Here is a 101,932-nt window from a genome sequence, read left to right as displayed (position 1 = left end):
GAAATACATCTTTAGTTTTTGACTCTATTTCGATAAGCTCCTGTCTAACATATTCGTCCTCGAATACTGGAGAGTTTCGATCTTTTAAGGCCCAAATCCTATTCATGACAACGTTTTGTTTAGCCACAATTTCTTTTTTGACACCTTCACTACCGCCATCGTTTGTTACGTTATGGGCAGTGGATGCGCTTGCCATGTTATCTTGGTTTTTGAAATTCTCTAAAACGCGCACACAAAATAGAAAATAAACAAATGTGGTCTACTGGGCGTCTTGCTGTTAAAAATGATATGAAGTTCTAATACTTTTCTGTTCGTGCATGTTTCGATCAAGATCGCTATGTTTAGATCGCGATCTCACAAAACCAATCAAATTTTATATAATTGCATTTTACATAATTTGTATTTCACAGGCGTGTAACATTCATTTCTTGCTTGAGATTTATTGCATGCAGAAGACAAAAAATTAGGACAGTTTCTGACGTCGAACTTTTCATGTGCCGAATCACATGCAAATGAACGTAAGACAGAGACTTTAGCCCAATACTCCGCGTGAGCGACGGAGTTGAAAATTCGCCTTGATTTTGTTTTTGTTTTTTTTGTTTTTTTATTTTTTGTCGTCGCAAGTGTGTTTCGCGCGAAATACACAAGTATTGGAATAGTGTGTGTGACCGTATTTATCTACGTCACAGTTTTGTCTCCCAAGAGTTGTGATGCACAGCTTTGGCTAATTTTCCGATGCGCGATTCGATTTCGCTCGCATGATACGGCAACCTGCTCAAAATTGAGCATAAAAAAAATTGTTCATAAAATAGAACGGCAAATAGATAACCGGATATTGTTTGATATATAGTGATGACGACTATAGTATTGTTTGGCCGATCACATTATTAATGAGCCCATTTTTTACTCATTGCTTCGAAGATATCGTCTCAAAATGACTACGACGGAATTCCCGTACTTGAAAAACGAAGGGATGTAATGAGAATTTGTAATTAAATCGAACTATAATATTTGTACAAAATCTTTTCTGTGTTTCTATACAGTTATAGAAACACTTGTGGGAGTTTGGGAGAACTCGAAATAACGTTTGAAAACTCGCGCAACGGGCTCGTTTTCCCACTGATTATTTCTCGTTCTCCCAAACTCCCAAGCGGTCCTCTAGCAGGCTGTCTGCTGTTGAAAAATATTAATCGACAAGGCCTACTCATATACCAAACAAATTAACACAGTTTTCTCTTGGTCGTGATTGATATACTATAAATCAAGGGCCGGTTGTATCAAGCCCGTTTAGCTTAAACGGTGGTTAAGTCCAAAATAAAAAGCAAGTCTATCGTTTTACTCAACAAGCAAACTAAATGTTTTTAACCTTAATAAAAAGATACTGTTTACAACTATCTATTCAGTGCATAATATTCAAGTTGACTCGTTCAAGAGAGACAAGCTCACCGTTTAAGTTAAACGAACACAGAATTGAAAATTAAAGCAATAACTTATTCATAATTACACAATAGTTATTTTGATTTTACAATTTCGAGACTTTATAAGAGTGAAAACGTTTGCATTAACTGGTCAGGGTTATGTATAACAACTAGGTTTTAAAAAATAATTTAACTATATCCCTAAATCAGTATATATATACAGGGTGTATAAAAAAAAAGTAGACAATTTTGAAATGTTTAGAAAACTATAAATTTATCAAAATATCTCATAGATTTGTGCTAGTATGGGTACTTTGGCATCTTCAGGTCATTCTAACACTAAAAACAAACAGAAAAATTAACCTCGAAAAATGGAAGAGCGGTTTGTGGAAGCATCATTTTGAATGGCTTGTGCAAACATGAATGAGAGGTTTAAAATCCAATTTGAATTCAAGGGCTGAACGTTTGGGTATTTGTTTACAAAGAATCGAAATTTCAGAAATTTTGATGAAAATTAAGTCAGCCGCGCAACTGCGTAAAAGTGGGCTTTTTTCCGTTTAACTCGCAGCTTGAGTAACTTTTTTCATGCACGAAAAAAAAATTCAAATTCAAATTGAATTTTAAACCTCTCATTCATGTTTGCACAAGCAATTCAAAATGATGCTTCCACAAACCGCTCTTCCATTTTTCGAGGTTAATTTTTCTGTTTGTTTTTAGTGTTAGAATGACCTGAAGATGGTAAAGTACCCATACTAGCATAAATCTATGAGATATTTTGATAAATTTATAGTTTTCTTAACATTTCAAAATTGTCTACTTTTTTTTGATACACCCTGTAGTGTGATCTTAAGATCAATGCAATTATTGTATATGTCTTCGGGTTGAATACTTGAGTGATGTTTCACTTTGGACGACCCATCCTCCTTAATTTTCTTTAGCTTTGCGTTTAAAGATTTATTTGCTGTTTTAAAAACAGGATCAGTTATGATTGAAAACGTCTTTCCTACTGTCTCTGAGGATAAATATCGGTTGATTCCTGCTCTCACAGTGACATGAGCTGAACAACTATAGTCTTTCCCGTCGCTTTGTTTCAGTTCTTGATAAAACTTGGTTAGTCGTTCTGCCAGTGTCTCTTTGCTTAAACATTCCAAGTACTCAGTAGGATATCTTACTTGCAGCCATTCTTCAAATAAAAAACACTATAAATAAGTTTTTCATGAACGTAAATGTGAATTGTCAAAATGTTCAGAGCAAACAAAAAGCAATTATTGTGTTTTACAATTACCTTTAAAGTTGGATACACTCCATTTTGTTTGCTTTTTGGTACTACCCGGTATCGAATCATCGATAATTTGCTGAATTTCTTCGTCGTTCACTTCCGAAAATCTTGACGTTGAACCAGCTTCGTTCATGCTGGCTGCCATTTTTGAATAAAGTCAATAAACCACGATTTTCGTGGGTTATCGCGAATAAATTAGGATTTTCATGATCTGTCGCCAGGAAACAAGAAACCACGTGATCGATTTTGACCAATCGCGTGCTTAGATTTAGGCCAGTGCACGAAGATTGTATATTAATTCCTGTTAAGCTAATATATTTAGGTCCAAAAAACAAGACTTTGGTTTTCTTTTATATATTAATTTGTTAAAACCTATAGGTAGGAGTAGGTTCTTTCAGTTTTTTATCCATTTTAATGTACATATATAATTTTATACAGAATTTTAGCAGAACTTAGTGAGCATTTGGACTACATATAGACTATTTTAGTATTACCTTATAACTATATATTACGATTTTTGGCACTTCACTAGATGTAGGTAAATTCTAGAGGTTGAAAGAGTGTTATAATTTCGAGTGGAATTATACACACTTCAAATTCAAGCCATGAACAGTTGATGGAAAAATAAGTCAATTATCGGTCCTCCGGCAGGAATCAAACCTACGCTTTTGCGATGCTGATTCAATGCTTTTGCCCCTCAGTGGCGGAGGACCGATAGTTTACTCATTTTTTCATCAACTGTTCCTGGCTTGAATTTGAAGTGTGTATAATTCCACTCGAAATTAAGACCCTTTCAACCTCTAGAATTTATCTTATATATAGTATACAAATATACGGATATTATAGCGTGCAGTCTATGAAATCTATTATTAAACAACTGACTTTTCCCAGTTTCGTTTTTACCCGTACAGGTTAGAACAGGTTTTGATAACTCGTTTTGCTGACGTATTTTCGCATTTTCTGTTAATTTTATTCATATAAAATTCATTAATATTTCAATGGGACACGACTACATTTTGACCTGATAAAACTAGAGAGTAATACGTATATTTATATGGGAAAGAATATACGCTGAATTTTGTACGCTCATCAAAGTATTTAAAAAAATTTGCTCCGTCACTTGTCTTTTCTATGCGTAAACTCGAACTTTTGGGGTTTGTTTGAAGAACAAGGCTCGTGAAATGAGGTTATCTGGTCTATTTTCTACAGATTTCTTATATTGGCGGAAGGAGAATATCGCCGCCGCAGAGAATTCAAGTTTACCTTAGCTTAATGCGATCGCCTTTCTGAAATTCCCAACTTGAACATAATAATTGAACGAAATAAACCAAAATGTTATACGCGAGAGAATGGAGACGTCATTAGAAGTGTTTACAAATGCATAGCAACAGATAATTTGAATTGAATTACCGCACGGTTTTAGGTTTATGCGCGACATTTAAACATTCAGAATGTTGTGCACTTGTGTAATACAACTTTCTCTGCAATGGGTGATCTTTTTTGTCTTATATAAAATGTTGTTGATCACGGTTATGAATTTTGCTCGCCCTGCGCACTTTGAGATAAACGCCACATCGCCAATTGTTTTATTAAAAACCCGAATCCCGCTCTAGCTTATGCTTACTGTTGACCGCACACAACTTTACGTCTAAATTACGTATATTAGTAATACTTACAGATATTAAAACTGTCGTGTCGACCAAACTCGTTCACCAACAGGATTTAGTTTCTTTCAGTGAAAATTATTTGAAACCTGCGTCATATATATACCGAAAAACTAATCAAGAAACAGGTTATTTCGCACCAACTTAAAGCTGGTAATACCTGTTATGCTAAACCTGTTATAGCTAAAACTGGAGTTAGAGGATGTTTTGATAGTTGAGTTTAAAATTCTAAACTGAAGCATTTCAGTGAGAGTTTTAATAACTTTGAATACGGTTCGGTGGCCTTCCTTTGACCCTTTAAGCGAAGTCTCAATTTCGATTCCAGCAAATATTATTTACTATAAATACAGATATGATTGCATAAGCCATGTTTTCCTTCTGTCTTATTAATAGTCTCGTCGCGTAATTAAAAAACCCGCCATGGGAAAAACCCCCCATGAAACCGACATCTTATGAGCTTGATTTAATGAGACAGTTGTGAGTAAGCTTTTAGAAAACAGGTATTAGAGTATTCCTGCGCCAGTAGTTAAGCATGTAAATTTTAAGAAAAGTTAAATTTTACATGGCGTAATTCTTGGGACACCCTGAGTCCCTTCCAGAGGGTCTTGAAGGGGTAAAATGGGAATTGGGCCTTTTACAAATTATACATAAATTTAAATAATATTCTTTAAAGGCTGCGGTTTTTACAATTCATGCAGATGGGCATTTCTTATATAAAGTCCTACTGGCTGGGACGTGGATTTTGCGAATACTCGAAGTGGGAAAAAGGATTGGGACCTTCAAGACCCTCTTAACAGTGCAAGACCGATTGCTTCAAGTAAAAGTCAAAACGACCGTATGTAAACAAACGCTTTGTTTACAATTTGAACTTCAATACTTTTTAAAATTACGTTGTGTTTTCTGAATATCTAACAACATTTATAGGTTCGCTATGTCTTTAAATGAATACCAACTAGTGTTTTGATTTTAAACATACGAAATTTGGGGAAAACTTTTATTTGTGGACCGCACATTGCTATGAACCGAACCGATGGACTTTAGCAGAACTTGCCTTCCATTTTAATAATGTTGTCAGAAGAAACGTTGATTGGTCTCTTTAGAAACGTCAACGATTTCCGGTCAAACCCGAATTTTTGAAACGTAAACAAACATGAAAAATTAAGCACGTCTCATGGCAGCTTGCAAACAGCAGTAATTCACAGTGAATCTTAAGTCTTTTGATTAAATTTCAAAACCTGCATAGAAACCATGAACAGCCGACAGTATAAAAAGGTAAAGTAAAAAAAAAGAGAAGACATATATATATATACGATTCAAGGTCGAGACTGTAAATTTTCGACTTTATTTCAAAGTCACCTTCAGACAGAATTTCGTCTTCATATTGCTAGCTATAGAGTCCTCTTATTAAGAAAGAAGGTGGAAATCAAGTTGCTAATGGTTTAATTGCTGCCGGCCCCGAAACCTTGGGTCGAAAGCAGACACGAGCATAGTGAAAACATATGGAAACTAGCTGCAATATTTGTTGTATTGCTCTTTTTCAGCCTTTGTCATCTCGGCACGGCGAAAGTGTCCTCTCGTTTCTGATTGGTCGAAAACCCTTTCGATACTCACCTGAATTTTAGATTTTTTGGATTTTGACGTCATGACAAGGGATAAAGCAAAAAATTGCGGAAAATCCTTTTATCAATTCATGGATTATACTTGTTTGAAACGAGTAGATGCCAATGGCACGCCACATGCGTTTCGCCGTGTTGAGTTTTTCAGAATTAACTTTTAAAGATTATAAATAATGAGTGAGGGAAATGATTTTTTATCGTTTATGTATAACCTCAGGAAGTGGAAAGAATGGGCAATTCGCTCCAGCCTTAAAAGGGGTGGCGGACTGGCCCCAAATCAATGATGTATATATATATATATATATATATATATATATATATATATATATATATATATATATATATATATATATATATATATTGTCTATTCGTGATGGTGAACGTTTGGGAACAATTCGCTCGCGCGACCGTACAAAATTGAATTAATTAAATTATTTTTCGGTGTAATTGCGGTGCATAGATTATTTTTTCGAAATTAATATATCTAGGTACAGGGTGTATACTAAAACAATTTTCGCCTTCATTGACTATTCGCTCATAGACAACTCGGACTCGTTGTCTAATTGTTAAATAGTACAATAGAAAAAACACGGGTAAACAAAAGAAGGTGAAGGCTGGGAACCCCTTAAATTTTTTCTAAAGGACCCTGCATATAGCCTTTTTCAGTATACAGCGTATCCCATGGGATATTATCAGTAATACGTCTCATAAATAAATTTTCTTAGTTTAATTAGAAATTATTTTAAATTGTAATTAAGAAACACTTACGGTGCTTTAAGCTAAGCTGTAGGTACATACTACAGTACAGAAACCATTTAGACTACATTATAATTTACATTTCTTTAAAGGCATGAAGCCTTTTTAATTACAATTCTTTACCGACGCAAAGTCAAGGAAGGTGTGATAGGATATTACAATGTTATATTATTGTTGCATATTTTTATGTGCGAATTTATAGCAGATTAACGTCTATTCGAAGTTCCTCTAGAAATATACTAAATTTAAACTAAATGTTTTTAAACGTTCACACCGCTGTGAATAAAACCAAATGCTTGTAAAAAATCGTGCTTTGAAAAACACCGTCATCATGCTACGCTCTCGTACACGCTTGTCACATCTCGTTTTCCTTCCAACTCAAAATCTTAAGAATTTCTGAGCTTGCTTCCCATAATTCATTATTTTCTATGAAATCAGCGACGTGCAATTTTGCAACGACTAGAGGTAGAGGGTCGATATATCTTCTGTGATCATCTCGACCCAGTCTTGTCATCTCTTTCATGGCATTGTCGTGACTTTCTTCCCACCGTATATCTGCGGTCGACTTTTTCCACTGATTTCCTTCAAGCTCGCGACCTTTCCGCCATTTAGCACATCTCGAAAACCTCAACAATTCAAATAAGGTTTGGCACCTTCGATTTTCCACAAAAATCAGGGGGACCTCTCTTAGCACCTCCGCTGTCTTAATCTCAACCATCTTACGAAATCTGACAATATTTACGCCTAAAACGAAAGGAATAGTATTTCTCCATGTTCGGCGGACTAAGTCGGGAAGGTAATACGCAGCGTGTTCTTCTGCTTCAGTTAATTTGATGTCTTGCAAATTCAGGACCTTTTTTCGTGCCCACAGCTCTGCACATTTCACGAGTAGTTCCTTCGAACTTTTCTGGCATTGACGCGATCTCACCTCACTTTTCAGGAAATCCGACGCTACTATACCTAACTTCATTAAGTAGTTGACTCGCTTAAACATTTCTACAATGTCTTCACACTGCGACCGATGTTTAGACTTGGCTTTTACCATCATCTGCAACAGTTGTTCAAAGTCAAACTTTTTATGATGGGCAGCTGCGTTTCTGTAAATAATCAATGTTTTCACGACATTTTTGTGCTGTTTCGTCCATAATTCATTCCCTTGTTTTGCTCCGTCTATAATGCAGGCTTCTGTTAACTGCTGCCATTTTTCATAAGAAACGGGGTCGTGTTGTATGTGAGTTAATATTTGACGGATTGCATCGATTTCAATTTCCTCGGTTTCTGGCAAAACGAATTTCCCCACGTGATATTCCATAATTTTCATTGCTTCACCAGCATCTATGGTATCTGCACACTGGGCTTTCATCTTAACCGCTATAATTTCCGTTTCCAGCTCTGTCACTTTCTCTTCGAGCCCAAATACCCGCCTTTTTAACACTTCTATTTCCCCATTTTTCTTTTGAAGTTCGTCATTGTTCAGCTTTAGCAATTCTTTAATCTCTTTCTCTAAATTTTTTGCCTCTTCATTCACGACACTTGGGTATTCTCCAAATTTTAATCGACGCGTTCTTCTTAAAATACTGGTGATTGTTCTCGACATATCATCCCTAGTACCAGAAAAATTTGTTTCGTGGCCGTTTCCATGCCTGCTTGCCATGATTTGCTCACGTCTCTGATTATTTGCTATAACCTGCATGATGAAATAAAAAATGTAGATGTACTTCCAACTGTCAAAATTCCGTCCAGACCGAGCGGGCAAGCCTGAACCGAGCGAGCGTAGCAGCATCCTAATTTTGTGCAGTAGGCAGTAAAGCCGGTTTTCCACTAGATGATATTTTTCAATCGAACAAAATTTTTCGCTCGATTTTCTTTTCAATTGTGGCCGTCAAGAGAATCCGCTACGGTCGAATTCTCACAATTGAAGGCGGAAAATCGAGCGAAAAATTTCTTTCGATCGAAAAATTTCGATTTACGCTTTAGATTCAAGTGCGCATAAACATATACATGTATATATATATATCAATAACTATCTTATCAGCAGAGAGAAAAATAAACAATAAACAAAGAGAAAATACCAAAAATACAACATACGAAATAACCATGCAACTTTCATGAGTGCCGACTGCCGCGTGGGACGAAACGTTACACACTAGCTAGTTTAATTAAAATTCCTCGAGAATAGCTATCATGCCTGTCCGGAACGCTGCTTCACAGCTCTCCATCACTACGCCTAACGCCCTTTCTATTTTCGAACTATACTCGTACTGATAAATGTCGTAATAAAATTCCAAGATCGAATCCTCCATCCTGAATGTGGAGCATGTATGAAAGGCCTCTTATTATGCAGTAACGTCTTTCATATAGTTTCAGTTTTTTAACACTGTCATACTGTGTGCTACGTAGTACGAAAGACTTAATTCGTAAGCTATCAAATTAAAATATCAATGTTTCACGAAAAGCATATATTTCATTACTTCAGGGATCACACAAACACATATAAGAACAAGTTTTGAACAACATACTTTTGTTTATATACGGCTGCTAAAGATAAAAAAAACTTTGTTGAGATTACCACCTCCAGTTGACCAGTTCATGAACATGCAGCCATATTGTTTGATGTTTTTCACCACATGGAAGTTGTGGAGTATGCATGAAGTTGTTTCACCAATATGAAACATTTTGCGTGGGCTATAGTAATACTTGCATGATGCTTCTATCCCACTGTGATGATGCATATCCAAATCGTAACTTGTTCAATGTAAATTGAACTTTTATACCGAAGTATATCAACTTTTATATGAAGAAACTGAAATAATTAAATCCAACATTAACAGCTGGGAAATTTGTTGTCGCTGTGCAAAAAATCGCTGGCACATAGCCGAATGTTTGTCCGAGTTGGAATTTTGAACGAAATTCACAAAGCGAAAGTTTTATTGAGATCTGAATTTTTCTCCGCAATGATCGAAAAGTTTAAAGTATATATGGAGAGCTCCTTATTAGCTCACGAACAGCTGTTAGTGGCAGCCGGATAGCTCGGGATCTCAACGAAATCTCCAAACTTTTTGCACTAAACAAACTGTTAACAAACGAATCAATATATATATGTTTGTGTTATGATCTTGATTGATATTGTTCACGTCAAGAAAAAGCAAAAACTGGTCCAACGTAATGCCTCTTTTACAATGTCAATGAAATAGTTTGTATTAGTCATGAAAAGATAATTGTATTAGTCATGTATTATGATATAGCGGCGAGTCAGATATTTATATATTCATGTTGTTAAAGATTAATTTTATTTTCCAATCCATTGTCTTTATACAGGTCTGTTCACATTGCGCGAGTAACTTGAAAGCAGCAATTTAATTGCCACTATAAATCGGTGAGTCTTTTCATGTATTTCACCCGTATAACATTTTCATATCAGGAATATCATATTTTCAAACAAACATATAACTGTCATTGGATGTGTTAATTATTGTTTTTTAACACTACGGTTATTTGTATTTGTCTTTCACACGTATAGACAATAGCTAATATATTAATTTCTAGCTCGGCGATGTTGACATATTCCAAACATCTTGAACTTTCTCATTATTTTGGTGTGAAAGGTCTGCATAAATGCTAAAAATATTTCTTTAAATACAGTTTAATGGCATCATAAACAATTATTGGATGAGGCTGAAGCGAAACTGAGGCGGATAACATTGACCGAGGTCTGAATAATTCTTGATATCATGCAAAAGCCGAATCCAATAATTGTCTATTATACATTTAAAGGCATCAGAAACGATTAAACGAAGCTCATTAATGCTTATTTTATTTTCGCGCTCTTTTGGGTTCATGTTGCTGGCGCGCCAAGGTCTGGGCATGAGAGACTCCAATAATTGTTTTTTTTTTGGATGCTCGATCCAAAAAATAATCATTGAGCGCTGAGCACGTCAGCATGCAGCTGAAATGACGCATTAAATACAGAATATTGAGAATCAACCGTTACTTTCTGACCAATCAGGAACGACAATACACACAAAATGTATAATAATGTAAAGTAACGGAATGTGTGATAACTTCATTTTTTATTGTTTAACACATGCAATGATAATCTCATGTCGATAAATCACATCTATATCCCATACAGAATAACGCATAAAGGAAATTTATTTAATAAAAGCTATATGATTATAATAATATATTCTTGTATGTTTGTATGGTGACATTAATAAGTAAATTAGCTTGCAAGTACACCACGTAAGTATTCAATACTGCAAAGCTGTTCGGTCTGTTATAACCCGAGCCTTCATCATGCAGTGATAAGGATGAAGGCTCGGGTTAACGGACCGAAAGCTTTGCAGTATTAAATACTTACGTTGTGTATCCACAAACTTATTTACTTATATAAATATACGTGAAACGTTCCGCAAAATAGTCTAACATATGGAGGTAGTACTTACAGATATTTAGAAGAAGCTCCGTCGATCGGTCTTATCACATCATACTCTTAAGCATCTTTGAACAGCGAATGACGCAGGGCTTGTTTTGTTATATATCCAGGTGCGCGTATGTCAATTGACCTTTCTCACGATGACGAACATCCGCCATTTTCGGGGTGCTTTCAATTCTATTAAATGCGTTCAAACAATAATAGCAATATATATTAATGTAAAAAGCATTTTTTTAAGAGTCCACAGACCATTTGAACAGTAAATTATGCCTAAGATAGCCGCCCTGACAAGGTCTTGCGCTTACAATTAAAAAAACAATTACCCTAAAAATGGCCACACATTCGTCATCGTGAGGAAGGTTAATTGACCACACTGCTTGATGCTTTCATAACTATTTTTTATTATATACCACTTGTCAAGAAAATAAGATATCTATTCATAAAAGATAATTTCAAATGGATAAACAGTCGCACGTCCAGGTGCGCCACACGTGATTAAAGTTGTTATTTCCCATGGGAATGAAGTTTTCTTCATTTTTCCCTGTGTAAATGAAGCAATTTGATTGGCTGAGGCCGGTTTTTCTCATCTGGCCCGCTGTGAAATGCGACCGGCCCGCTGTGAAATGCAATCTGATTGGCTGAGGCCGGCTTTTCTCATTTGGCCCGCTGTGAAATGCGATCTGATTGGGTGAGGCTGGCTTTTCTCATCCGGCCCGCTGTGAAATGCGACGGGCCGGATTAAATCTGTAATAGATTTATTACCTCATCCCCGCTCGGAAATCGAGGACTAGTATGTGACACCAAAAAACTTTTAACGCAAATCCTTTGGCTTTGATCTTTAAAGCAAAGTCTTCAACCAATATTATTGTACTAAATTTATTTATGGAATGATAGAATTAGCTAGAATTCATATCACAAATAACATGTATAATGTAATTGGATCACCATCCAAACACAGAAATTTTATTCGCTTTTTGAAATCAAACTTAGAAGACAACCTTGTCCTTGATGTTGCTATTTTATAAGACAACTACTTATTCTGTAAAACAAAATCACTCGCCTTCGGTTCGTGTTTCGCGCGCTTTTCTTATGTTTTTCCTTTTCAAAACACTTATTTATCATAGCAGCTATTTTATTGTAGTTCTTGTCGTCGCGTCCCTGGCTCTGCTCTTATTTCGTCGTAAAACTTCCAACTTTGACTGATTCGTCAGACACCGAGTTACGTACACAATTATTTCATTTATATCAACTGAGTTAAACTCTTTGCACAATGATCGGGCATTCAAATTCGAGCAAAAGCTTGATATTAAACGGCGTACCCAGCCTTGGGAGTTCCTGCATGTACATTTTCCGAGAATCCGCGACACATCCAGCCGATCTGATGAGAGGCGCCTTAACAAAACCGAGTTAGCATGCGCCAGGAGTTATATTTGTCTCCGGATAAAATGAGTTAAAGAATAGCTTTGGGTTCATGAATGACATTTAAACGTTCAGGATGTTGCTCAGTTGTGCTCATAAAACTAAGAAGCATAAGCTAGGGTGACGTCGCTTCCTCAGCAACATATAGGGTCATGGCACAAATTGTGGCGAGTGACATGCAACAACCCAGAGGGCAATATAGTTGCACATGTTTCGCAACTGTTCCTGGCCAGGTCTTAAAGTGCGTATTCAGCCGATACTTCTACAACTATGACATAGATAAAAGATAGACAGATGTTCATTTCAGTAATAAAAATGTCCCAAGTCCCATGATGTTGCGTCATTTGTCGTGACGTCATTACTTTATGTTCTCTGCCTGTTTCACTAATGTTCCGGCATTTGCGAAAAAATTTGTGAAAATAAATTTATTCATTTATATCAATTAAAAGCCAACAATGTCGTGACGGTGCCGAATTACAGTCCTAGCAATACGAGTCCTCAGTCTTGTTCAAAATCTATAGCAGCGGTCAATACTATGGAAATACTTCATGCTATTTCTCTGTTTAACAGCCCCACGCAAGCTCTACGCAAGTTAACCACGTGATTAGTTAATCATCCGATAAACTTACAGTGATTAGCGCTGATCATTGTTAAACTGTTAACGACGTTTTTATTACTCGTTAGTACGCTTTTAGTTTAATTCCTGCCTATAAAAACCCCTCTTTAGCTGTTTATGATACCCGGCTTTATATATATAATATTTCAATAAAATATCTAAAATATTTGAGAAACGTACGCTGCGAAAACAATGCTTGCGAAACAATTTCATTATATCGAGGAACTTGAAAAACTTTCAAGACCTAATTTCATCTATATATATTTTATATTATATACATATATATATAAAATATTTTTTTAGAACAAACCTTTTTCCTTTACAAATCATAGATTGCGTAGCAACTTTGTTGTGTCAGCTGTTGTGTCGACTTTGTTGTGTCGGCTGCAATGTTCCGATATTTAAAGATGAGAACATTGCACTGCAGGATTCTTAAAACGACCTTGTGATAATGTCACAATCCAAACAGGCCATGTATCTGCCCAAACAGGCTCGCAGTTAAATAAACTAAGCAGAAGTTTCATTAATTGGTATCACGAAGCCGCCTCATTTGATACCCTGTTTATACATTTTTGCACCTTTTATCGTGGCAATTAGGTTTCAGAGCTTTTCAATATTTTCCTAATTCCAGCAGCCTTAAATCCTTTTAACTGATTTTGAATGTTTCAGGATTTTCAGTTTGAAAAGAAATGGATTGACCTTAATTTTTCTGTCATTGTTAAAAATATCTTGTCGTATGTTTACGAATTAAATGTTAAATTAAATATTTATGAATAATGGTAATTATAATTTCGAGAAAAGGCTTAAAGGCTTAAAGGATCTCATTTGATCTCATTGTTTTATATTCGCTCTCAATTTTACTATTTAAGTTCTCAATTTGAAACATCAATTTCAATCTAAAACTAATGCGCGAAAACAAAACGAAATTTGAATTCGGGAACATTAGAAAACAATGAAGTGTCTATATCCTGGAATATTTGCTTGGACGTGTCTTTTTGTATCATGTCGCGAACTAGATGTCGGTTGCTCAATAGACTTAAATTGCAAAACCCGAAAACTATTAAAACCACTCATTGTTAAAATTTGAATGCCGTGTTCACGTGCCCGTGGGGATTTAATGCAATTTATAAAATGCTAAATACGAAAAATTTGAAATTGTGAATATGGTTAAATTTAAATTAGCCTTGTTATTGCTTCCGAAAAAAATGGTATAGCTGACCGCGAAACAGCGAGTGTTTATTGTGATATTATCCCAACAGAGTGCTCAGGCATTCAAACTCAAATAATTACATCGTTATGGGCGATTTCAATAGTTTTCGTTTTTTTACGGAGACACCCTGTATATATATTTAAAACAGTGTGGTAGATTACATAATTATCACAATAGGTGGATACAATTAGTTTCACAACAGGTGGTTACATATATGATCTGTTTGCATCCTAAATATAGTCACATCATGCATGCAACAACTTGCAAGCTGATTTCCATCACAGTTATTAGAATATACATGGGGTTCGGAAGCTAGATGGAAGTACAATACAACTCATTAAGGAACTTTAGCAGTGACTACGAGTACGACTACGAGATTCGTCATTCTTTTGCGTTGTTTGCTTACGCCATCAGTCAAAACTCGTAGTCTTTGAGTACGAGTTTTTTGATAAATTTCGTACTCGAAAGCCCAACGACTACGAGTTTTGGTTGATGGCGTAAGCAAACAACGCGCGAGTATGACGAATCTCGTACTCGTAGTCACTGCTAAAGCTCTCTATTATCTACAGTAGTCCCCCGCTAACTCGAACTCGCTTAACTCGAACTCCTCGCTAATTCGAACAAATTTTGTTTTCCCTTGGTCAAATATATCCGGTTAACTCGAACTTTGGTTTCGAATAATAGATCAGCAAACTTTAATCAAAACCGAATGACCAGTTATTCATCGTTAATGCAGAGAGACCCAATAATATATGTAGATTTTTAGGATGAATTTGTAGTCCGTTTCTTGCCATCCAATTTCGGATATTTTTAAGCGTTTAAAGTTAACGTTGAAAATGCCTAAAAGCTCATCACAATCGCTAGAGGATGCGCAAATTATAGTCTCGTCGGCATAAAGAGATGGATCGTAGCTTTGTAGACAATTTGCCGTATTGGCCATTATTAAACATTAAACCATAACTCAAAATATCACGAGAATTTAAACATTTGAACAAAAACTATTATTTAATCCGATCGTGAATTCATTTACAGTCGAGAAAGATGAATTTACTCCCCTTTTGTCCAGCATGCGGAAAACTTACCGGACATGAGCCTTGTTTATAATTGTCGAATAAGATAAAGCTCAATTAAAAAGCGGACGTTAAATGTCTTAAAGGGCAATACAAGCCGTTCAGAATTAATTCACAAACTATATATTAGCTTCGTGTTTCCCTCAGTTTTCGTGTGATTTATCTTTCTTCTACAAACAAACCACGCAGATTAATGCCTCAACTCTCAAAATTAATAAGCCGCTGTTTACAAATGTTTCCTTTCATAATACCCTAAAACAAACTTTAAATCAAATTTGAACAGAACACAGAAGTTTTGAAATGATCGCAACAAGCTGTTTAAATATCAAGTATTTCATCGAGAAAAGATGGCGCCGCCGACGTTAAATTTATGAATGAAGGGAACCAACAAATAACTCATAAACGCGTGCCTAGCGAATGGTCGGTTGACGTATTTTTATATTTTGAAAAAGGAATTGATGGCGGTTCGTTGTACATGATCAAATTGTTAAAACGCTGAAGTTTGAAAGGGGAAAATATCATTTTTAAACAAAACTACAAGCGGATAGGCATCAATTATTGAAACCTGAAAAGTAATTGTTGATACAGGCGAGGATGAAGCCTTAAAAGTTTGTGTAAATCTTGTTCCAATTTATCTAATCAGTTTCAGCGAAAAGTATCAATGTTAGTAGGACACTGATATCAGTAAGCGTCATTATTACTTAAGAAAAGAACCGACTAACGTTTTAAAACGTGTGGTCGAAGTCGAGCGAATTCGAAATCAGAACAGTTTCCTTTGGTTTTGAAAGTGCTGAAGCCATTTCGCCGCTTGCTTTCAAAACGCTGTGTAAGTATATTCCTAATTTAAGAAGTATTGTTAGAAACAGTAGCACTGTAGTATCAAAACAAAACAAATTAAGAGAAAGGGTGGTAATAATTTCGGTAAAAATAAATTACGTTATTCTACTTTACGAGGTAGATATTATAATAAGATGTAGACTATAAGTCTATAGTTCTATACAAATTAGTCGTAAAAACTTCGGTGGGAATATTCGCATATATAGCCCAGGGCAAAAACATTTATCAAGGATTATCCGGTAATACGTTAAGGCCTTAATCGACCCTAGAGCCATTTATTTAAATTCACTTTTAAAGAGGAACGTATCTCGCTGTTTAAAATAGACCCAGACGGAGAACAGATTCATGCACAAAGAATATCGCAGATGGAATAAAACTTTCTATAGAGAAAATTGTTGCTTTCAAGAGGAGATGAAAAGCACAAATTTAACCTCAAGCATAAATACGAGCGACGAAAGTTGTAACAGAAACTACTTCGAAATGTTTACATTTTTGCTGGCAATCTCGACAAGCTTGTTGTCAAATGCAACGTTTTCAATGGCGCTTCGAAAACTACACGCGCCTAAGGAGAACAAATTTCATCTGGTTGTGAAAATGTTCGCTGTTAGCAACACGCTGGTTGTTGCGCCATTGCTGCCCGTCTCCATCGCCTCGTACGTGCAATGCACGTGGATCGGAGGCTATGTGACCTGCGCTTTAACTGGCGTGATCTCAGCCACGTTTCTAGGTTGGTCGGTAACGCTGATGCTCATATTGTGTTTTTATCGATTCCTGGCAATATGTCGACCATTTTACTACAGAACCAAGCTGACAGCGAAGCGCACAAAAGTTATAATGTCGCTATCTTTCCTGTGGAGCGCAGCGCACTTGAGTTTACCTTTGTTCGGGCTCGGCCGATTTCGCGTTCACCAAAAAGGATGGTACTGTTCCATCGATTTGGCGTCGACGAATTCTGCTGATATTCTAGTCGTTTACCTCATCATAGCCGAAGGGATATTGTTCACGTTGGTCTTGGGGCACCTGTACCTGACCGTCCGCAAAGTAGTGAAAACCGAGCGGAGAGCCTCGATGCAGCTCTCGCCTGAACAATCCCGGGGGGCGAATGTCCTAGTTATTGGAAGAAAACGTGACGAGTTTGCTAGGATGACATTGCTCATCGCCGTCGTCTATTGGACATGTTCGTTTCCGTATTTGGTGAGTATCAGTTTTGCTGTAGTAACTCCCCCCCCTAGACTAAAGACATACTCCTTAAATTATAGAAGGTCGAATATACATGGATATGGTGTACTCGACCTTGGTAAGGTAATAAAGAAATCAGTGAAGGTCGAATATACTGGAATATGATATACTCGACCATGGAAAGATAGTAGTTGAGTATAACGGAATATATACTTTCCGTTTTTCCTCTAGAGTTATCGTGCAGCATTTGTGTTCTCAAATGGCAGATACCACGATTCTGATGCGTATTTCTACACTCAGATGATCGCTTACTTCAATTCCTTTCTAAATATCGTCGTGTTCCTTGTTATGAACAAACAATATCGAAAAGCGATGAAAAGATGGCTGGGAATTAGAAGTACAGATGTAGGTAAGATGGGACATTTATGGATAGGACTAGATAGGCGATAGCACTGCTCGTTAATGTACCAGGAAAACCCTGGGCTTCCTGGGGAGAGTCTCAGAACCAAAGTATGAATAGTCAACGCGAGAAAATTCAAATTTTCAAATTTTGAAACTTTTGTTTGTTGCCTTGTGTACAAAGTGAATAAAGATAATGTTGTTCAACATTGATTTGTAGCCAACAATCAGATTTCAAGTGAGCGTCAACCACAACACATCGTCAGTCAGGAAAGCATAGATGCACTACCTGCCCCAATCGAAATGTACTTTGAAAACAGGTCAACGTCTTTGTGATGCCGTAAAGAACAGTTTTCTATCATCAAGGTAACCTCGTGAAATGTTTGAGCAAAATGTAGTCGAACAATACACGAAAATAAAGATGCAATAGACCAGCAGTTATGCTTAGAGTTAAACAACCAAAACCGCTTGGATTTCCAGCTTAACCGCAACACTTGCGTCTTTGATATTCTCTTTACTTGAGAATATCAGGCACATTGCTGCAGTTAAATAAATTAAAGCAAGTTTCACTTCAGTAAATCAGTAAATGAACTTGTATTCATAATTTGTGGCTTGAGCGAAAGTATACAACAGAAACAAACTATAAATTTTCGAACAACTGAATTCAAATAACAATCAATTGTGTAGAAGTAAACACAAAGTATATAAACCTCCATCAGTGGGTTATTTCAGCCTTCCACCAGGCTGTCTCCACTTTCTCAAATTTCTTCACGGTAGAAACAGGTAAAAAAGAACTTGAAGATTTACTTCTTTTGCAGTGATGTGAGGTAGATAGATTCGAAACTTTGGAGTTTATCAAGTCTTTACTGTGGTGCAGGGAAATCATTGTTTACTGATCAAGGATGTATATTGGCACTATTTTACATCCGCCACATGTCGAAGTAACGACCAATTGCATAGGATTTTTGCTGAAGAAAGATCATAATGATGTAAAAATTCATCGTAACAGTGTTGTTAGGATCTCCCAATGTGTTGTTTCACGAGAGCGATGCGATAACAAACACAACGGACCAAAAATGCTTGTAATTTTTTATAATCTCTCTTCCAACCTTCGATCTTTTTGTCGATCAAGCCTCGTTGTTCGACAAAAATGCGAGTCGGGATGAGTCCTCGGGGCTAGTCATAGGACTTTCCGATATTGGATAAGTCGATAAACTGACCCTCGCGTTTATATGAACGCTGACCTTCGGCTTCGTCACGCTTACACTGGGAACGCTCGGAGCTCGAGATTTCCTCCGGTTGCCCGAAGCCCCGGCCAGAAATTTGTTGCTGACGTGGATCGAAGCTTTCCGACCCCTCCCCGAGCATTTACACTTACACTCCTCGCAACAACAGCACGGCGTTTGGCCATCGTCGCTGCTTTTTACGGAGTATACCGTTTCAAGTTTCTCGTTTGTTGTCGAGTTGATTATGCGCTGAAGACCGATAATCTGAGAATTGAGAAGATTGATATATACAATCGATTAAAAAATAAAAATTGATTACCAAATAATTGATCATATAATGTATGGATGTTATTATCAGCACGTTAATTGGCGCTTAATCGATAGTTTAGGTAATACTTTGCATTCATTAATTGTGAGTAAATCAATTAGTTGTGGGTCAATCAATTGATTAGAAATGAATGACTTAAAGTCGATTAATCAGTTAAAAAAACCTTGTTAATTGACATTTGAATTGATTGAACAATCGATCAATCAATTAATCTAATCAATTAAATATTTGGAAACCACAGTAACGTTTTCCAGCCATTCACAAAATCTACCCAGGTAGAGTTAGGTACCTTACCTACCCGTGCACTATCTTACTTACCTTAGGAACGAACACAATCCCCAGGGTGGCAGCTGTACATAATACGACCACAAGCGACATTAGGGCCAGGTACACGTTATAGCGATCAGACCCCGCCATTGTCGTCGCCAAAATCACACCAATAACGGACAAGATGACGACATTATAAACGGAAATACCAATGTATTTGGAGTCATTCAGGGCTTTGATTTCGATGTTTCGTGTTTCCCACGCGAGGAAAATCCCGAACACCAGCAAGAGACCCTTATATCCTAGGGTGGTTATGAGAAAGTATTTTTCATGTTTTGAAGTGCAGTTGAAGATGTATGGATGGATAATTTCGTCCGCTTCATTGTCGTCCTAAAAAGAGGTAGAATATTTTCTCAGGGAAGGATATTTTTAGTTCTGGTCTTTTAAATTTGCGTTGCCACTGGGCCTTCAACAAAAAGTATTGTGCTTTATGCTAGTTAAAAGATCTGAGAATTTCAACATCACATTTTCATTCAGTTTGCTGAATTTCGTCTAGCAAAATTACAAAAAAAACGACTTCGGGAAGCCTTTTTGGAAAGAAATATTATTGTCTAGGTACTCGGTGCTAGGTACTAGTCAGCCAACCAATAATGCTGCAGAAATTATGCCAAAGGTGAAGTTGAATTGGGATATTTTTTATGCATGTATAATCGTGTTGATATTTAACAATTATTGGATGAAGTTGAGTGTGATATCGAGAATTATCAAGCCGAAGTTTGCATTATTCGCCGAAGCGAATATGAGGCGGATAACGCAAACTGAGGCTTGATAATTCTCGATATCATGCGAAAACCGAATTCAATAATTGTTTTATTATGTATTTCCTTTTTAGATAGGAAGCCTGCGCCATTATTGACAACAAACTAGCGGCAAAAAATTACGTCACCTACGGATTATTTTCAATGTCGTGTAGGTGGCAAGACATTGAGAATTATCTGTAGCTTTTTAGCCAATCACAATCGAGATTGTATTAGCAGTGCATAATAATTGGTATCATTGGGCAACAATGTTGGAATTCAAACTTAAAGAAAGGCGATGATTTTTTACATATCAAACTCTAGGCATACCTCCGAGGGGAGTGAAAGTGTCCCGGAACGAAAAGGACTAATGACCATCCATACAGTTAATAACAAACAGTCCACCGCTAACAAGCCGAAGAGCAGACCATATAGATGGAAGTTTTTGATGACCTAAAAAAAAAACGATGAAAAATTTATATTGCAGGGCAAATCTCGAAGAAAGGCATAAAGTATGAATCGGAAATCGATCGTGCAGCGGCTCGTACCGCTCTTCTGAAATTCTTGGAAGCGGTGAATATTCTATGAACTCTCCACGTTTTACTGAACATTGCCCCAAATGCTGTTGTGAAACCAAGCGACATCATCCATACTCGAGCCTATAATACGAAGAATATATATTATTTACGAGTTTTATTGTCCTTATAGATTGACATTCCAGCAACCGTTGAGTCAAGGTCTTCAAAATGGAACAAGAAAACTTCTCTATGTCCTACAAATCAAAACTATGTACTTTCTCAAAAAAAAATACTAGAGTATTATGCGGTCAAATTGTTACTTTCCCCCCTGAAACACTATATGTTGGCAACTCTTTCAGGGGGGAGAACACTAATACGATTTCGTTTTATCCCAGAAGCATTCTAGATTTGGTAATTTACAACTAACGTACATTGCAAAAGTGACCGTAGGTTTCCAAGGAAACAAATCTCGAGTCGAGCGTGTCGAACACGACTTTGGTGTAACAGAGAAATCCTCCAAATATGATGATATTGTTGACGTGGGGCGATGACATTTTTATATATCTGAAGAAAAAGGATTTGGAAAGATGGTTGTTAAACGCATATAGTTAATAATAAACACATAAAACCAGGAATGCATGCGCGTACAATAGGCTAAGCACCCGAGGACGCAGATTCAAAAACATACCTAATTTCACGATTTTTGATGTTGAAGTAAAACAAGGCCAGAGCAATTGTGATAGCGAACGCACACACGACCCAAATCGCGATCAACAGTGTCAAAGAATAATGCCGTAGTTCATTAATATGACGGGGACCATCTTGGATATATTTGGTACCTAGAAATAATATGGGACGACAATGGTTAAAACTAGAATCTTCATCTACAACTATTGGCAATAGCAAATCTACCTGGGGTCAAAAAGATTATGCCTATTAGTAAAACAGGGGGAAACCTAACTACCAATTTTTATGCGAACTCTAGACATAACGTCCACCTCAAAAACCTGTCCGTTCACATTCCCGTTGTTTGTCGTCAACAAAGACTGACCTTTAAATAATACTTCAGGTTTCGACTGGTTTGGGAAAAATGTTAAAAGGTTTAAAGACGAATGATGTTGTGCGATGTCGACCAAACGGCCTTCTCTTTTCTGCTGTATGACAACCGTTCCTAGTCTTTCTGTTGAATTGAACACTACTTTTCCCTGGAGAATACCAAAAAATGTGAAATTTTGAGAAAGAAGAATTATGTCAACATTTATATTGCCCAGTGCGTCCCCCAACCCTTTCAAAAGAATTAGAATGAGCTACTCAGAATTAGCGACATATTCGTTAATGAGTATTTTTAGAAATTATGATATAAATGAATCATTATATATATGTAGAAATGATCATTATATTGTATACATATAAATTAACTGATTTTCATTTCTGCCGGAAAAATTCCCCTTTGCGATTGTACACTTTCGGTGTGTTATTATATGAAAATAATTTGAATAATGCGTGATAGCAGCTGCCTGGATGTAAACTTGTTTATAAGTAACTTGTTTTCCCTTACAGATTTTTTTAAAACAGAATCCAGTCAATCCACAACCCCCAACAGACTTACAACCCTAAGAAAATACATTTTACGATATATTTTAACAATTTTGAATGGGGGACTGCAGTTTTTTATATCGTACCGAGATTCCTTCAAACTCTCTAGACATCATTCGCAGCTTCAGCTTATGTCCCAACAGGAAATACTGGGTATCCGAAATGGAGGACTGCATTTTTATGGCATCGTCGAAAGAATCATTCAGGCTCAATGCCAGGAGCCACGTTGTGTCGAAGGCTATTGAAGTTCGAGGAATTAAAAAGGGAAAAATTCCTTTTTGCAGCATCTTCATTTTGTAGTCAGTGCCTGTCTGGAAATCAACACCGAATTAAAAAGTACATCAAATGATAAAAAAAGAGATCAAGAAAAAAAGGGGAACACAAATCAAAGAACAGGCAAACAAGCAAAGAAAAAACAAACAAACACAAGGAGCAAGAAAACAACAAAGCAAGAATTAAACAAACAAATAAACAAGAAAACAGACAAACAATGTAGCAATTTAACACTCAAACACGAAAACAGAAAAGCAAATAAGTTACCTAACAAACAAACAAAGAAACAAACAAAGACACAAACAATCAAACAAGCAAATTGAAGAATTAAACTGACAAAACAAACAAACAAGAAAACAGACAAACAAACAAACAAACAAGAAAACAGACAAACACTTTAACAACCTAACAAACAAGACAACAGATAAACAATCAAACAAACAAACATGAAAACAAACAAACAAGAACGAAAACAAGACTGGGATAGATAAGCATGCGAGGAAACAAGCAAGCGGGCATAGAAACAACAAAACAGACAAATAATTGAAATAAAAAAGCACACAAACAAAAAACAAACATGCAAACCCAAAACGACCCAATAGACAAACCTCCAGTTCAAAAATTTAAAAAAAACAATTACTTACCAGGCCAGATATGGTTTTATTTTTATCTGTTCGAAGATATTGAACATTCAGAGCAAACGTTCCTTCGAGGACAGTCAAAAGGTCTGTTTCGTTACAGGCAATGTTTCTTCCCTGGTTTAACGACAACTGTGTATAATACGCCACCCAAACGATTTTATCCCCATAGAAACCTTGTTTGAAGGCCTATAGAAGTTGTAAGATGACTCTATTTTCCAGGAAATGAAAAGATAGACGGCGGGATTTTGAGCAAGGGTTAGGTGTTTAGGATTCTTTCCTCCACCAAGTCTAGATATTAACAGCTCCAAGTCATGATATTAAAAACAGAGTATACCATTGTCACCTACCTCACACATGACTGTTAAAAGTGTGTCACTCCTCATCAAGGCAACCACAACTCTTGCATCTTTCTCCTTTAATCACACAATAACAAGAAAAATATTCAGCCTGATGTAGCATTAAATGATATATTTGTACTTTGAATTTGAATTTCTTCTACTCTATATTCTCGTTCACTAAGGTAAATGAGGCTATGTAGACAAGTACGTATCCGGTATCTCCCCCAAAATGTGCTGAATTACCTTTAAAGTTTGTACAAAGAATTTCCTATCCCTTTCGTTCGAACTTATTCCCTCTTCTGTGAGGATTTCCACTTTGTCGGCCTTAAGTCTATCCCTAAGAGCATTCATAGCCTGAAAAAAATGTAAATTAGCTTGTAAGAACACCACGTAAGTATCTAATACTGCCAAGCTTTTGGTCCGTTAACCCGGGCCTTAACTTCATCAGTGCAATATTATTATTGCAAGAGATGAAAGAGCACGTCTAGAAAGAGCAATTTAGAACTGAAAGAGCCATCCAGTATATAAATCAAGTTTGTTTAGCTCAGGTTTCCTATCCTGTAGTAACACTGGATCAATAAGAGATAATCCTCACTGGACCTCAAGAAAAAGAAATTTCAGAACTGATAGGGCTATCCAAAATAAATAGAGATAAATTTAAGCTTAGATTTTCTCCTTTAGTAACGTCGAAACTCCTAGGGAGATGGTTTAAAAATAGCTACATGCAGGATTATCTAAATACTTACAGGAAGAAAAAGGGACTTCTCTTCCATGTCGTAGGCCAACGCAACTCGTCTCCAGCTAAAGAATTTTGTCAATTCAATCATAGCCTTGTTCAACGAGTTTGAAGTCGGTAAAACGCTGAGAAATTTTGGAAATACACCTGACGTAAGTTCTGGACTAGAAGCTCCATACGATACCTAACATAATTGGAAAAAAAAGCTGCACTGACATGTTCATTATTGTATGATAGTAACCGTTAAGCGCGTCCAAAAATTCCTAAAATTACTCGTGCTATTAATCCCGAATTGAACTCTCCATCATATGATCACCTACAATTGCATGACACCGGCGAAGAGCAATTACTATTAACCAAATTATTTACCCTACCTGCAATGTTCCCCAAATTGACGCCAATTGAGCAGTATAGCGAGCGATTTTTGACGTTGACGGTCCAAGAATGCAAATTTTTACTGCACTTGAAGAATTTTCGCTTTTGAACTCAATCAGGGATTGTATTGCCTTTGCAGGCATACGCTGAAATTAGATATCCACATACTGAGGTTATGTAAAAAACAGAAGACATATTTTCTAGGTCTGAATTTTGAAGACCGGTTTCCCAAAAGTAATTACGATTTTCCGGACACACATATAGCACACTTTTATTATGCATTTGATGATTTGAACATGGTATAAACTTACCAAGGTCTCTTTGTGGTTAAACACCAGTTCGTAACCCGGCAGCAAGCCCTGATCATAAATCGTTTCTGCTGCGAATTCGATGGCCCTTTTGAAGCCAAAAAAATCTTCATTTCCTAAACCAGGAATAAGTGTGCCGATGTGTAGTTTTTTCCGTTCTTGATGTGATAGAGGAAGAGCTCCAAGGATGAGGAGAAGTCCAAAGGCTAGCTTTTGCACCATTTTACCTGCATATATGTGAAAGAAGATTACGGGCTGCTTACATAAGAACGGTTACCCGGCTCCAACGAAGCCTGAGATGATTTTGAGGCATTGAAATAAGTCGATCTTTATGAAACACAACAAGCACATGCTATTGTAAGGACGATCACACCACAGGGTCATAGTATATACTCATTTCAATACCTCAAAATCATTTCACGCCTCGTTTGCTCTCAGCTGAGCCGGCAAACTTGGTTTAACCTTCGAATACGAAAGGAATGATGGGTTTGCGTATTAAGAAGGGACGGTACAAAATTTAATTACAGATCATCTGCAGCGCACATGAGCTGTATTTGCAATCAGATTAGGTGAGTTACTCATTGACATTGTACATACATTGAGAATTTGTAATGAGAAAGTGAATAAAACTCTGTGAAAAATAAAAGTGAATATAGGACTCCAAAACATGGTATAATTGTTGCTAAATATTTTGCTATAAATATTTTGCCTTAAACAACGTACAAGGGACCCTTAACAGAAAACATGCTTGCTACATCAAGCGCGTATATAAGATATCACAAACCAAACCCCTCGAACGCTCGGGGGTAAAGGTATAATGGTTAAAAAAGACAGTCTTTTTGAAATAAAGCTTATAGGGAAAGCTTCTTTGAATCAGCTGCATGAGATATTAACATAATTTGAAACAGTTAATCATGTAAATTATTTGTTTACTCGTGGCTAAACATAAGGTATTATGCAACTGATAGCAAAAGATATAGATATTATGCTAAGAACGAAACTATCTTTGCTCTTGAGATGTTTTGAAAGATATTATTAAAACGTCGTCAAAAAAAGCGGCGTCGGCCAAATTCAAAGACAACTTCCATGAGTACGTGCCGGTGAAATGGACATTACGGATTGTTATTAAACATTGACAATAGGCTTATGAAGTTTATGCGACTGCATGGACCCTTCGCTTGCGATGCATCTTTACGAGACAGAATTATATCCTAACCGCGAGTGTAATATAGATCACAATCAGACCGGATGTCCCGTTTCCCTAAAATTGCAACATTACGTTGAAACTTGCAAAATTCATTGGCTAATCGCCTAAAGAAAGTTAACAATCGATAACATAATATTGATCGCAATATGTTTCGACCTTCGCGGGAAGAGCAGGCAGGCGTACGCTGGGGCAGTAAGTTTTAAGTGAAAGATGGTTGTACGAAATCTAGATAGCGCTAAAGCCGAAGAATAGTCGTTTTAATTCGCTTTTAAATATAGACTTTCGTTGTTTTGTATAACCGGAATTAAACCTGGGTATTGTTAGGTAACAGCCTTTCTTTACAAAATTGTTGGTTCGAGTCTATAGCTTTTAAAATAGTTGATAAAATCACCGCTATCGTATCGGCATTCACAGAACTCCCAACCCAATGCTATATCATACCACATAGTCCAATTCTGCCGAAAAATTTAGTTTGAGATGCATTTAGTATACGTGGTGGTCGATCAGTGAGGTTTTACAAATTGCATATATCAGTAATCATTGCACGTTACGACCAAAATTTACTATTTACGAGCCCTTTACCTTTATACCAATTCAGTTAAAAATGGAGAAAAACATTTGCATTATAAAGACTCTGTGAAATTCCATACGAATAGATCGATTTACTCTTCAAGCACCTTCGCAGCAAACACAACTAGAAGCCATTTAATAACTTACATCAATATCAAAGCTTAAAATGTTCGACCCATGCAGTTCAAAATGCTAGAACACCTTTGCCAATGAAAATTTATGAAAAGATACATACTTCAACTCCCAGGACATCCCAAATTCTCATTCTCGTTAAACTTGTTGCAAATTTAACCGCATCTGATGTAGAACTTCAACATTATAAACTTCATTCAACTAAACTGGCCGACTTTGTTTGTTAAACGCCGTGAATAATAGATATCATAGATTTCATTAAAGAGACATGTCACAATTAATCTACGCGCAGGCCAGTGAGCTTATGAATATTAAATCCGCTGTTATCTTTGCTGATTACTGTAATATTCTCTAGAAATATTGCTTTAATATAAATATCTAACAAAACATTACCTCGAGTCCACAAAGATAAATATTACCATCTCAGCTTAATAGTATTGATACAGTAATAAAATAAATGCAAAGTTTGCTCTAGAGTAAGTCTGCAATGATAAATGATTGCTATCGATTGAATTTCGTTTTCTAAGTCAATAAATACGTTTCATTATGTTTCACGGTTCCCATTCTTATTATTATTACCTTACAATCATATCCGGATTTGAAAATATTCAAGGTGACATATATTAAGATAGTTTTTTGGATCGAATAAAATTTTTCAACGATTTTTTCTTAAATGAAACGGCCTTCCAGCCAGACGGGATTTTTCTATCGCATCATTTAAATGTTCCACCCACCGGAATCAATTTAATATCTTAACGCAAAATGAAAAATGAGTAATTGGGCCAGATGAAAATACTAGAACGTAATTCACAACATTTACGAAAATAGAGACACCAGGATATTTTGCTCCATATTATATAGCGCGTATATATTATATTTCACAATCATTTTCTCTTTCGAAAAAAAAGTAAACAATGTCATGCACGAGACTCGCAAGTTGAAAAGGCGTGAAAAAGGTTTAATTCAATTTACATTCATGTTAACATTTAACTATAGTAAGCGAATGATCAGTTCGCTAAACGTCAGTTTTTGCATTCATTTTGTTTCTAAAATTACTAAACAATTGAATTGTTCTCCTTTCGTGCGAGCCTGGGTGTTTGCGTGGGCTCGTAAAAATGTGCTTTTTATATTTTTTTCATAATCACAACTAAATGACGAACGCCCTCAGGTCGAAAAGTCAAGACGTTTCTTTGCATATGTTAAGCAATTTATTTTCCGATTCGTCTGATTGATATGTGAGAGCTGTTTTGGCAGGTATATCACTGTACCTATATGCTAGGTACAATGTCCTAGGTACAATGTCCAAAGCCATAAAATGTAATATAAATTTGGTATGCTTATAGTAATACAGCATTAGAATATGCAAGTTATTCATGTTTGCATAGAACGACAAGCTCTGTGCCTCTGTCAATTTGCTTCCCATCTAGAAATCCAATTGTATTTTCCATTTGGTGTTGAGTGAATGACAACTTATTTATATCAAACTTCACATGTAAATACGATTAATTCAGCGCTTGCGAAATCTCATTCTGACGTGCATATTAAATGAAGCCAAGGTTCCTACCAATATTAAACAAACCCATACGGGAAAGTCTAAACCCAGTTAGAAAAAGAATTAACGCGTGAATTGACCTCGTTACTGTTATTTTGTGCGTTTTTTGTGCCGAATTATGTTCAAAACAATAAATAGATAAATACAAATCAATAAATAGAAATCTCTCATTATCTAATGTGTTCAATTACGATTGATTAATACAAGCCTTATTAATATAAGCCTTTCTCTGCATGAGACTGACGAGAGATATTATTCAAGATTTTTTCCGACTGAGATATATCCCTTGACATTTTGGCGGATTCTTAAAAGATTTTCATCGCGATTCTACAGGCAAATTTTGGTTATTTTTAGGAATTTCTCAATAATGCTGTGGGCTTAATTTCATTCATCCTGCAATGCTATTTGGCCTTACATGGCTTGAATTAATATATAAATATGTTAGTGTATAAAGGTTGTTTGTCAATATTCGGTGTACCATAATGTATCTTATTGCCTCTTCTTATTGCCTCTGTATATTTTTATCATGCTGCCTATACTCCGCCAGCTTTCTGTACAATTAATTCTCTAAAAGAAAATGATCGCTTTTGACTCTTGAAAATGCGAACCAGTTCTGTGACTTTGTATAACCTTGCAAATGTCGTATATATAGACAAAGGTGATTCTCAACTATTCATGAAACGTGATGTAGAAGAAAATTACATATTTTACGAAAACGGCGGAGCATGGTAATGTTTCCTCGATTTTGTACACCTTATAACTACAACTCCCTATAAACCTATATGTTTGAATTAGCAAAGTATATTGCTTCAGCATCCATTGAGCCTAAAATCTCATTTCATGAATGGCTTATTGGCATGCATCCTTTTTTCAATCATATCACAAAATCTTAGCACGCTATATTCACGTGAGTTCAAGGTAAAATTATATACTATAAAACCTCACTCTTACGAAATGAAATCGTAAAATCCAATAAATAATAGCGAATAACCTTCAGAAATCCCACAATCTTACTTGGCAAAGGTCTCTCCAGTTTCTTGCCAATTCCAAAGCCAAACGGTTTTGATAACCTCTGTTATATAAGGCGGAGAAATCTCGACATGAACGTAAGCAGCCGAAGTCGTTTTTTATATAACAAGCTCCACTCTCGCCGATGAGTCCAAATATGTGTCAACAAGAGTCTCGAAATTTTAAATGCGTGCTTTCAATACTTGTTATTTCTCTTGACGTAAGCAATGCTTAGTGAAGAAGCACGATACAGTTCAAAGGCCAAGGCCTTATACACGAGTTATATCTGTCTTCCTTTAAACACATTTACATTAGTTGCATGCAAAATGGAGCCTTTTTATCTTACATAGCATATACGTCTAGTGGCGTATGAAAATTACCGTTGAAGCAGAGTTAATTCGTTTTCTTGCAGAAATTTAAAATCACAGTTATTTTAAGATCTATAAATCGTATTTTAATCTAATTTACAGCGAATCTGAGGAACATTTGTTGCAAATGAATAATACGAGTTTTGATAAAATATATATAGAATGTCAAAAAATAGCGAACTAATATCTGTATGGCACAGTATAGATATATTGCTTGGTTTGTTTGAAGTGCAATAATTCACAATCTTTAACTATGTTGCTGCATGTGAACATTTATGCATAAACATGTTTGTGTCTATCGAGTAAATACTATCCCAAACTCAACAAAAAAGGCAAAGCATTTCTAACAACCCTGTTGAAGTGTTCAGTTATAAGCCTGAGTTGCTAGCAATATCCACTTTGTCTATTTCGACGCACACAAGAGCGAGGCGTGCTAACGACCTCGAGAGGCAATTGACCTCAGCCCAAAAACTGTCGAGATAAACTTAATAAGAGAAACTCGAAACAAGAGAGACTTGCGTCACTGGGGGAATTCCACACAACAACTATGATAACCGCAGCGTCGGGGCTTTAGCTGAATAGACAGGTCAGACACTCTCAAACTATATATCCCTTTGTTCACACACAAAAATATTCCCATAATATATACCTTAATGCACCCTCATGCATGCAAATCGTGATGTTGTGAACCGCTATATATACTCTTCTCATGACCTACGTATATACGCCCAATTATAAAACAATATATTTAAATATATTTAAAGATTGCATTTAGCATAGACGTCAAGTGCTGTTTGATATTTTTTAAAGAGGAATGCCGCCAAAATAACGATTTATCAACGCAAAACTCCCACACAACTGCATGGAAATGAAACAAGATTATATCAGGACTAAATTCGGTCTTAAAATCATTCAAACAATAAATTATTTTTCAAGTTGTTCACGAACGGTTCCTTTGATCGAATGAAACCTGCAAACAGGTTGTGATAACGAATTGTATTCGTAATGCATGTTTGTAATGAAAACAACGTTTCGTTCACGTTTCAAATGTCATCAACTGTCGGAATATTTAACACATTATTTGGGTTTGCTATACTTCTATGAAATTAGGGCTATGTTTAAAAAGCTTCGGAGTAATTCTTAAATGAAGTATCTCCAATAGTTATGCGCAGAACCGACACTCGTGCAAGCCCCATAATTTAATAGTGCTGCCGGGAAAGGCCTATCATTATATTAATATTCAGGCAAATAATTTGTTGAAAACCCTAAGTCGCCTTAAAAGAAATTACTTTAATTCCAGTCAATTAAATATTCTGCTCCGAACGATGCATTTTCAGCTTTGTAAATTGTAACCAGTCCGTAACAAGCTATACTTACTCTTTACACGAAGTATCAACAACGTCAAGCAAAGCACATGCAAGTTACAACTTACAAGAGTTACAAGTATAGTATACAACACAGCTTTACATTCATTCTTCCTCGTCTATTTGCTTATCATAGTTATACCCCCTAATAAATTATTGTACCTATGAGACAAAGACGCCTTTGTGTAATTTAGTTGTTATTGCAAGATAGCATGATATTATTATGACTGCAGTCTTTCCGAAGTAGCATGAACCCCCCCGGCGTTGCTATCATGATTTCAATAATATTAGATGAAAGCTGCTGATAGCTCGCGAATACAGGCATTGCTATCAGCAAAATTATGAGAAATCAAGACTCCATGACCTCTCGTCCAGTTCGATAACACAGTATACGTCTTTCATATATATAAAGACGTTGACACGTTGTAACCTCTTCCGACACAAATTTGCAACACGTATATTGAGACCCTCGCATACGTGAGCTTGTTTCCGAATTTTATATTTACAGATGGTGGTATATTGATTGATATAACAAGGCCTTGTCGCAATTGTAACAAGGACCATTACTATAGCTAAGCCCTGACCGCAACCATTTAAAAAATGCGACAACAGTGGGGAGAAGTGCGTATATATTTACTCAACACTTATATTGACCGATGGACCGTCAGGGATATATGATATAACTATATAAAAAGCGCTTATAGATTTAACTAGCCCTCCCCTCGAACAAACTAATATGCAAAGTAACTAGAGCAGGTATCATATTAATATCCTTATAACTATCGTAACTGTGATCTGATCTGGAGTTATTGGAGCGTTTATATTGTCGGATTGCCTTCGTTTGAAATGATATAGCGTGTAAGCTATTTATAGTATCGTCTATTAACTGAACGAATGTTCTTTGGCAGTTTTAAAAAACCCTTCGACCTAAACAGGAACTTTACAAAGCGACATGTATGAAATGTAGCTACACTTACCAACGTTCCACTCTCGAAGTTGTAAGAACTAATTCCCTCGCGTGTGCGGTCAGAATATTATATTGATGTCCCAGAAAGCAGTCTGACAATAATTCACATCAAACGTGCCACTTAGCCACATGTGTTATCCATCTAGTCAAAACACTTTTCAACATACGAGCGAAGATAATGACTGAGTTCAATAAAGTTTGCTGCGAGTTCCGTCTACCGGGAACCGAGTATTGTATTTCCCCCCCCAGCTGACGTCCTCCGCGGTAGACAAGGTTCTTTGTTTTCTAAAACAAGAAAAGAGAACGAAGTTTGATATTATAAGATCTTATTTACACTTTCTTCGATCCGTATAGGAGCGGTATCAGTAGCCAAGATGTTTTCCACGCTATACGCATTTTAACCTCCTACACACTACAGTACACATCAGGGGCCGGTTGTATCAAGCCCGTTTAGCTTAAACGGTGGATAAGTTAAAAATAGAAAGCAAGTCTGCCGTTTTATTCAACAAGCGAACTAAATTTTTTTTACCTTAATACAAAGATACTGTTTACAACTATACATATTCAGTGCATAATATTTAAGTTGACTCATTCCAAAGAGGTGTAAGAGTGGTATTTAATTTTAACTTACCACCGTTTTAAGCTAAACGGGCTGGATACAACCGGCCCCAGAGCAATATACCTTTAAAATAAACCGAGATTTCAGTCTGCACAAATTTCATTTTCGCTAACGAGACCTTGTGGAAATCGTCACACGAAAACTTACGGAATACATTAAGCGACCGGTCGCTCTAATCATCTTAGAAAATTACTATAATCTCAAGAAAATATTTTCGATCGCATTCAAATTACTTCAAAATAATGAAATAAATGCAAGTATAACTGATAAAATTAAAGATAAGTTCCAATATAACCAGGGAGCAGCGTGGCAGCGTCTTCAAACAACTTAGGCTTAGCATCAAATGTGGTATGAACAACTGCCCAAAATAGACAAAACACTTCTCGACGTTTCGACCTGAGGGCCTTCGTCAGGAGAGTTAGCATGAGGAAGGTCCTCAGGTCGAAACGTCGAGAAGTGTTTTGTCTATTTTAGGCAGTTGCTATACCACATTTGATGCTAAGTTGATAAAATTAAATATCCTGCATTCAAGATTTATGAACTAACCCGGAATCAATGAAATCCCTTTTAGTATTCGCAACATGCTGTGCTATATCTATGCCATCGCAGGAGGCTAAAAGGCCATAGTAATTTTGATCTTTATTAGGGCGGGAGTTTTAATAAGTTCTCGTCTTCAATTTAGAATGTTGTCCAGTCGAGTGTCGAGAGAAAAAACCCGCGACTCGTGGACAGAACATCTTTTACACAAACCCAAAAAAAAACACAAGGTCTTTCTCTTGACCTTATTCCTGTCGGCTTTCGACAGACGATGTGAAGACTGGCTTTCAAACGTTGCAACGACAACAGTCTTAAACTATAACTAAAGCAAACAACAACAATTGGTTTTGTTTTTGTTTGCGTTCGATAAAACAAAACTCGCTGTAACTTTCAGATTGGCTAAAAGATGGCGGAAGTCGATCTTTTAACTTGTTTGCCAGTTGAGTTAAATAATCAAAATCGAGGAAATAATGTTCAAATGTTTGTTATATTTCACATTATTCCCTACAGAACAGGCTTATCATAAGTTTGAGAAAATGAGTCTTTCGCTTTGCAGAGAGAAAATACCATTTATACTTTCCACAAGAAAACTTTCTTAAGATGAAAAGTTCTTAAAAATGTAGCCAGCTAATTTTCACTTACGTGAAGTACTACATATTTTAACACGGTAATCGTGACTGTTAAATTCGCTGAGATGCATGTTTAATAGACCTTACACCGCTATTGTTTTAAAATATAGTGAATTAATTTGCTACAACAAAATGGCGCATTTTACTATTATATTTGGCTTCAAAATATTTTGAAGCTTTCAAACTTCCAAAAAAAAATTTACACCACTATTTTTATCGGGTACACTTTAGCACCCAGCTGAGATAAATGCGTTGTATATATCCGATGCATTGCCAGCTAATTGTTTCAAAATGGCAATATTTTAGCTCATGCAGGGAGCTTACCGGCCACGAAACATGACAAAAACACGACTCTTTCTTTACAGCGCTCTAACTGTTAAACGTCAACACCTAATCACATCTGTTCGTCTTCAATTTTACTAAAGACATTTCTTGAAGGAGAAACAACTAACAAGGATATTTAATCCATGTTGCATGTCATTATAAGATTGTAAGGTCTAGGTCAAACTTTACACTTCACATAGCGGAATTTATTTTTCAAATGAGTAACTAAAAAAATATCCTTAACTCCTGCATCGCGTAAGAACCTAGGTGATTTAATCCTTGCAGTTTAAACAAAATATATGAACGTTCTTAAATAAATCCTCATGCATTTTAAGTGTGACCTCTTGAGCCCGGTCACTTTTCCGGCGAGAAACAACAATTCCTATTATTGGTATTCAAATTCCGAGAATTGGAAACTCCTTGCAAGCAAAATTAATTGAATTGCATTACGGCAGGCCTGCGTAGCAGCGCCTTTTGTTGCATGTTTGCTTTATATTAATAGTTTTAATCAAAATGCCAGACAAGTGGCGTCAAGGACACAGTGTGCGTTTAAAGACTTGAAAAGATGATTAAAGATCTTCAAACCAACACCTTTTAACAGACTAATGATCAGAAGAACCACGGCGAGGTGAATTGCCAAAGCAACTTTTTGTTAAAGATATAATTTGGCATGGTGTTGTAAAAAAGCAATCTTATGCCCCTGAAGTGTGAACTCTATATTTAGACTAGAATAAGTGACGTTTTTTTGTTGAATCCCGTTTTTATAGAATTCACTGCTGAGGTTCTGGTTCGCTCAGTTCACAGTAAGTCAGTTCCAGTTCAAAACATATCGAATCACACTCCTCACAAATCACAGGCGCGGCCTGCCCGACTCCTGCCCGCCTGCCCGCCACTCATTTTAATATACTAGTTATTTATTACACAAAAGTCTCTGCGAAGGAAAGTGATATAACTGCCTTTGTAGCTTGGAGTAACAAAATAGGGACGGCTGTATGCTTCAGACGTGTTTACATACATTCAGTTAATCAGTTTTTATATCAAAATGTCGCGTGAAAGAAACACAAGAACACAGTATGCTTTTATACAAGTGAACAGACTGGCATCGCAACCTACTGTCACACTAAATGGACCACAGGATTTGGCCAATTCCCATAGAAATTGCGAGAATTTCAAGCATATTGGTGTGAATTGCTCGATCATAAAGATAGCGAAAAGTACACGATTGGAGCTTAGCATGACATTTACAGATAAACAAAGCGAATATTTAGTTTTCTTGAAAGCAAGTCTCCTGGAGGAAGCTACGAGTAAAGGATTTGTACTGTTGTCAAATCAGAAGATCACAGATGATACCCTGGCATTATCGCGAGAGGTGATGGCGTAAAGGACATGCACTTCAGCTGGTTTGGCGTGTAAATCGAACATATAGAGTAGACATGTTGTTGTTCTTAATTCCCGGAAGCGAACTTCCGTAATTCAGAATGTATCAAAATTGATTTCATGATTATAGTTTACTGTTGACAAGCATACTCTGAGTTTTAAATTTCTTATTGATATTAATATAAATAGAATTCAGTGTTGTCTCATCTCTGCATCTTCATGCATGCAGTTATATAAACTCGTAGCATTCATCAGTTCACGTGATCTTGCCTTATAAAATCAATACCCGAGATCAAACGAGACGGGACTCGTCATGTATTTTTGAACCAAAGAAGGATTCATTTCTTTTTATAATAAGTCACGTGTAGGAGAGGATCTTGCGCAATTGGTTGTTTCTAGATGCATTGGTAAATGTCTTTCTCCCAACTTTTAGTGTAGTTAGCAATGCTTGTTGGAAGTTTACATGGAAATTTATTGATAAATTCGAAGAAAAATGAAGCAACAGGTCAAAAGTCCAACTGCTAAGCTTCATGTGATATCCGTGAGTGTATCACATGGTCGGCACTAGATCATAGACAACATACGCACATATCTGAAACTGCTATATATAACGGTCAGCGATGTTGCATTTGCGCAAAACTTAATATAAATGAGGTCTTATTATACTTATAATACTTTGTAATTGTAAACGCTTTCAATTTATACAACTCAGGACGATACAAATTGACTGTATTGACTGACTCACAATTTAATGAGTATTACAAAATGAATTGCTCAAGTCATTCACAGAGATAGATTTCTCAAACAGCCTTTCCTCGTATAATATCATAGTTTCTTTTAATATTATGCATGAAGAGCCTAAACCTTATACCATATGCCTTATGCCATAATATTGTATATAAAATCTTTATTATTATTATTAATAAAGTTTTCATTATTATTATCATTATAACGTTAAAATTCATTATTATGGAAGTAAAGTTTCTGCAATATTTACAATCTTATTTCTTTTCATGTAATTGTAGTATATTATTTTTACTTTATAACTGACTGGTGTCACAGGAATTTTGCCCTCCCAGAAGATTCCCTCCCCCCCCTAATAAATTTTGAATTTTTGATCTAATAACAAAATGACTGCAAGTTGAAGAGTACTGCAAAATGTGAGCCTTGAATGGGTATAACATGTATTGTTGTACATACACACTAAGACATACTATTGATTTCATAATTCAAATTTGACCAATTCCATTATGTTTGTCAATACAATGATAATGTGTTAACAGAGAACAAAAATTGCAAAGGAAAGGTGAAGTTTCTGAAAGGGGGCCAATCGTCTGGCGTTTACAGATAGAGTAAATTCTAAAGTAGGCTGCATTTCCCACCAACGGGTTTAGCTCTGGCCTTGTAATTAGAGAAATATGCAACTTTATGGTATTAACAATGCACTCAAATGTACTGTTATAAAGGTTATACTGTTTATATTTAACTATTTCAATTGAGGTTCCAGTGGGACATTAGATGAATTGTTGAAAATTATCACCAACTAAGTCACAGAATGATCCACTAACTATGTCACAGAATGATTCATCAATATCCTTTGCAGGGATATAATATTTCTTTCCTTCGAGCCAATTTCCCAATTTTCGCGCGCTATTTTATTATGAAATCATCAAATCAATTCAGGGCACCCGCTGACCAATATATATAGCAGTTTCAGATATGTGCGTATCTTGTCTATGATCTAGTGCCGACCGTAGCACATATAACGTCTCTGATCTATGCACAACTGGAGTTATATAAAACGCGATTGTCAACATTTAGGTTTGCAGGATAATCGATGTACCTGCCCTCCACCATACCCACGGGATTATTAAATATTGTATCATATCACCACTCCTCATGCATGAAAACAACCTCGCAAGCCAGGCTCTTTTACCTACGCTCCTCGCGGCCCACGCTGCGGCAAAGACCCTAGTCAAGGCTGGTCACGTGATTATTTTGTTACGCTTCTCCCGTGTGGGGATGGGTGGGACACAAGTAGCGCATAAATCACATCAGTTAAAACAGCGTGTTTCTAAGGCCTGAATATTGAGCGCTGTTGTACCGCAAAGCGAAATAACCTGTGTCGCTATTGTTTTTTGACCTCTAAATTCGCTCATCAACGCCCAAATTCAGAGGATAGCACAGGCCTTCGAGTGTCTGTATTGAATGTCAACAGAACTTGTGACGATACTAAAACCGATTCCAACGACGATGATACAGTCTACACTTGCAATTTGAATTTAAATTCGGTTTATTCCTCTTTTGAGTTTTTTGCTGCGCCACACTAGCTGTATTTATTTAGTTTATTGTGTGAACCGCTATTTTTAGTTGCGTTAGTACAAAGCCATCTGGATTGTGACAAGTGCTAAAAATAGCAGAAATAGTATAACGACTTTGCCACTCCTCCCATGAATATGAACTAAACGCTAATTAAAAACCTCCCATATTTTGGGAGGTTTTGCGATGTCACATGACCAGCCTTGACCAGGGTCTTTGCCGCAGCGTGGGCCGCGAGGAGCGTAGGTAAAAGAGCCTGGCTTGCGAGGTTGGCATGAAAACAGATATTTGTTGTAAATCAACTTGAGATAAATTGAATTACCTTATGGAATGTTTTAGAGTCGCGCTCATGTAGACGTTGCATATGAAAGTAAAAACGGTGTAAGACACGATCACACGAATGTTTTATAATAGATCTAGAGACCACGGTTTGCCAAGGATATAAGCAATAACCATTTGGAGAGCTAAATCCTTTTCTTCTCTTGAAGAAGGCTTTTTAAGAAAACTGATAAAAAAATTCTATTCGAAGTTTTAAATAAAGACTTTCTCAAATTTTCGTAGAACTGAGCTAGCCATAGTGCATGACTGTAATGTGTTATATTGCCCAGCAAAAACGGACAAAAATTGACAAAGGTTTTACAAATGAAACGGAAAATCATGATTGGCACAGTTGATGAGTTCATGTAGTGCTTTAATTGAAAGATATTATTTCACAATAAGATTTAAATGGAAGATAAATGCGAATATTTCAAACTAATGACGAGCCGAAATTATACAGAGTCGAGCGGTAATATTCATTTAAAGAAACAATTACTTGAGATAACTTTATGGAAAAACATCTTCAAAATATGATGCGAATCGTGCGATGGCAATTTGTACATTCGCCGACAACAAAACATTTAATGAACGTAAATAATTAAGAGAGACATATAGTAATGGATATAAGATCAATGGACGGAAACGTTTAAAAGGACAAAAACCCAAAATGCTGACTACTTTATTAACTTTGTTTTAACTTTTTGTCCAAATATCATAGTTCCAATTGTATTAAATTCATAATGGGTTTTTTGCGGAAAATATAGCTGGAATTATAAGTTTCTGCATATAATTTTAAGGCTGTTTTTCAATAGGCGGATTTTACGCGCGTTATCCTTTTGCCGTCCTCAGTATTATAGATTTACATGAGAAAATCGCTTTATCGCTTTCCTTCTAGTGGCAAAAGACCTTAAATTTGCAAGTACACATGCATATATGTAGACTTCGAACTTTCTTCTAAATTCGGTAGTCCCTGGCTCCAAGTAAAACACAAGTTCATTAATAATGCTGTATCTATACCTACGCATATATACAGATGTACACTAAAAGTCGGTTATATACTTATATTCATGCAGCTACCGTCTAATTATAAAATTTATACAATTAAAATCACACGTTAAAGTGAAAATTGCGGAATTATCCACAGAATTAACCCCACTTAGTTACTTTTCTATACGTCAATTTATAAAAGCATGCATGCATGATTACAAATCCGCATCATCATAACTATAAGACAACTTTTTAAGCTCATCTTTCTCAATTGGTCAGTGGCCCTAACGCTAAGCAATGTACGAAAAATTGTGAATATCCTGACCCGGGCAAACGAATTTTAGCCTACGTGCATGCTTTTAAAATGATATGAAATACTCGCGTAAAAGAGCTATTAGGAAACTGTTGGCAATTTCGTGTTGTTGTGACGGTCACGGGCATGCATGCCCACTCATATTCTTCCGTCGTAATCCAAAATATTTGATTATACGCATTACAGCATCATCGTGCTTAGCATTTATATAACTTAACAAATAGTGATGATATATAACACTATAATCCAATATACCTATATATATGTATAACATGGGTTCCTTATTTATTGCATAACATGTGAGCTTATAGAAACTTGATCACTAAATGACATATAGGATTTATTTATTGATGCATGAACGAGGAATACGACAAACGCACGACCAGTGCGTGGTATAGATAGACTTCCTTAAAAAAGTTGATATAAATTTGCGATAAATTTGATCGACCTTGTTCAAACTGTGACACTATACTCGCCAAATATCATGCAAATAGGAGCCTTTGGCATACAATTTCGAAAAAGTTCAGTGTTTATTGTAGCTGCCGAGGTTATATAAAAGCCGTTGAAATGTGCTGAGGTAATGATGAATTTCCCGCACGCAGAAATTCAAAAAACGACCTGCCCACCCTCTACCACGCAAGCAGTTCACACCAGGCTTTGTACGTCTTTAATTACTCGACAGTGTCGAGAGTGTCGGCACATTGGCATTTTCTCATCGTAAAGGTGGCTTTCAATTACAGAAAATCATTTAAAACAAATATTTTTCTTATTACTAAGTTGCCTAACTTACATTTAAAGTTCCGCCGGCGTCTATATTCATTTTCGCCTTGCAGCGAAGTGACCTTTATGTGAGCACAAAGGTCACTTTAATATATAGGAAGAAATGTTCCGAAAAACAACATCTTGTAAACTCAATAGTTTGTGGTGATATTTGTTGTCTTATTTTGAGTTTACAACTAGGTTTTTGTTGGAACAGGTTTCTTCCAATATTTCATCAAATTGTCTGCTGGCGAAGGTTAAAGGTCACTTACTTTAAGCGAGTTTTCGTCGAATCGAGTATTATCACTTTTATATTTTAGTGATATTACTGTCTTGTTTATATTATCAAGACTCCATGCATGGACAAAACCTTGACCTTTGAATGACTTCTTTAAAAATTTCCTATGTTTAATTATTAAAATGATAAAACTTTCCTTGATGCACAAGCACTACACATTTACTTGAAAGTACCGAGTGGCGAGTGCTATATCGTGTTAAAAAAAATCAATGACAAAATCTACATGATGGAACGTGCGATTTGACATTTCAACTAAACGTTTCAGCCTACACCGTATATCTGTCATTATCAAAAATATTTTTGAGCCGCGCGAACGCAGTGAATCTACACCGCCAACTTCATTTATTGCGCGTGGTGACCGGAATTTCGCATGTGTTAGACGCTGGCTGACGCATGCACGCGATCACGCCTGCAGTCAGCAGAGGCAGTCCCGCGATAGCGCGGCATATTGTTCTTTATTTACCACAGGTACTTGGGGTCCTTGGGGTAGTAACAGAGTAACAGAGTGTCAAACTGAAGGATGATATTTATTAGCATCTATAGTGAGAACAGTTTAAAACTGATAGAATTATTTAGCATAAACAAAGTTAGTTTAGTGCAGCTTTCCTCTTTCGTGTAGTAACACTGGATCATAGAGATGACTTTACAGCTTTACTGGCTCTTCAGGAACAACTGTTTAGACTGCGTAAATAAAGTCGGCTTAGTACAACTTTCCTCCCTGTAGTAACACTAGATCAATAAGACATGATCGATCCTCGCTTAACCTTAGATCCGTGAATAAGAGATGATCCATACTGGACCTTCATGAAGAACCGCTTAGAACTGTTAAAGTTATCCAGTATAAACAAAGTTAGTTTGGTTCATAGTTTAATTAAAGTTTCGCTTCCGTTGTACTAGAACAGAGCTTCATCGGCAAGTTCAATGGTATAGTGTTAAGTGAACAAAATGAAAATTAACGTATTTGATATCGAATGATAACGATGGCCAGTTCATTGTGATTTGTCGAAAAAAATCATCATCTACGAAGACGATTTTAGCAATAATTCAAGCCCGGCATGCTTAAATCACCTGTTCGACTTTCAAATAATGCTCGGTGACCTCCTCTTCAACTTAAAATACATTTAATAACACTCAAAAAACAACATGAAAACACAAGCTTACCTTGCGAGTCGAAAGAAGGTCCAACCGTCGCCTAGGTATTTAGTTCAATTCTAGTCCATTCGGTGAATCTTAAGAAAAATATCGGAGGAATATTTGAGTGTCTTTCCGAGTCGTAAAAAGGCGTCGATTTAATATAAACATCAGATGCATCTGCAAGCAGCTCCCAGTGGGGCGAATGCTTGTTCAGAAATCTACGTTGCAATTTTATTAAACTCTGTCAGTAAACGATGATTGAGTGACGAATTACAGGTCTTCTCTTAATTCGGAATACTGATCAATTTGACATTAATCATTGCGCTAGCCAATAAGGTAACAGGGAGGTGTTGACTTATGTATAATCTGTGAGGCAGTAAAATTGATTTGTTTGGCCAGAGACGAGATATAATGCCTTATGTTTGCCCCGTTCTCTCGGTCGAAAACATATCTTGCGGTTGAAATAGCATGAGAAATATGGCTTTATTAAAAAAAATATATATCACATTGTCATGGGCAGTTTCAAGTTGGCTCTTTTAAAATTTCCGCGTGGATTGGCTCTTGAGGTCTGAAGTGTTGACTTAATATATATAGAATGTCCGAAAAACGAGCAATTTTCATTTCATATGCAAAAACAATGAACAAAACACATTACATCCTTTGTCAGCTGTAATACAAATACGAGAAAATGTATATAATTTGTTACGGTGGCACTGACTGAAGATTTACAAACGCAATCCAACCAATGACCCCGGTATGGAATTTCAGTCGGCGAAGCCAAAGGGACGGATTATTCTGCAAGCGAGCTTATGACGAACTTCCGTTGTTTCAAAAAGTTGCTCGACATACGATTTTTATATAGCTCGCTCTGGTGTTGACACAAGTAGGCGAGAAGGATAAACACAAGTTTGGTTTTGTGAAAACAAATCGGTAAAGGTAAATAAGACAAAGCGTGGCAAAGCAAACAGTTCAAAATAAAGATGCCTTTTTCTCTTCAATTTATTTTTGAGGTTTTTTAGACGTTAAAATATTCATGCGAATTCTGAATGATAGTTTCTCGAAGTTTTGTTGAGCCGAGTTTAATATTCATCACAGGATTCCCCCGAAGGCATGCCAAGGGTTAAGATCTCTTTTGAATGTGGTGAGATATTAAGAACGCGAACATGAAACCGCAAATGAATAAGTGATTGAGATCGAATTGAACACAAGTTTTTCTTTGAATATTACATCCCTGTACTCATAATCAGATGTTGCATTCAAATTTAAATGAGCATCACTTCGGCTCCATTAGACAATCTCTTTTGTGTCCTGAAATCTGAATAATGAATTTCGAGAGGGAATTGGTTTTTCGACAGCTGCATCATTACCTAATTTAAGTGAGAGGTTTTACGGCAAATTTGCTTTTGTTCCTTCCAATTTAAAGGTGTGATTTTGTTGGTGCGACAAAAAAATAAACTGAACTAACTTTATCTATACTGGATAGCGCTCAATCAGTTGTAATTAAATTGTTCTTCCCAGAGGTCCAGTTAGGATCATCTCTTATTGATCCAGTGTTACAACAAGAGGAAACCTAAACTAAACTAACTTTATTTATACTGGATAGCTCTATCAGTTCTCAACTGTTCTTCCTAGAGGTCCAATAAGGATCATCTCTTATTGATCCAGTGTTGAGGAAACCCGAAATGAACTAAATTATAGCTCTCAGCCCTAAATTATAGCTCTCAGTTTTAAGTCCAGTAAGGATCATCTCTTAATTATTATTGATCCAGTGTTACTACAGTACAGGTGGAACTGAACTAACTTGATCGGTTCATACATGACAGTTCTAAACCAGCGGGGTCGGCAGCATCGATAAGTGAGGTGGACATATTCATATATTCATGTTCACAGACCATGAAAACAATGAATTTGAAAAGAAATGAATATTGTAAAACACAAATATATATGAATATGTCCATCCCACTTATAAAGCTAGCGACGCCACTGTTCTAAGCCGATTTTCCCTAGAGGAAGAGTATAAGGAAAATCAGTATCGAGTTTAATCATCCCTTAATTACTACTCAACAAAAGTGTGGCAGTGCCGTATCTTATTCTTTCGGGATGGAAACGTAATGAATTACGAAACATTAAGAAATTATGAAAAACATATGAATTACGAACACGATACTGATATAGGGCGCGAAAAGCATACATTGCACTAACCACTACATCATCCAAATTCATCAGACAAATAACAAACATGACCCCTCAAGGAATGTGTGATTTTTTACCTTTTACTGATAATAAATTATCGGTGAAGCGCAGATATTCGTAAAACCTCTAATCACTTTTCAACGTGTTAAAGGACGCGAGGAAAACGTCATCCCGAAAGACGTTTTACGAATTCAAGTGTATTTTAGCTTTGCCATCACTCGAGGGCTTGAGGGCTACAATCTAAATATAATGCTTTATATGGTTTACGAGTAAGAGACGCAAGAGATTGAAAGGAAACTTCATGCCAAAAGAGGTCTTACGAATTCAAGTATTTTAGTTTTGCCGTCACTCGAGAGCTTGAGAGCTACAATCGATTGCTTAAATGCGCTTTACAAGTCGAGCACTTTTCAAACGATAGTTTAAACATCTATGCCTATGGACTAACTGACTATAAATATATCAATTGATTGATCCACGTTTGAACTCTAATAATAATACGAAGGAAGACTTATTTTTCTTTGGATTATTTGCTAGTAAATTGACTGCGCTAATTGTGTTTTTATTGGTAGGTTTCTGTTCAAATTATCGAGTTCATTTATAAATTATAAACTGTTAAATAGTGAAATGAATACAACCTACCTTTCCGCTGCCGATGTAGTCGAATGCGGTGTCGCTTCGTATATGGATTAAGTCGTATATGCCGTGTGGTTGAAATAAATTCTTTTATAGGCTTGGAAGCAGGATATTGGCCGGTTTAAGTTATTTTCTATAAATATAAGAAATAGTATTAGTATAATACGATTTAGAAAAAATGGCGGATGTACACTTAGTCAGGATGTGGGAAGAATAACAAGTAAAACCATAATGCTTGTATGACATAAGATTTAAACACGAAAAAGGAAATAGCTTTATATTTTTTAAGTATATCCTCATGAGAACGTCAATTTGCGCTCAAAACAATTTCCGACATGCACGGCAGATTTCCTTTCTACAATGAAATGCGTCCACGCTATCTTTCCCGTCTTAAACGAATCATCCACTGAATCAGACTTATATATCTCAGGTATTCACCCACAGGATATCCAAAAGAAGATTTGTCGTACGACTTAATTGTTGCCGCCGTAAAATTCAATGCTACATGCACTGAATACTACAGTAAGTCATAGAAGAACAGCGCAAATCAACTGCCCCGATATGTGAAACAACCTTTATCTTGTCCATTCAGATAACACATCCTCATATAATTTAAATCACACACATTAAGTATAAGGCCCTGGATTTAGGCCCATGCCAACAAACTGGATGCGATTCGCATGCAAACGCGACGCAAATTTCCATTCTCAGAAACAAGTTAGCAGCTTTTGAAAACTGAAAAATTCGTAAAAATCGTGTCGCGTCGGTGGATCGCGTCCGGTGTGTGTCGACCTTTAGGGCCAAAACGTAGGTCTTAAAACCAGGAAAAATAAGTCGCGACTTAAAAATAAGACGCGACTTAAGAATAAGACGCGACCTCCTCGTATAAACGATACAAAATGCTTGTTAGATAAGACGCGTCTTATGTAAGATGGGTTTTGGGGCAGGCTCGTATAAAGAGACAGCTCGCGTCTTATTTTCCCTCGTATAAATGGCCCTATTGTGTTTTAAAAGAGATCGGCAAAAAAGTTAGTATTTCGGCTGCAGTTTTCGTAACCCGAGTAGCTAAATTTCTATTTTACCCCATTAAGACTGACCACGCCTTCCGAGTTTTTAGGGCCTAATATACGTCAGAAAATTTTGTAGGTGACCCATATTTGTTACCGATGCCAAGCTCGGCCTATCCGCGGAAATACAAAACAAAACCCTTTCCGATGAGAATGAAATCGTTTGACGTCAGACTAGAATAGTACAATCTCATGTAGAAGGGTCAAGGGAAAGCGATCTCTTGGGATGTTTGTAACTGCAGATATTGATTTTTTCGCTTCAAGCTTGTTGTGATTATCACATCGCCGCGTATTATAAAACTAATCAAGTCTCTATCCACGCGCGAACCAGCTTAATAGAAGCATAGACAGGTGGGTAATATGTTATCGAGATTGGTTTATTCTGTCAATATCAATTAAATATCGTGTGACAAAAAGTTCTAGACGTTGATGTATTATCTCGCGGCTAAAACTTGGCCGTAGCTTTCTTTAAATGTGCAAATTGTTATATATGTTCTATATCTTCAATCATCATTTTTTAATGAAAGGTAAATCAGCCTTTGGCCTTCCAAATTCTCTTTGTACCGATTTATTATATCTACATTTCATTTTTTTACCATATTTCAGAAACGTGATCAGGTGAGAGAGGGCGCGTGGAGGTTGATAAAATAGCTAGGCCAGTAAGACAGCACAACTGTATTTGAATAATCACAATATTATAAGCCCTCGTCTGAACTGGACATGTAATTAACAGTCCCAAACAATGCCTGAACATCGAGGATAAACTCATTGGGACACTATTAGTTGGCCTGGTTTGATCCTTAATGCCGTTCAGCATTGTGACATGCGGTTATCTTAAAAGCAGAGGCGTGGAAATGTGCATTCGGACTGAGAAGTAATATTTACAAAAACGCCTCTAGCTATCATGGTTCTTGTAAATCCCAAAGAACTGGTTGAAGCAACTATAAAGTCAGGGGATGGAGTGAGGGGAACCATCACTCTGATAAATTCTATTTTGGGGGGCATACTCCTCTTCCCACGCACTCGCTGACTCGCATGAAAGGAATAAACGAAGTGCATAGCTGTAGCACTATTCCACCCCTTGCACCTTGCGTTCCCGAGGTAATAAACCCACCACCCCTTCTTAACGCAGTTCAAGTCGTCTCACATTTATCCAAACCTTCCTAAGCTTTGTTCGACTGTCCGTTAACTGTCAGAATTTAATATAAAAAATTATCTTCGCTGGGATATTTAGATATACCTGATAAATTTGTTTTCATTACAAAAAAAATAGATTTATGATTTTTGTTATCGGTGAAGTGCGAATATTCTCGATTCCTGGTGGTTAAAAATAAATGGCTTTTTGATTTTACATTCTAGCGTTGTTTATGCAGCATATGCGTTGTGTGGGCAAACTTTGTTGTATTTTTGGCAACGGCTAAACGTTTTTTATTTGAGGACTTCTCTAATGGATGTGTGTGTGGAACGAACAGATGTGAAACTATTTGTGATATGGACACATGCAGTTGCCACCAAGTTGGAAATCCTCACAAAAAACTAATGCCCTTGACATAAAAAAAACCTAGCGTCATCAAAATTTAATAGTTAACTCTACCGAGTATCTTGTAAAAAGCTAACCATGAATGGAATGAAAAGCTATACCCATAACCATAAATGAATATACTTCATGTATTGTTGTCGGCAGGTTCATGTTCGTGTTTTTCCTAATATTGCTGAGAGATAAGAACTCAGCTGGGATCAATGAAAGATATTTTATAAAAATATACTCTGGTTGCAATGTGTTTACTTTGCGTGGCCAGTGTTTTTATGCGATAAAGTATAGCGCAGATATATAACTCAAGCGTATAATGGTATAGAATTCAAGAGTATAAAACTCAAGTGTATCATGCATGGAATGAACTTGTGGAAGAATCCAAACCTGACCGCCATAGGCATAGGAAGTCCGTAAACAGTTATTTCACCATTTCCCAAGGATGCTGATTCGAGTGTATTCTCACATATCTCATCATCCAACAAATTATCATCAGTTCATTGCATTACGTTGTTTTTGGGGTAGAAAAAACAGGCAATTGCGTAGGCATACTTTCGAGAATGGCAACAATTTTTCCCGCCCCAATTGCGGAAAGATAATTTAAATTATGAATATGGAAAACACATTTCTGATATTTCGTAATCTTAGGTTCAAGGTTAGTTGTCGGCCATCTTATATTTACTGGACTAAACCTACTGGACTATGGTCATCAGCGAGGTTAACCTTATAATTATAAAATTATTTTCAAATTAGCAAGTATAAAGAATCCCAGTAAAGTCTGGCGCACACTAGAGCTGTGTTCCTGAGCCAAATGTCGGACATAGTGAATGGCGTAAAAAGATCTCTTTTAAAAGCTCTTGTGAGCGGTTGCCTTTACAAACGGTTTTTGTCATTCGTATCGTGTTCACACGTTTCATTGATTTCTGCGTTTCAAAATCCTTCCGTGGTCAATTAATGCGGCGAACGAAAGCTATCTGCTGTCGTATTTGCGCCTGCGCAGTAAGCGGTCATGCATGCATAGAGTACTCAGGCCATTTACAGCAGGGCGTACAAAAAAGCTACTAAAGGCCCTCAGGTTAGGGCTGCTTTCCACTGTAGCGTTTTTTGTACGTACGTACACGCACGTAAAAGCTTAAAACTTTGTAAGTTGTTGTACAATTGCATGATCAGTTTATCCAGAAGAAAAACACACGAAATCATCAACAGAATCCAACCCTATGCACCTTCTATTCAATCGTCCATTTCATAAGTATATGACTTGAGTGATTTTAATTTTTAACCTTTCACGTGCGTTTACATATACGTACAAAAAACGCGACAGTGCATGGAAAACAGCCCTTACAAAGTGCAATTTTATGCAAATCTCGAGGACTGAGATGTCACGTTCGCACTAAACTCAAAAACAATTATACGATTCACGTTGATCTAATGGCCATATTTCTTATCTACCCAAGTGCAGTAAACAATGACAGTTAAAAAATACATAGAATAAAGATTATATTTTCATTGACATTAGGACTATTCTATATCGGTGAAAATGACTTGGTCTCGACAACTGACGACAAAATGTCAAACGAGCCACGATATAAAACCTATCTGGTACTCTATTTTGTGTTTTAACAGACCCTCACGTACCGGTCGATTATTGATGAAAGAGATTATTATCAAACCAAGCAATTAGGCTAGCCATGTATAGCCATAAGACATTCTAGTTTTACCACTTTTAATATGTCGCATAAATACTTTAATAAACAAAGTAAACGAACTTCTGCTGACATATATTGCATTCAAACGAAGCCATATGCAGTTATCGTCAGTGGACCTCAAAAATTGTCAAATTTGTCTTACACTAATCAACCAGAAATGTGTTTAAACGTTTTTATAAACGCTAGTCAAATTTATCCGTTTTCGCTGCATTTTAGCGGATTTGGTAAGGATATAACTGAAATTGGTAGTGAAATTTGGACCACCTAAATCAGTAGATGCAATGGTCCATCATCCATATTAAACCTAAACTCGTATGCGTAGCTATAGTACACAACCGGGGCTAAATAACGTAGCCGATATAGACATAGACATAATGTTATTAACCTCACCCAGAAAAAAATATTAATAGCGGTGGAACAAAACTACTTGTCGCACGTATAACAGACTTCATATAGGCTTCATATAGGCATATATAAATTGATATTATTTAATACCTGTAAGAAGAGAAATGAACAGATCTCCGTCTCCTCGCTTTGTACGTAGAAAACCACTTCCCTCCTCGCATTGCTTATCAGTATGCCGACATAATCGATAACTAATTGTCCATATGCTAAAAATATTATTCCAAGCGGCTGGGCTAGCCGGATAGTATATCGCCAGTTATCCGGCTTCGTCTCGTCAAAAAGTGTTTCCTGAGCAATTTCAGAGTGTTCTTACTTCTTGGACTTCTCAATATCACCCTAAAACATGCTGCCATTCCTTCGCAAGGTTCTGCTGTGAAAGTTTTACCTCGAGAAGTCATGCACGAGGGTAATTTGCATTCATTATGCGTATATGCTTGAAATTTAAATAATCTAGCTTATCTAACCCGCGACGTTTTGTTTTTTAATGATGCTCTTGAGGTTATTTGTTCACGCATGGACAATGGCTATTTGTATCGCGATCAAATGCAGTCGTCTTAACTAAACGAGTTAACGTCAATTCATTGTTCCTAATACAGTCAAACAAATTATCATAAAATAAGACAAAGGCGATGATCAAAATAATAAGAATAATACTGTACAGGGTGTTCCCAAAAAATGCTCCCTATTATTGAAATCAAGCCTTTGTTAGAGTCTGAACCCAATTGAAAGCAACACGCTTTATTTGAATGCCTCAACCTAATACCTATGCTATTTACACACTACTGCGTTTATCATGGCATTCAAATTCCAACAAAAGCTTCATTTCAATCGGGGGGACTTTTTTTAAGACACCCTGTATGGGGAGTACAGTACAATTCAAATAAAGGCGAAACAAGCAAACTTTTATGTGGCATTTGCGCTAATTATTCTTGCATAAATAATCTTTCGAAGAGCAGCCTGCCCAGCTTCCATCGCACGACGCGCGGTTGCTAGAAGCTCAACTGGGTGCGCGGTGGTGATATATATTCATATATATGAATATACACCACAAATTACGCTTCTAGCAACGGCTCTGGTAAATCCTAAATAGACGAATTTAATCCCAGAGGTTAGGTTGGGATTGGATTTAGGGTTACGGTTTACCTTAAAACGGTTTACCTGTGTATTCAGGATTTCTAAATATCGAATTATTTCCTTGAAGACCACACTAGATTTTAGGCTACTTACACCACAGCATTGGATTAACGCATGGAGGAGATCGAAACCCGGTTAGCCTCATATTGGCCCAATAGTTACGTTTTAACAACAAGGTATTCAATATATGATGAAATAAATGATGCAATATACGATTTAATCCAAAGGTTATCGCAATATTTAGATTCAATTCAATAATTTAATATAACCAATAAATATTTAACAATAATAATTTACAAATACTATCTATTATACACAATGAGTGAAGTATGTACAAGAAGTCGTCAGGCGGTTGCGAGTGGCAGAAAGTTGATCAAATTGTCAATGCTCTAAATCACAGCAATATTGTCTAACCGTAAATGCTACTTCGGATTAGGAGAGCTGAGCTCTTTCTGGCAAGAATAAAGTTCAACGGGAAAAATGGATTTAGTATCTTTAAGCACACTTTCTAGAAAATAGGTTTTTGAATTGGCTAATAAATGGCTGGATTTAGAAAAAAATTAAACAGTGTGTAAACTTTAAACCATAACAGAAAGTTATCAAAAGAATTCAAGAACGATCGTACTAATAAAGTGTTGTTAATTCAGACTCGAATATTTTTTGGTTGGGCGTTCACTTTGTGTAAGAAAACTTTGATTTAGGCCTTATGACCCGTAAAACCTAAACTTTTTCCAGTGCTATATTGTGCAAATTAGTTCATTCAAGCAAAATGAAACTCGCCAGCCTGAGTCATAATATAAATAATTGATAACTAAAAAAGCAAAACAATTTCTCGAAGTTCTAATCCCTTTTCCCCAAGTCTAGACATTACTCTCCTTCATCACTTTCAGCCCGTCGTTGATTTCAGTGGCGTCTCCGGCGGGATCATTCTCTAGGGTTCTCGCTAAGCATTTTGTAACTGCCTCCATCTGTTTCATGACAAGATGCATGGTACGTTCTGTGGTATCCAGACGTTTCTGTAAGTCTGCCAGGTGCTTCTGGGCTGGATAACGGAAGATCATGTAATTATGTGAATATCGAATTACAATTATCATATGGCGTTGGACGGTTTATGGGAGCGACTAGAAAGGTAAGTTCATGAATATGTAAAACTCAGAGACTTTCAAAGAATATTTTGGCAACAATTTTATATGCATATAGTGACCCAAACATAAGTGCAAAAATACTTTCAAGCATCTCACAAATTCGGTAACCCGGTGATGTCATAATGCCGGTTTCGCGGGAGACAGAATTTAATAATTTTTAACAATAATTTACAAAGTTTTGATTGGCAACATGGAAAATTTAGCTACGTAGTGGCTGGGTGGCATTTCTCAAAATGGATCATTCGATGCTATGTTGAGATTTTAATTTTCAGGCGCATTCACGGTGAAAATTCTTCAATCCACATTTTCCCTTGTCCTCTTTCAATCAATTTTTTGTTCGTCTTCTAAGCATGTTTTCGAAAAATTACTGCCAAAGTGAAACTTGAACCCTACTCAAAATGTCAATAATCATATCCCTAACATCATACAGACTCAGAAATTGCTGAATGCAATTTGTAGCATCTCGTGTAATGCAGCTTTAAGAGACAACCTTTGAATAAGTGCTAGGCTTGGATTTTAGAATTTTTAAATCTATGATCAAATTGCTACACACATGTACCTGAATCAATTCCTAGATGAGCTCAGCTTATCTCGATTTATAAATATTGCTCATAATTAAGATAGCTATATGGAACTTCGACGAGAGAGCTTAAAGGCCGCTCTAATGTTGATTAACAACGAGAAGTCTCTGTATAAAGTGCCAGCCTTGTATGCTATGAGAGCTAAAACATATACCGTTCCCCTCGCCTTGCGCTTATAAATTATACGTAGCCATAATAAAATTCACGGCTGTCAATTTATAAGTTGTGATAGTTGCATTGTCACATTGAGCGATCAAATTCTACAGTTATTATGTGATAACTTCGATGAGCAAGGTTTAACATAAGTTTTAAATATATATTTTTAATATCGAACCAGAATAGCATCAGTGAATCTCCCCAAAATTTATGTAATTCTTTTTGATATAGCGATATTTGCGACTGGGCTGACATAACTTATAACGACATTACTTATAAGGCATATTAAAAATGCCATTCAATGATAACAATAACAATAATTTATTGACGAATTTAATGGCAAAATCTTACTCTGAATAAGTTCATATGTCATTTCGGTTATGAGTAATCCCATCCCTTCGTTTAGTTCGGATTTTTCCATGTCATAAATCTCTTTCATATCAGTCTCGGCGTGTGAGGAAAGTTTTATATTCTATCTTATGAATTATTGAGTCGTTCAAAAAAATTTTCATATAAACGGCCGGCAGCCGGCGGTGACTGTGCATCATAAATCAAGTGGAGGCAGATGTTTAACAATGGCAGAATGCCAATGGCAATAACCTACAGTTTAATGCATCGGACCTACTTGATTCGGCCTGGGCTTATTGAAGAATTATTTTCCCGAAGTATTAGACTGCTCACAGGTGGAAATAGTTTGCCAAAGTTTACTCAATTCAATTTTTAGATTCGGGTAAAGATTGAACCGAAATAAAGCCTTTATCAGTGGTTTATTGTGCAATAAAGAAACAAGCGGCTTATCCAAAGTCGGAGAATTAATTTCCACATTTTACTTTGGGTTTCTGCGGCTGTCTGAGTTTAATAACAAAGTTTATGATAGAAATCTGTTTTGCTATATTTGGTTCGCTGTCGTTTTTCATTTTTTTCATGAAACTAGTTTAAACTCTGTAATTATCAATGGAAATTGAAGGATGAGTGTAAGTGATAAGTGTCAATGGATTTCACTGTATTTTTTCATCAAAGAAACTTTTTTCTGGTGAGTTTTAATAGACATTTTGCAGAAAAAATTGACTCTATTTATAACTAGTCCCAGTCCTCTTCCGCGTTTTGAAAATACCTGGACCACCTGGATGGAGTGGACAACCTGAAGTAATGGAATAATTTAATACCTGCACTTCCACCTAACACACACAATTTTTGAACTTCCTTAAGTTGGTTGACACAAGAAATAGCTGCGGCTAATAAATCAGATACTCTTTTCCCACAAGACATCTTTTCTATATCCACCTCGGCTAGGCGCTTCTTAACAAAATCGCAGCTCGGATAATACTGGTTATGTGATGCTAATGGATCGTCATCTTGTAACCACTCCTTAAGAGTGCCTTTACATTTAAAGCACTCAACAACATCGCCACGGCCTGTATATAGGAACCCAGCCCTCGCCAGGGAAAATATGTTGACAGTGCTTGTCGAGGACCATTCACAGAATGTTCGGATGCGACCTCCAATGTCACCATTTTCATTGTCTGTCGGCACTGATGTCACCACTGGGGTTACTGGGGTGACAGTCGGAGTAGGGGTGGGCTGGACCGGTGTCACTGGGGTGGTGGGTGCCGATGGTTGGTTATCTAAAGTGGTATGCATCCGAGTTAAATTATTTCAAAGAAAAAACTTGGTAGCTATTTGAAGCTTGTATGCATGGGCCATTAGGCATGTCATTTGAAATGCATCCTTTTGCCAAACAAATGTGAAATTAATATATCATAATAGGTTTTGTCAAGTGTTATCTCAAAATGCTTGTATTTTAAACAAGGCTAAAATTTTTAAAGAAAATATTTTGAACAATTGCTTTGGAGATTGAAGGAAATTTACACATGATGCGAACGTAAACTAATCTGATATATTGTCTGGACAATAGGATGCATACCACATGACAATAACCAAACACAGACATTCAATTTCATGTTCTACCCAAATGATATCACTAAATGTCTACATAATAGGCAACCTCTCCTATAATAATGATAATTTAGTTCTATGTTATATTTCATTTTTTGTCAGTCTTATATTTAATATGCTGAACACTTACAATATGTAAATAAATATGCACTTTGTTGTACCAAGAATGTTGCATTAGAATGTTAGCAAAAAGTCAGTAAACTAACCTTGTTCTGGATTCAATATGGCTCCCCCAAGAGCTTTGTATTGTGCGGCAAGCTCAGCCTTTCTTTTCTCTTCTTCTGCCTTAAGTTTCTGCAACTTTTTCTTTCGCCTCTACACCATTTAAAACAAGATGAAATTGGTTGTTAATTAACTGATATATGTAATATGAGAAAAGTATGGATACTGAAGTACAGATGCATACACTAAGAGGTAAATAATCCCCTTACATTACATGTTGCAGGTGTTCAGGTTACAAAATGCATGCAACATAGACATAGTTGGCACAAATCTTACTTAATAGCATTCAAGGATGGGAAAATCAAATTAACAAACCAGTTTCCACTGACCCAATAGCTACCCCAAGCAAAGCATCCCTTTCTCTGTATGAATTGACTTAACACTCCTTAACTCTAGGATATTTTGAGTTAAATAATTGGATTAAAAATCAACTTTTTTCCAGTATCTCATGTTAACCAATTCTTCAGCTGATTAAATTATACAAGACAGTATATTTTATGACATATATGAGACAATTTTACTTTTATCTAATAATTTACAGAATTGATTCCTTGGAAAATAAAAATGAGTAAAATTATTGCTTCTCCAATATATGCATAGTTTTGCATTATAAATTATTAACAATGATTTATTGTTAAAATTACTTGCCCTATAAAAGATCTAAGATGATTGAGTGGGCATTATTTGCTTATTAACCCAATATGCATTAGTTTTTATACATATGAATCGTAATAACTGCTAATATTGCAGTTGCATTCCTTATAGGTTGGTCCAAAAGTAACAATACAGCCATAAAATTCAATGTATATCTTGGCATGAAAAGCAAGATAGCTTTAAAGCTTTAAAAAAATTTCAATCAACCTCGTACTATAGATTGCTAGTATAGCATTAAACCAGGGCGCTTCTTTACTATAAATGTTGTGACATTTGGCACATATAGCGAAGAACGCCAATATTATAGACGCGAGTTTATACAAACTTGTTTGCTTTACAAAACGTTATTAGCATTATTATCAATACGATCTGTCAGGAAAATCAGACAAATATATATTGATTTGAGACTGAGTATAAAATAAGTTTGTTTATACCACGACAGCCTTTCAAACAAGGAAACGGATTTTCATGTTTCAGAGGAATACTAATAAATTGCATAAGGTACATCTGAAGGAATATTATATTTTTGGCATTTCAATTTGGCTGAATGCGACCAGCAACCACAAGCAACTAGACGCATTTATGTATAAACGGTATCTTGCACAATTTAATTGCGCATTTTGTACAAAATCTAAACGATTTCTAAGGAATTGTAAAGGCACTTACCCTGACGTACAGTAAAACTAACAGAACTCCAGCGACTGGCAGGATAAATTTCCATGGTACAGGTTTTCCCAGGACCTTTAGGTTTGCAACTTTTTTTCCAAAGTTGACAGCCAATTCCACTTTGGGTTTCACATGTTTCACGTATTTCTGCTTGGCTGTCGGATAAATATACGCGATGACGGCAATCAGAAATGCTAGTGCTGCTAACTTTATCTTTTTGCCCATATTAAACAACTCGAACGGTGGCCAAACGTTTGCAAGTTTACAAGTAATCGCTCTTAGCGTCCGTTCGCATAAGCGTCGCGGTTAAAAAGTTTGTTTACGTCCAAGCTAGCGCATGCGTTTCAATTCTAACGCGAAAAACCGCACGTGCAGCCGGCCAATCGAAGCGTTGCATTTTAGCGGTGTAAACAACATATTGACGAATCAGGAATGGGCTTTTTTAATAAGGTCGTCTACCCGTCGAAATGCAACAGGTAGCAACTACCTTCAAGTGTTTATACCTTAGAAGAGAGCCAGCATTAAACACGAACTATAGAAATATTGATAATGATAGAATTATTGACAACGATTTCAATATTGATATATCAACTACTGCTGCTGGGACAGTATTCCCTATCTAGCACCAGCCACTGTTTTTCACACCTGTTTTATCGCCCCCCCCCCACGCAAGCCGGCCAGAAGTCTGTTTAGATCTGTTTCTAAAATTCATACATCACAAAGGCTTTCCTTTAAATTCTCCCCAAATCTTTGACGCAGGCACACGACTCCGGTTCTGGAGGTATGTTTTTCATCAATTGACCTTTTCATCAATATAGACGCCATTTTGATATCGCAAAGCGTTGTGGTATATGGTATATACGAACATGCATGCATCGGTGCATACTGCTTCGGCGATTCTCTTTATTTAACAAAGGAGTTTGTTATATAATATACTGAAGCGAAGCATTCAGTAAATTCGGAAGCCATTCGTGTATTGTTTCAAAATAGCTTATGACCAACAGAGTCTAACGATGTATGTTGTCCTACGGCTACACACAGAATTGTTTTGCCTTTCAATTACTAGGATTACTAGTTCGAAAAAACCTAAAGCGAAAAATTAGCCTATATCTTGAATTCGAAGTTTAAAGTTTCAACATTTGTATCATTGAGACATTAGACGTTCCTTAGTAAAAGTATTTATTTACATCCGAGCTCTCGACTAGTTTTGGGTTTTCGACGGGAAATTTAAAAAGAAAAATTTCTTTGACTGTATATTTAACCTCATGTTTGTAGAACTTTTCCTTGTACGTTTCCCGCCGAAGACTATGACGGTCACTCGCTTTTATCGGATAAATTTCTCTTTCAAATGTCTTTATTCAGGCTTGACTTGTGTCTAATGCAGTAATGCATCTGTATGACATTGAGTTTGGCTTCTTTTAATTTATATATAATTTTTTAAATTGTCCATAGTTCTTTGGCCAACTAAGTTAGGTGTCTTCACTACAACCCACGCGGTTTCTGCACACGATTTAAAATAAGTGGCCATGATTAACCCAAGGACAAGGTGGAATACCTTTGGCACGAAACTATGTTTAATCAATTAACCGAAAGTGGCCAAAAGTTATCAAATTCCGCGTTACTGCCATCACATACTTACATAAAACCAGCCAAGATATGTTATATAATCCTTTTTGCTATAGTGTAAACACGTGTAACTGGAAATCTAGCCTTGGTAACGCATTACAACGTATCTATTTACAACACGATAATACTATGACACATTCTTTTAAAAATAAGTGGCAAATTCGGCGTATTACTCTAGCCGGAAATGGGTTTAAAGCAATAAACGGAAGTGAATTGATATGCATAATCGGGAATAAAAAGCATAATTATTGCGATTTGAAAAACCGAAATTTGCCAAGAAGTATATTTGGAAACTTATAAAGACCGTCATACACTATTGCAGTCGCGTGAAATTGTACGAAATGTTTCAAAGACATATGTTTTGCACTCGTGAGCCTGTTTGTTTTAGTACAAGAGAAAGGCTCACATCCGGCAAGCCTTTATCGTTATTCCAGGAACTGCAATTTTGGGAAGACCCAAGTCTGTTGATAATAAATACGGGATTCACCTTACGGAGAATCAGTACAGAGGAGCTGCACTTTAAAAACAATCACTGGTGATGAGGTCTGACATTTTCGGGGCAAATGATGGCAAACTTCATAGCACAGTTTGGGCAAAATTGCAATCTAGATTACAGCTCCGTGCCAATGTTTCAAAACGAAAATTTGGATACGTCAAGTTTATATGCCTATACAGACTGGGTTAGTATCAGATTTTTATAGTTTTTCTACACGTGTCAAAAGCGTTTCTACGTTTCCTAATTTTCCCCAGAACAAGTTAGCAGTTGGTCACATCGAACTTGGTGGCCGGTGATGGTAATAAATGCTATCGTAGCTGCCGAGGGGCGCTATTTGAACCACCCGAAAAATGTTCAAAAGATTTCGGTCCTTCGATCGTGGTTTTTAAAAGCAAGGAGATTTATGGCCACTACCGCTTAAAATTCGGAATGGGAGCGGTCGAAACCCGAGATAGTATAATCTTTTTTAAGTACGTTTCGTCAGAAACCAAAGAAAAAAGTGAAAATATAGCTAGTAGATTTTCTTCGAGATAACCTTGATAGTGAAACATAAATGAAATTCAATACGTTTGTCTGACATTCGGTTCGAATTACCCCGAAAATTACTCGGGTTGTTCGTAAGTTACTTTGGGTTGTTTTAAAGTCACTTTGAGTCTTTATCTTTAGACCTTTCTGCTGTCTATGCCTAAAAGCCGAGTAATATACTGAATTCAGTTCGATTCCATTTGTATATAAGCGACAATTGTTATCCTTGGTTACATCTTAGAGATAGAATATTTAAGCACATTTGGATTTCGTTTACCGCTGGAGAAAAATTTCGTGGGCGATTTTGTTTTGGTGCACGCGTGGTTGTTGTTTGCAAACTATTTCATGACAAAATAAAGTTTAAACTTCAAAGCATTCCCCAACAGTAAAATAATTTCGTTTTGTCAAGTTTAATAACTGCTTTATTACTTTTTATGTGCTCTGTAAGGAGATGTGCACACGGTAACGTTTTTGAGCGTTTTCAATTTTTGTTTTCATGCCAAAACGGTTTCAAACACCCTCAATAAACCAATTAAAGTTGAAGCTAATTTAACATATTGAGCATTTGGACCCGTAAACTGAGCGTTAAAACCATTCTCGAGGCGAAAACGATTTTAAAAACGCTCGAAAACGATATTCCTGTGCACATAGCCTCATGTCGCTGATAAAATGCGGCAATTTAGCGAAATAACGTTTCGTTAAATATCGTTTTATGTTGTTTAAAGGTACGGACACCAAGACCATGCAAAGACGTCTTAAGACAAGCTATTCGTGTGAGCAGAATCAAGAAAGGACAAGAAATGCCTGTGATTGACAAATCTAGCACAGTTCCGCATAAGAGAAGGAAGGTGAGGAACCTAATCAACTGTACCACTTTCTTCAGGGAGCGATGCTTAGGTCCGAACATGGACCAGCTTTATGTCTGAGGACAACAGCTTTGAATCGAGGCTTTCAGAACCATCAATAGTTGGAAAATAGGCATTCAGAACAATAAAAGTGGACCTAAACGTGACGTTTCGATTCTTTATCTAGCCCATGCAAGGGGACATTCCCAAAGAAATGTTAATAAGAAGGCAAAAGAACCGGGAAGCTGCGAAAAAATGCCGGTTGAAGAAAAGAAAAAATGAAGAAATACTAAAAGGGGTAAGAACGAAAATGAAGTGACATTTCAAAATTCTGACACGTGTATTTGACATGTACATTACGCTTTGCTTTCAGAAAATCCAAAAGTACAAGGACAAGAACAGTGCAATAGAGAACGAGATTAAACAATACAGAGACGAAGTATCCCAGTTACAAAGCTTGCTGCAGCAACACAACTGTAAGAAGGATGCAACAAAGTCTAAGCAACATTGCCCTGAAGTTACTGCGAGTACATCATCACAACACAGTGCCAAACTACATAAAGTACCGACAACCGCTGAAGAGGAAATCGCGGGCTCAATTGATGATTTGCTCACCGAACTTCAGGATGACGACGGCTGGTGTGAAGAACTAGTAAACTTCATGTAAGAATATCAGACAGGTTTCATGTGAATCGTGAGACAAAATGACTAACCTGCCTAACCAGCAAGAGGTCTTCTGAACTATAGTTTAACTTTGGCTAAAAACTTTAACTTTAACTAAAATATGAACTTTGATTCAAAGAGATACATTATTATTTAATTTACCTTACAACTATTAAGGTTCTCTCAATTTTAAAGAGAGCACATATATGGATTTATAAATTTCTCAATTTTAAGGAGATAAGTTTTATTTCAGTAATCTTTCCGTTCTAGAGAGAATTATGTATACATGTATACGATTTTTTGATAATAAATTCGATGTTCGAATGCTACTAGTTAAATACTTGTCTTCTTTTAGCGTCCATTTCCGGCATACGAGAGGTTCAGGAAAAACTAGATATATTCGAGTGACACCTGTGCACAGGCTAGAGTCACTGGGAAAAGCATATTTCCCTTTTTTTTCGAAAGAGTTTTACTACAAATTATTTGAACAAAATTCCGGAAAAACTACTAGAGGTTGCGAAAAAACTTTGTTACCTCACCAGTGTCTATGCATAATATGCCAAGTTGGCCTTCTTCTTCGCTTGAACTTCCAAAATACCTACGTAAACATAAAACAGAATTATTTCTTCTTCCGACACTGCCGCAGTCATCACTGAATATGACACAATATCCAGTATTCATAACATCATGGCAGCTCAAGTTAAGCGAGGATTTTGAGCACTTACCGTCCATGTAATCTTCATGACCAACTTCAGTAGCACCTCGTCGTAACGCGATCATACCCTGTCAGCGGGTTATAAAAAAATGTAGCATTGCGAGTTGGGCTGTATTCATATTGGATTATGTGTGACCATGTGATCACAAACTTTGACAGTGTAAACTGGGCCGAGTTTTATTTCAGACTTACCGCTTCGACGCAGACTGCTTTACATTGCGCACCGTTGAAGTCGTCTGTGCATCTCGACAACTCTTCAAAATTCACATCCGAACTAAAACGAATAAAACCAAATGAACCAACTGAAACAGTGCTGAAAACAACAAGAAACTCGTATTTCTCAAGTATTCGTCTTGAAAGGGATTAGACCTACGTATACAGTGGAAAGCCATGCCTCGCGACGACGCGAATAAAGCGGAGAGAATATTGTCATTACCTAACATTCATTTTCCTCGAGTGGATTTGTAGAATCCTAGCTCTGGCTTCCTCGTTGGGATTGGGAAACTCGATCTTCCTATCAAAGCGACCTGAAAGTCAAAACATGCAATATAGAGTATAGATTAGAGCGGGGAAATGTGTTTCCAGGCGCATGATTTTGCTTAAAGCCGCGGCTACACGACCAATTTTTGTAGGCGATATGCTATTGAGGGAATTATGTATGTACAGAGTTGGATAATATTTGCGAAGAAAGGAAACTAATTCGCTAAATATGACCAATAGCATACACCAGGAGAAAAATATCGCCGTCAAAAATCGCCCGTCTAGTCGCAACTTAACTCATTAAAAGATATGAAAACATAGTCCATGCATACCGGATCTCAGCAAAGCCGGATCGAGAATATCAACACGATTAGTCGCGGCAATCACCTGAAAAAATGCAGAGTATATTACCACGAGCGGTCCAATTTTGCAATATAAATCTAAATTTGTCGGAATAGTAAAATCACAAACATGTTAAAGCATTTTGTTCATTCTTTCTTGGTTGCTCATTCTTTCTTGGTAACCAATAACATTTTAAAGAACAATTTTTAGCGGGCTTCCTTCGTTGTTCTAAATTCAATTAGTCATTTACTGGCTTTATAAAAAATGTTGCATGTTGTAAACAACCTCCGTTTGACCGTTACATTTACATCAATAGACAATTTTCAATTCTGTACTGTGCCTCTCGTGCTTAAGGACTCTGGTCAGTCGGCCGAACAGGGCGTTCAAGATATCAAACAAGTGAAAAAAACACAGAGAAGCAAAAACAAACTTTCAAATGTGGATACTGATGATAGTAATATTAGAAAGATTGCCTTGTCAGTTCAGAATTCGCTTTGTATGAAACAATTGCCTGGTATTTCATAATTACCTTGATGTTAAGTGATGAGCTAAAACCATCCATTTGATTTAACAATTCCAGCATAGTCCTTTGTACCTAAACATGTGAAAAATCGGGTTTGAATTTTACTTAGTATCGAAGCGTCAAAATTAAAAAAAAGCCACGTTTTGACAAACCTCTCTATCGCCAGCTTTTTCACTGTCAAATCTCTGTCAAAAAATATTATAGGCGCATTAACGTATAAACCTTGAAACACTATGAAATGTTAAAGATAATGCAGCATACTTTAGTGCCAATGGCGTCCAACTCGTCTATAAATATGATTGCGGGTGCCTTTTCTTTTGCCAAAGCGAACGCGTCTCTGACAAGTTTAGCTCCATCACCAATAAACATCTAAAATTAATGACAGCACAAAGCCAAAGGCTTAATGGATTGACAAATTATGTTTCTATAGACTATATATATAGGGCCTGTTTACATGGAGCCGAGTTACCCGGGTAACCGAGTTACTCGCCTTGCAGGGACAAAACGGTACTGTGTTTATATGGAACCAGGTAACTCGACGCACTTACTATGTAGGGTGCGAAATTTCAAAAAGTTTTTTACAATGGTGGTAAATGAAACGTAAACGCGCATGCGTGTTTGGCGAATATTCTGCTCGCCTAGCCGAGTTTCCCGTTGCAAAGTGTTTATATGGTATAACCGAGTAACTCGCCTTGCCGAGAACCCGGCACCGTTTGCCGAGAACTCGGCACGCCGAGTTACTCGGATGCGCCATATAAACAGTCAACCGAGATATGCATACAATATATAGAACAGGCGAGAACTCGGTGCTGCCGAGTAACTCGGTTAGCCGGGTAACTCGGCTCCATGTAAACAGGCCCTTAGTATAAAACTGCATGGCTAAGCAATATATCCCTTGATACATGTTTTTGCATAAATATAAAGCGAAAAAAGAATCAACCAAGCTCTGTCAATAAGCTACTTATTATTATATGACAAAAGACGAAACACAAAATCGCTTTTTATTTTATAAAAAGAAAGGCGTTTACAAATGCCGCAGTTTGAATAAATCCGGTAAGTGCTAATTAATTTCGGAACAACGCAGGAAGTCCGTTAAACGTTGTTCTCTAAAATGTGATTGGCTACGATGAAAAAATAACAAAATTTTGGAAATAATATTCGGATTTTGAATTTCCGTAGCCTGTCAATCATTTTCATTGTTTTCAGAGCGGTCGAAAACAATACTATAAGCACTGGAAATCTTGTTTGTTTTGGCGGGAATGCAGTACAGTACACAGTTGAAATATTGGTTGAAATACAAAAGTGTTTTATTCCCGCTTTGCCTTCGGTAGCCTGTTGCGAATTACCGTGATTTCATTATAATATCATAACAGTATACAGTTAGTATATCAATAGTTTTATTTGACACCATAGTTGCTATCCAAAGAAGTATTTTTGTAATATCTATATTGAATTATACTGATATACTTTGAGGAATTTACTTGAAATTAAAACGCGGTATATCAGAAACCCGAAAAAAGGAACAAGTTTGCTATTTTGGCGATTTCTATCTATATTTGACTGCTTTTCGACTGTATAATTTCATACCAATGTTTATCAAATTTTTACGTACCTGAACTAACTGTGGGCCAGCTAACTTCAAAAAAGTAGACTAAAAAACAAAAAAAACCATGATCATGAACAATATTCAATATCAGTAACGGTAAAGCGAAAATTGCGTCCAATATACTTTGTTTAATGCTTTTCATTAGACATTACTACATAATATGTGCACGAATTGGTTTGCTATATCAATATGACAATATATATTCGGCTGTATGTATGAGCAACTAATTTTTTATTGTATATAATATCTAGCTGTATTATTCTACCATTTCTGTTATTCTATTTTATTGAAATAATATTTTCTCACGAGCGGGTTTTTCTAAACTGTCGCCTGTCGGGCGATTTTTTCAGCTCTCGGGCGGTTTCTAGTAGGACCCATTTGAAGGATGTCCTTTTTTGGCAGGAAAAACCTAGATCTCCTTACTTTAGTTTGTGCAGCACAAGCTCTTGCCATCAATGTCTTCCCAGTACCAGGTGGTCCATACAATAACACACCTACATAAGTTGTACAAACAGTTTCATCGTGAAATGAGCACTCCATGAGACAAATAATATCAGTACAAACAAATTGAATTATTATATATATATATATATATATATATATATATATATATATATATATATATATATAAATATAAATCATTCATATGTACCTTTAGGTGGTTTAATTCCCAAATTTTCAAAACGATCTTTGTGGGTCAAAGGGAGAACTACAGCTTCTATTAGCTACAAAATACAAAAATTTCACCTTAATATTTATTAAAAATTTTATGAAATTACAAACAGCAACAACATGGTGGCCTACAAGGCTCTTATGGTATGGTACCTACCTCTTGTATTTGCGTATCTAGACCACCAATATCACTGTATTGTTCCGTAGGTCTTTCATCCAATTCCATAGCCTTGACCCGCGAGTCATATTCTGTTGGTAGCTTCTCCAAGATGAGATAGGAATCCTTATTTACCCCCTACAAATGTGAATTGAAAATAGGTTTTACTCCTCAGTATTTAAGTATATAAGGATGTGAGGAAGCCATCACCCTTAGAACTTACAATCAAATCTGCAGGTTTCAGTTCTTCTGGATCAACCAGGCCAATAACAGGAAGAAAATATGTCTACATAATTACAATAAAACATCAAGGGCTAATGTATTAATATATACAGGTCTGGTACTCTTAGGTTTGAGTTAAAAGCACTCATCCATTGATTTGCAATGTTTCTATTTCCAGTATTTTGTATTTTCACTATTTTACTTTCACTATTTTCACTATTTAGCTACATGGGGGTTTACGCAGGAATTCTTCCGAACTGTAAAATTGAATTTTCATGACGGCAAGGAATAGCACCATAACAGGTTTTCAACATTGTTATGGAGTTCAAACGTTTGGTTGTTGCAAATGAAGGATTTTCTTGATCTAAAACAGGCTGGTTGTCTAAGGTAGGCCAGCTAATATGAAGAGGTGATGAATCCTTAATCATTATATCTATACCTGTCTCGTTGATGTTTTAATGACGGCACATTTCCCTTTTCTTTGTGAATCCAAATCAACATTAGCACCTTCTTCTTCAGCCTAAAATAGTTTTCATAAGTTCTTATTGTTTAGATTGTAGTTTATTGGAATTATAATATTTGAATAACAGATGAAATTGGGTATTGTATTAAAAAGAATAAGGAAGAAAAGAAAGAATTATTTTTATGTTCATAAGTAGTGATGACCCATCACCTGTTCTTGGGGATCCACTTCAAGTAACTAGAGAAAAACACATAAAAAGAATGTAACCTTCACCAAATGAATTGTCAGAATTAATGTTTCTCTTGTAACAGTTGTATGAGATGAAATAGAATGAAATACACATTCACAGAAATTACCTCAATAACATTTGAGACAAGATAGGGCAAGGTTTTGTTAACTTTGATTTTCTCGGTGTTTTCCTACAAGATGAATTTACATGATGTCAAAAAAATACATCATTTGGAGACATAGCAGTTTAGTTTGGCTTTGCTCTGTTATATTTCAATGCCAAACTCAAGAAAATATATGTGTGAAATATAATCCTAACAAATGCTGTATCCAGAAGTACACATTCTAACATTCAAATGAGTTTTATACCTTTATTTTGTCTTTCATTGCTTGTTGTTCATGGTTAACACGCATTATTTCACTTTTCATGATCTTAATTTATAAAGAAAAGATTGTAAAAAGTAGACAAAAGTAGTCATATAGAAGACTACCGTACACAAAGGTCTATCAAATTATTCAGAGAAAATACATTGAAATACCTTGATGTCATTGTCCAAAAGTCTAGTCCGACTTGTAATTTCTTCCGTGGACATACGCAGAATTTCGAGATCAATTTCCTGTCACATTCACAAAACAGTTTATTAAAAATGCACATCAATTTTCTGTTGTAAAAAAATCCCCCCGATCACGAAAATATTTCGATTGCAGAAATCATCAAATTCAAGTTATTGAAGTAAAGAATTCCCTGCTACTTGTAGTTGAACTAAATGCCTAACAATATTTAGTAAAAACCCTAAAATTGTACAAACCTCTCCATCATCCCAAATAGCTTTATCTTCCAATGTGGTCGCCATCTTGAAATGTTAGAGGTCAGTGAACTTGTTGGATAGACAGGATCACTGACAGGATATTTAGTGTTTTTGCATGATATTTGTGATAGCTCAGGGCCATTTATGATCACATGAGGACATTATTAATAAAATTTGGATAATAGTGATCATACGTGTACACTGAGGGTTAATGAACAACAGTACAAAACGACGACGATAAGTGCAGACTAGTGAAGGGTACCGAAAAAGATTTAGATGTTAAAAAGTAAACTACCTTTATCAACAAAACCATATTAATTTAGGATTTCTAAATTAAGACCTAATTGCTTTCAAAATTAATACCTAGTTTTCCAGAACTTAGTCTTGAGGTTCTTCTTTCTACAATTGTATAGACAAGGCGGGCTAAGGGAAATTCCTGCAAATCTAGAGTCATAAGTTAGTTCAAATAGTCGGCCCTGATTCACGTTAATCCCCACAGGTTTGGGGCATGGGAACTTATCAGAAGCAAAGGAATGTGTTAGGTTAGACGGTATTATCGATCCAAAAACTTCCTCTTTCCTTTTTATCAATATTAATCCACTCAGAAATTCTTTGGAAATTCCGTCTAGATTATAGCTGAAGTTCCTCCTTAGTCCTTTCTTTGAAAGAATGCTATTGTAATATTACCTTCCATGGCCATGCAATATATCATTTTTACCCTAAAGCTAAACTCTTAACGGCTGCAAACATAACCTTAAGACCTTCCATTATTTTGGCTTAGAATGGTTGCGTTTCGTAACACAATTCAAACCATATCTATATTATGCATATATTTAAAAAAAACAATGAAATATTACAACATTTGGATATTTAGTTCGCTACAGAGTTTGTGTTTCACGTTTCTTCTTAAACGATCATCAGGCGAATGATGATCGTCACAGTTCAGAAGAAACGTGAAACACAAAGTGTAGCGAACTAAATATCCAAATTTTGTAATATTTCTTCGATTTTATTTTATAAATTGCTCTATTAAATTTTGGTATCGAGCATTCTTGGATACTTTACTTAATTGTATCAGTATGAGTATTTTATGTATATCCTGTATGGATGTGTATACGTGCATGCATGTTAATACACACGTTTACTAACTTAAGCTTCGACGCCTGCATAGTTTGCGGTAATAAAAAATAGATATTTTAATAAGTATTTTTAAGAACTCTTAACTTGTCAACTAATGCTGTCAGTGTTTTTAAGGGTGATTATCTGGACATAAACAACACAAGTTCATCGAATGAACACTATTCAGATAATGCCGAATCTGAGCCACCAGGAGGAACTCTGACTGAGCTATCTTGTGAAACTGCATGAATAAAGTTAGTTTAGTACTTTGGCACTCGAATAGTTACAGGCATTCTGATTCTTACGAGAACATAAACAGGAAGAACAGCTTAAATCAGATCCAGTTATCCCGCCTAATTACAATCATTTCAATTCAAGGTTCCTCCTGTAGTAATTTGGGCGAACCTATAACAAAGATCTCTTGAAAATTCTTGAAAATACAGTTTAAATGCGACTAGGCATACAATTTCTTATCTCATTCTGAAAGCTCGTTCGCTACCAGCCGTTCCCAGTCCATTAAAAAGGATAAAGACAAGAATGTATTTACAGTACTCAAAATGAGGGTCAACAAAATAAGAATATACCTGCAATACAAAATAACGAACAAAGAGTTACAATACAATACGACAAGGACAATGAAGGACAATAAGACATCAACAACTTGTTACCAAAGACATGATATTACACCACAAAGAGCTTTGTAAAAAAAATGAATTTCCAGTTTCACGTTTTATGATGACTGTAACAAGACTAACTGACAACATATGTAACTAATCATATGTAACTGTGCACTACATAAATAATAAAATGTCGGAAATATTATGGGAAGAAACTTTGCGTCGAAAACACATGATCTTTATAATAACAGGAAAGGCTTGAACTACTTTACACATAAACCCCTCCCAAACAGGCTTATAAATACAAGTTGCATAGAATTTCGGCGACATTTGCATCGCAGTCCCTTGGAACAACGACACGAATTTCAACGGATATTTTACAATCAGGTAAGAATTCGTGTTAGTTAAATGTTTTACGTTTTTCCCGTGAATATAAGTTTAATATTGCAGGCGATTTGTTATTGTTGTAAAGACGAGAGAAGCTAAACGATATTTGAGTAAAAGGTTAAATAACTATTTATCACATGCACGTCTAATTTTCTCCACGATAGATGAGAGACCATTAACAAAATCCAGAGCGCTGCTGCTACAACGGAAACAGGGCAGCGAAGCAGGGATGCAATATATCTTATAACTTTCAGTTTGAAGAAAGAATCACCAACAAATCCTATTGGCAATTTTGTACACAGATTTACATGAATGTTTGTTTTGTGCGGGGATACATAAAAATAATTCCATAATGCAGTTGTATGCTTATTCCATGCATCTTGAGTTCGCTTTCAAATATGCCCAAACGTTATTCGCTAACGTTTCTGGGATATTGAATGTAAAAGTTCCCAAGCAGCGGTATACGAGTGCATAAATATCACGCAATGCCAAAATCTTTAATATGAAGTTGCATTTCAGTTCTCTACTTACATAGGCAGCAACCAGATAAGTTATATTTCGTAAACGCCTTAAAATCAATTTCTACATCAATGTTTTGCGAATATCAGACCTACTTGATAGCTCGGTTCAAACTTTGTTTTTGCAAGCTCTAAATTTGGAAAATTGCCAAACTGATTTGGAAGCCGAGACTTTCAAAAAAGACAAAAAATTCCTTTGGCTTTGATGCAAGTGGCCTCCTTTAAAAAATTAGTGCATGTACGTGCATAGTCGTTCGATTAGCAATGGCGGTTTATAGAAATTATAAGGCCAATAGAGAATCTACATTTGTAAAGACTTCCTAAACCATGACATATGAGGGCAGAACTCAGAGGTAATTAAGTCAATATTCGCGGAAGTTGTTACAAGATATCCACGCATATGTCAGGCATCACAGATTTTTTCATGAAAGATTTTTAGTGGTTTATTTTGGGAAAGAATGTTGTTTACAGCAAATGGTAATAATGTAACCATGTTTAGGATCTCGCCATTTGGGGGGGGGGGGAGTTAAGTTTCAAAAGATTAAAGATTCATGCCAATTGTCGTAAATTTCTATTTTGTTCATTCGCTTTTTGACCGAAAACAGTTCGCTGATCTTATGCAAAATCCCATTCAATTTATGCACTCAATTTATTGGCACAACACGGTTAAAATTGGCACCGTACCCAATTTTATCAATGCTCAGGATACCAAAGCAAAGGTCGAGCCTGTGATAAAACTGGCACGCGGGTAGCCATTTTAGCCGTGTCGATAAATTGAGTGTAGTGTACACGGGGGGTTTTATCATAATCACTAGTTATATACTAAATGCAAACAAGGACGTTTGTTGAATCGACAACTAATAGTTTGTATTGTTGAAGTGCGAAAGAGTCTGTTGTTCGAATCCTAATTTGGCATGATTTCAAAATCAATATTGCATGTAAAGGCCAGTTCACTCATGCGATTTTAGTTGCGATTTTATATATGGCCGATTATCTTCTTTTGATAGATGTGAACGAGTAATAAGTTACGAATAATCTGACGTGTATACGAGCACCTATTTTGACATCCGTAACTAATTCACTTGTTCATATCTGGTTTCAAGTAAAGCTTCAGTACCGTTGTATCTACGTGTAGGCCTAAAACCTAGCTCTCAGACATGAACGTACTTTTGAATGTTGACAAATTATACAACTTTATATATCAGATTTATTGTTGAGACTTTTGTATAAACATGCATGCATTTAGACCAGTGACACAGCTAGATCTAAATCGTGATATTCCGTGCTTCTGGGGTGAAGAATGTTTCAAAAGGAAAGAAAAAAAGTATACCTAAGAACCGTATGCTATATCATGCACCGTAGCCAACACGATATTGGCAGTATTCCATTCTATATTTCTTCCTGGAATTAGGTTTTTAATAAGGCCAGTCCTTTAGTCTATTGGCCATGCACTTCACAGAGCCCCCTTGTCAACGTACTATCTTCACGAAAACATAGTATGAAAGGTGATTCCCATAACTAAACTTCAACAAATTTTAACATCTTCTTCCGGGAACCTTCAAAAGCAGAAATTCATTCTTGATTATAGTGGAGCCATGGCAGACGCATTGCTTATTGCAAAGAAGGACGATCTTCAGTCGAAGATTGGACCCTTTCCTGTTCTCCTTCTTGAAACGTTTCAAAACTGGGGAATGACGCAACAGATGACTGTAATTTCGGTGAAACCCAAGACGGCTAAAGAAGTTGAAGACATCCTTGCTGCAGCCATCAGTTATAACGCAGAGTTGAAAAACACAGTGAAGGTCTCCGTGCGTTGTGTGGGTGATGGACATTCTTGGTCTCCTCTTTTCCCAGACAAGGGAAGCATCTTGATGTACACCTCAAACCTCGTTCTGAACTCACATCAGCGCATTAGACTTGATCAGGTTTGTTCAATGAGCTTAAAATAAGTGGAACGCTAGCTACCTCCGGCCATAATTGTGGTTTTATGAATTCGTACGACACGAACACATCGTTATATTCCGTGCTATTAACGTTATTTCAAGAATTAAAGCTCCAAAAAAATCCTTGGAATATATAAAACTGTTCTGCATGTCATTTCCTGAGGAAATATACTTTCTGGAGGAGTGTCGTGCATTAATCACCAAACTTTGTTATACCTAAGCGATATACAGTATATTATTGAGTTATGATAGCATTATTCACTCCTAAAGGAAATTCATTATCTTAGGAACGAGGCCAGTGCTTCAAAGAGAGCCTTGCATCTAAGCACGCTTTTCATTAAGCAGCCAAAATGGTCAGACCGGTCATATTTTAAATTGAAATAGAGTATTTCGTTAAGAATATAGCGGTGAAACAGCTTTTTCCGTGCTAGTCAGATGTAAATAACGATATACTTGAATGCAGAGTTCTTGAAACAGTCTAAAATACCAGTAATCTGTCTTTAGCGAAATACAACAGGACCGGTCTAGCCGTTTTTTCCGTATAAATGAAAGCGCCCTAAGAAAGTAAGGCAGCAAAATCTTCAGGTCTTTGCATAGCTTTTATAGAGCTTCACAAAAGACGAGAACAATTTTGAAGGGGAATTCTGAAACATGAACACCTAATTATTCAAAATTATGTTGTAGCAGTGCCCTTGAGAATTGGTTCTCATAATTTGTTTAATAATGTATTAAAGAAGAACTGAAAAACTCCTCTCTTTATCTCAGAATTTTTTTATTTTTCCATTTTTTTACAAGGTTGAACTTTGCACGCAAAATCCATTGACTATAACCATGGCACCAGGTGTAACAACTGGAGAACTCAGCAAATTCTTCACTGAAAACAACGTGTGTTTTAACACCGATGTCATCTTAGACAAAGTGACTTATGGTGGAGTAATTGCGCCAGGTTGTCACGTAAGTTCATGCTTCTGACAGAACAACTTCTCTCCCCCAAAACTTAATTTTCATTATCCCAAATCTTCATATATTATAATTTTTACTTTTATTAACCGATGATTTGCTTAAAGCTTTCTTCAATTTCAGGGCGTAGGAAAAGACCAGTTGGCAGTGTCAGACTACGTGACAGGAATGAGCATCGTGGGAGCGAATGGTAAAGAAAGCCACTACACATTCCCTTCGGGTAATCCTGACCATGACAATGCCTTGAAGGTAATAAGAGAAGATTTTATGGCAATTCGCTCGATGAAAGACAATTTCCAAAGGATTAATGGTCTTAATTTCGAGTGAAAATAATAAAGATGTCGAATTAAAAACCAGAAAAAATATGACAAAACATAAATTCACTATCCATATACTATAGTATTTAGAGGGATACTCGTTCTAATGCTTGATGTAACTTGCATGTTACCGAAATAATGGTTAATCACGATGAATTTGGACAAAAAACTACAGTAACCATATAAATTTTCTTCAGTGTAACATGGGTTTGTTTGGAGTGATGACAAGCATTACTATGGCGGTTCAACCAATGACGATTGTCGAAGTTGTGAACGACTTCAGTTATACCGTTGAAGATTTGTTTTACAATCCCTCGACATTGGAACAACTTTACGAAGATAACTGGTCTCTCGAAATCTTTTGGTTTCCTTTCAACAGTTTGTCCTGGTTGCAATTGATCACCCTGTTTTCCACTCAAAGACCAGGTAAATATTTCACAACAACCATGGACTGGTTGAAGTGGAAGTCATGCCCGTTCTGTGCGTTGGTTCTGCTCAGAACAATGTGAGCCTCTCCGATGAAAAAATTGCCCAAATTTTCACTACCAGTTGCCAATATTTCTCATAAACTTTAGTTTAAACTGTATATTATGTAAACAAACAATCTTTGTTTACAATCGACTTGATTTTGCCAAGAACAACAAATTTCAAGAAATTTCTTGGCATCACTTTCGTCCAGTATCGAAGTGTCAGTTTTGTTGTGGTCTGAAGTTATCGATGTTTTCTTGGTGATTTTAATAAATGATGAAAAATCATCTTTTTCAGCTTGGGTGCGTTGGGATCCGAGAAAAGATCTCCTGTGGGTTAGGAAAATAAATCCTGCAAACGTTCCGAATGAACCCACTCCGACTGAGGTGGATTATGGAATCAAGAAAGTGCAGGATTTATTGTCCACTGGATTTGGAAGAGTAGTTGCTCCTCATTTGAACAAAAACCAATTTCTGGTACCATCCTTTTTGAAAGCGGGATTCGAAATGGTGAAGTTGTTCAATTCGACAACTCGCTATGAGCAAATGAACGAAGCCATTCATTACCAGGGCTTCATTGAAATCATGCCCGTTCTTGACATGGAGTTTGCCTTTAACGCTGATCCAGGAACATTCTCTGAACAAGTCAAGGCCATGCAATCCGCCATTGACGTGACGAAAGATTACTATGACGACAAGAAATTTCCTCTGAGTGTTGCCATGGAAATGAGATGGATGGCGTACAGCAACTGTCTAATCTGCCCGGCAAATGGAGTGCACAGCAATACTGAGGAAAGTAAGAAAGTTTTTAATTTCGTTAAAATGGTTATATGAGATAATTTATAATACAAAACCCACATACGAAGTTAGTCAGCCTTGATATAACTGCAGTCAAAAGATAGGAACGAATAAAGTTGCATTCGAGGTGAAAACTGCCTACTTTTCGTTTCAGACAAGCAAACCCTGTACTTGGAAGTGCTTGGCCTCGCTGGTCAACAAAATTGGGATGATTATACGAATGATGTTGCTGCTGAATGGATGGATTTGCAAATAAATGGAATGTCATCACTTCCTCACTGGGCCAAACAGTGGAGTTACCTCAATGGTATTGACGATCATATCCAAGCGGTAAGGAATAGCAAAAAATTTTTAACTTTCTTATGAAAATCACACTTTATTATATAAATATGCTTCCTACTTACATTAGCCTTTCCTCCACATTCTTTCTTAACCCTTTTATTCTGGAGATACAGCAGTTCGATTTGCAAAACGTATATAACCAGTGATTATCCCAGATTTTAAAACATTCTTTTATTGCTAATCAGATACCTATGGTTGTGTCTATGGTAAGCAGAACCAATACTAAATCAACGGCCAGAATCTTTAACAATGGTTGCCATAAATTGCTCTGTCTTTACAGGGGTACGGTGAAAATCTGACAAAATTCCGAGATCAAGTGCCACAACCTGAGAGGTTGCTTTTCTCCAATGAGACGCTGAATCGGGTCATATTCTCTGACCCATCCTTAAAGGTAAAATTTGCCTGCACACAGATCGTATAAAAAGTGTACATGTCATGCAGCACTACTTCAGTGATTGAATTCGGGCTGCAAATCTCATTTTTACTTTTGTTAGCACTCAAACTGCATTTCTTGAACTTGAAGGGAAAAACTCAGTTTAAACCAACCGAGTTTGAAATGAATTGAATGACGTCTTCTTTAACTTTCTTATTTTGTACCGCCATTAGAAAGCTGAGAAGCCAAAAGTAAAAAAATCGAAGGCCCCTGCGAAGCCACCCCCAGATGAAGCTGAGGTGGAGGAATCCAAGAAGATAATCAAAGATTTGAAGAAGCACGTGAAAGCCTGGAAGGCGTTTTTCATGACACTGGGAGAGGACGTGTGGAATGTTCCGTTTAAAGCTCGTAAAATGAGCATCGAGAAAGAATGGGAGAATACTTCAGGAATCTTGCGCGAGGTAAAGCTTCTTTCTCTGTTGAATCGCCCTCGCAGCAAAGGAAATATTTTGGACAACAACGCCTTGTCTGTCCATGTAGGGCCGTATGAATATTGACTCAAAGGCTTACCTTTGCTGGGGCTAAGATCTCTTTTGATCGTAACGTTACTTGGATGATAGGTCCTTGGAATAACCTTAACACAATACATGAAAAATAAATTACATCTTTAAAGGAAAATAAGAGATTAAACCTACGTTTGGGTTTTAACTCCATCCTACAGTAAACCCCTTACATATTTATTGTTCAAAATGAACCAGTGAGCTCCACAAATGAAAAGAAGCCCAATAGATATATCGCTACCATTACTATTCTCTTTACAGCATTTCCCTCTGTCGCTGAAAAAACGGGCTAAAATTGCTTATAGCAAGCGACAGATTATGAAAATTTCTGCTGTTGTTTAATTAAGTGCGTTTTAATTCCCCACATTGCAGATTAACGAAAAATATCCTCATCTTTCTATTGAAGAAGATTTGTACAAGAACTTATTCCGTTAAGGTAAATATTGAAGCCCATTAATGCGCTTCGCACTTTTTCAGATTAATATAGACGCAAGCGTTTTCACTTCTAAGGAAATTTCGAAGGGAGGGAGGAATAGAAATATATTCTTTTCAAATGCTCTTTGTCTCAAAACAGCCCCCCCCCATGGTAAAAAGTATGCATATTTATTTTGTGAGAGCACTGATAGACGCCTCTCTTCACATTGACGCCCCTCTTCTCTTCCGAAGTTCATATTCCTGCAGTGGTTAAGCGTAACAGCTCTACTCATATTAACCAAACTTAAAAGGGAAAATTTCCACTAAAGCTGGACATACATTGCATGCATGATATTGACCTCATTTTGTCCAGTCTACCGCGTTCCTATCCACTCAGTTAGAGAGTTGTTTCAAGTTTTTTGTTAAGGTTTCCCAAGATGAAAGAGATCTCAGGAGCATGGAATTTCAGAAAACCAAAAGAATCCTTATTAATCATACACAATTCAAGCCATTATGTTTTACAATATAGTTGCATTGTTTAGAGCAGTTGGGAGAATTAATTTTTCGTTGTAATTTTACGTAATAAAATTTGCCAGGCAATTCCTTGAACCTTGGTTTTGTTTCAAGGTAGTATATTGCATGCTATTGTTTATTTATTACATACCACCAGCGGGCATTTCGAATCCTTGTCTTCCCTGCAATGACTGATTGGCTGTAACAGCAGGTGGAAATTTAAGATATCCCCATCAGATAATGGAGTTTCATCTCGCTCTAATATGTATATTCGTTATACTTACTAAATTATAACGATGGCTGTTAGCAAAACGAGTCCGACATCACCGAGGCAATCTTGGTAGGTTATGCATTCAAACTTTCTTTATAGATCGTATTGAAATCCATAGTGTTTTAAAGAATCTCGTGATTATCTGGAACCTAAACAACACAAGATAATTGGATCAATAAGTTAGGATGATCTAGTCTCTGAACCTTTACTGTCAAGGAACAGTTTGCGTAAATAAAGTTATAGTTTAGAACTTTGACACTGAGACAGTTAGAAGCGATCCTTATTTATATCTAGGACCACCAGGATGGTGAACAACAATTTTCCCTTGGACTCTTTCGAGGGGAGCGAAAAATATTTAATATATTCTTTTCAAATGTTCTTTGTCTCAGGCTCAGCTTTTCCAAAACATCCTCTCCCACAGTAAAAAGTATGCATATTTAAATTGCTGGTGGTGAATGATGGTAATTTTATAACAAAGATTTTTCGCGGGAACAGTTTGAACGTGAGCGGGGATACTTTTTTATCTTACAACAAGAGCTCGTTCGCCACCGGCTGTTTCCGGCTGATAAAAACAAGTCAAGTACATATTCACTGTACCCATGCAAAGTGCAAGTCATCAAGGTAAACACGCAATATAAAATTAGGATAAAATAAATACAATAAAAAACGTCAAACATAATTAAAAACTTTCACGTGAAATCAACAAGTTATCACCAAACGCTTGCATGCTCGAGTTCATCATTTCTCGATTGTAACACGTACGGTAAGATGCCAAACGGCCGGCACAAGAATAACTGTAAAAACTATACACTACATAGTCATAGATAATGTCGGAAATCGGAAATGATCTTCAATATCGGGGAGGACTTCTTTTATGATATAGTTTACATATAAACTCCTCCCAAGACGATTGGTTAACAGATGAACACAAGTTCGTTTATTCGACAGTTGGTTGCATTTTGTTCCGTGAAAGTTTAAACAACGATACAAATTCTAACGGATAATTTGTAACTTCGGTAGGAATTCTTGTTAGTTACATTCTTTATGTTTTTCACGCGAATAAAAGATTATTATTTTAGGCAACGCGTTGTTGTAGGGACAAACTGGAAGCTCAACGATATTCGAACGTAAAGCCTTAAGCTTATCTTTCATTCTAGTGGAACCATGACAGACGCATTGCTTATTGCAAAGAAGGAAAATCTTCAGTCGAGGATCGGACTCTTTCCTGTTTTCCTTCTTGAAACGTTTCAAAACTGGGGGAAAACGCAAAAGATGACTGTAATTTCGGTGAAACCCAAGACGGTTAAAGAAGTTGAAGATATCCTTGGTGCAGTCATCAGCTATAACGCAGAGTCGAAAAACACAGTGAAGGTTTCCCTGCGCTGTGTGGGTGATGGACATTCTTGGTCTCCTCTTTTCCCAGACGAGGGAAATATTCTGATGTACACCTCACAACTGGTACCAAAGACACAACAGCGCATTAGACTTAATCAGGTTTGTCAAACTTTGTTATAAAAATTATATAACGCTGACATGTTGCTATTACGCGTTTTGAGACGTGCAAAATAGATCCGAAAGAAAGTAAAATAGTTTTATAAAACCAATTGACCAGGAGGAATCTCGTTTTGAGTTTCGTTTTGCACTATCTTTTTCATATGGCAATATTTTCTTTGGGTGGTTTTTTGACGGTTCCAGTAGCCACTACGTTGATTTAAAGTAATTCGATTTCGTCCATTTTGGCGTATGGAAAACCGCTGTTCTGTACAATTGCCTGCTCACAAGACATAATCTGGTTCTCCGTTCGCTGTTCATTCATTTCTATTTGTTTTATTATGCTATATAGGTTAAAATTGGCACAGAAAATCCATTGACTGTGACGATTGCACCAGGTGTAACAACTGGAGAACTCAGCGAATTTTTTACCGAGAACAACGTGTGTTTTAACACTGATGCAATCCTCAACAACGTGACTTATGGTGGGCTAATAGCGCCCGGTTGTCATGTAAGTTGATGCTTCTAGAGCCCATTTTTAAACAAACCTTGATAATATTACCTCATATCATATTTCATTGATTTTATTTCGAAATATAGCTGAGCAAATGCTTAAACCTTTCTTCAATTTCAGGGCGTAGGCAAAGACCAGTTGGCAGTGTCAGATTACGTAACAGGAATGAGCATCGTGGGAGCGAATGGTAAAGAAAGCCACTACACATTCCCTTCGGGTAATCCTGACCATGACAATGCCTTGAAGGTAATAAACTTGTAAGAAATCAAGTTCACAAGTACCCGAAATAGAATCGATATAAAAAAAATTAGATCTGCATGTCATGAACTTCAAAGAATGCTATTCATAATCCCTAATAGTAAATTGAAAACAGTCCCACAATAACCATATAAATTTTCTTCAGTGTAACATGGGTTTGTTTGGGGTGATGACAAGCATTACTATGGTGGTTCAACCAATGACGATTGTAAAAGTTGAGAACGACTTCAGTTATACCGTTGAAGATTTGTTTTACAATCCCTCGACACTGGAAAAACTTTACGAAGATAACTGGTCTCTCGAAATCTTTTGGTTTCCTTTCAACAGTTTGTGCTGGTTGGAATTGATCACCCTGTTTACCACTCAAATGCCAGGTAAATTCCACAACAACTATGCACTTGTTGAAGCGGAACTCAAATCTGTTCTGTGCGCATTGGTTCTGCTCATAGCAATACGAACCCTTCTGTTGCAAAAAATACCCCTCAAATTTCGCATGTTTAATCAAAGCCTCAATTGAGTATTGGGCCTGAAGTCATCAGTGTTTTCTCTAAAGCAAATCTTAATGAATTTCTGAAACTTGTCGCATTTAGACATTCAGCATGTTTTTTCAGGAATTGTGCGCTGGGATCCGAAAAAAAATAACCTGTGGGTTAGGAAGATTAATCCTGCTTACGTCCCGAATGAACCTGCCCCGAATGAGGTGGATTATGGAATCAAGGAAGTGAAGGATTTATTGTCAACTGGATTTGGAAGAGTAGTTGCTCCTCATCTGAGCAATAACCAATTCCTGGTACCATCCTTTCTGAAGGCGGGATTCGAAATGGTGAAGTTGTTCAATTCGACGACTCGCTATGAGCAAATGAACAAAGCCATTCATTACCAGGGCTTCATTGAAATCATGCCCGTCCTTGACATGGAGTTTGCCTTTAATGCTGATCCAGGAACATTCTCTGAACAAGTCAAGGCCATGCAAGCCGCCGTTGACGTGACGAAAGATTACTATGACGACAAGAAATTTCCTCTGAGTGTTGCCATGGAAATGAGATGGATGGCGTACAGCGACTGCCTAATCTGCCCGGCAAATGGAGTGCACAGCAATGATGAGGAAAGTAAGAACGTTTTTAATTTCGTTAATTAAAATGGTTATATGAGAGAATTTATAAAACAGAACCCTACATACGAAGTTAGCCAACCTTGATATGACTGCAGTCTAAAGAACGAATCAAGTTGCATTCGAGGTTAAAACTGCCTACTTTTGGTTTCAGAAAAACAAACCCTGTACTTAGAAGTGCTTGGCCTCGCTGGACAACAAAATTGGGAGGATTATACGAATGATGTTGCTGCTGAATGGATGGATTTGAAAATAAATGGAATGTCACCACTTCCTCACTGGGCCAAACAATGGAGTTACCTCAATGGTATTGACGATTATGTCCAAGTGGTAAGCGATAGCAAAAATTTTTTATGAAATTTTTCTGTCTGAATAAGTTTTCTACTTATATTAGCCTTTCCTTCGCGTTTTTTCACAACTATTTTGTTCACAATAGTTGGCATAAATTGGTTTGTCTTTACAGGGGTATGGTGAAAATCTGAAAAAATTCCGAGATCAAGTGCCACAACCTGAGAGGTTGCTTTTCTCCAATGAGACGCTGAATCGGGTCATATTCTCTGACCCCTGCGTGAAGGTAAAATTCACCTGCACAAAGTGCTGAAGCGAGTTGGGGGTGGATTCAAACTTGCTATATACCTTTACATATTTGATTTCTTTAACTTGAAGGAAAATTTGAATTGAGTTTGAATTGCATGCTTTTAATGAAGTCTTGTCAAACTGTTTTATTTTTTTGCAGGAAATAGAGAAGCCGAAGGTCAAAAAATCGAAGGCCCCTGCGAAGCCACCCCCAGATGAAGCTGTATTGGAAGAATCCAAGAAGATAGTCGAAGATTTGAAGAAGCACGAGAAAGCCTGGAAAGCGTTTTTCATGACACTGGGAGAGGATGTGTGGAATGTTCCGTGTAAAGCTCGTAAAATGAACATCGAGAAAGAATGGGAGAATACTTCAGGAATCTTGCGCGAGGTAAAGATTCTTTCTCAGTTGAATCACCCATGCAGCAAAGGGTACAATCAGCGTTTTATCGAGGTTCACAAATTATCAGGAGAAAATGTTTCAACCAAAAAGCTAGTGCAGCTGTGTAAAGATATAACCGAAATTAGTATTCTTTCCGGAATCTTTCTAAAGTTTATTTATGGCAGGAAATAGCACGTGAAGAGATTTTCTGATGTTGTTTTCACTAAGTGCCTTTTAATTCCTCATTGCAGATCAACGAAAAGTATCCTCATCTTTCTATCGTAGAAGATTTGTACAAGAACTTGTTCACTTGAGGTGAATATCTGAGGCAAATGTGCTTGTAAAATCGAATTCCAAGATGTCCCTTATAGTTAGTTAATATTCCTGCATCCAGCGGTGAGGCCAACAGTTTTGGCTTAAACCGTCAATTTGTAGACATCATGCATATATTTATTATTTGCAGAGCTTTCGATCAGTTAAATGCAAGCTCTTAAAAGACAGAAGACGACTCTCAGAAAAATAGGTACGATAAACTGCGATAAAGCCGCTATAGTGGCAAGTAAATATCAACTGATGCATTAAAATATTATTTTCTAGTCTTATGTTCTAATGCCATAGACAAGGGAATAAACGCCCTATAGTTAGCTGGTTGAATACAGTTATAACAAAGTCAATTTAGTACACAAGCTATATATTATAATATTTTATTGTATTAAATACATTTTAGACAGATCAAAACATATATAAGTATTTTTACAAGAGATAGGAAATGAAATTTTTGCAGAATAGGTGAACAGAACAAAAAAGACAGTAAGGTTCCGGGATGGTGGCACACATCATCTGATAACATAAAGCTTAGTTAAGAAAGAGAAAAAGAAGGTTTCAGACTTTTCCAAATTATTTCGTTTTGATGTCCTTTGATTATCAGCATGTCTTTGTTACATACAAGATTGGTTATTTTGTTGATAAATCAATGTTATAGTTATGTTAATATTCAATAAAGGTTAAACGTTATTGTTCCAGTAAGATTATACCACTTGTTTTCCAAAGTTTATTGGCAATACGTTCACTATTATAACTGAAGATGATAGTATGATTTCATTGATCCAGTAGGAAGGTACAGATGGTTTGCAATGTTGATTATAGATAACTTATCAGCATCAATTAGCTGGACATAATAGCACCAGTTCGTAGGTCTAAAAAATCTGTGTGGCTTTTTCCAAGTTTAAATTTATCAGTTGACAATATCTTATCACTGTGGTAATCAGTCCGACAATCAGTTAACATTGAATGCCATCATTCATCATTGATATAAATGTGCATTGCTCAGTAGTAGTTACCAGGAAGGTATATATATATATATATATATAATTATATATATATATATATATATATATATATAACAAAGAGTCCAAAATTGTTTCAAACATTTCAGCATAACAATTTCAAAGGACTCCTCTATGGTATCTGGACAATATTTTAAAGATTTTTGTTCAGTTGAAATGCACTTGCGTTAAAAGTTTTGTTTTTTAAAAAAATATGTTTTGTTAGTTATGTTCAAATAAATGCTTCTTTTTAAACTCCAAAGCATTCGGCTTAATAGCTGCATGCCCACAAGCAAGAAATTGACAAGTGAAATATTGCGTTATAATTTATAAAACAGGGCAACTTGTTACTACCATTTGCCGAATAAGGTAATGTTTATTTATTTCCTATTAGTGTAACTTTGTAGTTGTAGATTAAACGCTCACCAATCACCGCTTTTTCGTCTTTAAAGTACTCGCCTTCGCTTTAAAATTTGACAAACGTATTAACGTGACTTCGGTAAATTGTTCGGTTGCTTGAGGTTTAACTGCCATTAATTTTGCGTACCCCTGGCTTAGCCAGTGCGCTCAAGAGAGGCCTTCTCTCGCCCCGGGAAAGCATACATATGGCGGCGGCTTGAACACATGTATGGAATATAAACAGTCGAGACAGAACTATCTGGAGAAATCGTATTTTTGACAAAAACCGGCGTTGCTCAATTTTTTTCTCAAAACCAGATTTTGTTAGTTCTTATCCTTTAGAAGAGTATAGAAGTGGGAGCGATCTGTTTATTTATATAGCGATGGCTATTTATAATGTTCGGGGGGGATAGGGCCTCTCTTTAGCGCACCGGCTAACAACATGGCCGCTAGGAACGCATAATTAATGCAAGGTCAAACCTCTGCATGCTCTGTGCTTCCGTCCTTCGAAAACAACGAAATTTTCCGGAAGTAGAAGAACCACCGTTCGTCATCTTTCGTATATCCGACGATTACCGAAGATGAGGCACCCACACAAACACAAACATCCGGACACTTTTTCGACTACATAGTGGTTAGACGCGCATGCGCAGGCTACCCACAAAAACGGAAGTTTTTGAACCAAAGGAATCTTGTTAATCGATCATCAATTAGTTTGATGACTTTGCTTAGTTTTTAAAGTGGTTGCATTGTATCGTAGTATAATCCAAGTTTTCCTCGCAATAAAATCTGTCATTTAGTTGTTGTCACTTTCGTTAGTTCTAGTGCAAACCTAGTACACATATATCCAGCACAATAGCTACATTTCACAAATTCAAACCCCCAGAATGCGGATAAAATTTTACGTTGCGGATTATGTCTGTGTTGGTATGCAAACAAGCGGGGGAGTAACTAGCGCAATGATTACGTTGTCCTTGCTGAAAACGTCATATCGTCACAAAAGAAACCCGTTCAGCAGAACAAATATTTCGATACATGCATCTATTCACGTCCCCGTGTACATGCGCATTTACCACAAATCGGGAAAACAAAGTTTTTTTCCTCAACAAAACCGGTTATCAAACTAGTTTAACCTGTACTGTTAAAAATAAAAGATCTAATAAATAAAATGATTTCTTGAACTACAAAACATTTGTAATCTGCTGACACTCAGCGCACTTCCAAAATCTCGTTGTCGACAGTAACACGGTGTCGCTGCCGAATTATAAGAACTCAAGGTTTGGAGCAGTGGTGGTATTTTGAGACGCAACTTTCAACTGAATTCCGAAGACAAAAAGCAGGTAATAAATGTTATGTCAGGTAACATGGTCTTAACCAACGGAGAGCAACAGTTTCTTACAGGCGCGCAAATATATATCGATTGTGTAAAAGGGCGTTTACTCAACTCTTTCATAGTTGTCTCAAATTTGATACTCGTATAAATGTGTTTTAAGAATTATTATGAATGCAAAACACTGAAGAATTGGTTAAACGTTACATATGGTGTTAAAGATAACAGACTCATTCTCGAGAACGGTATTCGGCAACCTAATCTTATATATATATATTTATATATATCTGGTGTATCATGACTTCTGATCTACAGTAAATAAAGAACTAGCTATATATATATATATATATATATATATATATATATATATATATATATATATATATATATATATATATTTTTGTACTTTTGCTCTCAATTGAGCCATGTGTTCACTTGTGGATATATATGTAAGGTGTATTTTGTTCTTCTGCACAAGTATAACCAACCGGGCAAGCAGAAAATTCTACTTGACCGCGGTGGGAATCGAACCCGCGACCTTCGCATTTCTAGAACGATGCTCTACCGTCTGAGCTACAAGGCCAAGTTGGTATATATATATATATATATAATATTATATATATATATATATATATATATATATATATATATATATACACCCGTTTGCAAAAACGTTGGCCGCAAATAGATATATAGATAGATACTCGAAATCTAATTAGAATTGCATATGTTGTGTAATATGATTGAAATCCCATGCTAATGTAATCATATGCATTTCTAATTAGACTTCGAGTATCTATCTATCTATCTATCTGCGGCCAACGTTTTTGCAAATGGGTGTATATACATATATATATATATATATATATATATATATATATATATATATATATATATATATATATATATATATATATTTAACAGTTATTCTGCGAACTCGAGTCGTATATGAGCTGATAGCCGACGAGGCGCGTAGTTTTATTATTTAACAGTTACACAAACCTTGTCACCCTTTCGGTGCATTTTGGTGTGCTATTATCAACTAGGCTTGGATTTCTATTTCACTCAACTCCCCAAATCTTTCCGCCATTTTGTTTACTTTCTCTACTAGACAGATATGAGCTAATATCTGTCTAGTAGCCAACCAATGAAATTGCAGCATACCTCATATCTGGCGCTTGTGTATATAATAAATATATATATTATACACTTAAGGCGGATTTCCACTTACAGCGAAATCGTTTGCTGGCGAAATATTTGCATATTTTCTTTTGAATTCGAAACAGTCAAGTCGAACTAATTTATTTATGCTGTTAAAATTCAAAAGAAATTATGCAAATATTTCGCTAGCGAACGATTTCGCTTTAAGTGGAAATCCGCCTTTAATGTATGCTTTCGAGGGAAACATTGAGACACGAGGGAAAACAAAAGTCACTATTTCCCGAGGTGTAACGAACATTAAGTGTTTTGTAATATAAGAACAAAAACATACATGTTACAGGACTGTCACGACAATATAATTGGGTTTCGATTTTACAAGTCTTCACTGATATCAGCACGAGACCGAGACGAAGGAATGAGGAACCGCGCAGTATAGAGACCATAAGACTTGATCAATGAAGCAGAAACAAAGGAACGGAAATAAGAGAATGACATGCTATTGTTAGGACGATAACACGACTACCAGAATCGTGTTATTTATTCATTTCAATACCTCAAAGTACATTTTACACTTCGTTAAATCCCGGTAACCGGGCTCGTGTGAACAGCCGCATATATACTCACCCCGGCAGGCTGCAAGTTTCCCGAACTTACGGAGCGAAGCGACATGAACACGCTCCCTTTTTCTTCTATTTAAGACGATTCATTAATTTCGTGTAAAACTAAAATGAATCAAAACGAAAAAAAAATCTTGGAAGTCGCCGCAGCACAAGTAGTGTTTCCCTTGTGAGCAACCAGGAAACTGGTATTGCAAAGACGCCCTGTATGACACTGAAATAATAATAGTTTCAGTCCACACAAAAAGAAAAAAACTTTTTGCTTTAAATTCCTGCATTATCTTTGGCCTGCGTTTCAGCTTTGATCAGTATTAGAAACTTTAAACATTACATAAGACATAAATTTAAGGGAATTTATAGATCGTTGTGGTTTACTTTTGTAAGAATGTTTAACGTGGGATGTTTTTGAATATCTGCCATACAGACTTGTATATACAGGTCAGTGATCTCATACGTCATACGTTTTTAACCAATAAGAATGTCGCGAGGTGTGAAACCCACGCGCACGAAATACAAACCACTGTTTAGTGTTTACATTTCCTTCTCTACTGTGACAACTGTGCTTCGAGTCTGTTTCAAGTTTATATTATGTTTATTGTGAAGGCGATTCTAAAATTAATTTTTTGGAGATGAACACACGAGAGCTTATGATGTTGTATGATGTGATTAATGACTTTTGATAAGTTGTTCGACCAAGCAGCGCCAACTTATCAAAACGCACTCAAAGATAACGGGTACAATTACCAACTACACTTCTACACAGATAAAGAGAGACGTAACAAGAAAAAAAGAGAGCGACGCAGAAACGTTACATGGTTCAAACCCACCTTATAGCAAGCATGTAGCCACAGATATAAGAAAAAAGCTCCTAAAAAAGTTTCAGCCTTTGGAAAGAAATATCCACTAAGAAAAATCTTCAACCGCAACACACTCAAAATCAGTTACTCTTGTATGCCAAGCCTGGAGAAAAAGATCAGCGCCCATAACAAGTTAGTCTTGCGAAAAAACAACCCTACACCAGAAGAGCAAAAAACCTGTAACTGCAGATCCAGAGCTAACTGCCCTTTAAACGGCGAATGCCTAACAAGGAACATAATCTATCAAGGAACCGTCGAGAGCAACAATGAGAAACAAACCTATATTGGTCTCACTAGTGATGAATTCAAATCCAGATACAGAAATCATACAGCGTCATTTAGGCACAAGAACAAACAGAACGCAACCGAGCTTAGCTAGTTTATCTGGTCCCTGAAGGATGACTGAGTACCATTCAAAGTAAACTGGAAGATCATCGCACGAGCCGCCCCGTATTCAAGCGCCACGAAGCGTTGCAACTTATGCCTCTTAGAGAAATACTACATCATTTTCAAAACAAACTTATGCTCACTTAACAAAAGGAATGAACTTACAAGCACATGTCGTCACGCTAGCAAATATCTTCTAAAGAACTTATAGATTCTATCTATCATGTAAATTAGACTCTGATGTATTTAAGACGTGCTTGTTAATAATAAATTCTTATATACACCTGATGAGAGGGACCTTGCTCCTTCGAAACAGCGCTGTAGTAATTATGCAACCTTAGTTTTCTGTCTTTACTGCAATTATATTATACTGTAGTTCTACTTTACAGTATTGAGCACTCTTCGATATACGAAAACCATATTATTGTTTGACTATATATATATATATATATATATATATATATATATATATATATATATATATATATATATATATATATATATATATATATATATATATATATACAGTATATACAGTCGTACGGTTGTCACCTGGAAATATATATAAATACCTAAATATCGATCACGTGATTGTACTGCATACGTTAATTTTATGGGAAATCGTTGGAAATCTATCTTGAAAATTTCTTAAATGTTATAGTAAGGTGAACAATATTGATAATAATAAAGAAACATGAGGTAAGTAAACAAAATAAGCTATGTTTAATGGTCACGTGATTGATATTTATATGTTTGTATATATAATGACATGGACAACCTTAATGATAACCACTGTATACATACCTATATAAATAATAAATAAGTAAAATGCAATTTTGTTGTTAATATGTGCTCGATGATGAGTCTTTTATAACCTGATGAGTCTTTAATAAATTTGAATTTTTCGCTCTTTATACTACCAGTTGGAAGAATGGGGCCGACAAATAACTCTGGATAGAATAAATTTTTTGTCGAGACGCCTCATGATCTCAGATCAGCTGGGTGTGCATGTAATGACGCGAATATTTTGACATTTATGGTAATTTTCGTATCATGTGGTAGAGGTTATAAAGGGTCACAGCGATGAAGGTCGCCTTCCTCTCAACGTTTTGCACTGCGTTAAAATCTTTAATTTTTTTGAACAGACGCAGTGTGGAACCATGGCAGACGCATTGCTTATTGCAAAGAAGGACGATCTTCAGTTGAAGATTGGAACCTTTCCAGTTCTCCTTCTTGAAACGTTTCAAAACTGGGGAATGACGCAAAAGATGACGGTAATTTCGGTGAAACCCAAGACAGTTAAAGAAGTTGAAGACATCCTTGGTGCAGTCATCAGTTATAACGCAGAGTTGAGAAACGGAAGAAAGCTCTCCCTGCGTTGTGTGGGTGATGGACATTCTTGGTCTCCTCTTTTCCCAGACGAGGGAAATATTCTGATGTACACCTCTAACCTCGTTCTGAAGTCACATCAGCGCATTAGACTTAATCAGGTTTGTTTGCAATTTTACTATTATGATCATGTGGGCATTTGCTAGAGGCCATTTGCTAGAGACCCTTTGTACATGACGTCACAGTATAGGTATCTGAAGGACGAGTTAACGTAGCTTAAGTTTTACTGAGCATGCAACAGACGAAATTGTATACGAGCCATTTAAAAATCGTTGAATATAACCAATGAGCCTAGCCTTGGACATCCCTTGTAGGTATCCGGCTCAATAATAATTACGGTGAAAATTGAATAATTGTAGCAATAATCAAATACATATGCCAATATTCTTTGAAAAATGAAATGGGTGCTTTCAAACCGTTGAAAACGTTTTCAGACTGCTCGTTTTTTCGTTTCACCTATTTTGGATCTCACAATAGGATTTCATTATCATTTAAAGTTCGCGGGTCTCGCTCCATTAAAATTGCCTGCTCGCTCGATATATGCAAGCGAATTTCGTCTCTTTTTTCTCTATTTTTTTTACCTCTGATCATTCAACATAGGTTGAAATTGGCACGCAAAATCCATTGACTATAACCATGGCACCAGGTGTAACAACTGGAGAACTCAGCAAATTCTTCACTGAAAACAACGTGTGTTTTAACACCGATGTCATCTTAGACAAAGTGACTTATGGTGGAGTAATTGCGCCAGGATGTCACGTAAGTTCATGCTTCTGAAAAGCAACTTCTCTCCCCTAAAATTAATTTTTATAGCCTCAAATCTTCATAATTTTTACTTCCTTTAACCGGTGATTTGCTTGAAGCTTTCTTCAATTTCAGGGCGTAGGAAAAGACCAGTTGGCAGTGTCAGATTACGTCACAGGAATGAGCATTGTGGGAGCGAATGGTAAAGAAAGCGAATACACATTCCCTTCGGGTAATCCTGACCATGACAATGCCTTGAAGGTAATAAACTTGTAAGAAATCAAGTTCACCAGTGCCCGAAATAGAATCTTAAATGTCCAATACTCTCGCAAGCACACCGACGGAAAAGGTTATTCACCATATGCATCGGTAATAAATATTTTCGTTTCGTGAACTCCAGCTGAGCATGCATATATACGCGCATCAAATTATCGCAAGTACACCGACGGAAAAGGTTATTCACAATCGGTAGTAAATAATTTCAACTCCAGCTGATTTAATCATAGACATACGCGCACCAAACGGCCACACCATCGTGTGTTTCCATTCTTCGTTCTCGAAAACTCCCATAGTGTGCTCCTGCATTTTTATAGTATAAATTGTCGTATCGTTACAATTCATCACCAAAACGCAAGTATTACAATATATATATAAATGACATTGTATGCGTGCAATATATCGATTCTTCGTTCTCGAAAATATCCCATAGTGTGCTTCTGCGTTTTCATACTATATATATTGTCGTATATCGTTACAATTCATCACCAAAACGCAAGTATTATACAATATATAAATGACATTGTATGCGTGCAATATATCGATTCTGACTTCGTTCTTTAGAATATCCCATAAAATTTTACAGCAGCATAATGGTTAGCCCGGGAACGGGCTACCCACAAAAAATTAGATCTGCATGTCATGAACTTCAGAGTATGCTATTCATATGGCCGCTATGTGAGAGCCGTCTTAATCCCTAATAGTAAATTGAAAACAGTCCCACAGTAACCATATAAATTTTCTTCAGTGTAACATGGGTTTGTTTGGAGTGATGACAAGCATTACTATGGAAGTTCAGCCAATGACGATTGTCAAAGTTGAGAACGACTTCAGTTATACAGTTAAAGATCTGTTTTACAAACCCGCGGCACTGGAAAAACTTTATAAAGAGAACTGGTCTCTCGAAATCTTTTGGTTTCCTTTTAACAGTATGCCCGGGCATGCATTGCTCTATCTGTTCACCATTGGTCGAGTATTTCACTGTAGTGAGTGGGTTTTCTTTAAAAATTGGGCTTTAATTAATATAAAGGAATGACACAAAAACGTTCAAGCATGCAATAGCTACACTTCATTCTAAATTTCTCGCAGCAATTTCTAGCAACTTTATGAGTATAACTGGTCTCTCGAGATTCTCTCGGGTTCCTTTTAAAAGTGTGCCCTGTTTGGAATGGACATGTTTGTTCTTCATGCATTGCCCAAGTAATAGTTTTATAACAGGGGACCTAAAGTTCAAAGCGAAAACTATCGATGCATTCCATTCTAAGCTTTCCTGTGTGCATTTCTTTGCTATTCTGTTATGATTTGGGTGTTATTTAATTAAATGTAGCTTACCTCAAACAAAATTTTAACGAATCTGCGAATTTCGCCCGGAGGGAAATTTGGCTCCAAACATTTCCAAAGAGGGGTTCTATTCATGATATAGTTTTACGTCTAGAAAGATGACTACACCACCTACAAAATATAAAAGAACAATGGATTTACACCCATGCTAATTGTATAACATGATTGGACAGTTTTAATAGTTCCATTGTAGCGCGAACCTTGAAGCCTGCCAATAATTAATAATACGGTCGCATTTAGCGCGCAGCTTAATATATATATGTACAAACTATTTAATGAAAGACGATATTCTTCAGAACTATTATGGAATCCAAAAAAAGATAAACTGTGGATTAGGAAGATAAACCCCGTGGAAGTTCCGGATAAACCGACCAAGAATGAAGTGGAATATAGTATCAAGGACGCGCAGGATTTAAGGTCCGCTGGTTTTGGAAGAAAATATGCTCCTCTTCTGAGCAAAGACAAATTTCTGGTACCATCCTTTTTGAAAGCAGGATTCAAAATGGTGAAGAAATCTAATTCGACAACTTGCTATGAGCACATGAACAAAGCCATTCATTACCAAGGCTCCATTGAAATCATGCCTGTCCTTGACATGGAGTTTGCCTTTAATGCTGATCCAGGCACATTCTCTGAACAAGTCAAGGCCATGCAAGCCGCCATTGACGTAACGAAAGATTACTATGACGACAAGAAATTTCCTCTGAGTGTTGCCATGGAAATGAGATGGATGGCGTACAGCGACTGTCTAATCTGCCCGGCAAATGGAGTGCACAAGAATAATGGAAGATTAGGTAAGAAAGTTCTTTATTATAATACTAAAAGTAATTAAAAATTAGTAAATCACTTTTTATTAATAACTATCATTCTTTACGTCTGTTAAAATATGGCATTCCTAAGTATTTTTCGGTAATTCCACAACAATTCCTAGCTGTTTTAACGTTAATTCCACAACAATCTGTCTGAAGACTTCGTCAAAATATTAAAGTGTCGTTGTTTTTCGGTTTCAGTACAAAACCTATTTTCCTTGAACTTTTGATACAGTACATACATCTTAATATATATAGTTCTTACTGTAGTGTTTAATACAGCGAATTCCGCTGTTCAAATTTTACTATGCACTAAAGAAGAAACACATGTTTGAATTTGCCATCACAGGCCTGTACGGCAATTTGAAAATTTAGAACTAGAGCTATGCGGAATGAGTCATTATGATTGGATGATAAATCTTCACGAGATCGAGGCTAGCTTCACAAACAGTAATGCGTTCTCCTTCGCCTAACACAACGATGTTGAAACAACTCTTTATTTTTGTCCTTATACGTTACCTCAACACCGATCTGATGATCTAAAATTCTACCACGATACGAACGAATAAAAATACTGCATAACTTTTATTTCAGACAAGAAAACCCTGTACTTGGAAGTGCTTGGCCTCGCTGGTACACAAAATTGGGAGGATTATACGAATGATGTTGCTGCTAAATGGATGGATTTGAAAATAAATGGAATGTCACCACTTCCTCACTGGGCCAAACAGTGGAGTTACGTCAAAGGAATTGACGAACATATACAAACCGTAAGTTATAGCAAAAATGTTTACACGAAAACAATGGGCTTTGCTTGTTCCTGCCAAACCGATTACAATAGGCTTTTTTTTCTTCTTTGCAGGGGTACGGTGAAAATCTGACAAAATTCCGAGATCAAGTGCCAGAACCTGAGAGGTTGCTTTTCTCCAATGAGATGCTGAATCGGGTCATATTCTCTGACTCCTGCGTGAAGGTAAATTCGCCTGTATATTATATATTAGTAGGAATGTAATAGCAGTTTAAAGAGATTCTATTTGGCTAATAAAACGTCATGAATGAAGTCTGAGAAGAACGGTACCATTATTAGAAAGCTAAGAGAAGAAAGGTCGAAAAACGTCAAGTCAGGAAGAAGTTGCCTAAAACTAATAGTGTTCTGAAAGATTGGGAAAATATACTCGAAGATTTGAAGGAGCACGAAGAAACTTGGGAGACCTTTTTCATGAGACTGGCAGAGAATGTGTGGAATGTTCCGTCCAAAGCTCCAGAAATGGATGTTCAGAAAGAATGGGAGAATACTTCAGCAATCTTTGGCGAGGTAAAGCTTCTTTCTCAGTTGAATCGTACTGCAAACAAATCAAAGTTTGATTGGAATACTCAAAATAGTGAAAATACTGACTCCCAGACATTCCTAACGCTTCAGAGTTCTGAATTTATATTTAAGGCTTTTCTGTGAGTGTTTTCTCGATCACATCAGCTCCACATTTATCAAACTAAGAGACAATGTTTCCTACAAATGTTTACTATGTTGCATGGCAAAAGAAGCACTGTTTTAGCCACAAAAAGATCGGGGAAACATAAAATGTTTCTGACTTTCCCAGAAAATTTTTTTTTGCTTCTTTTGAAGCTAATTTTGTTTGATATTCGATAGCCGAAATCGACTTCCGTTGCTGTTACTTTTGACAGGATTTTTGCCATCGCTGAGAGAAACTCAGGGTAGAAGTAGTTTCTTCCGAAAAAGAACACGTTACGCACTTGAACACATTATTACCTGTTGTTGTTTTACTAAGTCTTTTTCAAACCCTCATTGTATAGATCAACAAAAAGTATCCTCAGTTTTCCATTGCAGAAGAATTGTACAAGGATTTGTTTACTTGAGGTAAATAACTGAAGTGAGTGCACTTGACATATTCTGAGATTAAAAAATGTTCTTTGACACACCCGGTTCCCTGGTCCACTCGTTTAAATAACGTAAAATTCTGCACTAGCGTACAATTTTACAAAGACAGTAATTTAGAATATGCTTGACAAGGGCAAGACTAAAAAAATTTCGCGACTCGTTTGTTTAACAACACAAATAACTATAGCTTTTTTAACGGTTCCATAGAACTTCAGGCAAATAGGAAAAATTACGTGGACTTCTGTTTTATACATATCATTTATCTTGTGGAAATGTAGAAATGTATATTATTACATATAATGATCAAATATTAAAAATATTGACTACCTGCAGGATGCTGAAAGACAGAAGACGACTCTCAGAAGAGCGGAAGTTTTTGTACCAAAGGAAGAGCGGAAGTTTTTGTACCTTTTAATCATCAAATAATTTGATGTCGTTTGCATGCTTAGTTTTTAGTTTTTGGTTGCATTGTATCGTAGTATAATCCAAGTTTTCCTCGCAATAAAATCTGTCATTTAGTTGTTGTCACTTCTGTTAGTTCTAGTACAAATCTAGTACACCTATCCAACAACATAGCTACATTTCACAATATCAAACCCCCAGAATGCGAATAAAATTTTACGTTTTGGATTATGTCTGTGTTGGTATGCAAACAAGCGGGGGAGTAACTAATGCGATAATTATGGGGTCCTTGCTGAAAGCGTGATACCGTCACAAAAGAAACCCGTATAGCATAACAAATATTTCGATATATTATACATCTATTCACGTCCCAGTGTACATGCGCATTACCACATCTCTAATTCCTATTTGTTTACAATAGTTGGCATTATTCTGTCTTCTTATTCAATCTTTTAGTTTGCTTATGAAAATCAAACTTTGCTATCTAAATACGCTTTCTATACTTGTAATAGCCTTTCCTCTAAAAAACAACATTTATATGCCCTACAAATTTTATTCATAGACTATTTTAGACTCGAAATAGCTACTAAAAAGTGTATTAAAATTCGGCGAGCCAAATGTGGGAAATACATATATATATCTAATACGGTCTAAATCACTGTTGTCACAACTAACATCCTTCGATAAATTGATTAGTGTTAAAATAAAAAGGTTTGATGTGGGGGTAAATATATTTCAGTACCCCCACCAGCTAGCTTGTTGCTAGAAATGTTAGCCAATAATTTAATTACATGTACAAGAATGTAATAATGAAACCAGTTTTATATAAATAACCAACAACAAGTAAAAAATCTGTTAACAGATACTGCTATTGCAAGTGACATTTTGATTCCAAATGCATGATGCAACTCCGCGTTTAGTTCAGGGAAAGAGTTTGACATACTCTTTTTACAGTGAAAGATCAATTCTGAAATAAAGCATCGTTGCTTGTCCACTGATAACCACATTATTATTATGCATAAATTATATGATGTTTATACCGGGAAAGTTACAAAGAAAATAATAACGATTTATGTATAAGATCTAAATGCATGCAACTGATTAAACTTGATTTGTGTGTCTAGAACATAAAATGCACGCAACATGAAGTTCTGCGGTACAATTTTATTGATAATCGTCTATAACATTGATTATCTTTCGTTCAATGACGGAAAACGAGGTTAAAGACAAAGTATCTTTTGTGTGCTTGCGCAGCGTGATATCCACCACCAACTGCACTGCGCGAGCCATTTAGACTAAACTGTCTTAATCTCAGACATACTCTCGCTTGTATCATTTACAATAAATATGCGTTCTTCCTTCTTGTTGAAGCATTCGGTCAAAGCAATCGCTATTAGAATGGAGATATATTTTCAGTTGAAAGTGATCATGTTTTTATTGATACGCTGCATGTAACTACATGCATATGATTATAGCATTACCAAGAAATACTGTTCATACTTAAATAACCGGTCACCAAAACCGGTTATAACCGGCCACGCAGCGCCAACCATCAGTGACAAATCAAAATGAAAGTGGAATAAATAATTACGGAGATCAAATACTTGGAATCGGCAACACTCCAGAAATCTTGTGGTCGACAGCGCATCTGTTTTTTGAAGTCGGGTTTTACAAGAACATAAATATTTGGATCGGTTCTGATATTTTGCGAACGATAACATCTAACCAAACTCCGGAGAGAAAATAGAGGTAATGAAATTTAAATCTTATGTGGAATAGGTTTTGAAGGTTCAAAACCAGTGAATGGAATATGTAAATTTTAAACGCAAATCAAATAACGTTGTTTAAGGGTATGTAGCCCTACTGCATATACTATAAGCATCTGTATATATGGGCGTTTACCAGGGGTTGGTTGTATAAAAACGTTGTTAACTTTTAACTATAGTTAGTGACAGAATTGACCAATGAGAGTGTTGTATTTCTGAGTTAACTACGATTTAACTACAGAAAATGTATAGTTAAGAGTTTCATACAATCGGCCCCAGCTGATGAATTGAACTTTATTCCATGGTGCATGGTTTCGAAGATATGAATATTATATGTGCACATAAAATCATATCCACTTCTCAGTCTTCTCTTAATATTCGCTAAATATTTTTATACAGACACTGTGTATCGATGTAGCTAGTATCAAGAATAAAAATCGGGTTCGGCTATAGGTTTTGATTCGGAAGGTCTTGGATTTGAATTTTGAAAGTCTATAATTATATCGCTTTCTTGTCGTGCATGCGTATAATGTATGCGTTTATGTTTTCAGACGTGGCTTAAAAAATGTGATAATTCTGTTTGTGCATCACGATACGCCATAAGATATAACATTGTAAAGCTGAGCGCTTCACAGTTTCCCAAGAACGGTAATTACACGAATCAAATCAATTCTCAACTCAGATCTTATCACCAGTTTTGAAAACGGAACAACACTCATTTCACAAAATTAAAACACTGATGCATATTCCACGTTCCACAGGAAACTGTTAATTGATTTTACCTCTTGATGTATAAATAATATTCACCCCCTGCTATTCTTAACTTGAGGGTTCTTTGTAGGATTTCAATGCAAACAAACTGTAGTTATTTTAATGCATGGGTTTTGCAAATCGTGCATGCTCAGATGTCATTTGTTGCTCAGATCTAATGTGATCAGACGATCCCAAAAGTCGATATAAATAGAAATAACTTAGATTCCCGTCGCTTTCGGTTTTTAAAACTTCCATTGCGGGTACGTGGAGACAAATCATTTTTAGGGCTAATTTTCTTTATACCTACACAAAAAGTTTTAAATCCGTTCACAAGATACCATAATGAATTACGACTGATGAAATTGATTCAATATAATTATAAAGCCGCAGCTGGAGCGTGTTTTTGTGTCAGTCGTCTTGTGGTCGGAATTCTTATGAAAGCATTATAGTTTTTACGATAAATACCTACGTTTATTTCAGAGTTGAAGCTATGTTGACTGGCTAAAATAAAATATTGCTCTCTGTGCGTTAAATGCTCTTCCTGGTGGAAAACCTCAAGTCTCTCGCGATAAACAGCAGACTATTTAAATTCTAAACAGATAATATAATATTGCACTATTGGTGTTTATTATTTCTTGCATGCATGCACATAGCGTTCTGATGTATGAATTGAAAAATTAACTGACTTTTCTATCCTTGTGTTTTTCAGACAGAAGAAGGAGATGCCGACGTCAAAACAAGAAAGTTCGGTCCAAAAAGCAGTGAAAAAGCTGTGTCAACACTTGGAAAAAATTCCAAAAGACATGCGCCTGTTTTCCTCAGTTTTCCGTTCGCTTTATTCAGAGCAAGCCGTTGATGAAAATAGCGACGCTGCTGTAAACTTTGAAAGATTCGAGATGCACAGAAAAGCAATGGTGTATTTAAAGTGCGTCCTTCCCGTAACGAACAAACTTAAGGTCTATTAAAGAATATTTCGAATATTACGAAGCTCTGTCGTATGAAGATTGGTGCGAAATTTTACCAGAGATCTTTTGGAGCAGAGAAGAACATACGAAGACCTGGCGCAGGCTGTGTTAGATATGTACCAGAATATGACAACTCCTTTGAACAAACGCAAAGAAAAGGCGCATGTGGTCATGGAAGATTTCGTGCGCTTGTACACCGTGAATTATCCGTCGGAGGAATCTCCACGCGCAAACACGGCTCGGGCAATTGCGTCGGAGAAGCAATACGAAATCAACAAAAACGCAGCTAGAACTGTTGCTGAAACTCTCATTCCTGCTCTGTCCAGATTCATTGACGGCATGCGAAAAGTGGCCCAATTCTTTAGAATTATTGAAAATGAACTGAGGTCGTTTGAAGATGAAGAAGGCATGGACGAACTTAAACAGTCTCATTATAAAGTAATACAGAATTCAGCGAGAAAAATAAAATCCTCTTTGTGCCGAATTCTTCGGGACACTTCCGGATGTTCGCACCGACCTCGAGGCAATTCCCAGCGAAGATAGTGACCAAAACTACGTCGAAAAATGGTTGAAGAAAACCCTTGCAGATATTGGGAGCCAAACGACAGTCAGAGTTCTTCTTGGATCTTCCTCGGGAGTGGAAGAGATGGAACCGGTCGACACAGGACGAAAATCAAACCGAGCAAAAACATCGAAAAATAATCGAGAACCAACACCAGAAGATGATTCTGTACAAAGTAAACCGGTACTGCCACCGAAAGAAATTAAACCGGTACCACCACCGAAAAATAGACGACCATCACCACCAGTAAATGATCCAGTACCGACATTGAAAGATAAACCAGAATTACCAGCGAGAAATAGATCAGTGTCAGCACCACAGGAGTATGAAACAATAACAGCAAAAGATAAACCAGCAATACCACCGAGAGAAGAACCAGAATTAGCACCAGCGAACGACGGTGTACCAAACTCGAAAAAGAAACCAGTACCACTACCGAGAAATGGACCAGCATCAACACCAGTACATGATCAAGTACCAAAGTCTAAAAATGAACACAGAGCAAGATCGGTAGTTATTTCACAAAAACCAACAAGGAAAAAGAAACAGGCACCATCACCACCCAGAAACGGTCAAGCACCAACAACATCGGTTTATCATGTACCATCTTCGGAAAATAAGCAAGCACCATCACGGAAAAGTAAATCAGCAGCGACATCGTCAGATTATGCCGTACCAGCACCCAGAAAAGGTCAAGCACAAACAACATCGGCTTTTTATGTACCATCGCCGGAAAATAAGCAAGCACCATCACGGAAAAGTAAACTAGCAGCGACATCGCCAGATTATGCTGTACCAGCAACCAGAAATAAAAAAGAATCGAAAAATGCACAAGGAGCAAAGCCGGTAGAATATCAGAAACTTACAACAAAGGAAACATTTGTTTAGGGCACAACACATGCAGTTGTTGCAAGGTGCATGTGGACTTAGTAAAATGCATGTTACGGACTTCACTAATATTTTTTCTTTCAAAATGCAACATTTTTATGCAACTGCAAGCGAAACATAGCAGAGAAACAGTTAATATGCACTTATATCAGATCCGTGATTCAATTCAGCAAGAGACACACAGTGAACAAAGTACTTAGTTTCACGTAGGGTTTTAACTGAATGATGATTCTTATGTATGTATATTGTTTACCTTTTAAACTTATATATACTTTTGAACTCCCACGAGTTCATACTTACAAGTGGTAGTTAATGACTTAATTACATATACAAGAATGCAACGATATGGGACCGGATTTGATCTACCCCCAACATGCAGGAAATCTGTTGACGGATAATATTATTACCAATGACATTTTGGCTACCCACTACCCAGCCTTGTGTAAGACTTCGATGTAGATTTTTATACTCAAAGATAATTTCTAAAGTGAAGTATTGTGGCAAGCATGCACATGCAAATTACTATGAAACTATGGGGAAAAATTACGATTTATGCTCTAAATACAACTGCCGAAATATGATTCACGTTCGTCTAAAACGTAATGCACGTAAAATGACGATTTGCGGTTCCAATTTTCGATTTTTTACAATTTAAATGGTAGATAACGAAGCTAAGACAATCTCTTGTGTGCATGCGCAGCGTGATGTCCACCATCAATGCACAACGCGTGCCATTTGGACTAAACTGTTTTTATTTCATGAACAAGACTTTGGCTATCTTTCAAAATGAATATATACATGCGTTCTTGCTTCTTGTGGAAGTATCCGGTTGAAATCGCCGTTAGAGTGGAGATAAATTTGCACTTCAAAGTAATCATACTTGATTGATATGGCATATGCATGATATTAATTGAAATACTAAGAAATTCTGCTGATATTTAAATAAACCGGTTACGAAACCGGTTATAACCAGCCAGCGCCAACCATCATTGCCAAAATGAAAGAGGAATAAATAATTATGGAGATCAAATACTTGGAATCCGCCAAACACTTCTGAAATCTTGTGGTCGACAGCGCATCTGTTTTTTGAAGCCAAGTTACAAGAACGGAAATATTTGGATCAGTTGTGATATTTTGTGAACTAGAACGTTCGACTAAATTCCGAAGACAAAATACAGGTAATAAAAGTAATACTTTATTGGGAATAGGTTTTACCAGTAAACAGAATATGTAAATTTTAATCAGCGAAAAGCATCGATCGTTCATTCGTGAAATTTGCCCATGGTGGATATAGTGAAATTCGAATAATATATATGTGTGTGCGTTATTGCAACTGCTCAAATCATTCCACTTTTTTTTCAATGTTTTATAAAGCACTGCATACGTATATTGAGGTATAGCTTCATCGAAAACAATTGAAATACGCTACGCTACGTTTCGATTCCCGGAGTAAAACATCCTCGTGCTATATACAGAGCGGCACAGTTGTAGGTCGTATAGCATTGCAGTTATATATACTTCGAATGAAAATTATCCATATTCCCCAACTCGTATAAAAAAGACTAAGTGTAGCTGTATGCATGTTGAATACGAGCACAGGCAACTAGTACTCATGTTAAATTTCAGATAAAAAGTTCAGATAAAATTAGATTGGCCATGCATGCATAGCCACATTTAAGTCTGAAAGATTATAAAAAGCTTTCCAATTATTGCACAGACTGCGCCGTGTTTAGAGATGAAATAGAACTGTTTGTATATCGTTATGTTTTTTCTACTGACAGAAAAGATGCCAATGTCCCAGCATGATAATACGATCCAAAAAGCGGTAAATAAATTAAGCGAGAATCTGGAAGAATTACCACGAAACATGCGTCAATTTTCCTCGGTTTTTCGAGATCTCTACGCCGACCAAGCTGTTGGTGGTAATAGCGACGCCGCTGTAAAGTTCAGAAAGATTCGAGATGACACAAGACAAGATGCAATGGTGTATTTGAAGTGCATCCTTCCCGCAACGACAAATTTCATAAGGTCTGTTAAAGAATACTTTGAGAATTACGAAGCGTTGTCGTATGAAGAGTGGTGCGAGATGTTACCAGACATTTTAGAGGAAACGAAAGAACACAAAGACCTCGCCCAGACCGTCTTACACATGTACCAGGATATCAGGGTTCCCTTAAAGAAGCGCCAAGACAGTGCACGAATGGTTATGACAGAGTTCTCAAACTTGCAAACCGTGTATCATCTGTCGGAGGAATCTCCAAGCGCAAACGCGGCTCGGGCAATTGCGTCGGAGAAGCAATACAAAGTAAACAAAAACGCAGCTCGACTTGTGGCTGAAACTCTCATTCCTGCTCTGTCCAGATTCATTGACGGTATGCAAAAAGTTGCCGAATTCTATAGAGTTATTGAAAAGGAACAGAAATCGTTTGAAGACAGGACAGAACAACGGATAGATAAGCTTAAACAGTCTCATTATAATGTAATACGAAATTCAGTGAGAGAAATAAAATCCCTCTGTGCTGAATTTTACGCAGTGATCCCAGATATTCGGACAGATTTCAAGGCACTACCCAGCGAAGATACTGACCAAAACTACGTCGACAAATGGTTGGAGAAAACCCTCGCAGATACCAGGAATCAGACAACGGTCATGGCTCTTCTTGGATCCTCCTCGGGAATGGAAGAGAAGGTTGACAAAGGACGAAAATCAAACGGAGCACCAACCTTGGAAAATAAACCAGCACCACCAGCAAAAAGACCAGCGGTAACACCAAAAAATGACCCTCTACCAAAATCGAAAAGAAAACCACCAGCGCCACCACCAAAGGACAGATCAACATTAACACCAGTAGATGTGCCACCATCGAAAAATATACCAGCACCACCACTATCGCGACCAAATAGGAGACCTTTATCAACGCCAATTTATGCTTCTGTGTCGACAACGAGATATGAACAAGGACAAACATATAAAAAAAGACCAGTATCAGATTGCCAAGTGTCAGCATCGACATATATAAAAGTACAGCCACTGAAAAATGGACAAGCGTCAACACCCACAAATGATCCAATATCAACAAAGGACAATAAACAAGCACCAACGTTGAAAAATAGACCAGCATCACCACCAGTAGACAAGCCAGTACCAACATCGAAAAATCAACATGAAAAAACACCGAAAGGTAAACGGAAAACAACGTCAGATGATCAAACACCGCTGACATCGAAAAGTAAACAAGTAAGTTCATCGCAAGAGGATTTAATAGAAAGAAAACAACAACGCTGTCACTGGAGGTGCAATATCATGTAAAGAAACTCTATAATTTTTATAACTTCGATAAGTAAGGGTAGAATAACGTATTTTGTGATTTTGAACAATATAGCTAATGGCAGTAAGAAACTTATAGCATATAATCTATATTTTGTGAATGTAACTACATAGTTATAGACAATGCAACGTAAATATAACTTATATTGCTTGATTTTATACGTATATTGACTCATTCATAGCTTGAAAACAATTCCAATGAGAATAGGCACAGAGTTTGACACAAACTACACAGCATGATTAAAACTAAAAGGGGTATTCAATAACATCATATAGACTTTTCCAAAGAAGGGATAAAAAACCT

The 101,932-nt window shown here is 36.5% G+C and overlaps 11 protein-coding genes across 14 annotated transcripts; 7 read left to right on the top strand and 4 right to left on the bottom strand.

Annotated features, from left to right (window-relative positions):
* Positions 1 to 7,088: 7,088 nt before the first annotated feature.
* On the bottom strand, positions 7,089 to 13,593 carry LOC114523246. Its single transcript, XM_028544112.1, has 3 exons — positions 13,514 to 13,593; positions 11,179 to 11,345; positions 7,089 to 8,420 (listed from the first exon to the last, which is right to left on the bottom strand). The coding sequence occupies exon 3, from the start codon at positions 8,385 to 8,387 to the stop codon at positions 7,089 to 7,091; it is 1,299 nt and encodes a 432-aa protein (XP_028399913.1). The 5' UTR covers positions 8,388 to 8,420; positions 11,179 to 11,345; positions 13,514 to 13,593.
* A 2,575-nt stretch (positions 13,594 to 16,168) lies between these two features.
* On the top strand, positions 16,169 to 18,496 carry LOC114523140 (red-sensitive opsin-like). Its single transcript, XM_028543995.1, has 4 exons — positions 16,169 to 16,309; positions 16,645 to 17,514; positions 17,731 to 17,908; positions 18,119 to 18,496. Exons 2-4 carry the CDS (start codon positions 16,666 to 16,668, stop codon positions 18,232 to 18,234), a joined length of 1,143 nt encoding a protein of 380 aa, XP_028399796.1. The 5' UTR covers positions 16,169 to 16,309; positions 16,645 to 16,665; the 3' UTR covers positions 18,235 to 18,496.
* Positions 18,497 to 18,650: 154 nt separating this feature from the next.
* On the bottom strand, positions 18,651 to 42,260 carry LOC114523139 (gamma-aminobutyric acid type B receptor subunit 2-like). Of its 3 annotated transcripts, XM_028543992.1 has the most exons (16): positions 42,111 to 42,260; positions 32,480 to 32,754; positions 25,305 to 25,528; positions 24,993 to 25,139; positions 24,629 to 24,802; positions 24,126 to 24,236; positions 23,892 to 23,957; positions 23,548 to 23,730; positions 22,717 to 22,941; positions 22,086 to 22,239; positions 21,723 to 21,873; positions 21,466 to 21,598; positions 21,065 to 21,175; positions 20,847 to 20,969; positions 19,771 to 20,109; positions 18,651 to 19,388 (listed from the first exon to the last, which is right to left on the bottom strand). In XM_028543992.1, the coding sequence occupies exons 3-16, from the start codon at positions 25,521 to 25,523 to the stop codon at positions 19,026 to 19,028; spliced, it is 2,499 nt and encodes an 832-aa protein (XP_028399793.1). In that variant the 5' UTR covers positions 25,524 to 25,528; positions 32,480 to 32,754; positions 42,111 to 42,260; the 3' UTR covers positions 18,651 to 19,025. The 3 variants fall into 3 exon arrangements, with proteins under 3 accessions (XP_028399793.1, XP_028399795.1, XP_028399794.1); XM_028543994.1 differs by lacking the exons at positions 32,480 to 32,754; positions 42,111 to 42,260 and adding an exon at positions 29,777 to 29,795; XM_028543993.1 differs by lacking the exons at positions 32,480 to 32,754; positions 42,111 to 42,260 and adding an exon at positions 27,314 to 27,430.
* Positions 42,261 to 51,002: 8,742 nt separating this feature from the next.
* On the bottom strand, positions 51,003 to 56,454 carry LOC114523195. The gene is made up of 4 exons (XM_028544056.1): positions 56,133 to 56,454; positions 54,797 to 54,905; positions 53,801 to 54,259; positions 51,003 to 51,794 (listed from the first exon to the last, which is right to left on the bottom strand). Exons 1-4 carry the CDS (start codon positions 56,355 to 56,357, stop codon positions 51,613 to 51,615), a joined length of 975 nt encoding a protein of 324 aa, XP_028399857.1. The 5' UTR covers positions 56,358 to 56,454; the 3' UTR covers positions 51,003 to 51,612.
* Positions 56,455 to 58,173: 1,719 nt separating this feature from the next.
* LOC114523133 (proto-oncogene c-Fos-like) lies at positions 58,174 to 60,312 on the top strand. Its single transcript, XM_028543982.1, has 4 exons — positions 58,174 to 58,438; positions 59,505 to 59,627; positions 59,812 to 59,922; positions 59,998 to 60,312. The coding sequence occupies exons 1-4, from the start codon at positions 58,322 to 58,324 to the stop codon at positions 60,289 to 60,291; spliced, it is 645 nt and encodes a 214-aa protein (XP_028399783.1). The 5' UTR covers positions 58,174 to 58,321; the 3' UTR covers positions 60,292 to 60,312.
* Positions 60,313 to 60,469: 157 nt separating this feature from the next.
* Positions 60,470 to 66,549, bottom strand: LOC114523132 (26S proteasome regulatory subunit 6A-B). The gene is made up of 19 exons (XM_028543981.1): positions 66,505 to 66,549; positions 66,235 to 66,312; positions 66,065 to 66,127; positions 65,824 to 65,886; positions 65,678 to 65,704; positions 65,444 to 65,524; positions 65,006 to 65,068; positions 64,783 to 64,920; positions 64,606 to 64,678; positions 64,377 to 64,447; positions 63,960 to 63,998; positions 62,609 to 62,716; positions 62,500 to 62,532; positions 62,354 to 62,419; positions 61,815 to 61,869; positions 61,439 to 61,529; positions 61,195 to 61,276; positions 61,013 to 61,070; positions 60,470 to 60,885 (listed from the first exon to the last, which is right to left on the bottom strand). The coding sequence occupies exons 1-19, from the start codon at positions 66,547 to 66,549 to the stop codon at positions 60,833 to 60,835; spliced, it is 1,287 nt and encodes a 428-aa protein (XP_028399782.1). The 3' UTR covers positions 60,470 to 60,832.
* A 1,989-nt stretch (positions 66,550 to 68,538) lies between these two features.
* Positions 68,539 to 75,917, top strand: LOC114523184. The gene is made up of 11 exons (XM_028544048.1): positions 68,539 to 68,627; positions 70,734 to 71,070; positions 71,884 to 72,042; positions 72,172 to 72,297; positions 72,563 to 72,791; positions 73,131 to 73,628; positions 73,785 to 73,960; positions 74,253 to 74,363; positions 74,579 to 74,806; positions 75,278 to 75,341; positions 75,747 to 75,917. The coding sequence occupies exons 2-10, from the start codon at positions 70,741 to 70,743 to the stop codon at positions 75,338 to 75,340; spliced, it is 1,920 nt and encodes a 639-aa protein (XP_028399849.1). The 5' UTR covers positions 68,539 to 68,627; positions 70,734 to 70,740; the 3' UTR covers position 75,341; positions 75,747 to 75,917.
* A 1,350-nt stretch (positions 75,918 to 77,267) lies between these two features.
* On the top strand, positions 77,268 to 80,746 carry LOC114523245. The gene is made up of 9 exons (XM_028544111.1): positions 77,268 to 77,597; positions 77,947 to 78,105; positions 78,229 to 78,354; positions 78,512 to 78,740; positions 78,957 to 79,475; positions 79,632 to 79,807; positions 79,941 to 80,051; positions 80,214 to 80,441; positions 80,684 to 80,746. The coding sequence occupies exons 1-9, from the start codon at positions 77,268 to 77,270 to the stop codon at positions 80,744 to 80,746; spliced, it is 1,941 nt and encodes a 646-aa protein (XP_028399912.1).
* Positions 80,747 to 83,363: 2,617 nt separating this feature from the next.
* LOC114523183 lies at positions 83,364 to 93,640 on the top strand. 2 transcript variants are annotated; one of them, XM_028544047.1, is made up of 11 exons: positions 83,364 to 83,496; positions 87,654 to 87,998; positions 88,498 to 88,656; positions 88,777 to 88,902; positions 89,666 to 89,903; positions 90,555 to 91,052; positions 91,662 to 91,837; positions 91,930 to 92,040; positions 92,155 to 92,382; positions 92,880 to 92,956; positions 93,298 to 93,640. In XM_028544047.1, exons 2-10 carry the CDS (start codon positions 87,669 to 87,671, stop codon positions 92,940 to 92,942), a joined length of 1,929 nt encoding a protein of 642 aa, XP_028399848.1. In that variant the 5' UTR covers positions 83,364 to 83,496; positions 87,654 to 87,668; the 3' UTR covers positions 92,943 to 92,956; positions 93,298 to 93,640. The 2 variants fall into 2 exon arrangements, with proteins under 2 accessions (XP_028399848.1, XP_028399847.1); XM_028544046.1 differs by having other exon boundaries at positions 92,880 to 92,943; positions 93,298 to 93,638.
* Positions 93,641 to 96,964: 3,324 nt separating this feature from the next.
* On the top strand, positions 96,965 to 98,300 carry LOC114523244 (serine/arginine repetitive matrix protein 1-like). Its single transcript, XM_028544109.1, has 2 exons — positions 96,965 to 97,288; positions 97,374 to 98,300. Exons 1-2 carry the CDS (start codon positions 96,965 to 96,967, stop codon positions 98,298 to 98,300), a joined length of 1,251 nt encoding a protein of 416 aa, XP_028399910.1.
* Positions 98,301 to 99,366: 1,066 nt separating this feature from the next.
* On the top strand, positions 99,367 to 101,695 carry LOC114523181 (arp2/3 complex-activating protein rickA-like). Its single transcript, XM_028544044.1, has 2 exons — positions 99,367 to 99,478; positions 100,082 to 101,695. The coding sequence occupies exon 2, from the start codon at positions 100,087 to 100,089 to the stop codon at positions 101,608 to 101,610; it is 1,524 nt and encodes a 507-aa protein (XP_028399845.1). The 5' UTR covers positions 99,367 to 99,478; positions 100,082 to 100,086; the 3' UTR covers positions 101,611 to 101,695.
* The last annotated feature ends 237 nt before the right edge of the window (positions 101,696 to 101,932 follow it).

The sequence above is a fragment of the Dendronephthya gigantea genome, unplaced genomic scaffold, assembly GCF_004324835.1.
Source record: "Dendronephthya gigantea isolate DGI-Jeju-01 unplaced genomic scaffold, DenGig_1.0 000026F, whole genome shotgun sequence".
Lineage (NCBI taxonomy): Eukaryota > Metazoa > Cnidaria > Anthozoa > Malacalcyonacea > Nephtheidae > Dendronephthya > Dendronephthya gigantea.
Note: the sequence above shows the minus strand (reverse complement) of the source record. Positions and strands in the feature narration are given on the sequence as shown.

Bases quoted from the DNA above. Each gene is read 5' to 3' on its own strand.
- LOC114523245 (XM_028544111.1), top strand. From the start codon at position 77,268: ATGACAGACGCATTGCTTATTGCAAAGAAGGAAAATCTTCAGTCGAGG. The intron at 79,476-79,631 runs GTAAGAACGTTT...TTTTGGTTTCAG, and splicing joins GCACAGCAATGATGAGGAAA to AAAAACAAACCCTGTACTTA. The intron at 79,808-79,940 runs GTAAGCGATAGC...TTGTCTTTACAG, and splicing joins TTGACGATTATGTCCAAGTG to GGGTATGGTGAAAATCTGAA.
- LOC114523140 (XM_028543995.1), top strand. From the start codon at position 16,666: ATGCACAAAGAATATCGCAGATGGAATAAAACTTTCTATAGAGAAAAT. The intron at 17,515-17,730 runs GTGAGTATCAGT...TTTTTCCTCTAG, and splicing joins CATGTTCGTTTCCGTATTTG to AGTTATCGTGCAGCATTTGT. The intron at 17,909-18,118 runs GTAAGATGGGAC...ATTGATTTGTAG, and splicing joins AATTAGAAGTACAGATGTAG to CCAACAATCAGATTTCAAGT.
- LOC114523183 (XM_028544047.1), top strand. From the start codon at position 87,669: ATGGCAGACGCATTGCTTATTGCAAAGAAGGACGATCTTCAGTTGAAG. The intron at 89,904-90,554 runs GTGAGTGGGTTT...GATATTCTTCAG, and splicing joins TGGTCGAGTATTTCACTGTA to AACTATTATGGAATCCAAAA. The intron at 91,838-91,929 runs GTAAGTTATAGC...TCTTCTTTGCAG, and splicing joins TTGACGAACATATACAAACC to GGGTACGGTGAAAATCTGAC.
- LOC114523132 (XM_028543981.1), bottom strand. From the start codon at position 66,549: ATGGCGACCACATTGGAAGATAAAGCTATTTGGGATGATGGAGAG. The intron at 65,705-65,823 runs GTAATTTCTGTG...GTTTTTCTCTAG, and splicing joins TTGTCTCAAATGTTATTGAG to TTACTTGAAGTGGATCCCCA. The intron at 65,069-65,443 runs GTATAGATATAA...GTAATTATGTAG, and splicing joins TTAAAACATCAACGAGACAG to ACATATTTTCTTCCTGTTAT.
- LOC114523133 (XM_028543982.1), top strand. From the start codon at position 58,322: ATGATGGCAAACTTCATAGCACAGTTTGGGCAAAATTGCAATCTAGAT. The intron at 58,439-59,504 runs GTTAGTATCAGA...TGTTGTTTAAAG, and splicing joins TATATGCCTATACAGACTGG to GTACGGACACCAAGACCATG. The intron at 59,923-59,997 runs GTAAGAACGAAA...CTTTGCTTTCAG, and splicing joins ATGAAGAAATACTAAAAGGG to AAAATCCAAAAGTACAAGGA.
- LOC114523246 (XM_028544112.1), bottom strand. From the start codon at position 8,387: ATGGCAAGCAGGCATGGAAACGGCCACGAAACAAATTTTTCTGGTACT.
- LOC114523244 (XM_028544109.1), top strand. From the start codon at position 96,965: ATGTACCAGAATATGACAACTCCTTTGAACAAACGCAAAGAAAAGGCG. The intron at 97,289-97,373 runs GTAATACAGAAT...ACCGACCTCGAG, and splicing joins TTAAACAGTCTCATTATAAA to GCAATTCCCAGCGAAGATAG.
- LOC114523184 (XM_028544048.1), top strand. From the start codon at position 70,741: ATGGCAGACGCATTGCTTATTGCAAAGAAGGACGATCTTCAGTCGAAG. The intron at 71,071-71,883 runs GTTTGTTCAATG...TTTTTTTACAAG, and splicing joins AGCGCATTAGACTTGATCAG to GTTGAACTTTGCACGCAAAA. The intron at 73,961-74,252 runs GTAAGGAATAGC...CTGTCTTTACAG, and splicing joins TTGACGATCATATCCAAGCG to GGGTACGGTGAAAATCTGAC.
- LOC114523139 (XM_028543992.1), bottom strand. From the start codon at position 25,523: ATGGTGCAAAAGCTAGCCTTTGGACTTCTCCTCATCCTTGGAGCTCTT. The intron at 23,958-24,125 runs GTAATTCAGCAC...GTGTGATTAAAG, and splicing joins TCTTTGTACAAACTTTAAAG to GAGAAAGATGCAAGAGTTGT. The intron at 22,240-22,716 runs GTACGATATAAA...GGTATTCTCCAG, and splicing joins GAGAGTTTGAAGGAATCTCG to GGAAAAGTAGTGTTCAATTC.
- LOC114523195 (XM_028544056.1), bottom strand. From the start codon at position 56,357: ATGGGCAAAAAGATAAAGTTAGCAGCACTAGCATTTCTGATTGCCGTC. The intron at 54,260-54,796 runs GTTAGTTTACTG...ATACCACTTTAG, and splicing joins CATATTGAATCCAGAACAAG to ATAACCAACCATCGGCACCC. The intron at 51,795-53,800 runs GTATTAAATTAT...TCCGTTATCCAG, and splicing joins TGTGTTAGGTGGAAGTGCAG to CCCAGAAGCACCTGGCAGAC.
- LOC114523181 (XM_028544044.1), top strand. From the start codon at position 100,087: ATGCCAATGTCCCAGCATGATAATACGATCCAAAAAGCGGTAAATAAA.